The 133,100-nt window shown below is 35.1% G+C and overlaps 5 protein-coding genes across 5 annotated transcripts; 4 read left to right on the top strand and 1 right to left on the bottom strand.

Moving 5' to 3' along the window:
* Positions 1-3,547: 3,547 nt before the first annotated feature.
* LOC124367902 (transmembrane protein 11 homolog, mitochondrial-like) lies at positions 3,548-20,067 on the bottom strand. The gene is made up of 3 exons (XM_046825099.1): positions 19,994-20,067; positions 12,027-12,247; positions 3,548-4,581 (listed from the first exon to the last, which is right to left on the bottom strand). The coding sequence occupies exons 1-3, from the start codon at positions 20,008-20,010 to the stop codon at positions 4,289-4,291; spliced, it is 531 nt and encodes a 176-aa protein (XP_046681055.1). The 5' UTR covers positions 20,011-20,067; the 3' UTR covers positions 3,548-4,288.
* Positions 20,068-20,699: 632 nt separating this feature from the next.
* LOC124368323 lies at positions 20,700-21,047 on the top strand. The gene has a single exon (XM_046825597.1). It carries the CDS (start codon positions 20,700-20,702, stop codon positions 21,045-21,047), a length of 348 nt encoding a protein of 115 aa, XP_046681553.1.
* A 5,529-nt stretch (positions 21,048-26,576) lies between these two features.
* On the top strand, positions 26,577-63,514 carry LOC124368322 (ADP-ribosylation factor-binding protein GGA1-like). Its single transcript, XM_046825596.1, has 12 exons — positions 26,577-26,743; positions 37,944-38,104; positions 41,124-41,357; positions 42,027-42,212; positions 43,348-43,567; positions 46,404-46,523; positions 47,659-47,796; positions 53,016-53,124; positions 54,088-54,395; positions 55,491-55,654; positions 58,275-58,385; positions 60,891-63,514. Exons 1-12 carry the CDS (start codon positions 26,707-26,709, stop codon positions 60,987-60,989), a joined length of 1,887 nt encoding a protein of 628 aa, XP_046681552.1. The 5' UTR covers positions 26,577-26,706; the 3' UTR covers positions 60,990-63,514.
* Positions 63,515-87,911: 24,397 nt separating this feature from the next.
* Positions 87,912-102,774, top strand: LOC124368321 (PXMP2/4 family protein 3-like). Its single transcript, XM_046825595.1, is given in 7 exon segments — positions 87,912-87,970; positions 88,554-88,622; positions 89,693-89,788; positions 93,419-93,584; positions 99,931-100,032; positions 100,034-100,051; positions 102,639-102,774. Coding segments are annotated over 7 exon segments (609 nt in total). The 3' UTR covers positions 102,738-102,774.
* A 6,178-nt stretch (positions 102,775-108,952) lies between these two features.
* On the top strand, positions 108,953-132,370 carry LOC124368320 (glutamic acid-rich protein-like). Its single transcript, XM_046825594.1, has 7 exons — positions 108,953-109,331; positions 112,884-113,068; positions 116,244-116,357; positions 125,415-125,522; positions 128,607-128,705; positions 131,018-131,125; positions 131,993-132,370. Exons 1-7 carry the CDS (start codon positions 108,953-108,955, stop codon positions 132,047-132,049), a joined length of 1,050 nt encoding a protein of 349 aa, XP_046681550.1. The 3' UTR covers positions 132,050-132,370.
* Positions 132,371-133,100: the final 730 nt, after the last annotated feature.

The following is a 133,100-nucleotide window of genomic DNA, read 5'->3' as shown; positions in this document are numbered from 1 at the left end:
ATATATATATATATATATATATATATATATACATTAAGCTTCTGCCTGTCCTAAAGTTCAGTATATCTGCAATTCTCTTGCTTCTCATTTAATAATTTGTCTATTGAAAGTAAGACTGGTGAATATTGGAATATGAATATGAGCATTGGGAAAACCATAGACTATTATTAATTGCCAGAAAAACCCCGTAGTTGTTGCAAGTAACGCATATTATAAGAAATCACATAAAATGCAAAGATGCAATTCAGAAACTTGCACAATTGTATACGTTTGATCATGAATCAGAAATTCATTATTACCATATCTTTGAGGAATATATAGCGTTAGTTTAGAATAATTTCATGTCTGGTGCGGTAGTCGTAATGATCGGCTGCTTTGGGTAAGTTTCTTCTCATAAACATATAATAACTTCCCGGATATAGAGGGATATCACTGTCATAATTCTGTAAAATATCCTCTACAGATGCCTATTGGTCCTAGGCAATTTAGGATCCTCATTACTTGCTTCTGAAGACGCAGAAGTCTTTGTAGATCTCCTTGAAATGTTCTTCCTCAAGTAGATATGCCATATCGTATGTGCGTTTCAAATAGGGCAAAGTATGTTGATTTTGTTGTTGCAGTGTTGCTGATGAACTTTTTGCGTTTTAAGATGTAAGGGCTTATATTCATTTTCTTACACAGGACGTCACTTAATATATTCCTAAGTTATCAGAGTAGGGTTTTTCTCAAAATTGTACAAGGTGTTTGATTAAGTGACAATCAATTGCTTTGTCCTATAAAGCTGGCAGTATCAACAATAAGAGTTGTGGTAATGCTAATACTGAAATGTCTCAGGTCAGTGCGCGGCACACATATGATCTGACAACTGTTACTCAACATTGACGTCATTTAATTTGAGCTTCAATAGCTTTATAGAGCGATTTAGCATACATTTTCTTAAAATGTAGTATATCTTGTTCACTGAAATATTATATAAATGTGTATGTTTTTTAAATCATAGTAGGTAGTCGGCGTAGATGTTTTAAATATAAGCTTACTTTTTTGCCATTGTGAAATTGTTCAGCTCTCCATACATACTTTTCTTGCAAGCTTTTCTGTATTGTTTTTTGGTTTAGTTGTTGTATTAAATATAGAAATAGACTTACAGTATCCAGATAAGTTTCTGTACAAGAGAGTAATTGTTTGTTGATGAATTACCCACTTAAATGCACTTAAACTGGGAAGCCACTTGACATTGACTGTAGTCAGTCAGACATCTTGGATATATTGTATTTGTGTAGTCAATCAAATCAAACTATTCTAAAATCACATTTCAATCTAAAATAGTAAACTTGAAAAATGCCAAGAATGGGAAGTTTTATGAATGAATTTTGATTATATTTATTTTTATTAAAAGGTATCCCTTCCGACTTAGTCGGTCAAGAGGTAGTTTTTAAGATCTGTGGTTATCAACTAGAAATGTCAAACTCCAGATGCATTATTAGTTTAATAAGTTTATTTGTACGACGGTGGTGGTACGATGCTGCTAAATATTAGCACGTTAATATACTTGTAACTCTCAAATATTTAGCTACCCAATCATCCCAAAACATTACAATATCTTTGTCAATATAATCATAGGGTTTTTAAAAACGAAGACGGTTTAGTTACAATATATTTTATTATTTTTTATAAATAATAATGAATTATTGGTTTGTTTTATTAGTACAATCAGAAATTATTATCATCACGATTTCCGGCTTATATCACACCAAAACATTGGTTTTCACAATCAAATCCTCCTCCTTAAGGAGAGATATCTTCATTCAATAGGTGTTAAATCAAGTAAATCTAAGATTTAAAATCATAGTGTTTGTAAACGTATTTTCTTATATACGTTATTGAGTACTGCAAACTGACAGATAATGTAAAAAATTCTCATTATTATGCTTTCATAGTTAATTCTACTCCTGATTGTTCACATTCATGCCAATTGGCTTTGGTTTTACGCTACGTTTCGCATTGCAGATACTAAGCCAAAGTAACATCTTTTCAAGTTCCTCCCAGGAATTGGACATACCTCATATGGTTTAGAAGAAGCTGTTTTAAGTTCTGTCTCAGAATTATAAATTAATTTTATTTCCCATATTGAAATACGTTTAGAAATAATACACTGAGGGCGTGATGAATAAAAATGACCACTTCATCCAGTAGTGTAGTCAGTTGTACAAAGTAAATTAACAATAACTATGAAAATAAAACAAGTAATATTGATCTAGTATTAGTTTAAAAACTCAATAATGGTCTAACTGTAACATCTGTGGCTTGACTGTTACTGTTACATAGGTGAAAATCATGTCTTTAATTGAATATTAACTATTCTTCATAAACGAAATAAATATCTTGTTTTTCTTACATCCTGCTGAAAAGAAAGCCAAAGGACTGTTTTTTTTAGTATTCTTAATTTGAAGTGGAAGTTAATTGAAATATTTGTATTTCCAATATTGAAAGGATTTACAAGATTACTTTATTTACTTTGGGTAGTTCTAAGAGTTTATTTTCAGAACTTCTTGTATTATAAAAATAATTAGGCATTGTTTTCTCCATTTACACTAGTAATAAAGATATACCCATGAAAATTGAGGTTCAGTCATTAACAAAAATTTGAAAATGGATAGCAGATGTCATTGGACCTTGTGGCACTCCTGTTCTAACAAGGAGTGGATCACTAAAGATGTCATTCGTTTTTACTTATTATCTCCTCTCTGTTATAAAGGTATGAAACCAGTTTAAATCCACACCTTGAATTCCAACAGTTTCCAATTTACTTTAGGATGATCTCATGATTAACCCACGAAAATTGCTTTTTTTTAATCAACAAAAAGTCCTGTTGTCTTTATTTTTGAATTCAAACCTCAACATATGTGACCTGTTACTGCCACAAGTGCACTCTCTGTTGACCTTCCTTTAATAAAACCAAATTTTTTACTACTTAATAAGTTGGATTTTTTCATCCAACCTTACCAAAATTATTTTTTGAAACAATTTTGAAAAGACTGAAAGGAGACTCATAGGCCTTAGATTATGCAATGTATATGAATTAGGTGTTCAAAGATACATAACCTATGAGTAATTAACAGACAGTAAGTACACCAACACGTGGGATAGAGTTATTCAAAATGAACAGGAAACAACAGAGAAGTTGAGGTTAGTGTACCAACATGTGGCATATCAGATAATAGTGGGGTTATATAACAGCCATTTTGGATTTTTAATGATAAAAATTAAGTGATGTTTATATAAGTGAAAAATTTAGTTAAATCTTTTTTGTAATAACTTGAAGCATCAAGCGCATAATTTCAAAATATATTTTAATGAGCATATTATTTATTTTCTTATTACATGATTATCATTGACACAATAACATGCTATAGTAACTACTTCCATACTTGTACTTTTTGCACATTTCTTACTCAATATCTGCAAAATCGTAAAATAATGCTGTGCATTCTAAAGAATTTTTATTGGGCGTAGGGAGGATTAACAAAGGTAAATCAATGAAACAATGAGTTTTTTACAAATAGTATATTATTAATAAAAGTAATATTACTCTAATATACATACTGCAATGTTTACAATTTATTGAATCTATCACAACTATCTTTACACTAAAATAATATTTACATCGACTTGCACTAAACTTAACAATGACCTTTTGTGCTTAACTATCATTCTTCATTATTTTTTACATATTGTGTTGAAATTAATTAAAAAGATTTCAGAATGCATTTGAGATGAATGAGTAATAAGTTAACACATAGTTAATATAAAAATATGAGGTTTCAGTTCTTGGCATTGGCAGGCTGACGGAATGGTTACATCGGTTCGGTACCTTGATGACTCAAAAATAAAAATTGTTTTGACCTCATGCAATGCGCAAATAACACTAATCCGTCAACAATCAATACAAAATTAATAATAAAGATGTATAAAGTATCTTTCATGGTGCGACATGAAGAGTTGCTTCAGATCAAACTTTGGTTGCTTTAAAAAAAAAGTAAACTAAGATTCCTCTAAAACAAGTGGTGATACGTAAACAAGTAATCTGTCTAAAACACTTCACAACCTTTGTAAAAACGGTAAAAACTGAATATAATCGTACGAAACTAGTGTGTGTATGTGTGTAAAACAAAAGCAAACCATTAATACTGACCTAACGATTTCCCCCGATTAGGAACTACTGAGAGACAGTTCTTCGCTTGTAAACGTTCCCAGGTACAGTACACCACCAGCACCGACACTGTCAGGATCACTTGACACAAGTGATGTAGCACCTCCATACGGCGAGTAGCGACGCAGCGAGTGTGACGGCCGAGTGGAGCAGTTTACGGCGAGTGTCGTCGCGACGCACCAGGACGACAGGCGAGCGTGCGGACAGCGACGCAGCGGCATGGGGCTGCACGGTGAGACTGTGAGAGTCAGTGGACACCTGGTACTGGCAACAAGGGTCAAACTGCCACGAGACCGTGTACAGTCCGGTACAGAACAGAGAGGTGACTGCAAGTGGCATGTACAGTACAGGCCGTTCCGTCCACACCAGGGCTGCAACAACCATCTCTATAAACTTACTGATTCATTAAAATAAAACGTCTCCTATATTTATTTCAAAATTTAACACGGGTATCATTTGGAAAATAGGACGAATTAGATTCAAAGCACTTACAAGGGATGTAAAAAAAGTTAGTTGTATATGTTAACTTGTCACATCTGTTATGGAAATTGAGCCAGCTTCAATTTAAGTCTTTACCTGTCGTAAAGCAATTTGATTGTAGTCTATGCTATGCATTATAGTAATATATAGGATCATGACACTGTAAATTATATGTCAAGAGACTTATAAAGAATTTTACTCTTGCTGGAGTTAAAACTCAACAAAGAATAACGAATAATAATGGAAATGAACAGGAAGACTGTGATGATCCTTTATTTTTTGCTGGAAGTAAATCTGAAGGCAACACTGATACCCCATGGAGCGTTTTTATTGCACAGTTGATGAGTGACTTAATGTCTTATATCAATCATCATACCCTACTATCATCATACCCTCAGTAACACACGTGTTCCTAGAACCGAAAGCAATGTTATATAAACATGGTACGTTATATCAACCCCTTGAGAGGAAGGATTTTTGCTGTGATATGACAACTCTCTGCAATTTTATTTTATAATCATATAAAATTATTGCTTATTTTTAAGTAGTAAGTATTATAATTAACAGTTAAATGTAATAGACATGTGTAATGAATGATATGACTCATTAAACCTTCAGAATAGTTATACAGCTCAGAACTGCATAACTCTTAATTACAAGCATATATACAGGGATCATTCGGAAAGTAAGTTACTTTAATAAATTTTAAAAAATCACCTGTAAAATTTACTCCTGTTTTATTACATACATTTGAAAGAACAATTCTTAAACTATTTTTCGTCAAAAGCAACAGGTTAGTTTACGCACATCATATCTAGGCGAAAGCTATTCATACCTATTGAATACGAGAACTCCAATCGATTGATCGGCTTATTTGTTCGAACAGTGGTATAAGAATTCTATGTTTCATCACTATTGACTATTTGGTTAAGAAATCCGTAACTTCTTCATGGTGCTGAATAAGAATCTACTACAAGAACTGGTCGCACTCTTTCTTTTTTTAATTTATCTTTCAAGAGTTTATTTACCCGTCTCACAATATTTACGATATCTAAGTTTCTTAGTTACACTTTTAAACACCAGAGGAGTTTACCATTCAAGAGTTTGTTACCCATCTCACAATATTTACGATATCTGTTTCTTAGTTACACTTTTAAACGCCAGAGGAGTTTACCATTCAAGAGTTTGTTACCCATCTCACAATATTTACGATATCTAAGTTTCTTAGTTACACTTTTAAACACCAGAGGAGTTTACCATTCAAGAGTTTGTTACCCACCTCACAATATTTACGATATCTGTTTCTTAGTTACACTTTTAAACACCAGAGGAGTTTACCATTCAAGAGTTTTGTTACCCATCTCACAATATTTACGATATCTAAGTTTCTTAGTTACACTTTTAAACACCAGGGTTCTTTTTTTATATCTGTGGGAAATACTTTGAAAGATCTGTGATAGTGAACCTGTGATTTTCCCTAACATAATGATTGATCTGTTCAATGAGGTCATCGGTAACCATAGGCTACTATGGTTTTCGTTGTGAACATTAGTTTATTCTTCACGAAAACCATTGGCAAGATTTTTAACTACAAGTATAGCTCATAATATCTTCTACTTTCACACAACACAGAGTGAATTTTAACTTGCCAGATGCATTTTCTTTACCAAATGAAATCTAATAATAATGTACTTTACAGTCGGCCATTTGCTGATTGTGGCAGCTGTTTTGAACAGTAGTTTAAAATGCTTAGAATGAAATAGCGAACCTAACTATGGCACTGCCGGATGTGTGCCATACATTGATACACAGAGCCAGTTGAGCTATGAGTCCTCAACTGTTCTGCGGTATTTCAAGGTGTGAATCCTTTGCAGCTGTCTCGAAATGGGTTCGTGCTGAACATGCGAGAAGGTGGAGGTTGCATCCGGGTATGAAAATGAGCAGAGTGGTACTACAGTCGCCTTCCTCCAGGGTGGCATCTGACCTTCTCTCACTAAGTAGATTGATGACTTCTCGGGTTATAGGTCTGATTACGGGACATGGTCACCTGAGGATGCAACTTCACAGAGTCGGCATCCTTCGGGAGGATCCGCTCTGGAGAATGTGTGACGAACAGGAGGAAACTGCTGAACACCTGCTCTTTGATTGTCCTGCAATAGCAAGGGAGCAGTATGCCATCTTTGGTAGTTTGGACAAGGGTGGTGAATTTCCCTAGGAGGACCTAATAGGTTGTTTTGGACCGTTTGTGGAACTGCTGAAATCATAGACTGGTAGGCCTCATGGTGTGCTTCCGGGGTGCGCAAAAGGCCCTTGAGGCTTAAGTGCATGGCAATAGGCCACCCCATAGAAGAAGAAGATCGTGCTGCTACCTCCACCTTGGCAACTTACTTTCCGAATGACCCTTGTATACATAACTGTATCTACTAGTTCCTGCAATAACAACTGAAACACTGGAAAATAGAAGACAACGATAATAGAAACTCTCAATAATCACAATAAAGAACATTCTGAGTTGTTCGTAAAATGTGAATACTCACCCACCGCCAGCATCAGTGTTACTGTCAAGTTCTTTTAATTCAAGTAATAAATACTTGGGTCTATAGCTTATCTACTTATAGTTCTAAGGCATTACGTTACCAGGTAGGAATTGAAACCATGTTAACCTGGACATGGCAGTCAAAGGGTTAATCCTGAAAACCTTTTAAGTCCAATATTTGTTAATAAGAAATCAATAAACTAGAGTTCCTTAAAATCCACCAAAAAATCGAAACCAACATGTTTTTAAATAAGCTTTTCTCCTAATTGAGCTAGAGAGATGGGAATGGTGTCATTTTACTCAGTTTAAAATATTTTTAATATTTATATTATAGAATATTTTTACATGCATCTTTAATATAATTGTATTTACAGGGATAAAAGCATGATACTTTTGTATTCCCTTAATACTTACTGATTGGCTGAAACGAAATAAATTTTTCAGCCTCAACATACGCATCTTGAATGGAGAAGGTAAAACTAAACTCAGATAAATTTTCAACTACCCATCCATAGAGTGGGAAATGAGTTAAAATTTCGTCTCCACATGGACATTGTACGTATGTCCTTTCATCAAGTCTCTTCATTGAACCCTACTCCGTCATATAGTCTTTTTTCATGGGCAGTAGCAGACAAATGTCACTCTCGTCTCTACACCAAAATCTTGCTTATGATAGCAACAGTTAATACTCGTATTTTTGATTTTCACATAGTGCAGCACATGCATCTGAGTAATCACAAATCCTTTTTGGCACTTGAAGAATCATCTATATTAAGAGTCTATTGATTACTATTTATGAGTGTCTTCTTACATTTTCAAAAAAAGTGCATGCATTATAAGATGAAAACTGCATTATGAAAAAAATTATTAAATAAAAACAATTATTTTGTAAATAGGTAAATTTCTATCTTGGAGACAACCCTCTTTCATGTAGTCAAATTATAATTATTAATAATAATCACCATCATAAAGAAATTTAGTAAAGTAAAGATACTTAGTATATATTTATAAAAAATCATAAACATCCTTTTTTAATTATTATTTAACTACGAACCCATTAGCCTCCCACTTTGTAATTTTGAGAATCACTTAATCACAATGTAAACTACTTATAGGAATCTTTTCAAAAATGCGCTTTTGGAGAAAGTCAAAATTTTTTATTCGATTTTACAAACACTCTTTTTATGACAAAGTATGTGTTGTACATCAAAATAAAGAAAATGTAAACCTGAGTAAAATGACAAAAATTCCATTTCTCTAGCTCAATTAGGAGAAAAGCTATGGTGATTTTAAAATCTGTTGGTTCCGGTTTTTTGGTGGATTTTGAGGTTGAACTTTACATACCGTAACTTTGTAACCGTTTGAAATATTTGGGGGAAAATTGGTAATTTTGCTAATCTATGTGAGGACTACCTTCATACCAAATTTAATCAAATTCTGAGGTGGTCAAGTAAATTGTTTTATTTTAGTCTGTTGATTTCATACGGAATGACCCGTTACTAACCGCTAAATAATCTAATACTAATTAAAACATAGAACTAACCTAGGTACTAATTAAGATCTTGAAAATGGTATGCACATCGACCTATGCTTACATTTAAGATTTTTCACCGACTCCTTACTGGCCATACCTCTGAGGTCATAAAGACTAATTGCATCAAAAAGTTAAATTTTATGCTCTATGTTGTAAAAAGTTTTATGTTTCTACGTTTACGAGTAAAGAAGATATTAGGTCATTTCAAGACTTCAGCATCCCTGTATATACAGTCAAACCTCAAGGGACTGGACAGAAAATTCGTTATATAGAGTATTTTGTTATATTAAGGTTAGGTTAGGTACAATTTCGCTACATCGAGGTTCACAGACCATTGGATCGGTTGTGTTTAAAAACGTTGTGAAATCATATGCTGTACTGTATTTAAATAGTGTGTCAAATGAAATAAGAATGCATTTTTAATTTGGAACAATGAAACTTTATTTTTTTGTTTCAATGGCATCATTATTGATGCTGTTTTCGCCCTGTTTGTTACAGAAAAAGTCAGTAATAGTAGTCTGCTTACGTGATGTGACGTTGATAATATCCAATGAGCAATCCAATTTAGTTATAAATTTCACCACACTTTTGATTTATTTTTTCCAGGATTACTAAAAATTCGTTATATGCTTTTATGGTTATATGGCGTTATATGGTTGTGAGTATGCTTTATTCGTTATGTAGAGGTGAAATTTGCATTGATTCTTATGAAGACTTCTATGGGATTTAAAAAAAATTCGTTATATCAAGGAATTTGTTATATTGAGGTTCGTTATACTGAGGTTTGACTGTATATACTTGGTCCATATTAACCCATTGTGGATCGTATTGTTTTGACATGTGGGCACCAGAGGGCACGAATTAATTTACCGGCGGCCACACGAACAGCAATGATGTGCCACATTGTATCGCTGGCTATAGTATACTAGAAAATTCAGCTGTGAAGGTATTCGTTCAGATGGAATATGGGCCTGCTGGGGTATCCGTGATATAGGAACGATAACACGCGAGCAAGGTTCCGAGGTGGCAGGGATGATGTCTGAATCATAGTCTAAATAAAGCGGCTCGGGCGAAGCGATTACAACATTCGGGCCATTGTCTAGACTAAACCCGCCAACATGTACGTCTGTGTCGTTTAGTTCTGTGTCACTAACCTCAAAAGTATTATAATAACAACTGAGGAAAACACCCAATCAGAAGCGCTAAAAAGCAGAGTAAACTCATATGAATGATTTTTCAACTTCAACATACAACTGCAATTTATAGGATATTTATAAAACTTTTGAAAACTCTAAACGTAGACTGTTGTTAAACACTCCTAGTTAACAAGTGAAGGCAATCGCCCGATCTATAAGACATTAATAGAACTATTTGGAGGGAAACTTAAAAGCAGACCACTTTTGCGACCTGAGCTCGTCATCGGCCTATAGTTCGGCCCGGCCGCTGCGTGACAAGCCCAGCTCGGCAGTGATCCGCAATGGGTTAAACCTTCTTTTTTTATCTCTTTAACTCATAGATTAGATGAATGGTTCTCCAAACCCTTTCTACAAAAACATATTAATAAATTAGGAAAATATACACTTATATCCCAAATGTAATGTGGCATTTAAGTTTTGGATTTATACATTAAGGAGTATTCAAAGTTATGCTCTGTAGCCGACAAGTGCAGCTTGATAGTCAACACGCGGTCAGAGAGATGGCAGCACTGGATGTATCAATAGTATCAAGCTATTTAGAGATTTACTGTCACTTGGAGCTGACACCAATTCCTATTAATATTGCGCTATTAATCTGTCTTTAGCACTCATTTGATTCATGAAATTAAAAAGTCAACACAACAATATTGTTTACTAAATAAAGTCTATGATAACAAGCTAGTAATTTCAGCAATTAAATGTAATAATAAGCTAAAAATTCCAATTAATAAAAGTTTAACTCAATTTATTTTTTTAGTAAACCAACTCATTTAATGTAAGAAAAGTGATATAACAATAAAATTGTGTAAACCAACTAAGGGTTTAAGTTAAATAGTCCTTCCGGCTCATTTGGAAGAAGTACAGTAGGTAGATTTTGTGACAACTGAAATATTAAATTATTCTTATGGGATTTTTATGTATTTCATATATAGAAATTTGTTCAAGATAAAGAAAAACTTTCATAACACAGAGTTTTGGAATTGTTATAGACAATGTTATTGCACAGTGAAACAAAATTATGCATGAGCTTAGCCAGGACATTAAGATCAAATCAGGACTTTTGGGGGCGACACATTGTTGAAAACAACCTGTATTATATAGCATATAAATATACACTTTTATAAGGTGGTAGATTTGGGTTTTGTGGGTCATTTTCGGTAAAGTTATGAAGACATTTTCAATAAATGCTACCACAAGTACAATTGCAATAGGCTAATACAAAACTTTAAGAACAAATTCAGCAAAGTTATACAAGACATATATGTATTGTATCTAAACATATTTGATAGCAAGTGTTCAGAGTGACAATGAGCTAGTAATTTCACCCGTTTATTGCACAAAATCAGCTGATAATTAATCAGGAGTTAAACAATATTAATAACTCAACTAGTGTACTTAAGTGAAGGATAGCACTAGTAGTAATAGTAGTAAGACCATTACTTACTCCATTATTGTTTATTATAGCGAAACAAACTTGGTTATTGTTCATCTACAAGTAACCAATATTTCATTATGCTTGAAATTGTATCAGAAAATCTCATAATCTTTAGTTTATTACTGTTTGAAATTTGAATCATTGCTATTTTGAAACCTGAGATGTTCTTTTTCATAAAATTTTCCAGTAGGCTAAAACTTCTGTTTGAACTGTTGTACCTTTAATCAATTTTATGATATAATGTTCACCCTAATAAACAAAGACATTTAACAAATCAAGTAGAATTATACCTTATATGACATTCCTTACTTATTTTCACTTCACAAATCAAGTCGTTTAGTAATATAGATTAATTTATGGACACTTTGGTATTTTGTACAGCTAACCTAGAGTACTAGTATTAGGTAATGATATTATTATTCGATTTAAGGAAAATTTAATGCTGAAACACACAGCATAGCTGTTTCAGTTGTTTATCGCAGGACGCAGATGCTTTGCAGATGTCAAGGCAAAGTAGATGACAATAATAATTTGAAATGTTATGGGAATTAGATACGATTCTGGGAAATCTGTTAACTCAAACTTTTCTGGCCAAATAAGTGGTTTCTAATTCAGTAAACACGATCCTGACTGACCTGTAACTATTGACCCTAGCCCTGAGATGACGGCCGTTTTGTGGAGACAGTTGCCGACAGCTATCCATCGCGCTGTCTCGTCTCCCAGTCGACTGGGCTCTATGATGATGGTTTGACAACTGGCCTCCAGGGCACGCTCCAGCTCCTCTCCAAACATCTCATGAGCGTTCTCCCCATCGTAGACCTCCTTGATAACTGCAGTGTCGGATGGACTGTAATCCCTGGACAGTCAAAATTACACTCCTATAGTAAACATTCCAGTATATGGCAATCCACAGAGATCTGTTTTAAATCCTTAACTTGATATTCTCATGCATTTGATAGAACTAATTGTCAGCTTTACCCAACAGTCCTTTACTGCTTTGCGTGTTACGTTGTTAAATTAAAACACAAACATTACAACATTTTAGCATTCTAGCAATTTAACCTACTAGAAAGAAAACTAGAGGGCAAATGTTTCTCAGTGGCGAAGTACGGGTTTTTTAGATTTGAGTAATTGATTTATATTTATCTATTACTAGCAGTAACAAGCAGCTTCACACATAATTTTCAAAATCGAATGCCATAGCTTTCTTGGTAATAGCATTTATGATGTAATATGATGGAGCCCTACTTTTTTATAAATAAAAGTAAACATATTAGATACATATTATTTCAGAATCCATGATTGAGAGATTCAAAATGCAAATATAGTTTTTACTGGTTCTAGTTTAGGTATTGTTATATTAATAAACATATACATATGTAGGCAAGTCTCAAAAATCTAATTTGGTAAAAAAGTGTCAATTCCATCGGTTTAGATTAATTTTCTATCTAAACAATTTCAAAAGCCATAGTTGAGTTTGACTTGTACCTTGACCAAAAAAATATATACCAACAATATGCTCTTTTAATTTACTTTCTGTCTAAGACTTTTTAAGTACCATATTCATAGTTTGGTGATATATGCGAATTGCATTTCACTTGTTTATTTAGGTTGTTGCAGTTTGAAGGTTAAATTCCTTATCTTTTTTGTTTATATCTTTTTAGATTTTATATAGCAGTATTTTGTTTCACAGTAACCCGTACGATAAATATAGTTATATTCTTGGTATGTTAAATGAAGTTTTCTCATTATATTTATTGTAGGAGAAACACTTGAATTTGGTTGTGTTGTTTAGAACTGGTATTATTAGGATATATAGTTATGGAATAATCTGAATAATTCTAAATTTAAATAAATTAGATAGAACAATTCAATGACTTCACTGTGTACTTCAAACAAATTGTATTATTTTTATGGCTATTGGTGGGGTTATCCCTCTCAACATCCCCTCTTCCTTCTTCTTCTATGGGGCGGCCTATTGCCATATAATTAAGCCTCTTGAGGCCTTTTGTGCATCCCGCAAGCAAACAATGGAGCCTACCAGTCTATGATTTCAGCAGTTCCATAAACCGCCGAAAACAACATATTATTTTTTATTTGACAGCCATTTTTAAAATGGTGATCTGACAAATTTAATGAAAAAAACCAGGTTTGTGGAAAAATTTATTGCAGCCATCTTTAGAGATATTAGAATAATTTAAAAACCAGTGTACATACAATAAGATAGGGTTTTATTTTATACAATACAACATTATTTTTTTGTGTAGATCAATAATTATATAAATAAAAAATAATCAATGTATAATCAATTATAAACAATGAAATAAAACAAAAATAGTAGAGCAGTATAGTAAACGACCACCATCACAATCAAACGAGGGAACCAAATTATCGATTAGAAATACCCAATCAATTGAAAACAAAATTCTTATTCTTATAGAATAGAATAGAATAGAATTTATTTTTGAAAATATTACAATAACACATTATATACATTGGTATACACAATGTAATACATCAATAAAGTAAGTAAACAACCAAATGCATACACAATGTACAAACCATAATGAGCAAACTTAAATAAAAATGTAACATTCTTGTAAATAAAATTAAAACAAAAACACTCGTAAATTAAAAGAAATATTTTCAAAAATAACTAGGGCCTCTAGAGGCAAGTGCCTGTGGAGAGGTTCCTTTTATTACAAAAATATTTTTTAGCTCAAAGAAAATTTCAATAAAACTTTGATTTTTTTTATAAGCTCCTAAAAAAATTTATTAAAAAGTGTGCTGCTGCAGTTACAAAGCAAAATGAAAATCCACTTAAATAAATTCAAAACTAAAATTTACTGTTACTTTCTTTAATTAACTAGGAATCTATGCAGAGAAAGAAAATCTAATTTATCAAAACCCAATAACCACTTCTTTAATGTTTTTGAAAATAACTTTATATTCTCACAACTAATAATTGAAGAAATTATACTAAACATTTTAGGTCCCAAAAAACAATAACTATTTGAAAAAAAATGCTAGGTTAGGCTTTGGAACTGGTATTGGTTCTTGCTTTCTTAATTTGTTTTTGTAATTATTTTTTTAATTCTGGTAAATTGCCACTTATGACATAAAAATAATTTTTAAAACTTTATAAACAAACATATATTTAAGGGGAAGAATATTTAAATCAACAAAAAGAGGAAAAGATTTCTCCATTCTTCGTTTTTCGTTTAATCAACCTTATGAATTTCTTTTGTTGAGTTAGAAGTGGCTTTAGATTTTGTTTCATAGGCTCCACCCCAACAAAATATTCCATAGTCAAGCCTACTATTGACCAAAGAGAAGTACAGCATTCTTAACACTTCTTCAGTGCAAATGTATTGTAAAAAAATAAAAAAATCTTAAAATATTGTTTAGTTTGCGTTTTAAAATTTCAATATGTGTCTTCCAGTTGATTTCTCTATCTAGCATGACTCCTAAAATATTTTAAATTTTCGCACTGGGATACTACAGCACAGTTCTGTTGGCACTGACTGTTACTACACAAACAATTGACACATCGATACAAAATTGAATTACTAAAAATTTGCTGATCTGTTTTTTAAACTAAAATTTGATGTACTTAGTTTTCTCTGGGCTTAATAACATGTTATTTTTTGAAAAACCACCACTGCAGTGCTTTAAGGTCTGAATTCATCTCTTGCTCTATATCATCCCAATTATTTTTTACATACGATAAAGCTGTATCGTCTGCAAAAGATGTAATATTTCCATTTAAATTTGAATCACAAAGATCATTTATGTAGATTATAAAAAGTACTGGGGCCTAAAACTGACCCTTGAGGTACGCCACATTGTATAAACCCGAAGTCACTAAAAGAATTATTAATTTTGACGCATTGTTTTCTTTTTGTTAAATAGCTAACAAACCAAGAATAAATATTCCCCCGAATACCACATCCGTATAACTTTTGTAAGAGAATTGTGTGATCTACAGTATCAAACGCTTTTTTAATATCTAAAAATAAACCACTAACTTTCTGCCCTGAATTTATTCCTGTATACACATTATCTATGAAGCTTTTTAATGCTGCTTCAGTATTTAAACCTTTCCTAAAACCAAATTGATTGTTGCTGAAAAAATTAGTTTTTTCTAGAAATTTAATTAGCTTTTTCTTCATTAACTTTTCAAACACTTTAGCAAAGGTAGAAAGTAAAGAGATTGGTCTGTAGTTATTACAGTCGGTAATTAGGCCACTCTTATGTAAAGGAATCACTACAGCTGTTTTTAAAATTTCTGGAAAAAATACCTTTTTCAAAACTTAAATTTACTAAATACAATAAAACGTTTACTAATTTTGGGTATATTAACTTAATTAAAAAAGAATTGATGTTATCTATTCCTGGTGAAGTACTGTTTTTTAAATCTTTTATTACTGCACTTTAAATCTTCAACAAAGACCATGCCCATAAACATAGAGTTGAAAGAGTATTTTGTTTCAAAACAATTTCTATAGCATAAAGAGTCGAAATTTGCAGGTTTGACTCTCTGTATATTTAATTGATTTACTATAGATAGAAAGAATGTATTAAACTCATTACAAATAAACTTTAGAATCATGTACTAAATTACCATTTATATTTAGAGTTTGTATGGGAGTTCTTTTTAGCCTTCTGTCCTGTCACCTCATTTAAAGCTTTCCATGTAGCTTTGGAATTACCACTGCATTTCCTTAAAAATATTTTCGTAATAATAATTTTTTATAATTCTTATTTCCATTTGTAATTTATTTCTGTATTTTTTGAATGTAATTTCAGCTTTTCATTATTTGGATGATTCTTTACTAATTGATACAGTTTGTTTTTATGTATGATTTTTTCTGCAAATGTAGTCGTTCATCCATGGTTTAATTTTTAGAATAAATTTATTTTAGTTAATCACAATGAATTATTGCTCCCTCATTTAATATATTAAATAACAATATTGTCTGAAATAATTGAAACAATGTAAAATCATTTGTATAGTATTTGAGTAATGACCACAACTAAAATGGTGATGCACATGTGTGGTTTTTAACAAGCTGCCAGATACGTTTATCTTCAAAATAGTAAAAAGTAAATAAATGTTGGATACCCAGCAGGGATCACTTCTCCAGTTGATCCTACCACTGGGCACAGCAAAAACCGATGTGTCACTTAAATCTGGGCAACCTTATTGATGTCCAGGAGCAGCACATCACTAAACGCAAATGTCAAGATTTTGGGGTTCAAGGGCAATTCGATAGGTCTAGTCTAATGCAGGAGATGACTGTTGAGTTGGTGGGGTTTGTACCCTAAGAACCTAGAAGTTCTTGCTAGCCTAAACAAGAGTATGCCACCCCCTGCCTACTTTGACTGGAGAGACTAGTTCAGAGGCTAGTCCTTCTTCCGGGGAGATATGGCTTTGAGATTTAGTGCTCTAATTCTTCCTCATGGATCTCGATAGGATCTCATCGGCTCCTACTCCCTAACCTAACCTTGCCCATCCTGAATATCCTGTTACTCCTGCTCGCGCACTTCGGGGAATGCGAAAAAAAAATAACAGTATTTTTTCCCTATACTTTTGCCACAGGAAATATTGTTTAGGAATGAGTTTGGCTACATCACTGCTTTCAGAATTTCTTTGCCATCAAGAGAATCTGCTTCAAACATTTATTTATTGAATGTTAAGATAACTAATTTCACTCGATGACATCAAACTTTTCCTTGTGAAATTTGCTATCTAGTGGTACAGATATCTTCACGGAAGTGTTTATTTTGTGAACAAAATTTATAATTTCAAGAGGATTATGGCCGGCATTACTCATTGGGTATTCTAAACTTATAATTGATGAATTCTAAGCTCGTATGTATAAATTATAGGGTGAACAATAATTTTATTTGTGATTCATTTATTGGACAGTACTTTAGTGGACAATAATTCATATTTTGGACGATAAATCAGCCTACAGGCATTCACAGGTCTGTAGGCTAAATTTATGATATAATAATCATTATACTCAGCCCTAGGCATAATTTACAAATATTGTTTATTTCCTTATTCTTTATTTAATGAACACTATGAGTGACCTAGTAAATAAGGCGGGTGAACTTAGGCAATGAGTTTTTATAATAATAAATTTACTTTATTTGAAGCATTTTCTGATAATATGTTGCGTGTTTTATACACCTTTATTTCTTGAACAAACACTTCTTAGGATTTTCAAAACAACATTTTTACTACATAAACTTGTAAAAAACAAAAAATATTTTTCTGAAATGTTATGCTCTACAACATAGACAATGTCTCAACATTTAATAAGCATAAAGAAAATGTCCAAAAAAAGTTAGAAGGTGAATATGTTGTAAAAACACATTTCACTAATTACCAAAAAAATTTAATGTGGAATTTTGTTGTGTTTATATAAAAATCATTTTAAGGAAATTTGCATATTTTGAGTAATAAAAGATTATTTATATTTTCTATAAGGCTTTATCTTACTTTAGGATATTTCTTTACTCTTTTTTATTTAAACAAAAAAAAAACTAAATTGAAATTAAAAATTAATCCAACTGCATATTAATGTTCCTGTTATCATACTGAAAAAGAAAATATGTAATAGGTATACTTTACTTCAATAATAAACATTATACACAGGCTAGGTTTGAATGAAGGTATGCACAACTAACACAATAGTGCCTGCCATTATAGAAATTTCAACTGTCAGAGCCAGGGTTAAAAAATTGAACTATAGTATGATTTAAAATACCTATGAAGTAATAAGGTTCAACATTTTGGTTTCTATAGTTTAGATAATTATAAATACAGATGATTGTGGTGGTGTACACGTGTTATAATGCAGTCACAAAGATCATATTAATATGTTTATTTTTTTAGGGTAGGGTACGATAAGCGGACCCGGTTTTGTATTTCGAAATTGGCAAACGATATTAATTAATCATAACCATCGATATAATCAACCGATAATGATTAATTATTTTGAACCATTAACTTAAATAATCTATATCAACAGCTATAAACACTTTCAAATAATACTCGTAATGTAATATTTTAATTATATTTACAAGTAACATTTTATTATTAAAAATTACAGTCAATTTTAGAAAACTAAACGACATTGCTTTGAAAGATTATAAGACATGTTTTTTGTGACTTCAAAATGTTGGATTCGTACCGAAAAACCCATTATGTGAAATTTGTGGGAAATAAAACAAACTGTAACTGTGAGAGGAGTAAATATGGTCGTCTTCAGTTTTCCTAATTTTGGTTATAATAATTAGTTTGATCACTGTAAATATTAAATTCATATTTTAATTTAAAACATATGATTGTTATTGAGGACTATAGATACTTTTAATCGATTGATAGTGTAGGATTTGAGATGCAAATATTAGGTATCGATGATTACATTCTTCGATATAAAAAACCGGGTCCGCTTATCGTACCCTACCCATTTTTTAAACTTGTGAATTGGAACACAAATACTAAAAGAAGGGTAGGCTTTAATAAGCAGCCTGTACTCAGTATTCGGTTGTTTTTATCGAATGTAAAGATTCTTTCTATCAAATTAATAATTCGATACTACAATCTATTTAACTTAAATAATTTAGCCATATGACTTCAACATATTGATAAATTATAATAATGCCTAGCGTAAACAATAAATAACAAGTAATATATATTTTTGGAGATTTCAAAAATGGTGTATAAGACAAGACAAGTTCTTGGCGAGCAGTCACAAAAGTTGAGGATTGGAATACCCGCAGACTGTCTAGCAGAATATCTTTGTAATTGTTTTTACTACAGAGAAGTGCACCTGTCGGGTAAGAATCCTTTCCTCCATTTCATAAAAGCGATTACTCACAGCTATTGGGGCAAGTTTTAAGTATTGTAAAGTATATCTAATATGTGGTCCAGGTTAAAATTGGTTTTGTTATTTTCAATACTATTGTTGTTATGTTTTATTATAATGTGTTCATGTTGTTAATGTACAATAATTAACAATGTGTAATAATAATGCTTTGAATGATTTATATAACATATTATAAATGTGTCACTGCACCACCCTTCAATAATCATTTGGCACTCAAAGCGATGATAGGAAGACTATGCTAGGGGGAGGATTTGAGATTTATTACATATGTACTGTAATACATGACTTTTTTTGGTCTCCTTTATACCATAAGCTGTTTGATATTTTTGCTTGGATTTGAGTTGAAATAAATTTTTGATGAATTATGCTAGATATTAGGCCTACACAATTTAATATATCCAAAAATAAGTGAAAATAATAAAATAAGTGAAAAATAAGTATTTAGACTTTGAAAAGATTATCTAGAAAATACATATTATATAAACTGCATTAATTAGTGAACTAATAAATTTACAATGTCATGCAAAGATTTGAAGCTAGTCAGGGGTGATTGTAAACATACATTTGTATCACAGAAATATGCAAATAACAAGTAAATATCAGGGGTGACATTCTAGGCAATTGAAGCTAGATGCATTTAGTTAAGTATAAATATAATATAAAGAATAAATATACTAATTTTGTCACTGTAAACTTACTTTTCACCTACTGACATTATAGATAGGTTATGGTCCACCACAGTCAATTGCAGTTACAAAAAGAACGGTAGAGGTAGAGGAACGAAATCCAAGAAGAACTCTATGGAATTAAATGAACTCCAACAAAGAGAAGTAATTATTAATGTGTATCCATAAAGCAACATAGGACTTTTTTTAATTGATGGTAAACTACGAATGTTTTAAAAATGTATTTAAGGATTAAATTAGTATGTAATTTCCTTTAAATAGTGCCGGGTAGAGTACGATAAGTGGACTCGTTTTTTTTATACCAATATTGAGAAACGATATTATTTAATGGTAAATTGGAATATAACCAACTGATACTGATTTTTGAATAATAATGTCTCTTCAACTTTTTTGTGAATGATCTTGAGGTGGTGAGTGTGAACGCCCTGCAATTTGCTCACGACCTGAATATATTTACAGCGATAGCATCGCCTGGTGACTTTCTGAAGATTCAAGAAAGTTTATCTTCTATTGAAGAATGGTGTACTCGAAACAATATGCCTGTAAATCCAAGCAAATGCTCTGCCGTTACCTTCCATAGAATCAAATCTCCGGCTTTTCATCCGTATTGCATGGCTAACACTCTTTTTCCAAGATCTAACAGCATAAAGGACTTCGATTTGACAAGGATCTGGAGTTTTTCCTTTACATAGATCATGTCTGCAACCAAGCAAACCGAATGCTTGGATTCATCTCTAGATTTTCTAGAGGCATACACAGTCCGGCTGCTCTTCGCTCTCTGTACTGCTCCCTTGTAAGACCCATCGCAGAATACGCAAGTCCAGTGTGGTCCCCGTACACTATCAGCTCCCAGATGAGATTAGAGGCTTTACAGCGCCGATTCATTCGGCTGGTTGGGGTCCGACTTGGATATGGCTACCTGGATGTTCCCGTTGACGACATCGCTAGAGTTCTCCACCTACCATCTCTCGCCCGGCGACGTGAAGTGGCTGATGTTGTGCTTCTTTGGAAGATTGTTAATGGCCAGGTGCAGTGCCCCCAGATCTCCTTGCCGAGATTGACTTGAGTTCCATCCGCTAACACTAGATCTCGAGAACTTCTTGATCGCAGGCATCACTCCATCAACTTCGATTACAATAGTCCTTTGGCAAGATTTGCTCGATTGAGTAATCAAATTTTATGTGAATGCGATATTTTCTGGGACAGTATCCGTTGTATCCGTCACCATGCTTTGACTGTGTTTTCCTTTTAGTGCATCAATTTATAGTAGGCCTATTAAGTTAATTCTACCTAATTTGCACAGTATTTTATTTAAATATTTCATATCAGTTCCTTGGTTATAATGCATGGTTATGTTTCTGTTATGTTTTATGTTATGTTACGGTTTAGATGTTTATTTTTGTTAATCACTTATATTTTTATATGCAAGTTAAAATTTGTTGTCCTAGTTGGGTTGCATTGTTGTTACCATAAATCTTTTATATCTATATACTGTAGTAACTTAATAGCAACTGCAAGTCTTCTTCAAACTTGCAAATTTGTATCATTTATAAGTTAACGTATTTATTAACTAATATTGATATAAGTATTGTCGTTTTGCTAACTTTTATTATGCATGTACGTATTGTAATAATGGCTGCTGCCGTTGGAAATAAATAAATAAATAACTTGCATCAATATTAAACACTTTTTTTACATAATAAACGTATTGTTTATATATAATAATAGACAGTCGAAAGCTCGTGGAGGACTGTAAAAAGAAGTTTAATAAATGGCACATCAGCCGACCTGCTTGCAGATAATCTTAATGAGTATTTTTACAGAAAAGAAGTACGGTTTCCTAGAGAAGACGTTTCAACAACTTTTCGAAAGCTATTGCTATCCAGAAGAAAACATACAAATAATTAAGCACATTTCGTGTTTTCCGTTATAAATGTTTGTTATCTTGTTATCATTTCATTATTATTTATGAGTTTATCATATTTCCAGTTCTAATTATTTCATTGATCGTTGTATCTCATTTATGAGATTGTCACTACGTGTATTATATTAATAATTCTAATGTCAAATGTAATTGTTATTATGACTAAAGATATGTTGATATGATTCATAGACGCGTATTCAGTATATGAGTATTAAGGTATTGATAATTATACTAATTGATATAAAAACCGGGTCGCTTGTCGGACTCTATCCGTGGTGTCTTTTCTGTGACTCTTGTAGAAAATTAATTCCACAATTTGATCGTTGTAACAGAATTTTAATATGTGAATTCGGCGCCCGGTGCCCTGAGGTAGACTAGATTGATTACTCTCAGAATTAAAAAAAACCTACTTTGTAATGCATTTTCATTTAATTATAGTCATGACAAGACCAGTGTAATAACAACACCCTAAAGAGACTATTATAAAACAATATTCTAATAAAATAGAACAGCATTAAATTGTATCACTAAATTTGTTTTGATGGGACAAGAAAGAATATTCAAATTTAAAATATTTTTTATTTACAGTTTCATCAAGGAATTGCAATGGCGTCATATAATAATAAACTTAAAGCTAGGTACAATAGTTTGTCTGAACCTAATAGATAGCTATTACATCAAATGATGTAAAACTAGTAGTATACATGAGTATTCTCATTGTAAAATTGGTAAAAGTGTTGTTTAGAATAAAAAAATGTAAAATTGTTGTTATGTAAAAAGTATTAAATAAAAATATTATAAAACTCTTAAAGTTATTGATGTAGTTCAAGTTCGAGGAATTTCTTCAAGGAGTAAGCTGGCAGCTGGTGGATTAGCCACTTATGTAGTTTTTTCAGTTATATTCCCTTTAGTGACTTCAGTAATTGTGGTAGGCCATTGTGGAGTTTCCGGTCGATGTAAGATGGTTTTCTAGTGTACTGGGTAGTGTGGTGTGCTGGCAGAATGAAGTCGCTTCCTCGACTGGTGTTGTAGGTGTGGGTACTTGTAACTTTAGATCTGTCTCGTTCACCATCAGGATTACTGCTTGAATGTAGAGGTTTACGACAGTCAAAATCCAAAGCGATCTGAAAGCTTCCCTGGAACTGTATTTTAAGATACTGTTCTCATAAGATAGAACAGTAGTAGAACACAGAAGAAACTATAATAGCGACTGAATGATTTGCAATTTAGCAGCCTCATGCAGTAGTGTTCTGAGTCGGTACAATTCCCTCAATCTACGTAGAGTCCTCTGACAAGCATACCTGTACGTCACGCGATCAGAAAATGTCATTGTTTAGTAACACACTAAGGGATTTCACTAAACTAACATAATGAAGAGTACAACACAATAAAGCAACATAATTTTGGAGATGGTCTCGAGAATCGATTTGGAAGTCGTGAATAGAGGGACAAGGCCGACCTTCCCAAGCACTCTCGGTGAGTCAATACTAGATATTACGCTGGTATCGGCCGATTTGTTCCCTTTAGTAGCGGAATGGCGAGTGATGGACGTCTGTCTACACTGCTAGTGACCACTAGTTCATCGCTTTCAATCTTATCGATACTTGGCTGCCGCTGCGAGCGAATACCCGAAACACTCTTGGCTGGAATCTGGCTAAGCTGGACAGGGGAAAACTCGTCGAGCAACTAGATCGTAGTATCGAGGCTGGTGATCCGGGGTTTCGTGAGTCCACGGTAACAGCTGAGGTTGAGGCTTATATCGACTCTTCCATGAAACTGATAGAACACGCTTGCGATTCGTCAATGCCTCGGAAACGACCCTACCGTGGCCGTCGCCAAGCCTTCTGGTAGAGGGACGAAATCGGCGAGCTCAGGAGAACTGCACGGATGTGCAGACGTAGAGCGCAGCGAGCTCGAAACCGGCCTGAAGCTATAACTAGGTCGGCAGAGCATAAGGCTGCTAAGAAAACTCTGAGAGCAGCAATCCGTCTGAGCAAGGCGCGATGCTGGCGTGAGCTCTGCCAGGAGGTGGACTCGGACCCCTGGGGAAGAGGATACAGACTTGTGAGGGCTCGGAGGAATGGGGGCTAACAGCACGGAAATGCCCGCTGGAATGATTTCGGCGATCGTGGAAGCTCTCTTTCCAAGTCACCAAGTTAGGCGGGAGGAGAGATTAGGGAGGCCGGTTCCAGACGTTCCCATTTTTACGGAGCAGGAGCTTGTAGTGGCGGTGTCTACCATGCGCAACAAGAAGGCTCCAGGACCTGATGGCATTCCAGCTGAGGTTTTGAAGGTTGTGGTGGCGAGTTATCCGCTCTTGTTGCTGAATATGTTTAATGCATGTTTGGTAGCGGGTGTGTTCCCATCGCGCTGGAAGGTTGCGCTGATTAGCAAAGGCAAAGGTGACCCGAACTCCCCGTCGGCATACAGGCCACTTTGTACGCTTGACACCGCGTGGAAGCTCTATGAAAGGTTGCTGAAACCCAGATTGCAGTCGTCCATCGAAGCCGCCGGAGATCTCTCTCCCCGGCAGCACGACTTTCGAAAGCAACACTCAACTCTGAACGCCATTACAGAGGTGATCAGTGCCGTCCAGCAAGCCGAAACAGCTTATCACCAGGCTCGGCCGATTGTGCTGTTGGTCACCCTTGACGTAAAGAACGCGTTTAACTCTGCTCGGTGGGAGGACATGCTAGAGGCGTTGCAGCGGGACTTCAGCGTGCCCGACTATCTCCTGGTCGTTGTGCAGGACTACCTGAAGAACCATCGGCTGTTGTATGAAACCAAATACGGAAGGAGAACGAAAGAGGTCACTGCCGGTGCGGCTCAAGGGTCTATTCTCGGCCCAGACCTATGGAATGTTTCATACGATGGTTTGCTTCGCCTCGAGATGCCCCACGACGTCTTCCTCGTGGGCTATGCTGATGACGTAGCTGTAGTCATCACGGCGAGGACTCCAGACTTGGCACAGTTACGCCTTAATCAGGTAATGATTCGGGTCAATGCCTGGATGACGAGCCACGGACTTGAGCTGGCGGTCGCCAAGACCGAAATCGTTATACTCACTCGACGGAGAATCACCACTCTGATCTCTATGAATGTGGGGGGTGTCGAAGTTCGGACAAGGACTGCGGCGAAGTACCTGGGTGTGTTACTTGACTGCCGTCTTCGGTATTGGGAGCACATTCAGGCGGTGTGTGACAAAGCCTCTAAGGTGGTTATGTATCTCGGCAGGCTGATGGCTAACGTAGGAAGCCCTATGTCAAGTAAGAGACGCCTCCTCATGTCTACTGTAAACTCAAACCCTTCTGTATGGCGCAGAGGTTTGGGCGGGTGTCATGAGGATAAGGCGATACAGTCAAAGGCTGATATCGGTACAGAGAAGAGCGGCACTTAGGGTCGCCCGCGCCTATCGCACCGTTTCCGGTTCGGCCATGGTGGTCGTGGCTGGGGTGATTCCTATTGATCTGCTGGCCATCGAGAGACAGACCGTCTTCTGGGAGGCTGCCGAGCGGGGTAGAGAGGATGCCTTGGCTGCTGCCAGGGTGGAGACTCTGCAGGTTTGGCAGCGGAGGTGGACGGAAGGATCGGACGGTCGCTAGACCTTCCGTCTCATTCGAGAGCTTCAACCCTAGATAGATCGTGGCCACGGGGAGATAGATTTCTAGCTGTGACAGTTCCTGACGGGGCACGGTTACTTTAGGAAGTACCTCTACAGGATGGGAAAAGTCAGGTCGCCTCGGTGTGCTTACTGCCCAGAGGAAGATGATGTTGCTCATCACACCTTCTTCGCTTGCGGGCGCTTCACCGAGGCCAGGCGAACGCTCGCCACCACAGTTGGCGATGTTTCGGCAGACACCATTGTGGAGCTGATGCTGCAGAGTGAGGACGCCTGGAATGCAGTCACCACTCATGTACATGCGATCATTCATCAGAAACGTGAAGACGGATGCCTGGCTGACCCCTAGCTTCCGAAACAAGTAGTTTTGTCCCGGATGGGACCTAAGACACACGGACCAGGCAAGATGTCATCCGAAAGGGTTCCGGCCTGGGTCCCTCCGTGGCCCGTAGGGGATTTAGTGCGTAGTCCGTAAGGGAGTCCCACACTCCGTGCGCCAATGCATTCCCCCTACGTTAAAAAAAAAACAAAAAAACAATAAAGCACTGTTGTTCCGTGTCTATAACAGAACCTAAAAATTACTTTAGTTTAGTCTAGACAGCATCATTTGTAATAACTTCTCTTTCTCATTTCGACATCTACCAAAACTGAATACTCACGGGTGTCTCCAAAAATGTTATTCAGTTGGTGAGTTTTTTGGAGGCACGTGTGAGTTTATATAAATAATTGTAGAAAATAGATGTTATTATTCAGTCTTAATTTAGGTTTTAATTCTTTTCTGAGTATCTGACCCTTTTTGCAGACTGATGTTCAGTACTTGTTATGTGTTCATTAAACATTATCTTTGTAATTATGTACTGTCTCTATTATGACTGTCTATTTTACTTTTATTGATCAATTGCAATTTTTATTGTTTATTCTTAAAAACTAGCGTGGTCGACGATTAGCTTACCTTATGAGCAAGTATTTATCAATTTCATGAACAGATTATAATCTTATATAATGTTAGTATCGACACCAACGCCAGTGGTGAACTAGCGGCTGAATGTAGTTCATTGCACTGCTGCATTCATTCGGTCAGTCTTTTAATCTTCGTTGTCGTCTCTAGCTGTCAAAGTCATTTTTGTTAGTTGTTTTTGTGAAATGTTTATGGATTTGGAATATATTTTTTATTTTTAAAATATGGATATTGTAACTACTAGTCTGGAAGCGTTAATTCGTAAGTTCTAACAGACAATCTTTACACGTATGTCTAGTTTTAGGTTATTGTAGGCTATTTAGTTCCAAATGTCAGCTGGTGAGAGATACTGGTAATGTACATAGTATTGCCTGTATTACAGCCGCATTATAAAAATACCCGTTTTAATTGAAATGAGGCATTTTTAATACTATTACTTTAATCGTAAAAATTAAAACCTAAGACATTAATATTTTGTTAGAGTATAAAATTTAAATTCATTACTAAGCTAGGCCATTTTTGTATAGGACAATATGGATAATTCTGTCATGTATAAGGAGAAACTAATAATAAATAATTTTATGTATCAAATATTTAGTGAGATTTCATTCTAGTTAGGGCTTTGATATAAAAGTCATAATGCCACTGTTGTACACACAAGCCACTTAGCCAAGTAGCTAAGTGTATTGTAGCTTATTTGCCCAGTCGATCACTTTTGTGGTCTGAAAAGCAGTGTGCTTTAATTGATGTGTATTGCAACCATGAAAATACAGAATTTATGTGATTCGATGGTCCAAGTCATGTCAAATTAACTGATTAGTACTCTTTAACCTTCATAGTTTGTGTTATAAGGCTTTCATTAGGGGAGATTTTAATAAGCGGCCTACACTTGTTATTCGATTGTTATTATCAAATTACTCGATATTTTATCCAAATTCGATGTTATGTATTAAATATTATGAAACAAGAATTCTAATACATCAACAACAGGAATAATACATTCCAATTTTTGGCAATTATGAGGTTAAGGGTCGACGTGGCAAATCACGAATTTAACATTATCAACGTATTCTGCTCATCCTCCAGAATAAAAGTATATATGTTTTTAGGGGGTACAAATGACAAATAACATGGTTTAGGGGGTATATTCATAAATAGTTAAGTTTTTAATGTTCTGTTTGTGTGCTGTGTCTGGATATCTGTTTATTTGTACACGGCAATACACCTTTTTACATTTAATTACAATTTCGAAAACAATAACTAGGTCTATAATATTTACCAGAATAATAACACCATAACAATATACATAATACTAACAACATAATATTTTTATATAAACCAAGATTTAGAGGACAACTACCCAATCATAATTATAGTAGCTATAATCTGTTTTTAAAGGCAGCAAGAGAGGAACCAAAAAAATCAACTTTAGGACATACGGCATTACCAGTTCTCATTAGTCTAGGTATAGTACTGTGGTAGTGGTAGTTTGTAGGATGGTGATGCTTGCAGAAAAGCTGACAGTGTCTGGATCCACGAGGAACATGAAGATTAACCTGTCGAAGATTCTCTGGACAGTTGATGAGACCATTCAATAATTTGTGCAAGAAAACCATGTCCATTAATATTCTTCGGGATGCAAGGATGGGTACAGTTATAAGACTGCGTTGAATTTCTTGCACATCAACATAACATCCCTGTACCGGAAGCCAAGTTTGATGCCGACCATCCTGAGGAACCGCCTCTGCACTGAATCCAGAATAGAGGCTTGTCTCACTTGGTAGGGGGACCAGACCACTGTAGAAAACTCCAAGATAGGCCGAACAAGTGCAACATAGAGAGCTTTAAATGATGTGATGGAGAAGTTCTGCCGACAGGTGCGACTGATGAGCCCAAGTATTCTTGCAGATTTGTTTGCAATGTTAGTCATGTGCTCACTGAAGTCCAGGGTAGAAGTAAAAAAAAATACCAAGGTCACGAGCACTAACCACCCTTCGAAGAATAACACCATAGGCCTATAGCATGTAATCAAACTGGCAAAGATGTCTTGCTCTTGTGTAGGAAATGACCATTCATTTGTCTACATTTAAATCCATGGCGTTAGCTTGACACTAGTCCTGGATCCTCTTCAGGTCCCTTTGCAACTCGATTTGCTGATTAGCAGAAGAGATTTCTCTAAATATCTTGACATCGTCCGCGAAGACCAAATATGAGCTCTCCTAAAATCTACCGATGTCATTCATAAATAAGCAGAACAGGATGGGTCCCAAGTGTCTACCTTGAGGTACACCAGAAGAAGCATGAACAGGCCTTGAAAGTACACAAGCAAACTTCACATACAACATACGTCCAACCAGGTTTACTTAAATATTCGGATATCTGTGGCCGGGACTGATAGCGTATCTGTTATCTGAGTGTTAAGGGGCAGAAGTCAGTGCTTCACAAGATATCATGTACTGTAGTTTAGATCAAGTGAGTGCGTGACAATTATGGATCAACCATCCACTAGTTCGATGAATCGTAGTGAATTGTGAGTGTCGGAGTGTTTTGTCGGGCATGTTAATAGTTTACGTTTTGACCGAAATGAGATTATTTCTTTTTTAATAGAATAAGTTATGGAATTTTTAATAATGAGTGTATTTGTTCGTTGTGCGGTTGCGTATTGTTTTTAAACCAGGAAACTTTGATGTTTCATTGCGAGAGAAAAATTCATAAAAGTACTAAAAAAAAGTTTAAAATGTTGCAATTTAAAAAAATTGTGTTAGGCAGGTTCCTTTTTTGAAAGAACGCGCTTAGACATAGAGACATTGAAAGATATTGGCGAGAAGTCTGGGTGAATATCCTTTGTTATGGTGTCCAGGATGACCATTGTCAGGTACCCGGTAGAATTCCTTTTCAAGGCCAAATATCCCCACCCACGTACCAGGCTCCACACTTTTTTGTTGCTGCCGCTCAGCTCTATCCGCCAACACACTAATGGTAAGTGTTCTCTATTAATGTCCATTTATATATTTATATTGGGGTTTTTCATGATTTATTAAGTTTTTTACACTTTACATAATTGCCTTTGCATTAGGCTATATTTCAATTACTATTTGTGATCAGCTCATGTAGAATTTGATATTTTACTGATAGGTACTATCTCGATGGATGTTTTTTTTTGTTGACATCAGCGCGGGGCAGCAACGGTGCTGCCACAGCCTGCACTGATAGCCGGAGGCACTCGTCTAAACCCGACAACTAAATAATTTGTGGCTCGAAATTAAAAAAAACATTGTTCATTTGGGTCAAAATTCTGCTCATTTCAGTATTATTTTTCATTTACGTTTTCAAAGATGGCACTGCATCCGATGACGTCATCACAAGGTTGAATCACGGTCACAAAAGGTCACGTGACGCCTGACGCGGATGTACAACATGGAAGTATTGCTCTGCGCATGAACAGTTGTCCCATTTTGTATGTTCTACAACTTAGTTATTTCTCATTTCCACCCGTCAAACCTTAAAACCTTATATTGTTTTGTTCTGTAGGACAATAATTTAATAACGTAAAACTCGTATTTTGCCGCTCCGGCCGTTACTTTCGCAATCACCCAATTTTTATTAACATAATTTTACAATAACATTACAAAATAACAAATACAACTATGGCCTAGACCTATACATAAGAAATATATGTTACAATATTTATAGATTGTGTGGATAGCAGTGAGTAACCACTTTTGTGAAGGCCAATTAACATAAATTTATCACATCATTTCCTCATATTCATTGTCATTTTAAAATTCTCAATAAATTAGTTCTTGCTTATTTATTGTTTACATGTCAAATGAATGTAACTAATAAATAGGAATCATATGTTTTGTTAAATAAATTGTAATATAGAATTATTCATTCAAATAAAAACAATCAAACCATTCGATAATAACAATTAAATAACAAGTGTAGGACGCTTAGTCTTCATTACTAACCCTTCATTAGTATTGAGAATTAAAATTCATTATGTATCTTCAAATATATCTAAAGGTGATTTATATTATCAGAATACAGCAGCTGCAGTGTAATAAGCAACCACCAACACAATCGGCTGATGATTATCGAATGATATGGAATCATCGATATTCATGACCATCCAAAGGACTGAAAGCAAAATGTTGGACCAAATAATATATTAGATATTTCAAAGAACAGTATGGTTTGGGTAGTTTTCAATTTTAGAAATTAATGTATAAATATTAATATACTAATTCACAAATAAAAATATAATTACAACAAGACAATAGCATATACTTACTTTATTTATTTTTAAGGATAAACGTGACTGCTTGTGAAACAAAGAAGTCACGTACGTCATGGTCTTGCCGTTACTAGTCAATAACGAAACACGTGATTTTAATTTTGAATTTATATTCAAACACGTTTTTACTTTGAATACATTTTGAAGAAAATATCATGTTAAATTAAGTTTAGGCTGTGTAAAAAATTTTAATTTAGAGAAGCTATATTTTTATATTTTGTTTTTTAAATTGTATAAAATAACTCAATTTTACTTAAAGTACTCTTGAGCTGCGTAGTACTATTACTTTGCAGGGTAGATATGTTTGATATCATTTATAAAATGCTCGAGTGGATCACCACCAATAATCATAATTGCTCGTCGATACATATATTCTGTTAGATGATCAGCAATGCACTCTTGAGATCAGTTTTTAAAGATTTTGCTTATAAAAACATTTTGAACCAATATTTGCATATTCATCGCCATTGTTCTTGTCTGTCACCAACCTTCTCCTACACAAAGGAAATAACAACAGCTGGTAATGACGTCAATCTTCTAAATAAATAAAGCTGGTATTGATTAATTATGAATATCTAAAGGTCAAATGGTTGAATTGGTTGAACAGTTAGATGTAATGCTCGTGTAATTAGCTAATTAAGCTGTGATGATGAAGTAGTCTTCCCAACGTCGCAGAAAGTGAAAATGTACTAATCACAAGTGAAATCTCATCTTATTCTAGAGCTATATAACTCCAAAAAGAAATGTTAATAATGATGAAATTAGCCAATTTAGCCGCAATGATGAAGTAGTTTTCTCCTTTGTTGCAGAAAGTGAAAATGTACTTATCTCAAGTGAAAACTCGAAAAAGAAAAATCAATGCAATGGCAGGAGAGACCTACTTACACTGTTCTAAATGGGCTTCATACCAATAGAAAATGTGATGAATTCTATGCTTCTGCCGAAAGTTGCAATGAAATTGGAGAAAGCTTAATAACATAAATGCAGCTCAAACCAAGTTTGAAGTAAATAAAATTTTATTCATTGCTGAGATAGGTCATTTCGGTACCGCCTTCAGATCTTATACTGCTGCAACCTGCTCTTCTGCCTACTCATAGCCTTCGAACCTAGCTTCAGATGAACAAGTGCAGTTCTTTAGCCAATCCCGCTCTTATGCGAGGAACAACTTCGGCTACACATTTACCTTTCTGTGGATTTTCATGAACAAAATGCAATTGTAGTGGCAATGAAGATATTGAACAATCAAAATCTGTATTGGAAAATGATGATAATACACAATTTGATTCGTTAATATTATGTCTTTAGTCAACTCGGTCAGTTCTTGTATCAACTGACGTACTTAATTACTTTTACCAAGCAGCACTCTTATTGTAAAAATGATTTAAATCTCGTTATTTCACAATTCCCAGTTTGAAAGAAGTAAACACCATTGAGACAGTTGCATGTTTTTAATTCCTACTGTTAGCTTGAAAACTGTCTTTGAGTTAATTGTTTTGACGCAAAGTTAAATTGCTTTTAGTTGCTAATTAAAATTGAACCATTTTTCAGTACTCAATCGAGTTGACATTTCGCATATACACTCAAATCCCCTTGACTTTTTTTTTTTTAGAATGATTACTTAATTAATTAATTAATTAATTTAATATATAGGTTTTATGGATAACAATGATGGCAATGAGAAAATCCCGGGATAAATAAATTTGTAAGTAAACTACGAACAGTAACACTACATATTAACATGTGACATATTAGCATATACAGCTCCACTACCCCAACATCATATTTTGGTGACTTGGTATGTAGACGTTTAATATACACTGTTATGAAACCCAACATAATCAACAATATATGTGAATGTATCATGTAGCAAGATATTTAGGTACAAATTTCATATCTTGACTTTACATTTAGCTCGAAACTTCATTACTACATAAACTAGAGTGAGTTTAATAGTGGTGCATTACCAACTAATTTGGCTAAGTGTCATTGAAGCCTATGCCTCAGTACGCTGACACAATTTCTCTTTTGTCTGCCGGGGGATGTAAACCTTTTTTGTCCAATAAGACATCTTAAGAATGAAATGATCTGTAGAATTGAAATTTTGCATACAAGCTCAGCGCATCCTGATACGTGGTGTGACTTACTCCAATCTTGTTAAACTATAGTGACAAAAAGGCTGGATAAAAGTTCATTCTATCCAAAACTTGGAATTAAAAATGTTGGAATTATCCAAGTTTGACTGTATGTCTTCAAAGTTGGTAGGCTATAATTTATATACAACTTATTGTTTAGGAATTTAAAAAAGAAAATTTTGAATATGCAAGGTTAAAAACATGTTCTATTTTACCCTTTATATGTTGTGATAATAATAATATGTTAAAATTAACAATAGTTGTCACAAAATTAAAAACAATTAAGTAGAAATATTTACTTTTCTATATTAGTTGAATACAAAGTAGGAATTGGTTTGAAAAAAATATTACTTGTTGCATTTTCATTTTATATGAGGTGTTTAGAATAACACTTAAGTACTTAAAAGACTTAGGCTTAAGTAATATAAAAACAAAACGCATAAAGAAATGTTGTACTCTCACAGATGTTTTATTTAATTTTGCATAAGTACTCGTAACTAGAAGTCCTGCCTGAAGCGTTTCAAATGTCCAGGATTTAGTTTAATATTATTTATTGGTTGAATTGTTGGTTTTTCAATATGGTGTCAAAATGCCATCGTATCTAAGGTTTTTTATTCACAAATACAAGTATTCTTTATTTTAAAATACATCAAGTATTGAAAAGGTATCTGATAGGATTTAACTTGTTAAAAACATAAAACACAAACTTAAAGTGTAAACACGTTCACGTTATAACTTTTAAACAAGAGATATCACAACCAAATTTGGCATACCATTACTGGTAATAGTAAGCTACCTTTCTGCGAAGATGGTTTTTGGATTTCACCTTTGGGGGACAACCCATCGGGGTAATAAGAAAATCTTTAATAACAGCCTTTGTTGAGTTATACGTCTTGTTTAAAGAGAGAGAGAATTTTCTTTATTCCAAAACATACATTGAGCTACATTAAATGTAAACATCAACTGTACATGAATAGCGTCAATATCTATAAAAATCTGAAACTAAAACTAATACTAAAACTTATATTAAAACTAACACTAATATTTACAATTATTTTTTAAGCAGTTTTCTGCTAATTGTTTGATAATAATTCTCCAATTGAGTATAGAGCTTTATTTGTGAAATATTTCTTTAGTTCATTATCAAACTTTTTGCCATTGTAATCTTTTATTTCCTTGGGTAAACAGTTAAAACATTTTCCCCATATATTCTGTTTTCATTTCATGGAATGTCAAGTTAAGTTAAGGTTAAGTTAAACTGAGAACAATGCTGCGTACAGGACTTCAATAGATTGATCCAGTTGGAAGAAATTGATTGGAGTTTAAAGTTTAAAAAATGTTTAATACATTGCGCGTAAGAAATAAGTAATACCGTACATGTTGTAAGTTGAACGGAATACTTAATTGAGTGAGCTAATTTCAAAGTACTTACTTACTCTTACTTACTCCTGTGGCCACTCGAAACCCAGATGGTTTTTGACCTCGCCAACAATGTCTCTCCAACTTCCTCTATCTTGAGCCACTTCCAGTGTAGCGCCAATCGTTCTTAAATCCTTCTCCACCTGATCTCTCCATCGCATCCTAGGTCTGCCCAATGGCCTCACTCCCTCTGGTTCCCCTCGCCACACCTTCTTTATCATTTTATCTTCTCCCCTACGGGCAACATGGCCCATCCATCTCATTCTTTTACTCCTGATCAGTGCAATCACATCGGGATCTTGGTATATTTCTCTTAATTCTCTGTTCTTCCTGATCCGCCATATGTCTCCTTCTTGAACTGGTCCAAAAATTCTTCTTAGTATTTTGTTTTCAAAGGTTATTAACTTTTTTTGGGATTTCTTTGTGAGTGCCCATACTTCTGACCCGTACATCAAAACTGGCAAGATCATGGTTTTGTAAATTCTTAATTTAACTTTCCTCATTAATAGTTTGCTTTTGAGAAGTTCAAAACTTCTCAAAACTAATTTCAAAGTAGGTGTTCAAAATGTTCCCCAACAGACGTGATCGAACTCAGAGCTATGATAGAACAGGAAGTTCAAGCTATTTCATGAGAATACATTAAAAACGCAGTAGACAGCTTTTAAAACCGGTTAACAAGTTGCCAGATGGCCGGAAGGGAAAATTTTGAACACCTAGTTTGAATTTATTTCCCATACTGAAACACATGTAGAAATAATAAATTGGATGTGTGAGAAATAAAACTGACCACTTCATCTATTAGCGTGGCCAGTTGTAACAATAACTGTGAATGTAACAAGACATATCGAGTCTATCATTAGTTATAAAACTCCGTAATGCTCTAACTGTAACATCGTTTTACTGTTACTGTAACATAGGTGAAAAGCATGTTTTTAATTGAATATTAAATATTATAAATAACTAAATAAACATCATGTTTTTATATCAATACTAGCGGGCCCGGCGCGCTTTGCTGCGCATTTCAATAATTTGTTGCAAAAGTTGCCCGCGGCTTCGCACGCAATTTCCCGTTGAAAACAGTACACTATATTCACTTATTCTTTTTCTATCACATTCTAAACATTGCTGAGATAATTGATAGTCGTTCCATCGTGAGCCTCTTGGGCGTATTATGAAGGTATGTACCATATTCCTGCCTCTATCTAGCTGTTACCCACGGCTTCGCACGCAAATCTTAAGAACCGAAGTCCTTATATTACTTAGTAAGTTTTTTTTTTTACTATAATAAATTTTAGATTAAATTAGTTATATCTCCGATGCCACGATTGAGCTTGCTTTGTTGTCTCGATCGAGAGAATATGTACACACGGAGTTTTGAGAACCATACTTCTGTCAAAAAAAACAACTAAGGTTGATTTTATAACATTCTTTATATTTGTAGCCAACGTAAGATAGTAATTATGATATCTGCATTACTCTTCTGATCAAGCATGAGCATGGTTTATATTAAATAAATATTGCAGTTAAAGGTGAATTTTTACGTCAAATTTGAATTGTATTATCTGGATATTAAAGTCTATGTTTAACAGTGATTGCAAAAACAGTTTAAACAAAATTTGTCGTTTCTCTTAAGCTTACTCTATGCTTTAAAACTATAAGTGTAATATATGTTTACAAAGAACAGCTGATTAAAAATTTGAAAAGACGTTAACATATGTTTGCTGCAATGCATTTCTTATGGGTATTTCTGTAACCAGTGGGGCGGAATCCTGAATCGGGAAAGGGATGGGCATAGCTTATAAACCTTCTCCGTGGAAAAATACATATACGTACAAATTTTCATCATGATCGGTCCAATAGTTCACGATTCCATAAAGGACAAACATACAAACATTCATTTTTATATATATAGATTTAAAACATACTTAAACATATGTTTAAATAAAACATATAAACATATAAAACATAAAATATGTTAAATATGTAACATATTAAATATGTTTATTTTAAACATTTATTATGTTTTTCATCATGTTTGTTATATGAATATTTCTAGAAATATTCATATAACTATTTATTATAAGAACAAATACCTGTATATATTTATATACTAAAATTGTTGAGATATCCCACATCTTGCTGGAAAAAGAAAGTCAAGCGACTTTTTCTACAAAAATGTTTAACATTCGTAGTAATCTTAATTATTTATTATTATTATTAGTTATAAATATTTTTTTAAATGAGGTATTGTGTTTTCTCTATTTCCACTTCTAATAAAGAAGAATTTTAAGACCTTAAGAACAAAAAAATGATGGATTGGTAAAATATTTAACTGCTGGTACAATGGAAAAATGGTTTTTTTATTTTTAAAGTTACCTGCAAAAATAATGTTGAGTGTGTCTTAACTTAGCTTATGATAATTTATAGGTTCCTCCCCAGCATAGCAAGGTGTACTGCAATCTTGAATTAACTAGTGCAAAATAAAGTGTTATTATTAGTAATATATTACAAAAGTAAAAAAAAAATAGAATTTTCTAAGTTGTGATCTTAATTTTCCATGTAGGTTTAATACAACTAAAGGTACACATAATATAAATTCCATTGGTGGATCAGAAAAGTAAATTTTAGCTTTGGAATTAACAACTTCACAAATCAGTTCTGAAAATATTGCTTCTATTGGCTTAAAAAATATTCTTGGATTTCAAAATACCAGAACATTACTACATTTTAGCATCCTCAACAAGAAAAAATCAGGGTTAGTACTTTCTGGTTTGGTTACAGATATGTGAAATTTATTGTTTCACTGAAATAAATAAATCATTATTGTTAAATACATTATCAACCACAGATACGTTGTCAACCAAGATAACATTGAACCACCAAACCACTAATGTGGTAAATTAAAATTAAGATTTTGTTGTGTGGTACCATGTTCTGGAAAATGATCTTCACCTAGGTAATAACATAATTTTTATGTTGAATTTAATTGTTGGTGTATACATATCAAATGCCCACCTTAATTAAAATCCATTGATAATCTTTTTGCTGATTTTGATAAGGTGTTTTCAATTGCATTCTCGCCATTTTTATCTTTGAACAAATATTTTAGTTAATATATTGTTGACCGGTGAGCTTGTCACTGTGTAGAACTTTTGTTTCATCGCCCATTTTCATGTCAGTATAAAATTTAATAAAATTTGTTATTGAACATAAACATTTTCTCGTACAAACTAGTTGTAGTAGTTTGTTGGTACTTTGGTCATAGTTTTGTTTTGGTAGTGAAAACGTTTATTCTGGTGTTCATTTTTTTCAACATTTATATTACTCTACTAAAACAGAATCGTCTTAGCTTCAAGTGAGTGGGGTTATCAAGTTTTATCTAAGATATTATTGTATAATATATTATAAACTAAACTTACATGGAATAATACAATACAATGCAAATATAATTTAATCGTTTTTTTCTTCTTCTCTTTGTACAATTTATACAAGCAGAGAATAATATTTCATCTTTCAGTAAAATTAACATAAACACCGCACAGTAATGTGTGTCCACCACAGTTAGTTTGTATAAATTCATCTATTATACCAGTTTGCTGTAAACTGTTTGCAGAGCGAGCCACATGCAGCCAGAACCAGTCGCCGGACACTGCGGCCATTGATGCGTTCTGCGGCCTGGTGAGCAAGGAGCCGGACTGCGCTCAAACAGCTACTCGGTTCATCACTGCCAAGGTCCACTCTCTCCAAGAATGGGAAGCCCTCCAGGCGTTACATGTGAGTAGGCACTTGTCAACCCATAAGTATACTAATTCTAAATAGCACTAGTTCTGTTAGGATCATCTGTTCATTCCTTTCAATTTCTTTTATTGTCAAACAGTATATTTTTAGAAACATACAGAAAGTCCTGTAGTTAACTTCACTTTGCTTGCTCTATAAGACTCCTTAACTAATTTTTGCCTTAGAAATTAGTTAGTTCAGGATAATGGACCATTTAAAATCAGATAAAAATACATACCAGCAATGAAAATGGTATTTAAAATGGAGACTTTGTACAGCTATTATGAAAATGTGGTGCAGAGATTTGTTTTCTGGCGAGATTCTTGAGGAAGGATTTTTTTTAGCATTAATCTCTGTCATGTCTCCTTGAGAGAAGGCCAGCTCTGTACCAGCCTCTCCAGTCAAAGCATGCTGGAGGTGGTTCTTATGTCAAGGCTAGAAAATTACTTTAACACTTAGGGAGCCCCACCAATTCCTACTTAAAATTATTGTGTATGTTTTTTATCTTCAACCTTAGACGATTTGACCATGTAACACCCTTCTTCAGTCAGTTACATTTGCTAAAATTGAATATACTCCGTCAGTTCCACATTTTTCAGCATGTTACATTCTATTTTGAATAACAATTATGTATTCCCCTTCTTATTTGTCTTAACGCTTTTCTTTCTGAAACAAAAAATTGGAATACTCGACGTGGAGCCTATTTGTTGTCTATTCCTGTTCATAGTTCTTCTATTTACTGTAAATCATTCACAGTGTCTGCTTGTCGACTCTGGAATAATTTCCTGGATCATATCAGAGGTATTCGTAGTCGGGTGCAGTTTCGGAGGGTCTGTTTCGGACCTCATCGGGATGACGATATCGTGGCATAGGATATGGGACGATGGCTTTGTATGAAATGGGTGAATGTATGCTAATTTCCTTGTAATTTTTATTTTATTTATAATTTCATGAAGAATCTTTTCATTTTATTATTTTATATAAATATAGATTATAATTTTTGAATGTAAAACAGTAATGTAGACTATACTGTAACTCTTGTTTTACACTAATAGTATTATTTATAAATTTATAGTTAGGTGTAAGAGAGGACTTAATAGTCCTAACCTCACCAATTGAATATGTTTTTCTTTGTGTTCAACAAAGACATTTTTCATTTCGCATTTTAACCATGATCCCTCATGTTAAAGTATGCATAATTTACAAAACAAACTAATATACCTAATACAAGCTGATGCTTAGCAAGAAGTAATGGAATTACAAGAATAAACTATGAATGAAACATAATACATTATCCAAGCTTGTTTACAATAAATAAGATTGTAATGAATGTTGAAATTGTGAACAAGCAATAGATTATATGATGAAATATTCGTCATCTGATAAATTGAAAGGACGAAAAGATTTGTATGGAAGCCACCAGATTCCTTAACTTCACAAAAGTTTAGTTACACAAAAGTGTACTCAAACAATAGTAGAATAAAATATTTACAGTATAGTAATGATATTTTTATATCATACTTGATATTATAAATGTGAAAGTCTTGGTATGTGGATGTCTTTCCCTCCATCAAACGAAGCAGACAGGGGTGTCCTTTTAGGAAATTATTCTAATGATACATAATTTCTAGGTTTTTGGTTCAAGTTACATGGAAAACTTTCTAACACAATTAAAATCTAGAAATATTTGGGTCCTGGTGTGGAGATCGATCTTTAGTTACAAAATGTTTAGCAAGACATTTTTGGTGGAAAATGGCTCTTCACGGGAAATTTAGAATTTTTATTGTTTTAGCAATTAATTGTTTGGTATGGTTTGAACCGGAACGGGCAGGTGATAGACATGAAGCTGGCCGCATTGTACTAAGAATTAAAAATATTTTAAACTAAAAGCTTATTTTAAATGTACAATAATAAAACTTTTAACACCTTTTTTATAGATTTTATTTGTACATTTCGAATTCCACGAATTCCAAATGTACATTGTACAAATAAAATCTATAAAAAAAGTGTTGAAAGGTTTATTATTGTATATTTATATCAAACATTTTTTGGGGCTACATTTCTAATATGGATCAAGCACACCAAGTTTATTTTAATTTTAATTTTAAAAGGGAGATTGTGTCTCTCATGCAAAAATTAATAATACAATTTTGTTAATACTTAAAAACTGAAATAGTATTTATGTTAAATACGACTATTTTCATTTCGGAATTATTATAAGGCTTCCTTAATGTTAAATCACAGTTTCTTGAAAGGACTAGTTTTTTTTTTTTTTTGTGAGGGAAAAAGACGGTTTGTCCCTGCACTTAGTCCTAAAAGGACCTTTGTGCCTCCCTTACTTAAATTTGTGTCCTCGAAGTTCGAGGCTTTTGCAGAAGCCAATCAGATTTGAGGGCTCCTGTTCTCTGATGTCCTTGGGGCTGAGGAGATATGCTCCCAGGAATTTTTTCTGAGCTTCTAAGAAGGACTAGTTACTATATCACAACACCGAACTTTACATAGAAATTCAAACTGACTCGTGGGTATTCATGTGGCACTGTTTCGCTATCTAACATACTACACTGAGCTTTACACCTTCATTTCAACACCAGACATGTACCGACTTTAGGACAGCGGGGACAGTAGCAGGATGCGTCCTCCGCAGTCAGTGTGTTAAACGATCAGACTATTTTAACATACATAACTTTAACTTTGGTCGTACTAGCAACATACGACCAAAGGTTGTAACTTATGTGAGGTTAAGTGGTAGAGAGGACTTTATAGTCCTAACTTCGCCTCTAATAAAGTCATTTTTCATTTAATTTCATTTCATATTTGTGGTAACCTAACCTAACTTATCCACCACAGCATACCATATAATACCAAAGTATCTAATAATATTGTGTTCATTTGTAAAACATCTCTTTTATTGTCATATTGGCATAACACGTGAAAAAAGCTTAGAGATTTTTCGTACTGAAATGCTTGAGAGATCTGGAAATGTTTTCTTACGAGAAGTCTCTGGTCCTGCCACCAGGTGTTGGACGCTTGTATGAAGCGATGTGGCAGTAGTTTCCACGCAGAGGTCGGCAAGTTTCGTTTTCTCAACGAATTGATCAAGCTTGTGTCGCCCAAGTATAATGGCGCCCACACGCCTGAACCTGTCAAGCGACGGGTGCTGGAGCTCATGCAGTCCTGGACCATCTACTACCCACGGGAGTTTAAGATCAAGGAGGCGTACGAGATGCTTAAGAAGCAAGGAGTCGTGAAGGTAAGTTTTATGTATCTGTTTGAAGCAGGATAACTTACAATGATCAAGATTTGTTCAAGTTCTTTTGTAGTAACTGGTCGGTGAAATTCAATCCAGTAAGATCCAAAACATGAAAACGTGAACAAATTCTATACTTACTACTTCCCATAAAGAATACTATGTAATTGGCTATAAAATGAACGAAAGTAATGTAAAACATATAAAATCAATCTTATTAGGTACTTTAATAAAATATACTTCAATAATATGAATAAATTATATATGTATAATATATAAGTACTTTAAAATAATATGTTATTATAAATATGTTTATTTTATATGAAATTATATTCTTTATTAACTTATAAGAATTAAATACTAAAGCGTTTTGAAGTGTGAATTTGTATTGTAATAATAAGACCTCAAAGCTACATACTATGTGTGTAGTGATAAATTATTTAATTGCAGTTGTACATGAAGCATTTTTGTATAAGGATTATGTTGATATGCAGATGATGATGATGGAGGCCCACAAGAGCTTGGACCAGAACATCGTACCTCCACCACCACGACATCAGGACATCTTCCAGGACACAGAGAACTCACAAGTCCATAACTACGAAATGCTAGTGTAACAAGAGATACATCATTAATTACTGTTGTATATGAAGTGTTGTTTTATACATACAGGAGGAGATGATGGTGATGGAGGCCCACAAGAGCTTGGACCAGAACATCGTACCTCCACCACCACGACATCAGGACTCTATCTTCCAGGACACAGAGAAGTCTCGGTTGCTGCAGAAACTGCTCCAGAGCAAGAACCCAGATGACCTGCAAGCCGCCAACAGACTCATCAAGACCATGGTGAAGGAGGTAGGCTTCGATTCAACGAGGATCTTACATACAGATTCTACTACAATTAATTTATATTCAATTTTACAAAATAATTTAATAAGGTATTCATGAGCACATTGTACAACCAATAATCTTTTTAATAAGTAAACTTATTTTAAAATTTATCTGTATTCAATTAAGATTTATAACTATGAGAAAAAATAGGTTATAACACAAACACATTATAATTAAGCAATATATAGATTTTTAACATTAAAAAAACTATTATTAACCCTCTAAATGCTAATCATCTCGATCAGAAGGGTTGGAGTGCCATTCTCAGTGATACTGTCTCGATCTGGACAGTTAAAACATCTGTTTACTAATTCCATTGTCATTTTGTTAATTCTTTGCGATCAAGATATATTTTATATAGTAATAACTCAGAAATAAATTCTCTATCTTATATAGTATTACCTGGAAATAAATTCTCTAATGAAATATCACATAATTGATAAATTTTATCAATTGTATATTGATAACTGTAAACTCTAAATCGGCTGTATTTACGTCAGTATCTGTCGTCAGTCCTTCTTTTATATAATGGCATTTATTATTTTTACTCCTTGAAATACAAGTCAACTGTTATGTATGTCTGTAATAACAAATAAATAAGGAATATTGGTACATAATTAAAATTTTTATTTAGTGGTATATAATGTATAGAAGTGCTAGTACAAATTTTTTTTAAAAGATGGCCAATACACAGATTTTAAATAAAGGTAAATTATTTTATATATTATAATCTTTTCCTTAATTTCCTGAACATATTATGTATAGTAGAAAGGCCCTAGTTTAGAAATAAATAGTAAAGAAAAGAATCTGAAAGTATACATATGGTAGCAATAATGGCTTAGCACTGGGAAATATTTAATCAGGAATTGGAGGGTTAATCCCCGAATAATGGATGACTATTGTACTCCCGAGGTCTAAAGTACGAGAAAGCTCTCTTTACAGGACGGTTTGTACCATTTCATCCTGTCGTGTATTGTCTGTCTCTAACAGTCGGTCATGTTAATAGCTTGCATTTCAAGTAGTGATAGCCCTAAGTGTTTATAGTTCAAACCAAGTGTTGCTTTGTTCCTTCAAAAGTACAGGAGAATTTGTTTTGCAGGATGAAAGGAGAGTGGAGATGAAGAGCAGACAGCTGAGCGAGCTAGAGGCGGCTCACAACAACGCTCGGCTGCTGAGCGAGATGCTGGAGTCGTACAGTCAGGAGACGAGCTCTGCTCAGGACCTGGAGCTCATTAAGGAGCTGCAAGCGAGCTGCTTACGGTTCCGACCCAATGTGCAAAAACTGCTGTCCGAGGTTCATAGTGATGAGAGGCTCTTCAGTGAGTTACATTGTATTGGCTGAGCATTAGCAAAGCTTAAAACACTCTTGGGGATAGAAAAGTTTCATTTCTGTCTGTTCACACAATATATTCAAAACTAAGTTATGAAATTAATAGACTTGAAATTTTGCATAAAGCTTTATATATATATACATATTAGTAGCACTGAGTTTGACGATGGTGCATGTCACTCCATTGGATTTGGCTGAGCATTAGCAAATAATTTACATTGGTGTTACAGTTAATCATGATGTCAGTGAAAAAACAACGGAATAATAAATTTGTGAACAAGCTGAGTACAATCATATGAGATTTTAATGAAACATATGACAATTAACAACATGCAGTTCATACAGTTAATAAAAAACATAATAGTGTGAAAGTCAACATTAAAAGTTAGTAGTAAGATTTGATGTCAACGCACTCTTGCGTTGTAGTATTTTCACTACCTCATTGGAACTTTATTATTATTTTAAACACTACTATGAAACCTATCTCAATGAACAAAAATGTGAATTTATCATGTGGAAAGATGTCTTTGTAAATTTATCTTGGTACTTAAATTTTGCATTAAACTTAATTTTTACTAGACAAGACGGAGTTATATGGTGGTGAATGTTTAACCATTGAATTTGTCTGCCCAGTGGGAATGTAAAAAAATTCGGTGTCTTTATCGAACTAGCGGGTCTGCCGCAGTCAACGTTAAAAATCTTTATATCCGTAGGGGAAGAAGTAATAGTTTTATAATAAAACTAAATAAAATTATGTACCAATTTTCGGAAAAATAAAAACAAATATAAATCATTCACCAATGGCATAACATGAGTTCCAATCGCTGAGCCTATGCAGTTTGTTTCACAAAATATTATTAACACTGACTTACAAAATGTATGTATTTACAAATTTTTATTAACACTGTTTTATATATTTACAATAACGATAGGCTTATAAAAAAAAAATTGGATAGCCCTAATTGCAAATACGTTTGGGCAAACACACTGAATCGCAGCTCTCACACAGAGAACAGACAGTTCTTGATCATTTTCTATTACTCCTGTCACATTTGGTCCTTTTATTTGAACAAACACAATTTTTTATCTTGTTTCCAGGTAATTTGATCAACGAAGAAAAACATCCTGTCCTAGGCCTGCCCATTTTACTGGTGTACTTTTCTGTATTCAGGGCAGTTATCAGTAATCAGTAAAAGACTTTTAAAAATGATTTATTTTGATTATTAAATTACCAATAAACTACAAAATACTATAAACAATTAAATATATATTCCTTGAGCCGTATATACTTTACTGTATTTTAAAACATGGGATTCGTAGACATTAAATTGTCCGTCTGTACGGTTCGCATAGTATTCAGTGAAGGAAACAGGATTTTTCCGGACATTTGCTATCGTTCAGTGAAACAAGAAATCAGTAACATTACGTTTCGAGATCTGCAATCTGATCTCTTCTTCAGGTAAAGAACTAACCTAATACATAATTACAAACTAGGTTAAAATAAACAAATCTTACCAAAGCGTTGTGGCACGCCTAAGTCAGGAATCACAACCTACATGTTGTGTGTCAACTTCACTAACTCTATAAACATGCACTTAATAAAAAACTATACAAAACATTAATTCTTGTTTCACTGAACGATAGCAAATGTCCGGAAAAATCCTGTTTCCTTCACAATCCTTCCATCGTCAAAAATAACCTTCAAACAAAGAAAAGAGTATTCAGTGGACATTATATTGTCAGCCCGGGTGAAAAGGGTTAAGAAAAAGATATTAGAAAGCTCATTTCCATGAAATATATTTTTTTCAATTTATATAAATATAAATTCCCTAAGTCATACATAATTTAGTACAAACATGTCGCTCCCTGAACTATAACTCTTGTATACAACCTACATGTTGTGTGTCAACTTCACTAACTCTATAAACATGCACTTAATAAAAAACTATACAAAACATTAATTCTTGTTTCACTGAACGATAGCAAATGTCCGGAAAAATCCTGTTTCCTTCACAATCCTTCCATCGTCAAAAATAACTGTAAAAGTTTCACATTTGTATCTTCAGCCATTTCCATTTGGTCCTGACGTGGCGTAAATTGCCTACTTTAAATGACTAATTTTACGAGGAGTTTATAAAAAAAGTTTTAATTTTTGGTATTTAGGGCTGTTATTTTAAAAGTATGAATTTAATGTAACAAAACATTTTCCAAACCCAAAATCGATTACACACCATACTGACACAAACCTGAAGTGAAGAGAAGTAAATTGTTCCTGTTTCAAAAAGTTACCATAATCTAACTTGCAGACACTGATTGCATGCCTTTTTTTAGTATTTTTGGAAGGCATTTTCCTGTCTCCCCGATCCATGTACTGCAGTTTGGTCTCGCAGTTCACATACAAACCAAATATTCAAATACAATTTGACCAAATAACGAGTCACTAAGTTCGTCGTACTTACTTACTTACTTACTGCCGTGGCTCTTGGTACCCAAGGTGGTACTTCGCGCCTCGCCAACACACTGCCTCCAGATCTCTCTATCCATTGCATCTTCTTCCCTTCTTCCCAGTTTTCTTATGTCTCTTCTGATCTGGTCTCGCCATCTCAACTTGGGCCTTCCTGGTGGTCTTCTGCCCTCCGGAAAACAAACTTCATGAAAATTGAATGAACTTCAGTAATTAATATACCTTGAAATTGGATATTTAATTAATAATAGCTCGTTAGTTAAGATAACTCTCAGGCAATTCTAAGAGTGAATTTCAAGTTTGTATTTTAGGTTTTTGATCTGTAAGCTGTAAACATAATGACAATTTTGTGTGACTCCAGATGAGGTGTTGGCAGCAAACGATGAGCTAGGGGAGGTTCTGGAGAAGTATGGAGTAGTGATAGTGCAAGGTCTGCCGGCCTCCGCGGTGGGGGGCAACCTGCTGGACCTGAGCTCCCCCCGCCACTGAGAGTCTGCCCCCGCCACCCACCACTCCGGCCCCCGCCTCCGTGTCTCTGCTGTGTGAGCAGCTCACTGACATCAGTATGTACCATTTTATTATTTTATATGAATTGTGCAGTTGGAATAGTGTTTTGTCTCACATAATGATGGTGGAATTGTAATACAATATCATTTCATCAATAGTTTTAAGCCTACAACCCACGGACATGTGTGTCTCAACCGCTAAGTTCTAATTGGTGTATTCGCAAAGGCGTTTTCTGAAGAAAAAGAAACATTTGCAACACATTACACCTGTATTATATATAACTATTTTCAGTAAATTACAAGGAATAATATGTAAAAGTAAAACTTACCAATACCTGTTATGTATATCCTTTAGTCAAAAGTTTGCAAAAATCCAAAATTTTAAAAATATTTTTATATTCCACCACATAAAGGTGGAGTTAATGAAGAAAACACCAGTTACCAATTATAAAATGCTCATAATACTCCAAAATATAATGTGGATTTAGAATGTATACATTCTTTACTAAAAAACCTATAGCAAAAAAACTAGATAAAAATGTTACAATTAATACTATAAATATAAATCAGAAGTTCAGGCAGTGAAAATACTAATGATATCAACACAAATTTCTGTGGAAATAAAATGATATTTCTACATATAGATGTAAAACTACAGTTTTTATTTAACACAACAATATATAGCACAATATGTAAAACTTACTTTATGCAATTGTAACAATGCCATAAGAAATGCAGAACATAATGCTACTTGATCAAGCGCAGTGTAAATAAATCTTGATCGAGGTGTATAGTGGCTCTAGGGTTAAAATTTGTTATTTCAGTACATATTTTTAACACTAAACTTTATTTAATGAGTAAAAACAGAAAAGCCTATTAATGGTGTATAATTGTTGTATTATATCATATCAGCCAAATTTAATTTTCAATACTCAGAACCTACTGATGACAAAAATGTCTTCCTTTGTCCTATAGTCTTTCTCTGTTAAAATGTTTTGTATTGCTAGAAATGACAGCAGTGTCGCAGATTTATATTACATTATCTCACTCGTGTCCTCAGGTATAGATGCTTCTGTTGTGCCAAACCTGGACAGTGCGCTGCCTATACAGCTGTCTTCGTCGATTCTGCCACCCCAACCTCCCCAACCCTCCCGTCACAACAGCCACTTGGGGACTTGGCCTCCCTCGGGGACATCTTCAGCTCCCTCGCCCAACCGGCAGCAGTGCCTATGTCTCCGGTCAGGACAGGTAAGTTCGGTGTTTTTATAGAACTGTTTTTATTTTTGTAATTATCCAAATGAAATGACCTGCTTCATTGGGAAGGGAGGGTTTAGGATGTGCGAGGGATTTCACCACTTCCAATTATTCTCAAACTAATGAAAAATCACTTTTAAAAGTTTAAAACTGTTTTATGTTATATTTTTGTAACAATATTTAATATGATAAGAAGAACAACTTATGAAACAATGATTTACTGTTTGATTACTTTCAAGATTTATTTAGTTTGTAATCCTTGTCAGAATCGTAATTGCTTTAAAACTATTCCCTCAATGACTGATGAATAAAGCACAAAGGTCACAGCATGATTAACCCATAATGAAGCTATGGTAGGAAGGGTTGATTCAATTGAATTTTGAGTTTAGCTCTAGTTCACTTTCCTTTTATTGCAGCGTCTGGTATCTGACACTGTCTCAGACTTGACTCCTCGAGTCTGGTGATCATGTTCGTCTGAAGAGATCCAAAGAAAGTCGACGACGAAGAAGCTCAAAACGAAACATTTTACATTGTTTTGACATCAGAGACATCTATAAATAGGTGGAGCACTAGAAAACTGGAGCTAAACTCAAAATTCAAATGACTAACCCATTGAATACCAATTAAAAGTAAAATATTTATACCTTCAGTACCGTATGAATCTTTTATTTTTCAATGAAAATCATTGTGTAGGTGCTTAGGGTCAATTAAAAATATTAAACTATCGTATAACATTAACCAAAGCTCCAAGATTCTTCATTTATCATGTAACATGTTAAAATAGTATTTTATTATCATATATTATTTATATTTTTTGAATATACAGGTCAGTTAGTAGTTAGTTTTTGTGCGGAAAGATTGAAAACATTATTCCAGATGCAAAGATATTTTGCACTCAAACACTATCTCTGATTTTTTCCATGAGCATTCGTTTAAAGCATTTGGAAGAAGACTCTCTTTAGTTGTAAGAAGTATTTTACTTATAAAATGGCCGCAGTTTCTTTCCCTGTAGTTCTATATTTGACTTTTATAGCAACACAACAGTTGTCAAAATTTGCTCTGCAATATTCTTCCTGAATTCTGATAAGTGTTGTTTTTTGTTTCTAACTAGTTTGGGAACTACACTAGCATTGAATAAAACAACATCAGAGAGTTAAAAAAAAATACTTTTTATAACCCTTTACACTGTGCTGCATTACAGGGAAGGATGACAGTTTTTTATTCTGTTTGTCTACACTCCCGATTAAGTTATTGTATATTACAACAACATTGAGTTACAATGCACTCTATGAGTTGTCCTTGCTTCATTCTCTTTCAAGAGTCAAGAAGCTTTATTGTCATTAAATACAAAATTGTATAATAGACATAGTCATAAACATAGTAAGCATGTACTATAATACTAATATAAGCTAGATTACACTAAAATGCTTTCATTTAAATTATTAACAAATTTGTGGTCTGAAGAAAAATATTAATCTATATCTAGTGGTAAAAATTAAAATTTTATCAAATAAATACATAATTTATTAAATAAAAATGCACAAAATAGGAAGATAAAACAACTTAGTACTATCAGTGTGACTAGAAAGCTTCAATGTTAACACTTAAAATTAAAAACAATTAAAATGATCAATTAAATAATTCTAATAAATAACAAAACAAAGTTACAGACAGATAATAAAAGAAATTTAAAAACAACAAAGTTTACAGTTAAAATATTAAAGTACTTGTATCACAGGCAAAGAATTCATTAACAGTGTTTAAGGGAGTCATCTTAAGCCAATTCTTAAGAACAATTTTAAATTTATTGATAGTTGTTGTCCCATAGCACTATCAGGTAACTTATTGAAAAGCTGAACCTCCATAAAGCAGTGACTTTTTTTAAATTTCTCAAGTCTTACAGGAATTAAATTCAACATATGTTTTGGCCCTTGTGTTGTAGTTATGAATGTCATGACGCATCTCATACTCATTCAGATTTTCTTTAACTTTAACTAAACAATAATATATATATATATACATAGATGGTACAGTCATTATTAAAAACTCTAACTTAAAAATTGGTCTAACAAGATTCTCTACCCTTCACATTCTTGATCAACCGCAAAAGCTTGCTTCTGCCACAGGAAAACTCTTTGGGCTCCACCACTGTTGCCCCACAGAGTTATTCCATATGACAGAAGTGGAGTGGAAAAAGGCAAAAATATGATGTTAATAAATATTCTATTATCTAAAAAATTATCTAAATAGATATATTCTATTTACACATAAACTTAACCTACGCAATAAATAAGTAACCCTAGATAACTTTGTACATAAACTACTTGTGTGAGTATCCCAACTAAGCCTGTCATCCAAATGAACCCCCAACAGCTTAACTGAGTTATTGATATTTGTTACAGCAGAGCTTAAACTAAAATAAATATTTTCAGTTTTATTAGTGTTTATATTTAGATAATTTGCCCTAAACCATTCAAAAGCAACCCTCATGAGCATTACTCTGTACAATGTCTAAGTTAGTTAAATCTTTTCCAAAATTGAGTAAGGTTGTATCAACTGCGTTAAAAAACAGACATGCAGGGTACATTAAACGCAAAATCATTTTATGGCTATAACAAATAAAAAAGGCCCTAGGACAGAGCCTTGAGGGACACCTATTTTAACAGTTTTAAACTCAGATACATGAGAGTCTTGAGCTACCATTTGCCTTCTATTATTTAGATAGGACGTCATTAATTGTAACTCTCTACCTTTGTATACCATAACATTGGAATTTTCTTAAAAGCAAATCATGAGATATACTGTCAAATGCTTTAGACAGGTCAATTAAAGTGGCAGATAATGTTTCCTTATTTTCGAAGCTTCTCAAGATTTTGTCAACAACCAATTCAACCGCATTTATAGTATTTTTACCAGGCAAAAAAACCAAACTGCTCTTTACAAAGAAGTTTGCTCTCTAAAAAGTAGTTATATAATTGCTCTTTCATACAATATTCAAGAATCTTACTAAATATAGGTATTAGCGAAATCGGGCGATAACTAGAGGGGCATGATTTATCTCCATTTTTGTAAACCGGTATAACTTTGACCACTTTAAGAATATCAGGAAAAATACTCTTCTCAAGTATCAAATTAAAAAGAAAAAGTTAAGGGCTCAAGTACAATATATATTATTTCTTTAACTATTTTGTTGGAGAAACCATAAACATCTTCACTTTGTGATGAGCTCAATCTAGAGACCACATTCAAGCACATCACTTGAATATATCTGTCTCCAGTGGAAAATATTATTTCTAATATTTAAATTAGAAGTGTAATGTACTCAAAAATTTTTATAGTAGAGTTATTACAATTACTCACATTAGTTACTCCTTGAGTGATTGTAGAATTAATAAAATAGTCTTATTGAATTAATAAAATAAAACTTTGTGAAACTACTTCATAATCTGGCCTTTTATGATAGGTTGAAAGCAGTGACACATCTTTTCTATCTTTCCATTTCAAGTAGAGAATCTTACTAGATCAAAAGGTTAATTCACCTCTTTTAGCTGAGAAGATTTCAATCCATCAAGGACATTATTTCTGTTCGCTTTTAATATACCGATGACATGAATTGTTCTATGTGTAAGATGAAGAAAAAATTTGGGAGAGCTATACCAATTACCATGAACAAAACTCTACCTTCGTCAAGTAAACTTTTACACAAAATTTAAACACTACCTATACATTTACTGAAAACATATCTGTCTAAATTGTCTCTATACCAGTATAAATCTTGAATATGTGACAATACCCAGTTGCTGAATCACAAACCTTATCACTCTTGATTCCAAATCTGGCTGAACTTCGTCATCGGTAATTAAGCTAATACTAACTGATGACGGGTAATACAAGGTGTGGCTAGAAAATAACCGGATTAGAATTTATGATGCCATAGAACCAGACGCAATAAGGCTGAATATTGTACGGCCGATCGCGTGAATCCCCTTCCCATCCCTAATCGTGTTTCATCTGGTTCCCGTTCTTATACCTCCCTTATCAGTTATAAGAAGTTAATCTCTTGTCTCTACCTCAGTAAAGTGTTAAGTATAAACAAATAGCAGGTAAATGTCAAAGTTCTTTTCAAATTTGGAAAGTCTGTAAGTGAAACATTTGTAATGTTACAATAAGTGTACAGTGATGATTGTTTATTATGAACAAGTGGTTTAAACGATTTAAAGTTAGCCACACAAACACAAGTGGCGACACGCTTTGGCAAACCATCGTCATCAAAAACTGATGCCAACATTAAAAAGATTGGTAACCTTGTTCAACAAGATTGTCGGTTAATTATCAGTGCAATGTCTGAGCTAACAGGAATCGACAAGCAAAGTGTTAGGCAGATTCTCCATGAAAGTTTCAACATGATAAAAGTGTGTCCAAAAACAGTTTCAAGAGTCTCACACCTGAACAGAAGGAAAGCCTTGTGATTTGTGATGACATCCTACAAAACATCGAAAGTGATCCTACCTTCGTAGAAAACGTGATTACCTACCATGTATCTTGGTTTTTTTTTACTTACAATAGTGAAATAAAATGTCAATTGATGCATTCAAAATCCCTGCTTCTCCACGTTAAAAATGCACGAATGACAAAATAAAAATTCAAGGTCACGATAATTGTGTTTTTTATATCAATGGGATCGTGCACGTTGATTAGGGACCAAAGGGGCAGACAGTGAATTAGAATTACTAGATTAGGGTCCTGACTACCCTGAGTGAGCGTGTACAGAGAAAATGGAACGATTTGGAGAAAAAGTCGTGGATCATCCACCAGGACGATGCTCCAGCTCACAAAGCTTTGTCAGTGAAGACATTTTGTATGATCAACATTTTTGATCATCTATCCTACTCACCTGATTTGGCCCCCTGTGACTCTTTTTGTTAACTAAAGTCAAGTCAGCTTTGAAATGGCAAGATTTGAGACAGTAGTAAAAGAAAAAAACAACGGAAGTCGTGAACAACATTACGGAAAATTATCTACAGCATTGTTATGCACAGTAGGAAATTCGCATGGCGAATTAAGCCATTCGTGTAGCGATTAAGGAAGGAGATAACATCAAATTGTAGATGTCTCTAAATCAAATTTGTTTTCAGTCTCAGTCCGGTTATTTTCTGGCCACACCTCGTATACGTCATTGGTAGCCAATCTATTGATAAAACTATTCTGTACAGCAGTAAGTGAGAAGCCTGTTGCCAAGACTGGGCTGGAAGAGTTGGACGCCATCAGTGAAAGCCTGCTGAAACAGAGTTTACCACAGACTGTGTCTCAGCCTGTAATCAAGTGAGTATTGGCTTGTCCTTGGAGTAGAATTGTTAGAGTTGATAAATCATGCAGTTCGGCAGTGTCAATGATTAAGTTTTTGTGCAAGGTTAATTAATATAATATAATAATTAAGAATGGTTGTGTTATTCTTAACAAAGTCATACAAATGCAAAAAAAAATTTAACAGTCTCTAACTTTTCCCACTCCGTAGACAAATATATTACAATGGTAGACTTTTACCAAACGCCAAATACAGTTATATCCGATATTATAGATTGTGTCTCTTGGAGAGGTTTTTAGTTCACAAAAGACCTTTGAAATGCTTGGTGTTCATTCTGTGCTTATCGCGGTTGACAAGGAAGTATTTATAAATGACCTTCACTCTGCGGCAGGGAGAGGGGAGCACCCTTTGTGTAACTCCGACCGCCTGCTCATCAGCTCTGTGTCTCCTACAGAGCCATAACCAAATATATCCGTGGCGTGTATTTCTTTCTCGGTTGACATGAGTGCGCATCTACTACGTATCTCGTTATTATTCATTGTGTGGTAGTGTTATGATTTGTTTTAAATATTTAATAACAAAAATTAGCTTTGAACTTAAAAAAAACCAATTTTCTTTTACTTGTCTTGGCGTTATAGGAAAGTTAATGGATTTACTAGTGGCGTGCGAAGGGTTAAAATAATAGTAAACAATTTAACGTTGCAGTTATAAATTTCTTTAAAATATAACTAAATGAGTATTCATTTTTGATAGATATTAATTGTACTGTTCCATTAAAAAGGTTATAACTGCACTGTAAAAATGGTGAAGTGCTGAAAAATTGTCCTATTTTATTTAATAAAATCTGTGTTAATTTCACTGAAACGTTTATGAGCACTAGCTTTGAAAATTTTCAAAACACACACAAAGAACACACTTTAAGGATTCAGTAAGTCAAATTATTCACATGAATAGTATTGGCTGTATTAAATTTTTTTCAGGGCTCAGACAAAAATTCCGATGAACCAACTGCCATTATCACATCAGGCATCACCTGTACATTCCTCACCTGCCTTGGTACATTCCATCTCACCTCCTTCGAATCCTGTATCCGCCCCTCCACCTGATTCTCTGGACCTGCTGATAGACTCGACTGAGGACCTGAAGGCCCCACCTCAACCCCAGGTCAATGGGGACACACCTGTAGTAGAGGTCACAGCTGAACCCCAACCCCTAGTCAAGAGTGAGGTTTCTATCAGACCCCTTGGACTCGGAGACATCACTGTTCCCCTGGAGACCATCAAGCCAGGTGAGTAGAATTTACTTAGTCAAGAGAGAGATTTCTATCAGACCCCTTGGACTCTGAGACATCACTGAACCCCTGGAGATCATTAAGTCAGGTGGATAGAATTTCCCATTTGATCAGCTGTCAGCCACGAAAAACAGCAGACACAGTGAATTGTGAATGTAAATGTAGAAAATACTAACAACAAGCAAAGTGTTATTTACAAAAGTACAATAATTTTTCAATTAAGTTATCTATTTACAGTTTAAACGTCTATTGCCAATCAGCTGATAATAAATGACTGCATTGGATCTTTGCAGATTGTAGGATATCAGCAAATTCTCAAATCCCAATGTCTGTGAAGGATTCAGTGAATTCAGAATTCAGCAACTTTTAATGATTGTGCATATGGCATTGACGGATTTCATTGGAAAAATTACCGTTGGATTGCTATAAAAGTTACAAAATAGTTAGTACCTTGTTAAATTTTTATAACAGGGTGTAAAACAGCTGATGCCTATCAAAAGACAGAATGTTTGCTGTTCCCGGCTTGTGCAAACCTACTTTTAAAGTGATCATGCTCTTTTATGCATTGACGCATATCATTAAAACAAGTACCATTGGAATTTTAATAAATTGTTGAAATAGCTGGTACCTAGTAAATTTGTATAACTACACTGCTTTTCTTTTTGTTATTTGACTTTAAAAATTTGCAAAAGATGCCATTTTTTTTAATATTAAAGAAAATAACACAATTATTTTCTTTAGTTCTCTTCTTATCTATTCAAACCTTTGTGTGAAAGTTTGGTTTTTAGCTTAAGTAGTTTGAAACATAATAATTTTTCTGTAAAAAATATAAAATGAATACAAAAAAAGCGGCTAACAAAACATATCTAGACCTATGTTTATATGAAATTTTGTTTGAAATGATGACTACTATCACCCATAGAAGTTTGTGAAACCCTTTTGTGAACATCCTGTATATACATATATAATTTTAATCAAAATTTAAAAAGTATTCAGTTGATAAACCATCTTTTCATAGCAAATTAAGAAAAAGTAATAAAGTAGTAGAAGATTTTTGTATGTATTTTTTCTGAAAGTTGATGATGTTCTCAGGAAGCCTACCCCCACTCCCAGTGCTACAGGAACGAGGTGTGGCCGTCACAATACACTTTGCACGAGACAGTCCACGCGATGACGTGTCAGTGTTTGTCGTCACCACCACCAGTCAGAGCCAATATCCAGTCTCTGACTACCTGTTTCAAGCCATTGTTCCCAAGGTAACCCCTCACCTTGTACTAATTGTTTTCTGAAGCTGAATACTTTATATTACACTATCCAATAACAGCTTTATATTACCAAGAATCCAATGGAAAGTTTAGACCCTAGTTTTATTGTCTCTTTCTCTCTCAACCATTATAATTTAGTAAGGCAACTTATAAAGTGAGGAACAAGATATGTTAAGGAACATTAGTTATGCTTTTCCTTGAATTGAGATAAAACTCAATTTCATTTCCATTGTCATTTACTTGAATCTGATTTTCGATCAGGATAGAAAATATTGATTATTTTGTCACAAGATCTTAATAATTATACTTAAAGAGTTTAAGTCAGAACCGGTTCTTCTGCAAGATCCAGTAGTGTGGATATCTGATACGACCATTTATAAAATTTGAAAGTTTGCTAAATTTAGGTTTTAATTTGTGACAAGGTACACTTACATTGCCAACACAAGACATCATGTGAGAACAATTTGCTTATGATTACTTTTTAAATTTTATTATCCTTCATTAAGAAATATTCTTGAAAAAAAAATCTTGTGAGTATTTCAACTAACTGTATCTTAGAATAATCATACTTTTAAATTATCTGCAAATTTAATGTTTCTATAAAGAAACATGTTACAAGTACTATACAATTTGCCATAAAATTTAGAATACACGGGAGATCATGTGTGAGTAAATTGCTGCATGTACTTTTTTAAGCATGTAAATAAAAAAATTTTGAGAGTGGTTGTAATCATAAACTTAAAAATTTCCGAATTGGGTGCAGTTGACAACAGTAGTTGAATTAATTTTAAATGAAAGTGAGCGAAAGACTAACAGATGTCATGACCTTGGGAAGAAGTATAAGAGAAGAGATAAGACGAGTTTCCAAGCTGCTGATATTGTTAATCATAAAATTACTACAGAATTTCAAAAATTCTAGACAACTGCTGCGGGTGAGACTGTTTGCGTGTTAAAGACTGATCTGATATTGTTCTGCATTAACATACCCCTGCTTCACGTATTGTACGAAGTGGGACGTATTGTAAGAAGTTTTTCAGCTAAAACTTCCAATGACATAAATGGCATATCAATGTGGCTTATAAAACAATGTTATCAGCACATATTAACAATTTATTAAGCCCATTGACAAAAATCATAATTTTTTCTTTTGAAACTGGCACATTCCCATCCGCACTCCAATTGGCAAAAGTCATACCTGTTTTCAAATAAGGCGGTCCAAAGATAGCAGATAACTATCGATCAATTTCAATTTTACCTGTTTTTAGCAAAATTTTTGAAAAACTGTTCTTGGACTTCTTAATTTTCTTGACAAACACAAAATTTTGTCTGATCAACAATTTGGTTTCAGACCAGGAAAATCAACTTTTGGAACAATCACACAACTTGTAGATTTTATTGTGGAAGGCTTTGAGACACATCAAAGAACACTCAGTGTCTTTCTTGATCTCTCAAAAGCGTTTGATACTGTTAATCGTGGTATATTGCTACACAAGCTAGAAGGTTGTGGTGTACAGGGGACAGCACACCAGTGGCTCCACTCATACTTGAGCAGCAGAAGTCAATGTGTTCAGGTCCAGAATGCAGTATCAAGTAGTATTAGAATATACCAAGGAGTCCCACAGGGATCAATCTTGGGTCCTGTCCTTTTCTTGATTTATGTGAATGTATGGGAAAAAATTGGGGCCTTATATGGGAAAAATCATTCAATACACAGATGACACGACTCTCTGTTTCCGGGCTGATTCTCTGACTTTGGAGATTCAAACCTTCATTGAACTTGATTGCTGCATTCAAAATTTTACGGTAAATAATCTCAAAACTAATCATGAAAAGACAATATCATCAACTTCTGTTTACGTGGGTTGAATACTTATGAAACCCCAACAGTAATGATGGATAACATTGTTCTGGAAGAAACTGATTCTGATAAATTTCTATGAATACACCTAGATAAAGGGTTAACCTGGAAAGTGTATGCGCTAAATTGGCAACTGGAATTTTTTGTACATCTGATGTCTTAATGATGGCTTACTATGGATTAATATTTCCATACCTGTCGTACAGAATTTCTCTGTGGGGCAGTTGTGCCACATCAAACTTAGAAAGAGTATTCAGACTGCAAAAAAAATCTGTTCAAATCATCGCAAAATTGAACAACAGACAGTCATGTTGAAGTGCCTTCAGGGAGCTCAACTTGCTAACTCTACCCAGCTTGTATATTTTAGAGACTTCATTTTACTGTTGATTTCAGTGTATATTGACACAGGGCAGTGATATACACAGATACGAGACAAGAGCTCGGGGGCGCTTTCGAGCCCGACAGCATAGAACAGCAGCATTTGAACGCCTCCCTTCTCAAGCAGGGATGGGATTGATATTCACGGCGGTGTTGCAATCCTGGGGGTTGATCCCATGAATTATGAATTTTGTGTTTTTGTATGTGTATGAATGTGTGCCTGCGTGCAACTGTATGGAAAGTCGAGTGAATGGATTTAGTTTTTAAGATAAATACTGTAAAAAATTGGTATTATTGACTATTGCAATGCAATGTAATATATATTGTCAACACAATAAAAATATATTCTATTCTAACATGTTGTGTTGGGTACAGGGTTGCAGGTTGAGGTTGCAACCACCATCTAGCACAGAACTACCGGCCCACAACCCTTTCCTGCCTCCAGCTGCCATCACCCAAGTCATGCTCATAGCCAGTCCTGACAAGGTGGGTGTGCTGATACTTGAGCAATTATAAAAATCATTGTATTGATCTCTTTTTGGTTGTTTAGTGGTGTATAAATTCTCATTCTCAAACCATTCTGAGCCCAGAGACCGGGCAGAATTTATGCCTGCATTATTTTAACAATCTCTCTCTTACATTTAAAAACTACTTAAAACATTGACATGTCCTGTAGGATTTTCTCAATTTTTTTCTCCAAAATTAGGACAAGTTTGAAAACCCTAAGTGAAATTCTGAAAGAGTGACACAAAATGTATGGTCTGGATTGAACAAAATTATAGCAAAGATAGGTTTTATAAATAAAAGTGATATCAACTCAAAATTCTAATTTATTACTGATTATGTTGATGAAATCCTCATCCTTAGTCGTGCCTAAGTCCTTTAGGCCGATATGTCTGTCCTCCTTTCTTCTCAAAACCATGGAGAAGATGGTTGCTAGGTTTCTTCGGGAGGAATCTCTTTTGGAGCGACCTCTACATCCAAATCAGCATGCTTACACTCAAGGAAGATCATGTGGCTCAGCTCTGCATCAACTGGTTTGCAGGATTGAGAAGACACTGGCAGTGAAAGAAGTAGCCATATGTGTCTTTCTGGACATCGAAGCAGCTTTTGACAATACAGGCACTCAGGCGATTGTCAATGCTGTCTTGAAACGTGGTATTGATGGTCAAATATGTGATTGGATAAGGGCCTTGCTCACAGACAGGGTGGTTGTTACTACTCTTATGGGAGCAAGTGTCAGTGCAAGGACTACGAGGGGCTTTCCCCAAAGTGGCGTCCTTTTCCTCTCCTGTGGAACCTAGTTGTGGACGGCTTGTGTCTTTGAACAGGGGTACGCAGATGATATTTTGATTCTTATGAGTAGCAAGTTCAATACAACAGTCACGGAACTGACCAATGATGCTCTGAACTGGTGTGATGGGATGAGTATTAATGTCAACCCCACGAAGGCTGCTGTGGTTGCCTTTACAAGGAGGCGTCAGTTGGAGGGTGTTGGTCCATTCCTACTGAGAGGCTCCTCCATTGTGTTTAAGTCCGAGGTTAAGTACCTGGGCGTGATTCTTGATAGGGTCCTATACTGGGGACCCCATATGGAAAGTGTTATCGCCAGAGGGAAATGGTTTTTAATGCAATGCAGACGTGTGATAGGTGGGTCTTGGGGACATGAGCCGAGGCTTTTGTATTGGCTCTATGTCTCCATGGTCAGACCTGCACTAATGTTTGGGGGCTGTTGTCTGGAAGCCAAAAACGGAGGCCAAGATGGCGGTAGCTGGCCTGGCTGGCATCCAAAGGATAGCTTGCCTTGCTATCATTTGGGCTTTTCCAAGTGCACTGGGTGCAGCGCTAGACTGTTGCCTCGACCTCGCCCCCCTGGATATTGTAATTTGGGCTATGGCCAGGAGAAGTGCCTACTGTCTTCAGCAGGCGGGACTTTGGTTGGCAGCAGTGGGCACTGCAGAATTAGCATCCTGATTCAGGGGAATGCTCTGCACATGATCCGTGATCAGATCCACCAAAACTTTTCTTTGACAAACCCTTTAGGATTGTTATACCTTCTAGGAAGGATTGGTCTGAGGGAAAGAAAGCTCTTCCAAAATTGAAGCTTGAATAGTTTACAGACAGCTTTAAAACAAAAAGTGGCACAGGTGCTGAAATTGTGGGGTGAGACCATGTAGGGAACTGGTGGTCCCTATAGGTCTTATCCCATAGTCTTTTTGGCATTATGGATTGTGCTCATGAGAATCTTTGTCTACGATATAGGAGTAAGACGATCAGCATTTTCAAATATGGTCAGCAGCACTGATGGCGCTGGACTCTTGTGTGTTCAACTCCAAACTTGTCTGAGATTGCTATCAAGTTGTTTCTTCCTTTGCCAGAATCAACAATGTGACTGTTTGTGGGGTCCTGGTCATGAGGGGATCCCTGAGAATGAAAGAGCTGATACCTGGCCAAACTGGGCTCAGTATCCAATATGATGGGATCTCAGCCGTTCTGTGGCATTTCTAGGTGTGAATCCTTTTGGGCTATCTTCGAAATGGGTTCGCAATGAACATGAGAAAAGGTGGTGGCTGCATCTGTGTCTGAGAATGGTTCTACAGTTGCCTTCCCCTAGGGTGGCATCTGACCTACTCTCACTGAGTAGATCGGTGTCTCTCGGGTTATGGGTCTGATTATGGGACATGGTCACCTGGGAAGCATCTTCACAGAGTCAGCATCCTTTGAGAGGATCTGCTCTGTAGAATGTGCGATGAGCAGGAGGAAACCACTGAACACCTGTTCTTTGATTGTCCTGCAATAGCAAGGGAGCGGACAATCTTTGGTAGTTTGGACAAGGGTGGTGAATTTTCCCAGGAGGACCTGATAGGTTGTTTTAGGCGGTTTGAAATCATAGACTGGTAGGCCTCATGGTGTGCTTCCGGAGTGTGCATAAGACATAAGTAATGTTATTTTTTTAATGGAAAATATTCACAGTGGTGTTGTTTTTTGCAGAAACCAATTATGCTGCGAGTCGTTATGAGTTTCACAATGGATGATGAAACCGTTACGGAAATGAAAGAAGTTGAGAAATTTCCTCTGCTGAACTCATGAAGCTGCAACTTTCCCATCCGTTGTACATAGTCATGTTAACTCCATTGAATAAAAATAAAATATCATTATGTAAAAAATGTACAATCTTAACTAATAAGTTGTAAATTAGTCTAGTTGATACGAACTGTTTTAATTTTTCCATTAAGTTAGATTGAAATTATCGTGATAACGGCTTATATACATGCAAGTCCTGATGTATATAATAAGTCTTGTAGAATCTGAATTGCTTGTACAGTATTATTTTGTCTTAATTACAGAAATTTAATTTAGCAACATCTTTGAAAGATTAGCTCTACAGTTTTAAATATATGTAATATTTACTATTGAATAGGTTGCCTTCTGTTATGTATCTTCAGTACTGTCTGAGGAATCATTTAATTTTGTTGATAATTTAGTAGTTTATTTTCTTCTTTTGTTATTCTGTTATGTTTTTATGATCTGGTTTTTTTGGAGTATAATAATACGTTGAACGTTTGGTGTTGTTAAGTTGGATTGGTTTGAAGGAATTCAACGCAACTTGCAGGAAATGTGTCAAAAGTTGTAATCTATAGATTCTGCTAATATTCCTTTGGATTTTGTATTATCAGTCAAAGTGAAGACTCAGAATGTAGTATTATATGTAAGATTTTTACTCTTTTTGTCTGTGCAACATTTCTGTACCATTCTCTACCACTATTTGTTGGAATAATTTTCAAACTCATAGTCTGTATCATTATTGTTATTTATTATCTCTTCATTTTATTGTTGATGACTGAAAATTGAATTTATAATGATCACTTATGTATTTTGATAGACTGCTAATCAATAATAAGCTTAGGTTAATTTTATGAAATTGTTTTTGATGATAGTGTAATAAAGGTGGAAATGAACTCTACTTCCGTGAAATGTATATAAAGATTTTATCTTGTATTGTTTTTAAAGTACTGTTTGATTATCATTGTATTTAACATATCAGTGAATTAAAAGCCATATTTTCTCATTTTAATTCTGTTTTGCTGCAAATAATGGAAGCTATTAATTATTTTTAATATACTGTAGAAAATAATGTTAATTTAATTTAGTTTTTTATTCATACGAATTTGATCAATTTTAAATTTAGCCTATAAGGTTTTTTAGGCATTAAAACATTATACACATTATCAAATTAATCAGATACAAAAGAGCAAATGTGTCTTACTAGCACATTGACATATTTTACTAATATATAAAACTACATGTGTGAAGTTATAAAGATACACTGACACGAAATACATGTAAATGTTAGTATTAATATTGATAAGTGATCTGTCAGTGATGTTACCATTTGTGTCACTGGCCTATGCAAGAATCTTATCAAACCATTAAACCGTGCATTTGTTCACTAACTTAGTTAAATGAAAAGAAGAAAAAAGAAAAGATGTTTTTTGTATTAACCTTGTAACTACTTGTCATTTTTTCTAAAACACTAGTTTTAGTGTGATTATGGTTTAAATGATTTTAACTCTTGGAAAGTACTATTGTAGTTATGATTTAATAATAAATGCCCTGCAAAATATAAAATAACAAAAATTAAGTGGTTTTTTTGTTTTCAATACTAAAGGCAAAAAAATGCAAAACGGGTTTTTTGGGCACTGATGCCGTCAACTTCCATCCAAGAAACCACCATTTAAAGTGGGCCCTTCCACCACCTTTACCAGTGACTCATATGAGTGTATACTAGACAGCAAAAATCCCTAACGTAAGATCCCGGAATCGAACTCATGATTCCAAGGCCAATTCCCTCATCAGAGAATAGCGCTTTAGACCACAAAGTCGTCTTGACTTGATGTGTTTGGATGTGCAGATAACTCAATTACGATTTTACTCCAGCAGCATTCACTCACTTATCACTTTGGCAGCGCTGTAATGCGTCATGATCGTGACTCATGGTTCTTAGAGAGTTAATATAAGGTCGAAATCTTTTAAAGAGCTGGTCCTTATCTCATTTCTTATAATGTCATGTACAGTTCTCAAGAGTTTTATGTATTGAACCCCCACAACAACATCACTGTTTTTTTTTTCTCTCCTTTTCTTTGTTAGAAGACAACAACTGTATCTTCTCCTTAGTTGTCACTTTTCATAATGTCAGTTTTCACTTTGAAAAAATAGTGTTATAAATTTACTGGCTAGATAAGTACTGTTTATAGACATAACATGTATTAAGGCATTTACCTACTTACTTTTGACAGCTTAAATCAATTGTTTTTTCCATTTACAGATTTTCAATTAAACTAACTAAAGAATATTTATTGTAATTTTTATCACACAGACTTTATTTACTGTATACTCTTTAGAATGCCTAAAATGTTAAGTGTTTTTTTTTAAAGACTAAATTGCAGGTGTGTAAAACGTTTTTCGTTGCCCGTTTTTGTCTGTTTAAAATTAAGAAATGCCAAGCGTTTAGTCTCGGTTGTAGAGTTCATTGTTTTGTTATGTACCTTAGTGTTAACACTCATTCACCCACTGCTTGTATACTGAGTACTTAATTATATTGATTCTAAACGTTATAGAGTGTCTTTATCCACCACTTCCAGAGTGATTAGTACAAGTTTTTTTAATGTTTCAGGGTCTTCACCCGACTGCGAATAAGTCGTGAATTTCGTTCACCGTGAAAATCCCTTGAACAAACCGTGAATTTGATGTACAAATCGTGGAAATCTCTACAACTTGCGATTAAAAAAAATCAACATGCGTCATTTCCGTGATTGTCGTAAGGCCTGGTTCACGCGTGAACGAAAATCGCGCAAGCCTAATCGCGACGATCTTCCTAAGCGCAATTTGTTAGTGTATCAGACGGTGGCGTAACTAACGCCAATGCAACCAATGCGGTGCATTGGGGCGCAGGCCCTAGAAGGGCGCAAAAATGTTTTTTTTTTAATTGAAGCTAAATTTGTGGGTAACAAAACATTTGACCACCGAGTTGTATTCGTTATTCTAACAGTACAATAGTATGAACTATTAATACACTATTTAAAAATATTCTCATGATGAGTATATTTGAAATGAAATATGATAACTAGTCCACTCAAGTCTAGGTTATCTGCGATGTTACTATGCCGGACTGATACGTTCAGTTTGAATGTTGGGACACTACTGAGCTGCGCGCTGTCCCCACAACTCAGTTTTACTCCGTAACTGCTGCGCATCTCAAGGTCATGCGGCATGTAGTAGGCCGCCGCCCCTCCCCTCTCGTGTGCCGGGTGCCTGGGCGAGTCCAAGTCTCGGCGGGGGAGGGGTGGCCGCTGCGCACTCACAGACTAGTCACCCTGTCCTGTCAGTCGGTCCTTGTTAGTACGATTGTGCGGTTCAGTAGTGTGAGTTTTATTACAAAACAATTTTGTCTGTGTATTTGTTATACAATTTAAATCAGTGGACCGTTTTTACCGTATAAATTTGTGCGTTTTTAATGGATTTCGTTATGATTGTTTGTGATTGAACGAAATGGACGGAAACAAAAGACCTAGTGGTGCCGAGTTCCGAAAAAGGAAAAAACAAGAAGAAGAAAAAGTGAAGAAACTACCAAAGATTGACACGTTTTTTAAAAAACGGGATTTTGCTGATACCTCTCAAAGTCAATCAGGTGACGATGGTGTTGGTGAGAATGAATGTGGGCTTGGGGGTAAAATATCCACGTCAGAAGATATCGTCGAATTGAATGTTCTTGCCGATAACCAAACTTCAGAAGTCCACCAAAATGTGAGTAAGTCTGCTGATTTAAATATTACATATACTGCTCCTTCTACATCAGCAACTGGCGGAAGTATTTCAGTACAAGAAAATACTGATGTCTTTGGTATACCGTAATCTGCAATGATGGTGGAGTAGAGAGTACAGACATAGCTCTTTTCTCAGAAGATATTAACAATGATGAATTGAAATCTCGGATTTTGAACTCCGAACCGTGTAGACCTCAAGGGCCATTCCCTAAAGACATTAAAACAAATAGATCCTTTTCGAAAGATTATTATTTTTCCGAAACGAAAACTGGTCAAAAAATTGAGCGCTTTTGGCTTTGTTACTCTCCGTCTTTAAATGGCGTGTATTGTGAACCATGTTGGCTGTTTGCTAACAGACTTGATAAAAACTTTAACAATGCATGGTCTACTGGGAAAATTAATGATTGGAGAAATCTGTCAACAAAAATTAAAGACCACGAATTGAGTAAGTGCCATATTAATGCATGTATCGCATATGGAATAAGAAAAAATAATAGAGATATCAAAACTCTTTTCTATGACAAAGAAGATAAACTGGTTGAAGTAATAAAGAGAATTTTGGATGTTATCATAACAATGTCAACCTGTAATCTAGCTCTTAGAGGTCATCGATCTGAGAGCATAAAAAATGTTAAGAGTGAGTCAGGAAATTTTCTGAATATTATTGATCTCCTTTCTAGATACGACCCTATTTTAAAGAATCACCTGGAAAACGAAGATAGTAGGGTAAAATACTTAAGCCCTTCAATTCAAAACGAGCTTATTCATTTGACATCTCATCAGATTTTGAGTGAAATATTGACTGATGTTCAACAGTCTCCATTTTTTTCTCTCATTTTAGATACTACACAAGACATTTCGAAAATTGATCAGTTATCAATAATCTTAAGATATGTTTTATACAAACCAGACCTAAATCAGCTTGAGATAATGGAATCCTTTTTAGGCTTTGTGCAAGTACTAGACCAGTCAGCCGAAGGACTAGAGGATCTTGTAGTTAAATTTATAGAAGAAAAGAAAATATCTTTTGATAAGTGCCGAGGTCAAGGATATGATGGCGCTTCTGTCATGAATGGAATTTACACAGGACTGCAGACCAGAATAAAATCAAAGTCTCCTAACGCTGAGTATGTCCATTGTGCTAGTCACAATTTAAATTTAGTTTTAAACGACAGTGTGAAATCGATTTCAGAGATTTCATCATTCTATGATACAATAAACAGTATTTATGTATTTTTCGGCCAAAGCCTACCAAGATGGCAATGTTTAAAAGAGTTGACCGACTCCTGTGTTATCAAGTTAACCTTGAAAAAACTCTGTCCTACTAGGTGGTCGTCAAGGTACGACGCTTTACTATCAATCAATGTAAATTTTGTCGCTGTGCTGAAGTGTCTATCGAAAATAATTTTGACTTCAAGCAAGAACAATGAAGTCGCAGAAGCAACTGGTCTTATAAAGGAAATGTCTTCTTTTGAGTTTGTTTTGATGTTAGTGTTTCAAAGTCGAATTTTAGAAAGAATCCAGATCACGTCGAAAACCCTACAGAGGTCCGACGTTAATCTAGACGATGCAAAGAATCTCCTTCAGAAGTGTTTAAATACTGTGAGCCAACTGCGAGGAGAATTCGACGATGTCCTAGATCAAGCCAGGAGGTTAGCTGCTAAGTGGAATATTGATTCGTCAATGACCTCCAAACGTAAAAGAAAAGTAAAGACTTTTTTTGACGAACTTTCTAGTGACTATGAGTTTAGTGATCCTGTGCATTGCTTTAAAGTTAGGGTATTTGTGAGAGCTGTTGATATTTTAATTTCACAGTTAAACGAAAGGTTTAAATCTATGTTATGTATAACTGACAATCTTTTGTTACTGAAGAAATTCCAAAGTTCTGCATCAAGTATCAAAACAAATTAAACTCTCATCCTAACTACTTGGCTATTAATCTGCTGGACAGCAGTGACCATCAATTTCGGCTAAAAAGACATGATTTCTTAAACTTAGCTGATCGATTTTAAAGATAAACAATCTCTTAAATGTTTATGTTAATTAAGGTTAATGAACTTTGATTAACCATGTCCTTAAGATTTATTATCAAATTTACTTATTGTTTGTTGTATATAAACAGATTGTAAATAAATTAAAGTAAAAAAAAAAAAAAAAATTGGTGTTAACATTTACCAGGTGTTTTGCCAAATTTAACATTTAGTGTTTACGTTTATCAATTACCAGGTGATTGAATGATTGGTTTAAATTTTACTAAGTTTGAAACTAATATTTTTTTTTTTTTTTTTTTTTTTTTTTTTTTTTTTTTTTTTTTACTTTAATTTATTTACAATCTGTTTATATACAACAAACAATAAGTAAATTTGATAATAAATCTTAAGGACATGGTTAATCAAAGTTCATTAACCTTAATTAACATAAACATTTAAGAGATTGTTTATCTTTAAAATCGATCAGCTAAGTTTAAGAAATCATGTCTTTTAGCCGAAATTGATGGTCACTGTTGTCCAGCAGATTAATAGCCAAGTAGTTAGGATGAGAGTTTAATTTGTTTTGATACTTGATGCAGAACTTTGGAATTTCTTCAGTAACAAAAGGGATATTCGTGTCTCTGTGAATGACTTCATTACGAACATACCATGGGGCCTGTAATATCTTTCGGAGAACTTTAGATTGGAAACGCTGTATAATTTCAATATTTGATGTAGAAGCAACTCCCCACAGTTGAATTCCGTACGTCCAGATGGGCTTTAGAACAGTCTTGTACAACAACAGTTTGCTTTCTATTGATAAATGGGATTTGTTCCCAAAAAGCCAATTTAGTTTTGAAAATTTTGAATTTAATTGGAGCCTTTTGTTCCATATGTGTGGTTTCCAAGTCAGCTTCCTATCGAGATGTACACCCAGATACTTAGCTTCATTTCTTTGAGGAATTTGAATGTTGTTTAAAAACACTGGTGGACAGGTGTCATGTTTCAACGTAAATGTGACGTGAACAGATTTAGTTTCATTCACTTTAATTCTCCAAGTTTTAAGCCAAACTGTGATAGAATTTAAGTTAGTTTGTAGAATTTGTGATGCTACAACATGGTTGGAGTGGGATGCCAGTACGGCAGTGTCATCGGCGAATGTTGCTGTCAAAGAATTTTGATTAGTTGGAATGTCTGCAGTGAAAATTAAGTACAGCACTGGTCCTAGTACACTTCCCTGAGGTACACCAGAGTTTATTTCATTCAGATCTGAAAGACAATCATCAAACTTGATTTGAAAATACCTTCGTTCTAAATAAGATTTTATAATGTTGTAAACAGTGTGAGGTAGATGACTTTTTATTTTAAATAGAAGCCCTTCATGCCACACTTTGTCAAAGGCTTGACTCACATCGAGAAATGCTGCAGAACAAAATTTTCTTGATTCCAAATCTTGCCTTATTATATTAGCTACTCTATGGACTTGTTCGATAGTGGAGTGGTGCACTCTGAAACCAAACTGATGATTGGGAATTAAATTGCTTTCAGTTATAAAAACCTGAAGTCGTTTTAAAAATAACTTTTCGAATAATTTAGAAGGTATAGGTAGTAGACTGATTGGCCTGTAGGACATTACTTCGTTTTGAGGTTTTCCTGGCTTAGGAACAACAATAACTTGAGCCACCTTCCATTGTGATGGGAAGTATTCAAGCCTCAAAATAGCATTAAATACGAAGGTAAGAAAGAGTATGGCTTTCCTAGGAAGCTCTTGTAGTATCTTACCTGTTATTAACTCATAACCAGGGGCCTTTTTGGGATTAAGATTTTTAATCTCATCATATATTTCAGATGGTTTAAAGGAGCCAATAGGTAGTGAGAGTTGGTTAGGTGAATCAAGAAACTCCTTTACAACATGTCTATTATCAAAGTTGTTATCTACAGGGTATGGTTTGAAAACATTACTAAAATATGCAGCAAACAAATCAGTTTTCTCTCTGTTACTTTTCGCCCAAGAACCATCTGGTTTAGATATTGGAGGAATGGGCACTTGCGGTTTCTTTGTGCTTTTTGTTACTTTCCATAAAGAATAGTCTGTTGCTTCAGTTGGGGAGAGATTTGAAGTGAATTCTTGAAACCATATGTTTTTTAAGTTTTTAAGCAAAATCTTTAACTGTCTTGATGCTCTGTTAAATATTGTTTTATCTCTTACATTTCTAGAATTTTGCCATATTCTTCGTAAGCGACGTTTTTGAGCAATGTGCTGCTTAATATATATTGGGTAATTGATATTGCCACACGTTGTATTATTAAGTTCAGGCGTTGCACTCCAAGCAGATTTCTGAACAGTATAATTAAAAATTTCCACAGCGTTGTCTATTTCCTCTCTTGTTTTAAGTGATATATTAAGACTTAAACTGTCATTTAACGTTTCACGAAACTTCACCCAGTTTGTGCCTTTATTCGATAAGGACGCTGCCTTTTCTTTCAATACAAATGATGAACTTATTGATAGGATGACCGGAGAGTGATCGGACGACAAATCAAGAGATGAAACAGCCTCCATATAGTTAGGAGAAATACCTCCCGTAACAAAGAAATCAAGAAGATCTGGAATTTTGTTGGGATCTGAAGGCCAATAGGTTGGTTCCCCTGTAGATACGTAACTCAAGTGATTGTCATTCATGCAATTTAACAAATTTCTACCTCTAGGGTTAATCAACCTTGAACCCCACATGACATGTTTGGCATTAAAGTCACCACCTGCTACAAAACGAGGCCCTAAAGTTTCGAAAAATTCGTTGAATTGAAGTTTGGTAATATTGTGCCTCGGGGGACAGTAAACACCAGAAAATGTAAGTGGTCCCATCCAGTCCTCAACCACTATGCTTGTAGCTTGAATATGATCTTCTTGAAATCTAGGTAATTCATAATGTTTTATTTGTTTTCTGATTAGCACAGCGCTACCTCCATGCGCCGTATTGTCAGGGTGGTTTGTAGAATAAAAAGTAAAATTTGGGATTTTGAAAAAATTTAAGTTTGTAAAGTGGGTCTCAGAAATTAACATAATATCTATTTTGTGTATTGAAATAAAAAGTTGAATATCTTGGCCATGTCGGGCCAAGCCATTGGCATTCCAGATTCCAATCCTATAAAATCTATTCATTTTAGTTTTGATATGACAGTTGTCAATAGGTTAATCAATGTACCTATTTGCTGGGCTTGTTGAGACATCATCATTTCGAACTTAATTAAAAATCCATCAATTATTTGATTCAGATTGTGATTTGCTTCTACATTTGATTGACCTGATGCCACTCTAGCATAAGATAAGGTTGGTTATACTGGTTGAGACTGATTACCTGTTGAATTTTGAGTACGAACAGATATAGGTCTATCTACTTCTCGATCTTGCACTGGAGGAGGAGTGTCTTTTTTTAACGCTGGTCTTAGAGGTGGAAAAGCCTTTTTCTTAATATCTTTGTAAATAGAGCAACCTTTATAGTTGGCTGGGTGCTCACCACCACATAATACACATTTGGGAGGAACATTTACAGATTTATTACAGCTGCTAGTATCATGATCTGAGCCGCATTTTACACAGCGGTTTTGGTACCAGCAGTAAGCCTTTGTGTGCCCATATCTTTGACACTTTTTGCACTGCACCACATCATTACGTTTGTAAGGGGGCTCAAGTACAATTTTGGCATTTAGTAGGAATTCAATTTTAAAAATGTCTTTGTTGTTTGATGCTGGCTCTAAGTCTACAAAGAAAATTGACAGTGGATCTTTAGATTTGCTACTTCTAAGGTTCGACACATTCCTAACTTTGTGGTTATAAGCTTCTATAGCTGTTTTAATTTCCTGGGGTTCCGTAGAGAAGTGCATATTCTTAAGCACTACTCTATAAGCTCTGTCACCCTTTATTTGGTATGTATGGAAGTTTACTTTCATGTTAGTTAAATGTTTGACTAATGCGCGGCAGGCTTCAATAGTATCAGTGTTAATTTTTACTTTATCTCTAGCTATGCATTTAAATGAATATGACTCTTTTTTAATTACTTGTTCAATGTTTACCATCATTTTACTTATGTTGACAATGTTGGGGACAAATATAGGTGGAGGCCTCACCTTCGTCCTACATTTGTCGTCATTCATCGTTTCTTCTTCAGAGCCTAGGTTGGCGTTACTCAGCATTTCAAATCTGTTGTGCAATTCAATAGGTCTAGCAGTTTTTGCAACGTACTCTGTAGGTCTACAAGGTTTCTTAACATCTGAAACGTTGGCTGTTGACAAATGTCTTTTGTTTCTAGTTGTTTCGATTTGCCACTCGTTTTGATTATTGACATCGTCATTAGAAATAGTTTTTCCTGAAATGATGTTCATTGTTTGCTTATTAGAACAATAATTGTGATCATTAGTTATGGTATCAAAATCCAAACAGTTTGAGTTGTTTGAAGGGGCAAATTTTAAGTTGTCCATTACCTTCTCACTTGAAAAACTACTAATAGTAAACAAACACTGAAAACAATTAAAGTTAACGGGTAAGGTTAGTTGTAGGAAAAGTACTGGGAAAAAAAAAGATTACGAAAAAAATCTAAACATTTTTATGTAAATTATGAACAAAAATGTTTTAAGAACTGTTTTATATAGTTTCAAACCACTAATTGGGTAAAAAAAACTACATTTTAAATTAAAATAAAGGACACAACACTGAAACAGCCATTTTAAGGCAATGACAGATCGAAACTAATATGACCAAGAAATACAAACAGTAAAAAGTCATAACATCATAAGTTTTAATAATCCATTGATTATAAAACATTAAAAAATTAGAAATACCGTCATTTTTGACAGGATGATAACCTAAATAACCTAGTATATCATATATCTTTCTCTAATTGGATAGAGATTGTACAATGCCGTATGTAGCGAAGCAGTATCCAGGAAGACTTGCATTGGGGCACAATCAAACTAGTTACGCCACTGGTATCAGATTAAATAGAGCGGTCAGATTCCGTTATATGTCTCCAACGCTTAAACTATTTTCAATGAACTTAGAACGTTATAAAAACGATGTAGTTGAGTAACAGAACTAACATTCCATCAATCAACAAGCATTTCCAGGTATTGCGATCGGTATTGTTGTCGCTGTTATCTTATCTTTCTCGAGAATCCCGATTACGGCAGGCCGCGCGGCATCACATGATTATTTAAGTTTTTTTTTGCACGGTACATAATTGCCTTTCCATTACAATTCAATTTATATTTCTGATCAGCCCCTCTAGAATTTGATATTTTACTGATAGGTACTATCTCGAGGGATGTTTTTTCTTTCGTTGACAACAGCGCGGGGCAGCACCGCTGTCACCCCGCGCTGATGGCTGGAGGCACTCGCATTTTGGGTGGCGGAGTGTGATCAATAATAAAAACAAGTTTTGTGTGTGTTTTTTTTTTCAATAAATAATGAGTTTAGTTTTTGTTTGGTATTGTTTGTTTTTGATGAATGTTTGTGTTTGGAGAAATGTAGGGGTGTGGTCGATATAATACGTTAGTACCCTTTCTTCCTAGCTAGTAACCAATTGTAATTCATTATAATCATCCGTAAATGAAAAGTTTGCGTTGGGGGCATAATGTTAGTTCTGTTACTCGACTACACTGTTTCATAACGTTCTAAGTGCATTGAAAAAGTTTAAGCGTTGGGGGTATACAGAATGGTAAAAAAGTCCCGGAACGGTTTAATATATTTGTTACCAATATAGATAAAGTAATGAGACTTGGTATATCAATAATAGCTATAAATGTCTAGTTTTTTAAGGTATTAAAACTTTTTTATCCCTTATGGGGGACGGCCCACGAGGAGTCAGACAAAATTCTTAAATAGCAGCATAGGTCGAGTTTTATATAAAATTAAAGGCCTTAGTTAGTAGAATACATTGTCGCAAACCGGACCTCAAAAGGTTCACTCTAACTGAAATGGCGGCGTTTTAAAGTTATTCGTCATTTATCTGTGATGCGATGAATTAGTTCTTCTGTGTTGGCAACATTCATTGCAACAATGGGATTTCCGGGATAGTGTATTGGTCTTTAAAACTTATTAGTGTTTACATCCTTTCTATTCAGTGAAAGTTGTTTTTGACATTCCTGTTGAAAGTCCAACTGCAGGGTCATTAACTGTGTATCTTATCATTCTGAGGGTAGAATGCGTTTAGACAGGAAACTTAATTTTCCTCGTGAGCTGTTACAAAGTCGATCTTAAGTTAAGATTTGTAAAGTGTAGATTGGGTTTAATTTAATTGTTAACAGTGACTAGTTGTGAATCTTGTGATAGGGATGTCTCTGACTGAGACTGAGAGAATAAACCTGCTTATGATGAGGGGGTATGGTGACCGTGTACGATCATATGACGAAGTTGTGCATTTATTTAATGACACATTTCCGGACCGGTCACCAATATCAAAGTCTACCGTCTGTAGAACAGTCCAACGATTTCTAGATACCGGCAATGTTGAAGACCGTCCAAGAAGTGGTAGACCTTTATCTGCTACTGACGAAAATACATCCATAGAAGTATTACAAAGTTTCATCGAAGAGCCACACACATCAACAAGAACTGCAGCAACTAATCACGGAATAAGCCATGTTTCAGTGTTAAACGTTTTAAAACAAAACCACTATTATCCGTATAAGGTCAGATTGGTCCAGGAGCTTTCGGAAGACGGTTTTGACAGAAGAGTGGAATTTTGTGAGACAATGATGAATAGATATGTACAACATCGAAATTTCTTAGCAAAAGTTGTATTTTCAGACGAAGCTACCTTTACACTTCATGGCGATGTAAGTAGGCATAACTATCGTTATTGGAGCGACGACAATCCTCACTGGGTGAGGGAAAGCCATACCCAGAAACCTGAAAAAGTTAACGTGTGGGCTGGGACTGTTGGCAATCATATTGTTGGACCTTTCATAATCAATGGAAATTTGAATGGGGTGACATATGAATTGATGTTGAGAGAAACCATTATACCGGCTTTACGTGCTGTGTTGGGTCGAAGTTATAACACAGTATGGTTTCAACAGGATGGTGCACCACCTCATTATGCTTTACAAGTACGAGCTCTGCTTGACAGAGAGTTTCGCAATCGTTGGATAGGACGTAGGGGAGCAATAGAGTGGCCACCTAGATCACCTGATCTAAATCCTCTTGATTTCTTTTTATGGGGTTATTTAAAACAAAGGGTTTTTTTTAACTAAGCCTGCCAACACAGAAGAACTAATTCACCGCATAACAGAGGAAACTCATCAAATACCTCCTGAGATGATTCAAAAAGTTATTGAAGGCTTCTACCACAGATTGGGCTATTGCCAAGAGAAATTTGGACAACATTTTGAACACTTTCTATAACTGTAAGTACTAAATTTTCAATTCTAATTATTAAATTAATGTTATCTTAATTTAAGAGAATGACTTATTTGGATAAATGACGAATAACTTTAAAACGCCGCCATTTCAGTTAGAGTGAACCTTTTGAGGTCCGGTTTGCGGCAATGTGTTCTACTAACTAAGACCTTTAATTTGATATAAAACTTGACCTATGCTGCTATTTAAGAATGTTGTCTGACTCCTCGTGGGCCGTCCCTCATAAGGGATAAAAAAGTTTTAATACCTTAAAAAACTAGACATTTACAGCTATTATTGATATACCAAGTCTCATTACTTTATCTATATTGGTAAAAAATATAATAAACCGTTCCGGGACTTTTTTACCATTCTGTATAACGGAATCTGACCAATAGAGCGGTTTACGCGAGCTGGCCGACTACTACGTGTAGTAGGGGCCTAGTAGTGTTAGGGGGGAGCATTGAGCGGTTCACATTTGTTGCCAGTTATCGCAGCGATCGCCGAACCTCGTGGGCGTACCAATCTTTCTCGAAATATGGATTCGGTTGGAGAGGAGTCCATAGATATCCGTTAAAAAAATATTACTGAAATATAAACTTCTTGCTTTATTCTAGCTTAACTTATACATAAGTAAATTAATAAAAAAATCCAACTACTTTTTTTAACCAAGTAGAAACGAAACACGCCTGTATTCAAGCTAAGTTTTGCGAGAACCGGCAATAGACTAAGTGCCTAGTCCTATGTCACTGAACGCGCTCGTGACGCGTTTTAGCACTAGATACCAAAATTGGCCACTGTGTGAAAACACTATCTTTTACTATTTTTATTTGTAATGTTTAAAAAAAAAACTATCGACCGTGAAACTACTATTTTTGTACGGTAAAAGCCGTGAATATGATGATTAAGATTAAGTGGGAATCCTGTGTTTTTATTTGCATTGTAAGTAGGGATTGTTGTACCGGAATTCGGGATCCCGATATCCAAGGCAAGTTTTAGCGCTGACTATCTCGGGTTTCACCACACAAGTGTGATGGTAACGTGCGTGGACAATATGCAAGTGTTTATCCTTTTAACTGAAAATGTTTGCAGAACACCAGCTACCACAAGACAGCAAAAAATGAATTGACCTAGAGTCTAGATTCTGAAGTTAATTGGTAAAGCGTTAGCGAAGCCTATAACTTGAGGGACTGGAAAAAATTAGTTTTTTGCCTGTTCGCACAATACCTCATTAACGAACTGACCTATAGGCTATAGGCTTGAGGTTTTGTTAAACACAACTTGTTATTGCAAGGCTGTTGCTCTGGCCAGGTGAAAACATCGTTATAGGCCTTTTCTAAAGCCTGCTGAGGTGGACTTGGGTTTACCAAGAGACGTAAGGTGACCTGGGTTGTCTAGATATCAGGATTATATCACAATAGATCATCAGGGTCTCGGTGACAGGTATTTACTTACACAATTGACCCTATTGTATTGTATCAATCGTAAAGTCCACACAAGACATGAAACATCTTAGCACTACTGGAAGTGCTGTAATGAGGTCTAACAGCTTCCAAATGGACAAACCATAACTTTTGTATTACCATGTATTCATACAAAAATGCACAAATATAATTTACTATGTAGATATGCAGATTATACACTTTCTCGTGTAAGAGCCTGGCAGCATATTCAATGCCTGTTCTTAAGAATAGACTATAGTGTCAACACTACATTTTTTAATCGATTATTATTATAAATGCTGGTCAAAGTTAAAATATTGCATTTTAAAAACAATGGTTTTATTACACATTTTCAGTTTAACCTCTCACTTCATTGCTTTCTTCTTGGGGACATTTCTAGCAAAATTCTGTAAATCAGATAGATAGATGGTAGTTGTAATGTATGCGGGTCGACACTGTACTCTCTATGGGTCGGGAAGAATAATTAAACTACACATTTAGAGTAACATTGCTCTAGGACCGCTCGTAAAGGAACGGACGGGACGCGGAGGTTACATGACGGTGTCTGGTGGTGGACTCCGGGTGGACTGGTGGCTGGCCAGCTTGGACCGTTGGTTGTAGGGTAGTGGCGTGATGTGACGTCACAGGAGAGCAGCCTATGAGCATTTCTTTTATTCTTTTAGACCACATCGTATGTTACATCGCCTGACAATACATACTGCCAACATCACTGGTGCAGATATTAAATATCACTATGGATACCTACCAACTTAGTACTTCTCACACTAAATACACTACAATCCTCCCCCTTTAAATACATAAGTCCCCTACAATTTTAGAAATTTATCAATTACAATGAATAAGAAAATTGACATTATACTCTTTATTTTTGTAAGTATAGATTAATAGAGAACAAAAATACAAACTCAATATAATCATTTAACACAAATCACAAACACTTCAATCAAAACCAATAAATCAGAATATAGCAATTAATAACACATTGAATGAACACAATTAACAAATCGATAATAATAATGCCTTAAACAATATTAATTATATACAAGTCACAATTGGGTTGTATTTACAAGTCCATTTTTGACTAAAGGTTTACGATCCCTTAGTGGGTATCGTCTAACAGGTGTCATTTTGTTTTGGGTGAAACGCTGGAACTGTTATTGTTTACATTTGTACGTGGGCTGGGGCTTTGCCCCTGAGCGTTTTCTGTTATTGTTATGGTTTTGGCGGAGAGGGGGCAAGGTCGTTGCTAAAAGTACTGGCGACCTTGCGCTCGCTCTGTCCCGCGACTGTATATCGATCGTTTCCCTGCGTGCGCTCTGTTGCCACGCTTGCGTCTGGGAGTCTAGGCATTGTTGTCAACTCAGACATTTCCGGACTACACTGTAAACCTACCAACTGGTCGATATGTCGTTTCCACCTCATGCCCGTATTCAGTTCAACTAAATACGTGACTGGTCCCTATTCGTGAAACTACCACACCTGGTATCCACTTATTTCTACCTCTGTAATCTCTGGCTATGATTGGTTGTCCAATAGCTAACTGTCTAGTTTTACTACCCCTATAGTTACAATCGTTGTTTTTCTTGATTATCTGACATTATTGCTTTAAACATTTGGGCGAATTAAATCTAACCTAGACTTTAGCGATCTGCCCAACATTAATTGAGCTGGCGATAGATTGGTAGTAGAATGCACTGTATTTCTATAAGTGAACAGGAAGTTACTCAAAGCTAATTCTAAATCCTTGGAATTATGAAGAGCTGTTTTCAATTTATTTTTAATAGTTCTGACTGACCGTTCTGCCAAACCATTGGTTTCTGGGTGGTATGGTGGTGAAAACGTGTGTTTGATACCATTTGACATCAAAAATTCTTTAAACTCTTGACTGGTAAAAGGTGGTCCGTTGTCGGACACTATGTGGTCTACAATACCATACCTACTAAATAATTCCCTTAATTTCACAATCGTGTGAACAGCTGCCGTTGAAGCAACGGGCAACACCTCTGGCCACTTAGAGTACGCATCTTTTACCAACCAAAAATAACTTGGACTGAAAAGGTCCAAAAAAATCAATATGAATTCGAGACCAAAACTCGTTCCGGAACATTCCAATGATGCAGGAAAGCCTTGGGCGGTTTTGCTCGTTCCTCCAAACAGGCTGCACAGCTGTTAGCTAGTTGTTCTATGTCCCGGTCGATATTAGGCCACCATACATATGCACGGGCTAATGCCTTCATGCGAACAATACCTATGTGTGAAGTATGCAATTCGTTTCAGAATGTTTATTCTGAACCTTTTAGGTATTATACCACCCTGTACCCCCACATTAGGATTCCTTGCTCCAAGGTTAATTCCGACTGTCTAATTTCAAATGGCTTTAGATCTGGTTCAGTTACAATAGGCCAACCTAATTCTACCATAGGATATTACCTTTTTGATTTCACTATCTACCATTGATTCTCTTTTTATGTCTACATAGCTTAATGGCCCATTTTGAGGTTCAGGTGCCTTGACAATTGCTTCAACCTTACTAGGTGCGGTATGCAACCCTTGTTTTACTGATAACAAAACCTAAATATTCTAAACTGTCACAGAAAAATTTACATTTGTTCTTGCTCACTGTGAACCCATTGTCTTCAAGTCTTTGACACACTAGTCTAAGTCTATGCATGTGTTCCTCATTGTTTTTACCTGTTACTAGAATGTCATCTAAAAATACAGTTACCCCCGGGATAACCTTGTAATGTTCGTTCTATTAATTCTCTGGAATATTCCCCGGTGCTGAACTGATACCAAAACATAGGCGATTGTAAGCATACAATCCTTTGTGTGTGCTAATTGTACAATACGTTTGACTATCTACATCTAGTTTAAGCTGCTGATAAGCTGAAGATAAATCTATTTTAGAGAATTTTTCTCCGTTTTGTAGGCTGGCAAATATTTCTTCAATTTTCGGTAACGGGTGTCGGTCTAACCTCCAAGAAAGGATTTACAGTTATTTTATAATCCCCCACAAATTCTTATTTTCCCATTAGCCTTAATAATTGGTACATATGGGAGTCCCCCCATTCACTGGTATCTACTGGTGAAATAACGTTCTCTTGTTCTAGTCTAGTCAGCTCGGCTTCTACTTTTTCTTTAAGTGTAAAAGGTAACGTCCTAGGTTTAAAGTATTTTTGGTACTACATTTTCTTTTAACTTTAATTTAACTGGTGCACCCTTGAAACATCCCAACTTATCCGTAAATACATTTGGAAACTCATTGTACAGTAATTCTACTTGTTTGTTGTTGTTGACAACAGACGGATTGACAGATGTTTGTTTGTTTACCTCTACAAGTGTGTTGTGGCTTCCACTGACAGGCGTGCATGCGTCTGCCGCGCTGCCGCCTGCAGTTGGCACAACCCCCACCATGCTCGTGCGATCAGCTTGACTGTACATTGTTTACATTACTAGGCACTCTAACTGTTTAAATCTAATGCTTGCATCCAATCACGCCCTAACAAGGGATTAGCCCCATTAGCTACGATGTATAAAGCTAATTGTTTCTCTTTACCTTTATGTTGTTACATTGACCATAACCTTACCTAAAGGCCTGATCTTTTCATGTGTATATGAACTTATAATACTAAGCCTAGTTTGGATACATGTTTATATTTCCTAACTTAGTCTTACAATCTTTTTCTGACATAACTGAAACACAAGCTCCACTATCGACTTCAAATACAATTTCCTTACTTTCCACTAATAACTGTACCGTTATTGGCTCAATTTTATTAATCTTAGTTTCTATTTCTTTAAACCGTAAATAGATTGGAAATGTCATACACATCGTCATTGTCCTTTATGTTTCCAGTGATTATCTGAACCGGGACTCTGCTGATTCTTTACTTTCCTCTACATAGTGCTGCCTACCTTTATAAACATATTGCTTTTTATTGCTGTAAAAACTGTTTTCCCTTTAGCTGAAGGCTCCTTAGACCTATTTGTAAAAACATTTGGTTTGTTCTCATTAGGTTTGTTAACATAATTTTTCGATCTACAAACTCTTTCAAGGTGTCCCTTCTTTTTACAATGATTACACGTGTACTCACGAAACCGACATTGCGATGCTGTGTGTGATCCTCGCTTGCCGCAACAATAGCAGGTGATGTCTCCCAGCGCCTTCCCGCCGTCCGATGACCGTCTCGCTGCGATGCTCGCCGCCTGTGTCCTTCTCGGTATCGACCCGCTGCTCTGCATCCGGTGAATACGTCCTCCTGCAGTTGTCATCTGGGCCGCCCCCTTCTCAGCAAATTCCATTGCAGTAGCTAGTTGCACGGCTTTTTCATAAGTGAGGTTCTCCTCCCCGAGAAGTCTTTTCTGTATCTGTTGGTCTCGCAGACCCCGCGACTAATCTGTCCCTTAAGTAGTCTGGCAATTTATCACCAAATTCACAATACTTAGATAACTGTTTTAAATGCACAATATAATCGCTAACCGTTTCATGATCCAATTGATTCCGCCTACTAAATTTAAATCTTTCCGTGATAAAAGAAGGCTTGGGATGCAGATGATTCGCTATAGTGTCCACAATTATCCTTGTACGACTTGTCCAGACGGTTTGTCTGGTGTAATTAAGTCTTTCAGTAACGTATAGGTCCTTACACCCATAACTGTCAACAAAGTGCTTAGTTTTTCTTTGAATTATCGATATCATTACAATCAATAAAAAACTCAAATCTCTCTATATAAGACTGCCACGATTCTTCCGCACTATCAAAATAACCCATAGACCCGATAGTTGCCATTTTGTTTTCTTGTACACTCCGTAATAACTGTTTAAAATGTCCCCGGTAAAAATAATCGTCTAACGGCATTAATTGCAACGATTAAAATCAGCTTGTGCGCTGCTTACACCCAAGAATAGTTTATATCGATCGGCGTACCTTACTACTCCCCGACCGTTGGAATGTCCGGAATGTCCCTTGCACATTCGCGGTTATTTGCACGTGTTTCATTACGATAGTTGCCCTTCCGCACTATATCACTGTAATTCACTGTTTCAATGTCCCGAATGTCCCTGCACATTCGTTGTTATTTGCACGTGTTCATTACGCTTGTTGCCCTTCCGCACTAAATCACTGTAATTCACTGTTGCAGTTGTTTTCCTCGTCGCCACTGTAAGCGACGTTCCACTGTTTGCAGTTGTTTTCCTCGTCGCCACTGTAAGCGACGTTCCACTGTTGCAGTTTGTTTTCCTCGTCGCCACTGTAATGTATGCGGGTCGACACTGTACTCTCTATGGGTCGGGAAGAATAATTAAACTACACATTTAGAGTAACATTGCTCTAGGACCGCTCGTAAAGGAACGGACGGGACGCGGAGGTTACATGACGGTGTCTGGTGGTGGACTCCGGGTGGACTGGTGGCTGGCCAGCTTGGACCGTTGGTTGTAGGGTAGTGGCGTGATGTGACGTCACAGGAGAGCAGCCCTATGAGCATTCTTTATTCTTTTAGACCACATCGTATGTTTACATCGCCTGACAATACATACTGCCAACAATCACTGGTGCAGACATTAAATATCACTATGGATACCTACCAACTTAGTACTTCTCACACTAAATACACTACAGTAGTGAAAAAAAGCATTTAGTAAGCATTCTCAAGACACTGGAACAAGTTTCAGCCTTCCAAGTAAATTTATAACGCTTGCTAGACAAACGAAGCACAGAACATTGTTGTGTTTGCTAGTTGAGATTAGAATTCAAGTATCCTAATACTTTCAATGAAGCTTCTTCAGATATTTTTCTTTTGTTACTTAAAGATAATCGTACTTTGGTCTTATCGACAAGAACATTCTATTTAACTTCCTAATATCATTAATCCATGCTTAATGTAAAAATGTTATTTTCATCAGTGTAGAGTGTGTCATATAAGAGTTAGGTAACATAACACTGAAGTTTGACAACAAACTTAATGGTCAGTTGAATGAAATGGCCAAATAGTATATGGTACACATTCAGAAGGGTTGTGAGTGTCATAAATGTTGTATCAACAGTGAAAATGTACCTATTTTTGGGTTCTAATGTCTATTCTCAATTTCAGTCTTGAGGTGATGAGATAAAAACTAAAAAATGGTATATTGTTGATTACATATAGTAGAGTACCTGTACCTATTTAACAACGGAATAAATGGAAAACTGTTTGACGTGTTAAAACTACATATTAGCATGCCTTGATATCTTAAGTAGGTTGACTATGGAGGTAAATATAGTGTTGAGTTTGAGGGCGTTACAGTACTGGAATTAGACATTTCGATTTTATACATGAATACGTTACTTTTTTTTGCCATTGGAGTGTGACGTTTGTGTATATTATGTTAGAGCAGTTACTAACCTGAAAATTTGATGACATCGCATTTTAAAAATATTAAGAGTTTATTCTATTAGTTTGGAAATATCTGCAAATTTTCGTTCTCTCAGAATTGTATGGATTAAAATTCGAACTTAGTAATTAGATTAGTTTATATATTGGTTGCTATTACACCTCTTTTCTGGAGCCTAGGTTTCGTATAATATAGTTGTAATAGCGTTTACTTTACTGTCAATAATTATTGATTAAATTTTAATGAAATATGCTTTGTTTTATTTATAGTGTATGTTATGTTGCTTATATGTTTCCTAGCCAGATGTCTTTACCCCAAACAGGGTTTATTTTATTTTTACATACCGGCCAACAGTTAGTATATAAAAATGACAGTAGAGCAATACAAAATTGTGTTTAAAAATAAACAATAAATATGTAGTGATGAAACCACCAATCAGAGTGGGAAAACACAATTTTCAATTTTAACTTATATATAAGGGCCTACCTAAATACATTAGCAGTGTAAAAATGTCATAGATCCATAAAAGATCTAATCCTCCAAGATGAATCCTAACCTGGTTCTTGAACTACTCCTGACCTAGTTCATGAACTACCATAACCTAGTTAGTGAACCAGTTCAATTAACAAAACTAAATTGATGTTATTGTTTGAAAACAAAAAGAACAAAAGAATCAATAAGAGCCTACTTAACAGGCATTTTAAAACTAAAAATACAGGTTTTCATGAACAAAGGGTAATTTCACAGGTCCAATTCTGGAAAAAACAAATCTATAAATAACCTTACCTATAAAAAAGGTAGGTGAAGATTTCGATAAAACTTTCTATACACATTCAATACATGGTCTACTGTATTATATTACTACTCTCATTCTTAGGCCGCACCTCCGAAAATAGACAGGGCCTAAGAATGAAGGTTGTATTGTAGTATAGTAGAGCATGTAATGAATGTGTATAGAAAGTTTTATCAAAATCGGCTTGTACGTTATTGCAGTATAGTAGACCATGTATTGAATGTGTATAGAACGTTTGATCAAAATCAGATTGTACGTTTTTGAGGTATGTGACCATCTATAGGGTTTCTCAGAACTTGTCTTGTTAAATGAGTAGTCCTGAAAATGGCCGCTATAAATGGTGATTATTATCATAAAAGTAGTGTTAGTTCATTTAAAATCTTTATTTGTAGTATTTATCTTCAAGTTATTAAATTAACATATATTTTTGTATGGTTTAAGTTGATGAACTAGATTAGGATTCAGTTAGGAACTAGGTCCAGATACTCATTCTTTTTATGGATGGAATCTAAGGCCAGTTTTTACGTCAACAATACATTTGTCCTGAATAAAACCACATATATTTCAAAGGTTGAAGGTAAGAAATAATGGTACTTTGGGATTATACCGACCACACCAGTATGAAGAACACAAAAATATAAATTTATAGAAACAAACATGATAGAACGAAAAAACAACTCTTTAATTACAAAATTACAAGCATTTCCAGGTATTGTGATCAGTATTGTTGTCGCTGTTATCTTATCTTTCTCGAGAATCCCGATTACGGCAGGCCGCGCGGCATCACTTGATTATTTAAGTTTTTTGCACGGTACATAATTGCCTTTCCATTAAAATTCAATCTATATTTCTGATCAGCCCCTCTAGAATTTGATATTTTACTGATAGGTACTATCTCGAGGGATGTTTTTCTTTCGTTGACAACAGCGCGGGACAGCGCCGCTGTCAAAGCCCGCGCTGATGGCCGGAGGCACTCGCATTTTGGGTGGCGGAGTGTGATCAAGAATAAAAACAAGTTTTGAGTGTTTTTTTTCAATAAAGAGTTTAGTTTTTTGTTTGGTAATGTTTGTTTTTTTTTGGAATTTTTATGTTTGGAGAAATGTAGGGGTAAAACACGGAAGTACAACAAAGCGACGCACCAGCTGAACGGGTGGCGAGACTGCAATCACATTATCTACTATAGACCGCTCGACTTTGACCCTCTGTCTGAGGATGGGGAGGGGTTTGCAATAAGACAATTCCTGTTTTATATTGACAAAATATTGTTCTACGCTAATCTAGTAATCAGTAGAAGCAAAATGTCAAATTACGATTCATGTCAGGGTGTGGTCGGTATAATCGCAAAGTACCGAAATAATAATATTGTAGAACATTAACCCTTTTACCACCAAGAGCTGATATAAATGGCTGTTCAGTTTATTCTGAGCACTGCTATGGACTGATTCAATCGCCTATCAAATTTGATTCAAAGTCCACCACAGGCCTATGTGCTCGGGTCAGGTATTCAGACTGAAAAACGCCATGGGACAATTCAACACAGTTACGTTTTACCGAAAAATGTAAAATTTGCACCACAATATAGGTAATGAAACGTTCTAAATAGTTTCTTTGTGTATAAATAATAACAAAATTATATACCTAAAAGTGATAGCACAATATAAGATATCAAGTAGGCCATTACACGCTGCCAGCTGTATGTGTAAGTCATCAACTGATTAATATTGTTTGTAAATATGTTCAAGTATAATTTAACTATTTTTTACTTTTTTATTTCTTCAGTGTTTTTGACTGTATAACTTGAAACTAAATTTTCTGTGAAATTTGGAGTATTGAGATAGCAATAATAGTAACAGATTACTTATGTTGTCCAAAGAATAATATTTGTCCAAAAATACACATTTCTTTTTTTAATTTTAGGCCTATTTCTATATTTAAACTTTGTTTTTTTATTACAAGATAATTATATTAAAAAAATATAGGCTATAGTGAACTGACAAAAAAATTACATTACATTTTTTTAAATACATTTTTAAAGAAAATAAAAAATATGTAGAGTAATGAAATGAAACTGGAAGTATAAGCTTTTAAAGCTGTAAGTATTAAAATGATGGAAACTAAACAAAAATTAAAACTCTAGCATAAGCGGATTTATAATTGTTTCAAAAGGTGTCAACAAATTAGTGAATTTTTTCCCCGTGGCGTTTTTCATTTGTAGTGTGACTTGGTTCGGCGATGTCAGCAACATTTGTTGTCGTACTTCTGTACTGTGCTGTACATAATTTTGTTTTAGTCATAAGTTTTTTAATTTCCTATTGGTTGTTACTGATCTTAGCCGTTACATCAGATAATTCTCTAATTAGCCTATTTATAAACGTAATATTTTGATTTAAGAAGCTCAGGAATATTTAATGTTGTAAGATGAAGAGTGTGAAGTATGCTATTCAATGTTAGTTAAGTGGTAACACTCCAAATTTTCGTCCATATTTCTGAACAGATGTAACAGATTTTTATGCTGGTGTCATAATGTAGAGCTTTCAAAACTTGAGTATGAATCATCCAATTCAAATGATCTAGTAATTAGACAACTGGTTGCTTGACCATTTCGTATTTTTTTGTCTCGGGATTTATACATGATTAGAAAACAAAATAGAAAATTTTTATTATTTATCTCTTTTCCTGAACCATTGGCAGTCATTTTTGTTAAATAAATAAATAAAATGCCTTTATTCATGAGTATATTTCAGCATACAACACTGTTTTTCAAATCAACTCAGGTTAACACTTAATACCAACTAAATCACTGCTCAGTGATCACAAACTATTTGGTATTGATTAAAAACTCCTTCACCTTATCTGTAAAAGACGAAAAAGATACAGTAATATGTCCTGGTAGGTCATTGCAAATGCTGGGACCAAAATAATAAAAGAAAAGCCTCTTATTCCAACTTCCAGCCTCACTCTCCGGGTGATCTTGGCGGGTGCTTTGTTGAGAGACCTCCTCCCTCCCCCCGATACAAGAGTTTCTTGCTGAGATACTGTGGTTTAAATTTGAGAACCTTATGGACCATGCAACACATCAGCAGCCTGCACACTTCCTCCACGGGAAATAACTAGATAGCATCTCGGAAAGGAAAGACATGATCAACCCATCTCAGGTTGAAATTGAACCTGATGACTGAGTTCTGCAGCGTTCTTGTATTCTGTAAACGTCCTCTCTCAAAATGCTGTTGCCATAAGCAGGTAGACAGTAGTACAAGACTGACCGGGCTATATCTGCATAAGCCGCAGTTTCGTAGTCTCTGGCAGTACTAGTCTGAATCTGCACAAACCCTTCAATCTGCCGATCGCACGCTGGGTGACTTAAGGAATCTTATCGGAAAAAGTGAGGTCACGATCCATCACAACGCCAAGAGTCTTGACTCTATCGCACACAGCCAAACTCTCACTGTCGAGCAAAACCACATCCAACTCTCCTGGGTCTGTAACCCATTGTGCGGAGCAATATGCAGGACTGTGCATTTGCTTATATTGAGCCTTAGTCCATTTTGGATTGACCAAGTTGACCGTGGCATAGGTCAAAATTGATCTGACTGATGGCCATTTCTATAATATCCGGCTCGTAAGCGAGATGCAGCTGACAATCATCTGCATACAAATGGACGGTGCAACTTTGCACACACAGCGGGAAGTCTGATGTGTACAAGTTGAACAAAATTGGACCGAAGCAGCTACCCAATCATTTGTATGGAAATGTCATTGATCACCACAGCTCTACTTTTTTACTTCATTCATAGCAGGCAACTTCATCTTCACTCACAGCTTCTGATTTTAAATCTTCTATCATTTTCATTTTCTTATTGGACCAGTAGAACCCAATAGTATCTGGATCAATATTATTATTAGAACCCATTTCAACAAAGTATTTATTTACATCATCTATGTTAAACTTTTCTAACATGACTTCAACTTGTCTTTTACCTATTATGTCACACTTTTTCAAGCAATTCCAAAAATCTGTAGGGTTTTTAGATGATGCCAACTTTTCAGAAAAATAAGCCTTTTAATGCCTGTCTTATGATATTTAATTGGTTTCAGTCCACTTTGTATTTCTCTGTCATCACTCTTCCCAGATATACATTAATTGTTTCTCGATTTATTTTTCAGTTTTGTAATTTTTGCAATCTCTATCGTCCTTCAGGGGGCTTTTTTTAAGTTATCTTTTTACAAACAATAGGAGCCTATTCATCATATACGTTCTTTATCTTAGAAGTAATAAATCTCTCAATATCATTAACATCTACGTATTGGGCATAGTCCCAGTTTATTTCAGAAAGTTGTGTGATAGCTTGGGTTACCTCGAAATTGGAGAAATCTATAAGACATTAGCTTAGATTCTTTTTCCTTATCTTATTCACGTTTAATATCACAAAACACTAGCTTACTAAGGTCACTCATTTTACCTCCTCTGTAGTCTGTTATACTGTGGGCATCTATGACACTGGTCTCTTGACCTCAACCGACTTGTCCACTATAATATGGTCTATCAAAGTGGCTGAGGTTGCTGTCACTCTTGTGGTTCATTTAAAATTTTTATAGCATTCGATTCCTTCAAGAGTCGGCGTAAATATTTCGAATTGTTCTAAACTTAACAAATAAATCAATGTTCATGTCCTCTAAATATTCCACTGAGTTTACTTCAATCGCTAGGTCAACAAATAAGGCATGAAACAGACCACCTAGGTGGGCGTACCTAATATAGGGTGGCCTTTATGCCACACACAAACCAAGACTAACCCCCCTTAACCTCAAGACAACACAAAAAATATTCTATACCAGGGTATTACATCTTCAGAAGGAAATTGCTGCTTGTATAAGATACCTTCCCTTAGGAATAGAGCAACACTTCCTCCAGATTCACCTTCTGTCACATCTGCGACAGATTTGGCGATCACAACGCAGTAAGTTGTGCCCTGGTATCATGTAACTGTCAGAGGGTGTGCCAGGTTGAAGCCAGGTCTCCTTCACCCCGAAGACATTGAAACCGAAATCGCCCACCAGTGAACACATCTTTTCAAAGAGATCTCATATTCAGATGAGCAATCCGGACAATAGGCCCATCAGCCCCTCCCAGCTAGTTTTCTGATGGGCAAGGAGTGACAGCAAAAACCGATGTGTCACTTAAAACCGGGCAACCTTATGGATGTCCAGGAGTGGCACATAGCTAACCCCAAATGTCGTGATCCTGTGGTGCAAGGGTAATTTGATAGGTCTAGTCTACTGCGGGAGATGATTGTTGGTGATTGGTGGGGTTCGTTTCCTATCAGAGGTTCTTGCTAGCCTCAACAAGGATGTGCCACCCCCTGCCTGCTTTGACTGGAGAGGCTGGTTCAGAGCTGGTCTCTCCTTCTTCCATGGGGACATGAATTTGAGATTAGTGCCCTAATTCTTCCTCATGGATCTCAATAGGAGGCGGCCCCTACCCCCTAACCTTATTCATCTTGAATACCCTGTCACTCCTCCGGACGCAGCGCTAAGGTTCTTATAGGATTAAGCACAATTTATAAGCTTCTTGTCCTAAGAGAGAGAAAAAAAATGTAGTTATGGTTCTCAATTTTTGTGTAAGCATAAGTGTGTAAACTACATAAGGGCTTATTATAAGCTAATCTTTTGTATGTGTATGCTAATGAAAAGTATTCAAATTTTAGAATTGACTTGATTACTGAATAAAAAAATCTAGAAAAGTAAATTTAGTTTTTTTTATTATACAGCACTTTGTACTTTTCAGAATACCTACTGTTGACCTTCAAGATGAGTTTTTCAAAGCCTTCAAAACTAATTTTTCACCCTGGTTGGAGCCTATTATGATGGGTTATACAACAGTCCTATTAAAACCAAATCTCTGACAAGGTAAGCTTTTCTATTTTAGTGTTTTCTTAACCCTTTTAATCACGGCTAAGTGATGTCCCAAGCCAGTTGTAGATATAAAGTAAATATTTTCAATAAAAGGGCCTATTGTCAATAAAAGGCTTCAATTGAACGAATTAATGAACAGTGGTGAATCTTTTCATGCTAGTATTGGGTAGCTAGATGAATGAAGTCTAGTAAATCATTTTGGGTTTCAGTCCCCATTTCAATCCAAAGAATTTTATAGACCCTAAGGGCCTTTGTCGTTTTAGATATTGTGTTCTCAATGTGTGAGTTCCAAGTCAGCCTCTCATCCAGGACTACACCCAAATACTTGACTGTGACAGAGTGTTTTACTTAAGTGAACACATTCAAGACATAAAGTCAGGATGGCCCTAGTCACTTGATTTATGTTTATGTTCTACGAGGAATTTATTATTGAATCATAGCCATAATAATATAGCCTTAAGAGTAAAAAAAAAAAACATTTAAACCACAATAACACCCAAATTGTAATTTGTTGAAAAAGTCCGTAATCACGTAAGAAAAAAAGTTTTGTAAATTAGGACTTTCCAGTTCCAGGGTTAATCAGAATTAATCTTGCTGAATTAATTTTTATTTTGTAATTTAAGAATGTATGTAAAAAGTTAGCAGTGTAGCGTAGTAGTATATTATAACATTCTTATTCAGTAGTTTTCTTCTGTTGTATATATTTTAATATAAATGTGAGCATAAATATATTTATAAGTTTAGATTGCAAATATAACTAAGTAAATAGTAAAAATCATTGTAAAGTGAGGCTATTCAAGTATCACAGAGAATATTTGTGTTTTTGATTAATAGGAACTGGACTCACATAATTATTTTACTTAGTTTGTTTGTAACATATCTGTCAGTATAATTCTTGTCTTGCCGAAAATACGTTTTTATGGTCACTTATATTCAAAGTTGTTTATTTATTTTAGATTTAAGTTACTAAATGTAACAAAATTGATACCGATGTGAGTTAAATTTGTTGTAATTTTTAATTATTTCAATAATTAATCGTGGGTAATAGTCTATTTTTATTCCAGTTGTGCTGTCGCCACGCTGGCTAACCTGACGTCACAGTATCTCACCGGAGTAAGGAAAATCGACCAGGACAGTCTTGTGGCATTTGGGCTGTTTGGGTAAGTTAATTGTTATTTCTGCACTGGCACCTTGAATTACGGACCTCCCTAGTCATACAGACCGTGCGCAGGCTTCAGTTGATCGTCCGCACTGTCAAAAACGGAAGCCAAGACGGTGGTAGCACGTCTGGCGGGTATCCAAAGGATGGCCTACCTCGCTATCACTGGGGCTTTTCCTAGTGTGCCAGGCGCGGCTCTGGACTGTTGTCTTAATCTCGCCCCCCTGGACATTGTCATTCGAGCTATGGCCAGGAGGAGTGCCTACTGTCTTCAGCAGATGGGACTCTGGTCGGGCTGCAGCGGTGGGCACTGCAGAATTAGCACTCTGATACAGGAGGATGTTTTGCACATGATCTCTGATCAGATGCCACAAAAGTTTTCCTTTGACAAACCCTTTAGGATTATTTTACCCTCAAGGGATGATTGGTCAGAGGGGAAGAAACCACTTCCACCAGCGGAGCTCGAATGGTACACAGACGGCTCCAAAACAAAAAGCGGCACAGGCGCTGGAATTCTGGGAGTGAGACCATGTAGGGAACTGGTGGTTCCTATGGGTCCATATCCGACAGTCTTTCAAGCAGCCATCGCAGCCATTATGGAATGTGCTCATGAAAATCTTCGTCTGCGATATAGGGGCAAGACGATTAAACATTTTCACGGATAGTCAGGCAGCGCTGATGGCGCTGGATTCTTGCGCAATCAAATGCAAACTGGTTTGGGATTGATATCAGACCGTTTCCTCCCTTGCCAGAATCAACAATGTAACTGTTTGTTGGGTTCCTGGTCATGAGGGGATTCTTGGGAACGAAAGAGCTGATGCCCTGGCCAACCAGGGCTCAGCAACAATTATGACGGGCCCTCAACCGTTCTGCGGTGTTCCAAGGTGTGAATCCTCTAGGGTTGTCTCGAAATGGATTCGCACGGAGCATGGGAGAAGGTGGAAGTTGCATCCGGGTTTGAGAGTGAGTAGAATGGTATTACAGTCACCTTCCTCCAAGGTGGCTTCGGACCTTCTCTCATTAAACAGATCAATGTCTTCTAAGGTCATTGGTCTCATTACGGGGCGTGGTCACCTGAGGAAGCATCTACACAGAGTTGGCATCCTTTAGGAGGATCCGCTCTGTGGAAGGTGTAATGAGCAGGAGGAGACTGCTGAGCACCTGCTCTTTGATTGCCCTGCAATAGCAAGAGAGCGGTATGCCGTCTTTGGTAGCTTGGACAGGGGTGGTGAATTTTCCCAGGAGGACTTGATAGGTTGTTTTCGGCGGTTTGTTGAACTGCTGAAGTTGTAGACTGGTAGGCCTCATGTTGTTTCCGGGGTGCGCAAAAAGCCCTTGAGGCTTAAGTGCATGGCAGTAGGTCGCCCCAAGGAAAAAAAAAAAAACTTAAAATGAAGAATTAGACATTTTTAAAAGCATTAAAAAGAATGTGCTAGAGCTTTTAACATAAAAATTATAATTGAAAATATAAGAAAATCATGATTTAACTATGAGAACTGGCTTTGTTACGTTTAGTAATACATTAATAAAACACAATTTAGTGTTAGTTTATCTATAATAATACAATGGCATCACATCATTGTGCTTGGCCCAGGAGAGATCAAGTCAGCATGGTTCTATGTAACAATTGTATAGTAGTGTATGTACTAATGAAATGAAATGAAAAATGTCTATTAGAGGTGACGTTAGGACTATGAAGTCCTCTCTACCACTTAACCTCAATGTTGTGCCTAGTTTAAACAGTAGGTTTGGATATCGCAGGATAAACAAATTTGTAAAACTGAGTACAATCATATGCCATTTCGGGATGTGACATACTAACTGCAGGGGCAAAGTATTGGGTCTGTTTGCAAAAGATAGCGAATGACAATGATAACAGACTTGTCTAAAAGGAATTTAACATATTGTTATTACTATTTTTAAAATGTATAGAAATTTTCGTATATTTGTACTCTATTTCCGTTAATATTTATTTAATTTATTGTAATGTTTCTGTTATGTTCTCACTGTTGTTGTTCTTGTTGAGTTATTGTTATTGTTTTGCATAGATCTATTTATTGTTATTTATATTGTTGACGATATGTCAGTCTTTTTTTGATTGCGGTAGTTATCTTTACTAGCCACTATTTTAATTGTTATTTTAAGCCCATCCAGTGCCATAGACTTTAAATCGGGACAATAAATAAAGCAATAATGAAATAATGTTAATACATACAAACTTATTTGGATTGTATAACCATTTACAATGTGTATTGGACTCTGCTGACAAGTTGTATAACTTAGCAGAACCAGTAATGTATAAACTATGTATAAATAAATAAATAATAAAATAAAAAATAATAAATAAATATATGTAGCCTTCTTCTTCTAAGGGATGGCCTATTGCCATGCGCTTAAGCCTCAAGGGCCTTTTCCGCACCCGGAAGCACACCATGAGGCCTACCAGTCTATGATTTCAGCAGTTCCACAAACTGCCGAAAACAATCTATCAGGTCCTCCTAGGGAAATTCACCACCCTTGTCCAAACTACCAAAGATGGCATACCACTAACTAACCACAAGATATCTCGGGTAAGATTTTATCAGTGACGTAAAACTTTCTTTTCTTTACGATTATCTGTTCCAACTGCAGGAAACTGCAATATTGAAGTATATGTAAATGTATACTTAACCTCGGTGAAGCATGTTATGTGACACTTGGTCTGATGAACTCCTTCCTACCTTATAATCTGTATGACTTGTTGTAGACTCCTGTTCGGTGAACTCCTTCCTACCTCGTAATCTGTATGACTTGTTGTAGACTCCTGTTCGGTGAACTCCTTCCTACCTCGTAATCTGTATGACTTGTTGTAGACTCCTGTTCGGTGAACTCCTTCCTACCTCGTAATTTGTATGACTTGTTGTAGACTCCTGTTCGGTGAACTCCTTCCTACCTCGTAATCTGTATGACTTGTTGTAGACTCCTGTTCGGTGAAACTCCTTCCTACCTCGTAATCTGTATGACTTGTTGTAGGACTCCTGTTCGGTGAACTCCTTCCTACCTCGTAATCTGTATGACTTGTTGTAGACTCCTGTTCGGTGAACTCCTTCCTACCTCGTAATCTGTATGACTTGTTGTAGACTCCTGTTCGGTGAACTCCTTCCTACCTCGTAATTTGTATGACTTGTAGACTCCTGTTCGGCGAACTCCTTCCTACCTCGTAATTTGTATGACTTGTAGACTCCTGTTCGGTGAACTCCTTCCTACCTCGTAATCTGTATGACTTGTAGACTCCTGTTCGGTGAACTCCTTCCTACCTCGTAATTTGTATGACTTGTAGACTCCTGTTCGGTGAACTCCTTCCTACATCGTAATCTGTATGACTTGTTGTAGACTCCTGGTCGGTGAACTCCTTCCTACCTCGTAATCTGTATGACTTGTAGACTCCTGTTCGGTGAACTCCTTCCTACCTCGTAATTTGTATGACTTGTAGACTCCTGTTCAGTGAACTCCTTCCTACCTCGTAATCTGTATGACTTGTTGTAGACTCCTGGTCGGTGAACTCCTTCCTACCTCGTAATCTGTATGACTTGTTGTAGACTCCTGTTCGGTGAATTCCTTCCTACCTCGTAATCTGTATGACTTGTTGTAGACTCCTGTTCGGTGGTAGTATTCCACACTATTTCTACCTGCTGCTGGACCACGTGGTGCCACACTCCTCCTCTCGTCACTTACTGAAGCAGCTGCTCATAGAGAGGCTCATATTCACGCCACTCTACCAGATGTTCGCGCTCTACTACATGCTGGCCAGGCTGGAGGTGAGCAATTAGTTAGAGATTTACACAGCATAGAAAAAGTACCCTTTTTCAAACTTCTTAATAAAGAAAATAAAATCAAAAGCATGTAGTAAAGTTCATTAGAGTGCTTATAGTTTGTTCTGAAATACATTTTTCCTTTTATCCCAAAACGAGAAGAAGGTAATTAAAAATGTTGAAACAAAAATGAAAGATCTTATTAAACTAAATCCAGCGTGATTTACAAAAATGTTTTATTTTATCCACAAAAAAATAAAGTTTGATGTATTTGTTGTCTTGTCTGTTAGATTAATTGTAACAAGACAGATCTTTAAGGTATATACATATTATTAGTCTATTAATCAAAGTGTAGTTTTTATCAAGTATTTCTCAGCTCTTTTCCCCAATATGGGGATTTAGTCAGGGAGTGATGTGACATTTACAGCAGAATCTCTGCCGTGTAAGTAACTCGCTGTATAAATAGCGTTAAAATTAATAATTATTGTCGCTTATAAGATTATATCTTATTCCAATAAAAATAAGTGTGAACTATATTTTTGCATTAAGGTGTTATGATTACAGTTTTTACAAACACTAGTTCAAAATTGTAAAAACTCTAATTATGCAGTGGTGTGGGTAAAAATTATGTCTGGAGGATCTGCCAAGGAAATTAAAATCTACTGAATTTTGTTTTTCATCTGTTGACAGTTAGTATCTCACAGAAAGTTTCAGCCATTTTTGAAGTGCAGTTTTTAAGTAACAGTCGACTGAGTGAGTTGATGACCTGCTGAAATCCTATTTAGTCAGTCAGTCAATCTCCATGTACAAGACAAAATCGAGAAAAATTTAATTAATAGCACCTGTTTTCAAAGAGATTATAATAATGTCATTCAGTTCAATAATATGTTTGGGTGTTTATAATATTTTTGAATTGATTTCTTGAGATTAATTTTCGAAAAAAGATACAGACCTGTACATCCAAGATATTTGGGTACAGTGTCTACCTTTATGACACGGTTAAAAGCATAGATTGGTTGTATACATTTTATTTCGCTAAATTATTTTGTATTTTCTGGGGTTTAATTATTGAAATATAGCAAGTGTATTAACAGAATTCCTGTGTAATTGAAAATAGTAGCCAGTACTTAAGGGGAACCAGGTAGTGAAATATTTTAATTTAAAAAATTTTTTTATTATTATTTTATTATTGTTGCCAATCTTTTTCTGAACAATTTGATACCAAATATATGCAAATCTAAGCACTAATTCATATTAATTTTAATTTTTTTGTGCGCGAACGCACTGAGCTGATACACGTATCAGTAGGATTTCCCATTTGTTTCCCCTAAAGTTTCCCCTACACCCACTAACAATTTACCAATTGCTGTGATGGAGCACATAAAACCAATATATAAAGACTTAGCAGACCCAAATTTTATTAAAAAAAATGTGTTCACGGAAAGACACAAAACCAAAACGAGTCCTTCAATAATATGATTTGGACAAGGATTTCCAAAAAACAATTTTGTTGGACTTTCCACTTTGACAATTGGAGTGCAAGATGCAATATTGTGTTACAATGATGGAGCTCTTGGGAAGATAAAAGTTCTTGATAAGTTATGTGGCCAAGCAGGAACTAATTGTGTTGTAGGACTCAAGCGACAAGATGAACTCCGCATATTTGAAGCTGAAAAAGCCATGAAAGATATAGAAAAAAAAGCAAAAGAAGTCAGAAAAACAGTGAAACGTAGAATACTTGAGAATGAGGAAGACCCAGATGACCCAGCCTATGGCTATGGTGCACACTAATTATGTTCAAGTAGGTAGGCCTATACACATTTGTTAGTTTTAGGGCAGAGTAAAATTAAATGTTGGTTTTTCCGAAAGTTTGTTTTTTTTTGTCATTTGGTACCATTATTTTGCAAACTACTGAACCAAATTTGACCAAACTTGCACACATTCTTTGTATTATCACAATAAACAATAATAAGATGTATTATTACATGGAAATAAAAAAATAAAAAAATATAACACTTTTATGCAAAAAAAATGTTTAAAAAATGTTTTAAAATTAAAAAATCAATAAAAAAAAGTTGTAAAAATATATGTTTGAAAATCCTTATTATTGTTAACAGAGCAACAAACAAAATAGTGTGAAAGTTTCATTGCAATATCTCTTTTAGTTTTTGAGAAAAGTGTACCTAAAAAAAGGTAAATTTTACATGGGCGAGATTGCCACTACCTGGTCCCTTAAGTGTACCTAACATGTAAGTCAGTATTTTGCAAAAAAAGTCATTGACAATTAAGATATGCTGTGTTGATCAGAAACATAGTTTATTTATATTATTGAGCATTGAACACATATTTCCCACAAAGGTACTGGTGTGAACACATAGGTCAAAGCAAGAATATAGTGTTAAATGTGGAATTAGTTTTACAAGGTCAAACTTTATTATACGTTTCACATGTACAACTACCACACCTTGCCAACCACTTTTTAACTTAGAATCAACTATCTCACTGTTGAAGGTGAACTATAAACATTCTCATCACATAAATATATTCTCTTGTATGCCATATTCCCAGTGCATAGTTCCACTCTAAACCAGTACCATGTATATGACGAAAAACACAGCTGCTTTTATGGGATGATTTGTTAGCTGGTAGTCGAAGTGGTTGTCTATGTACTCAGCAACCGCCACGAAAGAGAATATTCTCAGAACAATGGTCACTACACCGAAAAACATTTTGGTGAAGTTGCACAAACTGAATTCTGAAAATAAATACGGTAATTATTTATAGCACAAATTACAGTGACTTAAAGTTGTTATCACAAATTGCTTTATAGAACAACATATTTATAAATGTAACAGTACAAAGTTTATTATTAGATAAACAGTTCTTTAGATATTATTATTGTTAATTTGCCTATATTCTTGTTGTCAAATTTGTTAATTAAACCATATGATTTATCAATCTAAAATAAACTTCTGTTTTAGTATAAAACCAGGTGATCTTAAAGTCCAGGTTTTATGTGTCCAAAAATATGTTCTATTCTCTACATTTCTCTATTGGAGTTCCCTTTAAAATAATCTTGTACAAAATAAAGTCTTTTTTCATGTTTTCATTAGTTAAGTAAAAACTGAATCATACAAATTAGTGCAGCCAATTTGGATAATTCAAACCTTTTTTGTTATTTGAAACTTTGGATAGTTTGAACCACAGGCAACCTATGTTTAGACATCTCACTGGAATAATAGGGCAAGTGCCTCGCTAAAAATTTTGATCTAATTTGGGTCGCTGGATATTGCAACAATGTCCACCAGCACTTATACTGATAAGCGTCAATATGTGTGAAGCAGTGTACAGGATTGCAGTGGTGATTTTGTCCTGTTTTTACTGCTGCTGTTGTATAAGGACAGTGTTAGCTACATCCATCCTTATAATAATCCTTAAGTGGTTCATGCTTGAACATTACCAAGCTCATTTAAAATAATATGCATTTGTCAACAGAAGTAAATGAGTAGAAAGATAATATTGTTAAGTGAAGGATTTAATTGAAAAATAAAACATTGAATAAATACTCTTATGTTATGAATAGATATTATACTTGATGTGTAAAAATAATATATAACGGAAAGAACAAAATTGGTTATTTTTACAATTTATATGGTTGCTATATCAAGAAATATATTTGATTTGCAGTCAAGTACTTAGCGTTAATTAAGGTTAATTAAAACCTCCTTTCTTTTTACATACCTGTTTATACACAATTAAACGTAATTGATATGATTGCTTAGCGTTAATAGGTTCTTAATACTTTCGGTCTTGGTTAGTCTAATAGTGGAAACAAGCAATGATATTTAGAAAGGTTTTAACCCCTCATTGTAAAAGATCAGTAGTTGTTTACAGATTTCTGTTGCATTCAAATAGAATAACAAAAGACAGTCTTATAATCCAATGTATCCTCTTAATACTATAAATAAAAAATTATTTTTAGTGATTTATTTATTTAAAAAAATACAAATAATATGATTTGAAACGATCTTATCAGCTCTCACAATGGCAAGTTGTTATTTTCATATCTGTAGATAGTAATCTTGTAGATCCTTCATTGTATTATTAGTCGTTGTGAATGAAAGTGTTGTCATATCATTTGTCAGATATTACACAACGGAAATAATTGTAAATTATTGAGATTTTCTAAGAATTAATGTCACGATTAAAAAATATATTTCTTTGATAGTTTACCGTTATTATTGGTGTTTTCAATTTTTTGTATATATAATTATTACATAAGAAACTGGGGCTAACCGTTCAGAAAAAACACCAACTGATATTCTGTCTTGAGAACAATAAAGAAGTCACAAAAATAGTGTTTTATTTATAATCGTGTAGTATTGTGTTTGTCCCCATTCAAAGTAATCCTGGCATGATTATAGTCACTTTGCCAACGGTTTGTGGGATCTTTCGGAAGGCACTTCAAAAAATCCAGTTTTTTGATTCATCCACTGTGTCAGCTCCTCCTTTCGGATGCTGTCTCTATCTCGTCAATCCAGGTGAGATCATTTGCAGCGTCGTCCTTTCATGGGCCCCTTCAGTTTGGGGAACAAGAAAAAAAGTTCCACAGTGAGGCCACATATGGGTATACGGTGGCTTGTGGTATCATTTAGGTGATGTTGTTTTTGGCCAGAAAAGTCAAGTACAAGCAGCGATTGTCGTGAGCAGGGGCTGTTATGCGTGGTGCCAAAAGCCAATTTTTGTTTTCCCACAAATTACTCGGTTTCTGGCTTGGACCCGAAGTTAAATTGGAATTGCCACATTAGACAAAGTCTGCACAAAACTCTCCAGGGTTATCTTCTTGCTGAGAAAACTGAGAAACGTGGTACCAGAGCGGTGCCTGGTAACGGTGTACCACGCACTTTTTCACAGCCACCTAGCCTATGGTATTCTGCTCTGGGGCCATGCATCGGCATGCAGCAGAATACTTGTTCTCCAAAAGAAGGCGCTACGCATCATTACATCTTCAGACCAGCATTGTAGGCCTATTTTCAAACGCCTCAGGGTATTAACGGTTCAAGGCCAATATGTAATGAACTCGCTTATATAAGGAGAATGAATCTCTCTGTTTGGGAGAAGACAAGATGTCCCATGGCTACAACACCCGCCATGCAAAAGACCTAAACACCCTAAAATGTAGACTTTCAAAATCGTTGAACAGTTTTCCAATAGGCAGCGGTCAAACTATACAACAGCCTACCGGAAATGCATCAGAAATATGAACACTATTAAGTTCAAGGAAGCCATATGGTCCAGACTTACAAGTAGGCCTATCTATGCACTCAAGGAAACTTGAAGATGACCCACTGTTCTAGTCCTGCCACCATAAACCTTTGTAAATAGTGTATATAGTTTCAAATACTTGACAAAATTGTTCTGAACAAATTGGCAAACAGTTTTTTAAACAAAATTGACACAGTCTATCTGGTTTTATCAGTCAAAAGACGAAGACATCAAGTATCAAGTAAGTAAGTAAGTAAGGTTTATTTCTAAAAGTTACTTTTTTCTTGATTAACTCAAGCTGCTGCTCCCCATACAATGGTTTTTAGTTTATTAAACGGAATAAACCTTAAACTGTATTAAGTAGATTGGTAATTCTTAATCTATTTTGTAGCGTGAAATACTACTCAGTCTACGATTTCATGACGTACCTTAGCAACTCATTTCCAATATCCCTCAAAAGACACCTGAGTTGTTCATTGTAAAAAAGCTAATCAGTGTTGTTAAAACATCGTTGGTAGTTTTGAGATATAGTTAGCCAATATAACTTGCATTTTTGGTGTTTATTTAATTTCTCGTAGAAACTTCTTTTATATTTCTAAATAATTTGAAATTGAAACAAAATATGCCCTTACCTCTCATTGTAATTTGCTTTACATATAATTCCAAATAAATGTTACATCACTGGAAATGTTTTTCATATAGTCATTTACAATACAGCAAATACAAAACTAAGAGGTTGCATATGTTTTAATTCTAGGAATTGCCATGTTCATTCTTGGATAGGCAATCATATGTTCAAAAACATTTTCAACGATTAATAGTGCACTTTTTTAAAGCCATGTCATATTTATGTTTTATTAGCCACCTATTTTTATTGTAATTACCATAGCTAACAATTTTATTGATTTCAATATATTACAGTATTCTAGCTAATTATAGCTTATGGATGTTTTCCAGAGCAAGACTCACAACCAAGCCATGAGTCCGTTGATTGCGATCTACTGGCCACTACTTAAGGCTAATTGGTTATTTGTCACAATTCTGCAGGCTTTGAGCAAGTTCACTAATGTTGATGAATGTTTTCCAGAGCAAGACTCACAACCAAGCTATGAGTCAGCTAATTGTGATCTACTGGCCACTACTTAAAGCCAATTGGTTATTTGTCACAATCCTGCAGGCTCTTAACCTGAAAATTTGTGCCTCCTTTGGTGAGTAATATTACAACTTTACATTGAATTTTTGTTTATTTATCAAATAAATCACCCTTTTAGGATGAGTGGGCTATTTATAGTCCTCAAATTACATTGTTCAATAAGAGGAGTGGTTTATCCTTTCCAATCATCATACAATGTTGTAGTTTAGTATAAAATAAAGTAAGATATTGAAAACTGTTGAATCCCATAGTAAGTTTTTATTTATTGTACTCATAATAAATTAATGGTAAACAAAAAACTGAATATAATTATTTTAACCCATTGCGAATAATATTGTTTTGGTGCGCGGGCACGAATTAATTTACGGTGAGCGGCCGCACAAACAGCAATGGTGCGCCACATCGTATCCCTCGCTATTGTATATTAGAAAATTCAGCTGTGAAGGTATTCGTTCAGATGGAACATGGACCTGCCTTGCGTGTTCGCGAGCAAGGTTCCGGGGTGGCAGGGATGATGTCTGAATCATAGTCCAAATAAAGCAGCTCGGGCGAAGCGATTACAACATCCGGGCCATTGTCTAGACTAAACCTGCCAACATGTACGTCTGCGTCGTTTAGTTCTGTGTCACTAACCTCAAAAGTATTATAATAACAACTGAGGGAAATACTCAATCAGAAGCGCTAAAAAGCAGAGAGTAAACTCATATGAATGATTTTTCAACTCAACATAACAACTGCGATCTGTACGATATTTATAAAACTTTTGAAAACTCTAAATGTAGACCGTTTATTAAACACTCTTAGTTGACAAGTGAAGACGATCGCCCCCCGAACTATCAGACATTAATTGAACTATTTGGAGGGAAACTTAAAAGCAGACCGCTTTTGCGACCTGAGCTTGTTAGAACCCGGAGGGCCGCTGCATGACGAGCCCAGCTCGTCAGTGAATCCGCAATGGGTTAAACATTTTTCTTTGCAACTGAATGATTTTTAATATAGTGTTTATTTTTGTAGCCAATTTTATTGTGAGTTATAGGATACAGAATTATGTGCGTAAAAATTTTAATACTATATTAATAATGTATTTATAAAACGTATGCACTTTCCCTATGTTTAATTTCGTCTTCTTCAGTACACTCTTCAGAGAAAAGTAGATAATTCAAAGTGTGTCTGGTAATACAATGCAACCTCATTAAGTCAAACTAGCCGAGACCAACATAACAAAAATCAGGGTTAAACGGAAAATGTTGAAAAAATAAAGAACATGTACAAACAATACAATATTCTTTATTGCGTAAAAACACTTGAAATACACATTGCGATTATGTATAATACAGTATATACAGTTTAATTTTTCTGAATTAATTTAGTTAGTTTGAGTTGCGTCAGCTTTGAATGTCGTTTCTGTGCCACGTGAACAACGCATCCTTGTTTAACATGAGAAGCTCGTCGGTTTTGTATTTAAATTATTATAATTTGAAAGAAATGGAACTATGTTAAGTTATTAATGTAAATATGTTAGTTCAATATTTAATGATGGTAAGTGGTAAAGATGACTTTATAGTCCTAACTTCACCTAATGAAGTAATTTTTCATTTAATTTCAAGCAAACATTTTTTTATTTTGCTTCAAAATTGTAATTTAAAATTTCATTTTTTAAATTTAAATTTAAGTAGACATATTAAGACATTTAAAACACTATAATTCCTTATATTTATTATAGTTTAGCAGTTTTGACAGTTCAATATAAAACTTAAGTTTAACAAATATCAGGTACTAGTAGTTACTTGTGGCTTTGCATGCAATTTCATTTTGAAACACAGAGACACTGTGACCATATTTATTTTAAATGGCATTGCAAACAGTGAGAAATGTGTTAGTCACTGAAAGATGTTCCAATCTCTTGTCCCATTTTAGATTTAAGTTAAAAGATGGTGCCTTATAACAATTAGTGTTGGAGAGTGAAACTGTATTTTATATTCACTTCTGAAATGTCTTTCCAACATTTCGTGATATTTTATTGAATATTTCAACGATTTCAGTAACAATGCAACTATCTAAGGCCAGCGTAGAGAAGTCCTAAAGTCTAAAGAGGGAGACTAAAGTCAAAGTTCATAGCATTTCAGTTAGCACACTTATGATGTAATAATTAGTGGCAATTTACTGCAGTTAATTAAAATCCCTATATGTTGTAATTAAATATTGTGTTCAGTGTAATTTAACTTTCTTTTAACATCGACATTGAAAAGCATTTATTGGTATAATAAGTCAATAGAGAGTATTTAAAAGTCAAAGTCTAATTTACAATAATCACGTTGTTCTAAACCGTATTAGCCATCTAGTGGAGTGTTACACTCATAGTAACAGATGTATTGTATGTGATATTTATGTTACAACAGTTTTAGCCATTTGTTTGGTGTAACTTTCAAAATTAAAATCAGTCCCATTGAATAAACTTAACTTTCTTCTTGCAGTTTTCCACCCAATACTTGTATGAAGAAAACACTTTTATTTAAGAAATTTAGATTTACTATACAAAGTGTATTTTGAAGGAGTTAGTTATTTTCTGTTATTTAAAATTTAAACAATATATTTTAATATATTTAGCTGAAATTCAATTTTAATGATACAAAATTTTTCAGTTGAGGGTGCTAGCGAACAACCTAATAGGGTACGTCTGGACGGTGTTCCTCGCTCACATGAAGCGGAAAGTTGACTCTCGCAGAAGTAAACATGACTGATGGTCTCAGACTACAGGACTATAATCACTCAGCTGTGAGCGTTTCAACATTCCTCCACCACTGTCTGGGATAGTTATACAGTTTGTTTTTCTGTTTTACAGCTATTGTATGTACTAAGGGACATTACCGATACACCGTATTTCCTACAACATAATGGATCATATATACTACTTTTTGTATATATATAATATATATCCTCTGTGAATTTTATATCTTGATAAAGGAGCTCTTGTTTTTTTTAGACATAAGTAGATTTCAGACTCTTCAAACGAGAAAACGTTCGCTAAATTTGTTTCCTCTGCAAACATTTGATAGACCATACATTTTTTCACTCAAAATTTACCTTTTTACTTCAGTTTTACGAATGGACGTAATAGAAGAGTTGGATCAGACATATAAATAAAATGTGTATAATATAAATTTTTATCTCTACTAACGCAAGAAGTCAGCACTGCTGATTTTAAAAGGAATTACTAAGCCCTTTTAACATTTATACATAAAGAAAGTAATGTAACCCATTGTTTTCTAAATGAGCGTGTGTTTAAAAAACACTTGTGTAATAATAATCATGTAATTTTATTTTAGTGTTTTTCTGTAATGCAATTAAAAAACCCCTGTTGTTTCAGTGTGTATCTAAATATGTTCCACATAGGTGCTCGTTAGAATGTCATTGTATTGTGTTTATTGAATAGGAGCAGTACACTGTATCCTAGAAGCTGTTAACCCTTTGAGTGCCAAGTATTTATTGAGTGGGTGTACTGAAGAGTGCCAGGTATATTTCTATTGGGTGCACCTAAAAGTGCCAGCCCTTTTGAAGGCATTTTGCAAGTTTTCAGTAAAAACTTCACAGTTTGATTATTTAATAAGCTATCAACATAGTTTTTTTTTGTAATTTTTCTTTGGAAACTCTTGCCCAATTAACATAAAATAACAAAAGTTATAAAATTAAATTTAGGAATTTCAAAAATGGACTTACGTCAAAAAACTCCAGAATTTATTTAAATTTCATTTTTCAACCTAATTATCATTACCTAAACAATCATATCCTTTTCTTTATCCATATCACTGGAATGGGCATTCAGTTGTCTATAAATCTTGAAAAATGTACATCATTATCTTCAATAATGAGTGAGTTATACAACTTTTAAGAAACTAATGTCACATTGTTTCCGGTAACCATGTCAACAAAAAAATGTTTATATGTGAGTTCTAGATTGATTTTCGTTAGAGTCAATTGATCGGAAGTATACTACAACAATTTATTTTGAAAAGAACAGTTTCCTTTACAAACAATTGAACATAATATTGTTTTCAATTTTTTTCCTGAACGTCCGGTAAAATCGGACATTGGCACTTTTCAGACAACTTTTACGTCCGGTAAAATCAGACGTTGGCATTCAAAGGGTTAAGATTGATAATGTTAACTCACACTTGTGAAATGCGAAGAACTATATGGTTTCATGAAGGGTTAAGAAACTGACAGCAGTAACAATGGTTCCACAAGAAATTCACAGTTATTACTGCGTTTTAGTGAGTTACAAACTAGTTCACCTAGTTTACGTTCTCACTTCTTGACAGAAAACATTCAATTCTATATTTGTCATTTAAGAAAGTGTTTGTTTTATAGAAATTAATCAGATGACTCAAGTCAGCAAATCGTTTCAACACTCTAGAATGCGATGTTTCCTTCTTTATTACCGGACTGGCTCGTGTTATATTTTATTCAGATAAATTTTGTGTAGTATTATACTATTAGTCTAAATATTATTTTACTGCACAATAAGTGTAATAGTGTGCCTCATTGTTAGAAGTCCATTGATGTTTTTTTGTAATGCCAAACAATTGAGGGTATGTATTCTCAGTAGTTTTGTATAATTAGGTTATTTTTGTACTATATTTTAAAAACTATGCTTGTTGTGTGACAGTTTTAGTACACCAACTTAACAATTTCAGCAGGCGTTTGTAAGTTGAAGGAATGAAACATAAATTTTGAGATGGATCTAGATTATATAGACATTGTTTTGAGCTTGCTGCTCTTATAGAAGCACAATTTTATCCAGGAATAGGTATATTGGAAATGTACGTATAAGTTAACAATTGTAATGCTACAGCAGAATTGTAAACTTTATATGTTTGATAGACTATAATTTTTATCTTAAGTCTATCAAATATACAGTAAGATACAACTGTTCAATGTGATTTTAAAAATATTTCTGCTGTAAGGTGTTAAACCTGTGTTACATAAATTTGGTTACAGTTTAATATTATATTTACGTTATACAGGGTGTCCCGTAATTAATAATTAAAAACTTTACCAAGGTATAATACAGGTGAAAACAAACAAATTTCATCATGTAATGTATAGTCCTATCTTGCTTAGTTTTTGTCTGTCGGGCTGTGTGTGTGTCTTTTTAGAAAATAATTTGCGACTATGGTTTGAGATATCAAGTTGAAACTTTGATAGTTTTGTGATCTTTTTATTGTATACTTAAGATAAAAGTTTCAAAATAATATCATTTACAGAAACAAAATGGCAGCCATTTACAATCTTCAAAGCCTAATAACTTTAAGGCAAGTTATTTAATAAAACATGGCCCTTTTCAACACAAAAAACGTTTGGTATTATATTGAATGTTCTACTATAAGTAGTTATGAAATAATTAAGATTTTTGAAATATAGGTCTGGGTAAATACTAAATAACTAATGCTTAAAGTACAGAATTAGGAATGTATCCTTATCAAGGTGGATAAGGCCCTGTGCAACAGCTGATTTTATTTAACAGCTGTTTAAATAAAATCAGCTGTTTTACAATGCCTTACGCAAATGATAAGAATACATTCCTCATGCAGCCAGACAGACAAAAAAAACTAAGCAAGATATGACTATACACTATATGACAAAATTTGTTTGTTTTCACCTGTATTACACCTTGGTAAAGTTTTGGTCATTAATTACGGGACACTTCTGTATAAAATGTATTAAGTACATAAGTCTGAGTTCATTACTGTTTAAGTTACTAATACGGTTATGTAAGGTTACTTGTTACTTGAATGTTAAGTAGTTCCGTTCAAATTTTTATACAGACTTTTATTTGAGATCTTCTTTAGTTGTTTATCTTTTGCTTGTCTCTTGTGATCTGAAATGTTTTTAATGTAATGTTATGGACCCTGATTTGGAAACAAGGGCTTTGCAAATAAAATATAAAATATTTATTTTCAAATACATCAGATATTAACCCTAGAACTGGCGGTCATTTCATCCTGTAGTGTCGGGCTGTTTTGGAGCTTCGCGCAAGGGTTTTTTAAAAAAATTATTAAAAATATAAAATAAAAGCAATATAAATAAGAGTATATATTTTTGTGTTTCAGAATTAAACGTAGAATTGCACTATATTGTAAAATTAACCATCAAAAATTTTCTAATAAACACTTTTTTTAATCAAAATATAAAATTTACGAAAAATATTTCTTAAATTTGGGGGGGACCATACCTAGCAAATGAAGTTATAGTGAGAAAAATATTTATAAGTGAGATAGCCATTCTGTGTCAAATTTTATCTAGTTTCTGAAAAACATAAACATTATACACATTTATGAAAGCATCATAAAGCTTATAGAACAAAAAGCAGCGATGCGTATAAATTCTGAAAATCGGGTGTACACGTAAGACTTTGGTAAAACAAGTTTTGCTAATACATTTATCTATGAATACATGTTATTTTGCATATTTTATTACTTAGAATAAAATAGAATATAAAGTAGTAATGAAATAATTACCATAAATTATTTTTTTGAAAAGTAAAAAAAGTTAAATTTTGCCATTATTCAAAAATTTTGCCAAAAAATTTTCATTCAGCAAAATATAAAATAGTTTCTAAAGCTTGTACTATATCAAAATTTATAAATTTATGGTTTATAAGTAATAGGAAATATTATGTAGTTAGAAAACTATAAATATAACTAAAGATATTGGAAAAAATATAGAATAACCCAAACAGTTATTATATATAACCAAAGAAATTACAGGAAATATATATTTTATTGTGAAAACTATCTATTTACAAAAAATAAATAGTTACTTCAGAGTTAAAAGAGTGCTATAAATAACGTTTAGTAAGTGAAAACAATAACAAACTATGTGAAAATGAATTTTAGCCAAGTCATTGTGCCATAGCCTACACAAAGCCGGTAATTTCTCAAACATATTTCAGTAAATAGAAATTGATTTATTCTAAAATGTATATGTTTACCACTACTACGACATCAAACAACACACTACACATTAAATACGACACTAAAACACGTGTAAAACTATTAAAATTTACAAATATCCACAGCTCGGCACGAAAGTAATACAGAACGGCAGCGGCAATATGGCGGTCACAACAAACGGCGTCGCGTTTTCTTTTACGTTCTGGGGGGGGGGGGGGGTGGGGGGGGGGGGGGGTGGGGGGGGGGGGGGGTGGGGGGGGGGGGGGGTGGGGGGGGGGGGGGGTGGGGGGGGGGGGGGGTGGGGCTATCTGGCTGGTTTTAGTTGGGTTTTTCGACCAAATCATTCCCATAAAAAAGTTAACGTCTCTACAACTACATGTATAAGATTTTTATTTCGCATTTAGTTTCCTATTTCAGTAAAATTTCATACTGACGTTTGTAGTCTTTGATAATATTGTTAAATTTCTAAATTAAAACTAGTAGGCCCTGATAAAATTGTCTGATTCTAAATACATTTTCCTTTTTTACTTTCAGATTTTGAGTCTCCTTTGGGGATGATATAAATTCATTTGTAAATTTGAAATGAGAGAAAACCAAAATAAAGTAGTAGACATGTGTTAAAATACATTTTAATTGAGAAAAGGCTTCATGTAAATCTAAATCGTAAGATTATTACTGCTTAATATAAAAATGGGGTCACTCAATTTTAAATGCATTGAATTCTCTCATAGCACAAAATTTGTGCATCCCAGAGTGTACAATCTGCTTGCATTGGAGTGTAGAATCTGGTCATCTCAGAGTGGAGAATTTGTTTGTTTTAGATCGTACAATCTGGTTGCATTGGAGTGTAGAATCTCAAAGGTAGTGATGTACTCTTTATAAGTTTTTGTCTCGTATTTTGGTTGCAGGAGTCATCAATAGGGTTCTCCCAGTCAACCTTAGGTTATTAAATTTTCTAGGTGGAATAAAATGCATCTAGACATGGCCAGCTTGTGTATCCCTCATCTCGTTTGTTGAAGTTGGTGAATAAAAGGTGGTAATTTTATAAATAAAAAACATATCTAACAATTTTATATAAATGAATAAGAAAAAATTACAGTACCCATGTGGTAAATGTTCTAAAAATATAACCAAAGGCTGTCATTCTATACTTTGTACAGGAACATGTTCTAAATGGTTCCACAGAAAATGTACTTCTCTAACTATTGAGGAATATAAAAGTATAGCACAGTTACCAAGAAAATGGCTCTCTGAAAAATGTACATCTGTTGATTTCCATTTGGAACATGAAAAAGAAACTATAGGTATCAATCAAGATGTAACTCAAGAACTAATAAATCAAAATGAAATTATAAATTCACTTAATGATGACATTAACCAAGCAAGAAAAGAAATTATTAGTCTTAAGAATCATAATATACAACTAGAAACTTTAGTAATAATAAAAAAAGAAACAATTATACAGCTGGAAGAAGAAGTAAATAGACTACGTACTAAATTGAACCAAAAAGAAAATTTTAATATCTCTACAATAAAGAAAGTAAATTCGGATGTACATCATAGTCTGTCTCCTTTGAATTCCACACCTTTCCATAATAACACTGGACTGAAAAAAAGTTGATGGAGCTCTGAAAAAACAAAGCTAGAGAGTTTTTCAGTGGTTGTAAAAAGTAAAAAAAAATATACCTAACCCTATACCCAAGACGTATAATGGAAACCAAAATACCATTGAATTAAGGAACCAGTTTGAGGTTTTACAAGTTGATGAAGATGAGACTTCAAATGTTAGTGATCTCAGTACTGATGGAAGCCACAATGAGACACACATGAATAAGGTGCTCATTTGTGCTGATAGTTATGGACGAGATTTAGCCTGGCACCTTAATAAAATACATAAAGATCATGAAGCAGTAGGTTTTGTGAGGCCTGGGGGGCGTACAAGACAAATTATAAATTATAAAAATATAGAAAATGTAAATTTAAATAAAAATGATTACTTGGTGATGGTATGCGGCACAAATGATGTGGCAAAAAATGAAGCAAATGAAGCTTTGACTTTAATAACTGAAACCTTGGACAGAGCTACAAATACAAATATCATTTTAGTAGACCTCCCACACCGTTATGACCTGGCTAGTTGGTCCTGTGTCAACAAAGAAGTTGAAAAGACAAATAAGCGCCTCGAAGAGCTCAGTGGCAAGTACTCCAACGTCACACTAGTGAAATCTAGTAAAGCAGAGAGAGCTTTACACACCCGTCAAGGTCTCCACTTAAATTTTTGGGGAAAGAAGTGGTTAGCTGAAGTAGTAGCAAAAGCCATTACTGCCAAGAAGGATCCTAACCACAGGCTGTGCCTACGAGATGTGCAACCTCCTCCTCCAGGTACTTATGATGTGTCAGGGAACTTGTCTACCAATTGGAAAAAACTACAGTGCACAAGTAGAAGCTCACCAGAATCTAAGGACTCATGCCTCATTGTTTATCACTTAAATATTCAATGTATAAGAAATAAATTAGAAGAATTAAATCTATGGTCAAATAAATTAAATATACATGTATTAACAAACTATAAATGAACACTGGCTTTGTCCAGAAGAGTCTTTGTTTTATGTGCCAGCAGGTTTTTGTGTAGGTAGTATTTATTGCCGAAAGCCTCCCCTTAGAAGAGGGGGTTGTAGTATATATGTTAAAAGAGATATAATGTATAAAACTATTGAATTAGAACATTTATGTGTAGATTTCGTTTTTGAGTTTACAGGTATATTTTTAGTTAGTTTGAATGCTATCATTATAACAATTTATCGAACACCAAATTCTCTCATTAATGATTTCATAAGTTTTTTTGATGAGCTACTTGGTTATATAAATAGAAAATATTCTAAAGTGAAGTTGATCATATCAGGTGATTTTAATATCAATATAAAAAAAAGTAATGTCGAGGTAGATTCTTTTTTCAATTTACTGCGTTCCCACAACATGCATTGCTTAAATCTAGAAAACACCAGGGGTGAGGCATGCCTTGATAATATAGTTACTAATGTAAAAAAGGGTACTGTAACTTGTAATGTTATTGAACCTCATTTATCAGATCACGCAGCAGTTTGTGCAAATTTTCACACAATTGGTGCTCCAAACGCAGGTATAAAAAAAGGTATTTCAACTAAAACCATTAGAACGTTAACGCCATATGCTATTAAAAATTTTAGGAAAAATTTGACTCATGTAGACTGGTCACAGCTACAACGTTTTACTAATGTAGCATTTGATTATTTTAACTTTGTCTTGACAAGCACTTTTAATGTGTGCTGTCCTTTTAAAGATATTAAATTAAGCAATAGTGACAATACTAATAGGTTAAGTAGTAAATGGTATACAAAAGAATTGGAAAATATTAGGAAAATAGTTGTTGCATTGTATGATAAGCTTAAGAACAGTAAGGGTACAGTTCATGAACTACAATGTAAAAATGTGTACACAAGAGCAAAAAATCTGTATAGATCTGAAATTAAAAGACAGAAAAAATTATTCAATGAGAAATATATTACCAATTCAAAAAATAAATGTAAAGCTTCTTGGAAAATAATTAATACAGAAAAAAAGGTTGAAGAAAAAAATCATGAAACTTTTATTGATTCTAGGACTATTAATAACTTCTTTATACTTTCACCTTCTAATATAATTAATACTTCTGACCAGCAGAATGACAATAACCTTGCTCTTGAATATTTAGAAAATTACATAAGAAATAAGGGTGTATTAAAAAATTATTTTAAATATTGAAAGAAATGATGTTTTATATTGTACATCTAGGTTGAGTACCTCAAAAAGTGAGGATTATTATGAGTTTTTTCAATGAAATTATGAAAGATATCATTGACATAATATTAGAGCCAGTTACTTATTTATTTAACAAGATGCTAGATCAAGGAACATTTCCTCAAGCATTAAAAGTAACAAAAGTAGTGGCAATTTTTAAAAAAGGAGATAGGACTGACCCCTCTAGCTATCAACCAATCTCATTAGTTCCTATTCTTAGTAAAATATTTGAGTTTTGTATCAAAGAACAATTGTATAACTTTTTTGTTGTAAATAATTTTTTTTGTCCGGACCAATTTGGTTTTCTCCCATGTCTAAACACAGTAAAAGCGGTTGAAACTGTAACAGAACAGGTTATTCTGAATTTTGAAAACAAAATGATGACATCTACTACCTTAATTGACTTAAGTAAAGCTTTTGATTGTATTCCTCATGACCTGCTTGTAAAAAAGCTACATTTTTATGGCATAAAAAATAATGAATTAAGTTTATTTTCATCATATTTACAAAATAGAAGGCAGATGGTTTCACAAAATAAAGATGTATCTGGTTTCCAAAATGTTTTACAAGGAGTACCACAAGGCTCAGTACTTGGGCCTTTTCTGTTTATTGTAGCAATAAATGATTTTTCATTTAATATGCCTTGTAGGTCTGTTCTATATGCAGACGATACAACTATTTTAAATAGCAATAAACATCTGGAAACTTTAATTTTAGAACAGGAGCAGGCAATGACTGAAGCTATTAAGTGGTTTAAAGCCAACCTACTGGTGGTAAATAATAGTAAAACAGAAAATTTAATTTTTACTCTTGATGGAAACTGTGTCCTTGATAGTAAGTACACAGAACCTATTAGGCTATTAGGAATATACATGGATAATCGATTAAATTGGGATGCACATGTAAGTTTTCTTTGTAAAAAATTAGCTAGGGTTGCATACCTTATCAGGAAACTAAAGTATAGTGTCAGTAGTGAAATGTTAATCACAGCATATTATGCCTTTTTCCATTCCCAGCTCAGATATGGTGTAACACTTTGGGGGAATAGTACTAGAAGTGCTAAAACTGCTTTCATTTGGCAAAAGAAAGTAATTAGAATTACTGCAAATGTTGGCAATAGAGTTTCTTGTGTCCCAATTTTTAAAAAATTTAGAATTATGACCCTTCCATCCCTGTATATTTATTGTACTTTACTTAGTGTCAAAGAACAATTAGACAGTTTTATTAGTAGACAAGAAATACACTCCTACTGTACAAGAAAAAAATATATGCTTGAACAGATGAATGTTCGATTGGAGGAAACCAAAGGCACTTTTATCTATATGAAGATGAAACTTTTTAATAAACTTCCTGAAAAAGCATGTAATGTTTCCATAAGTAGATTTAAAAATGTTGTGAGTAATTGGCTTGTTGATAATACATTTTATTCTTTAAATGACTACTTAACCTGTGATATTAGTACTTTAATTTTTTAATAGTTATGTTTTTGTTAATAGTTATATCTATTGTTATTTATTTATTGTTGTTAAACCTATTTTATTGTAAATTTCTATTTGTTGCATTGTTATCTATTTATTGTTACTTTTTATTTGTTTTATTGTTATATATTTATTGTTTTTATTTACTATTTAATTTATTCTATATATAATGTTTTAGATATGTTTTATATTTAACGAGATGCTGCTAAAACCATTTTTACTTTTATTTTCTTTTTAATGACCAAATTGTGGCGTTATTCACATCTACCATGTACATATAAAATTTACTTTGACTTAGTGTCTAATCATTACACTTGCATTATAGAATTTTAAAGGTGTGATAGGAGTAGGCCTTTTAGATATAAGAAAAAGTGATGTTGTCCATTGCATTGTCAAGTGCTTAAAGACAATAAAGATTTCTTGACTCTTGACTCTTGAAAAATATTTTGGGTATTAGTAGCTTTCTACCAATTACCCCTCTCATGTTATTCCTCATCCTGACCTGGATTCTTGGCAATGTCAGAAACATTCTGGAGGTTGAAGCAGAAAACTGGGGAAACAAACTAGCAATTCAAACTAGTTGGCCCATGAAGTAGGTTGAAGTAATGGTGAAATGCATAATTCTATTTTTTTTCAACAGGTTATACGGCTCTCCATCTGGCAGTAAAATGGAAGAAAGCCAAGCTTGTTTATCATTTATGCAAGAATTCAGACAACACGCAACTCAAAGACTTCATCAACTGTAGAGACAATGATGGAAACACACCTCTACACCTAGCAGTCATCTCTCGTTCCAAGGATGTCATTGTGGAACTCTTGAAGTTTGTAAGTCATCGGCTAAGATGTTGACTCATTAAGAATTGAAGAAAATTATCTAAAATTTAATTCTTATTTAAAAAATATACTTAGTACTATTATTTTAGCCAACTTTTACAATTTAAAAATGTATCTGTTTATAATATTTTTAAATCGTTTAAAAATTAAAATAAAAACAAAAACTAATGCTACTCTGCATAATCACATATATTAAATTGCATAGAAAATATATTTTCAAACCCATTTATTCAGAGCAATGAATGAACAGAAGCAAGAATAGACAATCATTTTTGACCGAGTTGCTTTGGAGTACAATACTCCTGAAATAGTGGTCCAATAGTTGGAGGTAACTGGGGTAAGTTTGTGGGAAACTTAAGAATCAAGAATATTTTTATTGCCATCCCACACAACAATGCATTGACAAAGTCATAGAGTTTAAAATATGTCCCTAAAACATATAATATACAATATACAAATACAAACACATACACAAACCTTAACATAGCCTACATGGCACAGTTATATCCTTAATGCTGAGCATACATGCATGAACTACATGAAAATCCTATCACTTATATTGTAAAGATATATTTCTTCAATAGAATAGAATGCATTTTGCTTCAACCATTTAGACACAGCTATTTTAAAATTATTACATGAAATTTCCCTAACTTCTAATGGTAACTTGTTAAAGAGCTTTATGCCTATATACAGATAACTATTATGGGTTTTAGCTAGCCTAGCATGTTTTTAGTTGATTGAGTCTTGGTTTCTTGTATAATGAGTATGTATTGAGCTTCTTAAGTCAAATTGTTCTAAATTTCCTTTTACAGGGTGTGGTAGATAAGTAATGAGACTGGCCGCCGCGCGGCGCCCCAGTCGCTCGCAGTGCGGTCTCCACCTGCAGGTCACGTGGTGGGGGATCTGAGCTACAGTAGAACCGGTTCACAGTCGCGTCGTAGCCCTGGAGCAGTGAGGGTCGAGCTTCGCGTATTACGTTGCTTGTGTGCCCGTGACACTTGTGAAAACGCTGAAGATGGATCGCTCGATAGAACAGCGGTATGCAATCAAATTTTGCTTTCGCTTGGGCAAAACTTTTGCTATGATTACGGAGGCCTACAAAGAGCACGCCCTATCAAGAGCTCAAGTGTTCCGGTGGTTTAATAGATTTAAAAACGGGAGGGAATCCGTTGAAGACATGGAACGATCTGGACACCCTTCAACGAGTCGTGTGGATGAAACGGTGGCCAAAGTGAAAGAACCTCTGGACTCCGACCGTCGTTTAAGCCTCAAAATGATCGCCGATGAGGTTTCCGTGAATAAATTTACGGTTCACCAAATTGTTACGCAAGATTTGATGATGAGGAAAGTTTGCGCAAAATTGGTTCCCCGAGTGCTCCCCGCGGATAAAAGCCTCGTGACCTCCTATTTGACCCGAATTGGAGTTGAAGTTCTGCCATAGCCACCGTACAGCTCTGACATAAGTCCTCCTGATTTCTTCCTATTTCCGAAGGTAAAAAGATGCCTGAAGGGTCATCGTTTCGACGATATTCCGAACATCCAACGTGCTGTCACGAAGGCACTAACTGGGATAACTCCAACGGATTACAGTGTGGCCTATGAAGCTTGGAAAACGCGCTGGCAACGTTGTGTCGACGCCCAAGGCGGGTACTTTGAAGAATATTAACGTTTTGTACAAATCGGATCAATAAATTTGTTTTTCTAGACTGAGTGTCATTACTTATCTACCACACCCTGTACATATATCAAACTCTGCAATACAAAAATACAAGGGAGCGTAAGTATATCATATTCTATAAAATAAGGTTTACACGAGTCACTATTGCTAAGATTAAAAATTTTTCGCACAGCCTTCTTTTGGCACAGAAAAACCTCTCTAGCTCCGCTGGAGCTACCCCTGAGAAGGGTACCATATGTAAGGTGGGAATGAAAAAGGGCAAAATAATTGGACCTAACAAAATGAAAGAAATGGACCTAACAAATTTAAACACTGTGTACAATTTTGTTGAGGATTTAGGTGCAATAGTTACATTAAAAAAACAGGAAAAGAATGTTTCGACACGGTCAGTTCAAAATAACCTCTTTCAGACTGGCATGAATCAAGTTAATATGATCCTTTTGAGCTTTAGTGAAGTTCGCAATTGAACAGAAAATGTGTCTGGTTACATGTGTTGTCCAATTAACTACAAGAAACCCACGGCCATTAACATTTAACAACAAAGTATTAACTCATTAGAATGCTATGATGTAGTGTTAACTCATTAGAATGCTATGATGTAGTGTTAACTCATTAAAATGCTATGATGTAGTGTTAACTCATTAGTATGCTGTAGTGAATGTTACCTCATTATTACGTTATGATGTAGTTTTGACGTATTAGTATGCTATGATGTAGTGTTAACTCATTAGAATGCTATGATGTAGTGTTAACTCATTAGAATGCTATGATGTAGTGTTAATTCATTAGTATGCTGTAGTGAATGTTACCTCATTATTACGTTATGATGTAGTGTTGACGTATTAGTATGCTATGATGTAGTGTTAACTCATTAGTATTCTATGATGTAGTGTTAAATCATTAGTACGCTATGATGTAGTGTTAAATCATTAGTACGCTATGATGTAGTGTTAAATCATTAGTATTCTATGATGTAATGGTCATTAGTATGTTATGATTTAGTGTCAACTCATTAGTATGCTGTCGTGAATGTTACCTCATTAGCATATTATGATGAATGTTAAAGTTGTTGTTTTGACAATCATGAGGACAGCTGTAGTCGCAGTAGTATAAAATGGCATCTTTTCACAGCATTAAAAGCTTAACACTGTTCATCTTGGTCATTGTGAATGATGAAAATAAGACAGTTTCTTTAGAACATTTTTTTCCAAGATGTAAACTATACTTATATATTTTACAAAGAATTTTAGAGTATTTATGTACATGTATTTGTAGTAGTATACATATTTTTCCAAAACGCCACTAAAAATTAGCATGCAAATAGGTTAATGAATTATAAAGTTCTATAATGTACAATAAAGAGTAACACATGAAAAATGTATAATTGAATACTCTGTACTATTATGAGTAAACATAACAGGTTAGTTATTTAACCTGTCCTTTAAATTCTTAATATTTTAATAACAATTTATTTTCATTTTAAAGGAGGAGCTAAACATCAATGCCAAGAACTTTGTAAGTCAAACACCACTAGCGTTGGTGTGGGGAAAGAACGATACGGATGCTAAGCTTATTCAAGAAATACTACTCGCTTCCAAGGTAAACTGTTAATCAGATAAAGTTTTACTATTAGCTTGTGTTTTTCAGAGAACGGTGACCTTGCCAAATTAATACAGAAGGTTTGATATTGATTATATTTTGTAGTAAAGTAAAGATTTTTTATTTTACCAGGCGAAGTTAAGGCTAAGAAGCCCTCTCTGACACTTAACCTTGGGACCAATAGCTAAAAGGTGATTTCCAAACCACCATTAATGGCTGGGCAGGCGAGCTGCTTGCAAGGACAGAATCGCTCAGCGGTCACCCATCCAAGCAGCAGCCATGTTCGACGCTGCTTGCTCTGGTTATCTTGCATTAACAGTTGTACCCTCTATACTACGCCATTGGCTGTAATGAATGTGTACTGAAATCCATCTTCTCATGCCACCTGATGTCCACACTAATCGTATAAGATCCTTTGCAATCTGTGTTGATCATTTGACGTTGTGGCTTCTTTGAAAAAAAGAATTCACAGCGTCAAATGATCAATGGTTTTAGAGGAACTCTCTGGTAGAACTCAATGTGTCAATGTGATGAATTCTTTGTGCAAATCGTATTCTAGGTTTCTTCCTATAACCTCTAGCGTTCCTCTAGGCTCGATTTTAGACCCTCTTTTGTTTCAATGCAAATGACTTAATACCTATTTAAGGGATCACTTGAAGCAATATGTCGATGATACAAGTCTGTGCGAGTCACTCAATCAGTACAAGTGTGTGAGTAGTCCAAAAGTTACTCAATTACTTGAGACTGGGCTACATGCAGTGTTACTTAATTTTTGTGTGTGGCTTGAAATAACACAGAGTGCCTCTAAATCGATAAAACAAGTATGCTTTATTGGTAATGGACAATCAAAAATTTGATTTGATTTCACCATGACTGGCCAGGCAGGCAATCAGCCGCACACAGCACATTGTGCACAATCTATTCACTATTCAATTTATTCCCATCTGTCATTAGTTTTACTTTTTCCTTAGTTATAAAAGCACTACATAGAATATGTACTACAATATTTACATCATATACAGTATAAACATATAGCTGTGCAAAACAGTGGCAAAATAATAAATTACTCTATGACTGCCCAGGCAACCACCAGAGTTGCTAAGTCCAAACAGAGAGGTACCTTCAAAAGAACAAGATGAAAAGTTTCAGACATCGTCTGTTAGATTCTAGCACATAGCAGCTCTACATTTGAAAACTGTTGACTATCCGAGCAGTGAAATGCAGTTGTGACAAGTGACATGTTACTGTCTGGGCAGTCAGCCACAGTTTTGGCAAGTGACATGGTTTTTTATCAATGGAGAATTTCTAATGCACCGTCAGAGAAATTTGCTGATGTTTAGGATTTGCACCCACTAAAGCACTACCGTATTACTCCTTCTCAGGACTGCTTTCCGCATTACTTGAAGAGGGTGCCTACTTAAGCCAACAGAGGACTCCTACAGTACCAGGCCATCGGTTGGGCAGCACCGGGCTGTATTATGTTTCTTCTAATTTCTTGGTGTTCAGCACTGCCGCTACATAAGCAGAGACACTATTTGCAGTCTCTCTGTCAGAGACCATTTTCCAAACAATGGTGTCCAGAGAGAGGTGGCCTAAGGCAATCTCAAGTCACCTTCTTTCGTTTCACCACCGCCTGCAGAAGAACGCGTAGTTGTGCTCCATCCCCATAGGGACATTTCTAGTTTTCAAAGTTACACATCTTAGAAAAGGACGCTTGAAAGTTCTCATTGCCGGCGAGGAGCTGGATGAGGTAGAAATTTACCTCCCCATGTTGTCGCTCCACCCATTCTCTCATGTCTAATCAGTCTGGCCGTCCAACGTGCTCTGCTCTCTAGCAGCCATTTTTTCTACTAGTCCGCCATGGTGTGTTCTCGAGCATCGGTGCGAGTTACCACACCGTTCCTTTGTATACCCGCCTCCTTTGGAAAGCGAGAAGATCGATAGTCCCCCAACCACGAGGACGACCGCCATCCTTTGCCTGTGGCACACTTGACGCAGAGCGTCCGCCCATATCTCAAACACGTACAGGAGCACGGAGCCGCCGCTTATTCACCACAGATCCACCGATATTCTTCATCAGTCTCAACGAGGCTGCAAATAACCACCGCCTTGTTTGCAGACCTAGAATGCTCACGTTTATTGTGCCAGAACGTGAGCTCGATATCAAGCGTCACGCCGAGATACTTCACAGAGTTATTGGTCCTGATAATATCCTGGTCCATCCGGATCTGGACGACAGTGTCATTCCTCCGTCTGGTGAGAAGTACGATCTCGGTCTTCTCCGTTGCCAAAGTCAGGCCGTGCTCATCCATCCAGGCGACCACTACATCAATAGTCGATCGAGCAGCCATTGTGCCTCATCGAAGTTCCTCACAGTGATGACCACGGCAATATCGTCCGCGTATTCCACGAGTAAGCTCCTTTCAGGCATTTCCATTTGGAGGATTCCGTCATAGGTGATGCGCCCACAGGTTTGTTCACAGCCCTGCGCAGCTCTCGCCGTGAACTCCCTCCAACGTGGCCCGCCGGCAGTAATATAAGACAACTGCCTATTTCTAAGCTGTTAAGCATTCTCAGGAGGAAAGCAGGTACGTGAAAATCGTCTCGTAGAGTGGTTAGAGGATCAGGCCATCTGACTGAGTTCAACGCGTTTCGCACGTCCAGCGCGGTCAGTACGACCAGCCGGCGAGTGCGATGGTCCCTACGCTGTGTTACCCCGAAGGCGTCTAAAACCTGCACCACCGCTCCTATTGTAGAGAGGCTTTCCCGAAAACCGTGCTGACGGTCAAAAAGTCCACCACCCGCCTAGATCGCTTCGACGAGCCTCAGCTTCAGCAGCCGCTTGAGGAGCTTCTCTGCCGTAATGAGCATACAAAGAAGTCTGTATGTACAGCGCTGTAAATCTGTCGCCTGAGGAGCTCCATATCAGCAAGGTCCTTCTTAGGGCTAGTCCTCAGACCGGAGGGCAACTCAGGGTTCACAGAAGCTTTGTTCCTAGAAGCTTTATTGCACTTAGAGCAGCTGTTCTCACCACCTCCTGCCCCATAGGAGTGTATCCCAGGACCGCTTCAATTGCTAGTGTTGGGCAGGAGCTCATCACTCCCGTGATGCTTAACCCTCCATCAGGCGCTTAAAATTAGAAACACCATCAGGCGCTCACGGAGGTTTCCTCCAGGTTAGCGAATAATGGATATCATAGTCGTTTAAACTGTTTTTATTTGTTTACATATTCATACTGATTTAAGTACAATATAATATATTCATTTTTAGAAATTAAATAAAAATTACTCTCTTATGTAATGAATTTTCCAAATAAGAAATTCAAAATCTTAAAAAATTCTATTGTATAGTAACAACATGATTTATTTTAAGGAATAATACAATTAATTGTAAATATGTTTAATCTGCTGTAATAATATATGGAAATTAACTTAGTTTTTAACTTCTTACAAAAATAACATAATTCAATTCTTGAGATATTATACAGTTGTAATTTCAATTATTACTCTGAAATCAAAATTTAATCTTTTTCAACATTTTTTTACACACTACACAAAGTTTCAAAACATTTTTCTTCCGGTTCTTATAACGACAATGTTCACTCCATAAACAGTACTGAAATGTTCCCTAGCACACTGGTACTGTACTGACAAGTCTCTCGTCTTCATTCTCCATTTCACAAAATTCAAATAAAATATATTGTAAAACTTAAAAAGAAACCATCACAGGTCACACATTTAGGCGCACACGGATTATTACTCCATAAAAACTATACACAATAAGGCGCTCACGGAGATTTCGTCCAAGCACTACAAACACAACATCGGGCGCTCACGGAGGAATCGTCCAGTCTCGCACGGAAGTAGACCTCATACTGACAGATTTTGTCAAAGATAAGCGGGAGGCTATTTTTTCGCTTCCCCGAAAGATGCTCGTGAAGTACACTGTGGGAAACTACTGCCAACATCGCAAAAGTAATACTATTTTTAATAATAAAAAATACACGGAGGAAAACTCCGTTTAGCGCCCGATGTAGGGTTAAGCAAGCTAACCTTTGAAGACTCTGTAGCCTTTTAGCAGCTGTTGTTTGTTCTACTTTTGGCCACTACACTAAGGCAGCATATGTGACCATTGGTTTTATTATGGTTTCGTTTATCCAATATATCATTTTGGGTTTAAGTTCCCATTTAAATCCAAAAAGTCCCTTACAGGCCTCAAGGGCCATTGTCGCTTTGAATATCCTGTTTTCAATGTGGGAGTTCCAAGTGAGCTTTTCATCCAGGATTAAACCCAGGTATTCCTCTTCTTTTTGTTTGGTTGATGCTGATTCCCTCCAGAACAGGTTTTGTAAGCATGAACTTTCTCTTCCTGGTAAAGGTAATCATATTTGTTTTAGATGGGTTGATCCGTAGACCTTCCCCATGACACCAGTTGCTTATGAGGATTAGTTCTTTTTGTATTAGGCGTTCCAGCATGCCTTTGTTTTTTTCTTTGATCATAAGCACTAGGTCGTCCGCATAAGTCAAATTCATTTTTCTGGAAGGGTTCTATTTCTTCCAACTCTTCTACTAGGGACACTCAGTATCCCTTCCTGTTGGTAGATTTAGGAACTCTGTGAGTCAGGTTTTTTCCTTTATCTCCTCCATGTTGAACCTAATAGGGCAGTGGTCCTCCGATAGTGAGGCCTCCTTTGAGACGTGCCACCTTACAATGTTTGTTTTTGAGTCCTGTGGATAGGGTTATGTCTAGGACTTCTTTCCTAGTTCTAGTAATATAGGTTGGACTTGATCCTCTATTTTCTAAAACTAAACCATTGCTAAACATAAACTGTAGAAATTCCTCACCTCTTTGGTTTATATTTGTGCTTCCCCAGTAAGTATGGTGAGCATTGCAGTCCCAGCCGAGAATAAGGGCCGAACCTCTATCTCCGCAGCTCTGCAATAGTGTTTCTATCTCTTTTGGTGGGCAGCTTGTTGACGGGTTGGGGAAATAGGCTGAGGCTATAGTAACCTCTCTCACCCCTTGCAGAGATGCCACTTTCACTGTAGCCGCCACCAGATCTCTTGTTATAAAATCTGTAATAGGAAAGGCTGTTATTTGTTTTGAAATTAGAATACATGTTCTGGGGTTTTCAATTGATCGATCATATATGAGATTACCTACCTGAGTCGTTAATCCTCTGATGCAACCTCTATTGATCCAAGGTTCCTGGATTAGGGCGATATCCAGGCCTGTTGAGATAAACCTCTTTCCCAAGATGTTGGTTGCGCCCTTAGCATGGTGAAGGTTTATTTGTAGTAGGCGCATACTTACGCCTTTTTTCCACCTCCCCCTGGTGGTTCATCCCCGTCCCTCCTTTTGGATTGTTTGGAGACGCTGTCCCCTTTTCTTCCTTGGGCTGAGACAGATGGTCCTTTTAGAGAGGGTCCCCTCTTCAAGAAGAGGGAACAAGTTGGTTTTATGCTTTCGACCTCTACACTGGCTTGTGGAGTAGACCTTTCAGGTAAGGTATTTACAGATTGCTCTGACACCTTCGTGGTCTCCTCCACTTCCATCTCTTCAGCGGTGCTTTTTTACGTGGTGACTGCCTCAGATATCTCTGAAGTCTCCTCTACCTTTGTAGGTTTTTCTGTGTTTCCTTGGCGTTTCTTTTTCAGTCTGAGCTGAATTTTCCCAAACTTCACTTATGCTAAGGTCGGAACCCATCATCAATCCCTCTATGTTTTGTGAATTTTCACCCACTTTTTGAATGCTACAAGAGCTCTCTGTTTTTTTATCACTTTTTTGTGATTTTTTACTCATTTAGTTGCCACGGGTAGCGGAGATCTACTTGGGGAAGGCTAAGTTTAATCTGGAGGTCGCCAGGTATCCAGAGTTCGCATATTAACGACCAAGAACTCCCTTGATCACGCAGCCCTCGGCATATGCTGTTCCACCTTGGCTTGGATACAGAAGGAAATTTAGATTTAGGATAGTTATAGGTAGATTTTTGGGAAGTTTACCCAACAGGTGAGAGTAGTAAGAAAAGAAAAATGAATGTAGTGAGGATAGTTTGAAAGAAGCCCGCCAGATCAGCTCAGCCTGATCGGAATAATCAAAGAAGACAAGGTTTGGATCAGGCAGTTCCCAGGTGCACGCGCACGAAAAACTACAGCACTTTAGAAGAGAGAAGATGGCTGTGCGTGTGCTTTGTGGCCGCTCTGGCTTGGCACATGTGATGGGGTATGAAGACCCCGCCACTTCGGCACCCGGAATTAACTTTATTTACATTGGTATCTTTCCTAGGTAATACTTCCATTATATTTTTATTTTTTTACAACTGGTTTTTATAACTTTGTATCACAAGAAATATTTTAAATATTTATATTAAGGATCAGGGCCGTTGCGTGAGTGAGGCGAGGAGGAGGAAACACTCTGGATATTAGCATCCGCAGAGAGCAAACATCTCTAACGATTCGCTATGTTGATGAAGGAAATTATGAAATTAACATAGCTGAAGAAACCTCCGGCGAAGCTCTCACTGACTTATGCTGAATGTGGACTAAACATGAACGACTGTCGGGGCCAGGGGTACGATAATGGTGCCAGTATGGCAGAAAGTCCACAAAGGTGTTCAAGTTCAAGTACTAGCAGATTTCCCTCTGGATTTTTTTCATGCCTTGTGGCTGCCATGGTCTGAACCTGGTAATTGCTGATGGAGCAAACTCCTCGGTCAAATCTACATCTCTACTTGGAGCTCTCTAGCATATATATTCAGGCAATATTTTCAGGGTGTACAAAGCGTTGGTGTGCCATTAGTGAACATGTCGAGGATCTTACGCTAAAACAAGAATGTGCAACACGATGGGAAGCCCGCATATCTTTAGTGCAGTCTGTTCCGTATCAGTACGTCGAAGTTCAGGATGCTTTGATAGAACTTAGTGAGAAAACGGACGACCCGCAGACATTGAGTGAGGCTCATTCCTTAGTCAAACAGATGGAAGACTTTTCTTTCTTAGTTTGCTTTACTAGTACAGCATGATTTGTTGTTTTAAATCAATATATTGGCTTTCAAGGGAAAGCCAAAGGTGTCAGTAATGCTGTGAATAAGTTCAATGATTGCTTGGACTTCTTAAAAAAATTTAGAGAAAATGGATACACTAACGCAGTAATTTCCCCAAGGGAAATTGCAGAAGAGCTAGAAATACAACCAACCTTCCGTGAAAAAAGAATTCACAACAAGAAACGTGTCTTTTTTTACAAAAGTGCAAGTGATGAAGTGCAAACATCTGCAGAATATACATTGAAGAGGGAGGTATTTTATACATACAGTTTCAGTGACATCACTGAAAAGTAGGTGCACTGCAATTTTTAATCATAACTCGCAGTGAGGGTTTTTGTATAACTTGGCTAACCTTTCACCAAAAGATGACTTAAAAAAACTTGTTTGAAACTAGAAACTTTCTTTAAAAAAAAATACTGATAGCTTATGAGATATCAACGGCATTGAACTTTTTTGTGAATTGCAACAGGTGAACTCCATGTTGGAGCTCAATGAACCCAAAGTTGTGAACTCCATCTTGGAGCTCAATAAACTCAAAGTTGTGAACTCCATCTTGGAGCTCAATAAACCCAAAGTTGTGAACTCCATATTGGAGCTCAATGAACCCAAAGTTGTGAACTCCATCTTGGAGCTCAATGAACCCAAAGTTGTGAACTCCATCTTGGAGCTCAATGAACCCAAAGTTGTGAACTCCATCTTGGAGCTCAATGAACCCAAAGTTGTGAACTCCATTTTGGAGCTCAATAAACCCAAAGTTGTGAACTCCATCTTGGAGCTCAATGAACCCAAAGTTGTGAACTCCATCTTGGAGCTCAATAAACCCAAAGTTGTGAACTCCATCTTGGAGCTCAATAAACCCAAAGTTTGGCAAGTTCAACTAATCGACGTGTTGCAAGCAATCAAGAAAATAGGCAGCAAAGACTTTATCTCTGGATTACACGAAGAGTTTTTTAACTAAACCAGTGACAGTTGCGAGTGCTGAATAATAAATGCTGAAAAATAGTGCTGGAGCAGAGCTTCAGTAAGCTGAAACATAAAGATATATTTACGATCAACCATGTCACACGAAACTGGTTTAAGACTGCACTAAGTGGAAGGTGAACTGGAGCTTAACTTAATATTCTTGTAAAATTGTTATTTTTCTGCCAAGGTAATTAATTGATGGCTCCTGCTAATGGCATAATGGAGCTCAATAAACCCTCATAGCTCATAAAGTAATACAGGCTTTTCATTTACAACACGAAAATGTTCATACAGAATGTAAATTAAAAGCATACTAATACGGTTATACTAAACATATTTTAGTAATAAAACAACTATTACATATATTAATTTAAACAAACTCTCCAATAATATAAAGTTTTTATTTTTGTGAGGCCTTTCGTACTCAATGAGAACATCTTCGGACCCACACAACTGTATAAAAGTAATAATAACAATAGTAACATAAACAATTTTGTACTAAATAAAAACATATGTCATTAAAAATACAAAGAGATAATATTCTATGACAGCACAGTATGTTATATGTATATATAAAAATATATAAATTTGATATTTGTTAAATCAAATAAAGTAACGGTGAATTTTGAAAAGGCCCAGGTTCGTTGTTTACCAGATTATTTTGGTTCTTTTTTTATAAAAATTGTTTCATATGCATCAAGGAATTTTTTATTTTGTACTTCTTTTAATAATTTTCCATTTGAAAAAGAGTGTCCAGTTTGAAGTGCATGTTTTGCCATGGCTGATCTTTCTTCCTGTTGGTATTTTAAACATGCCCTATGTTCCTTAGCTCTTTAAATTTTCTTTTTGTTTGGCCAATGTATTTTAAATCACAATTGTTACAATTAATTTGATAAATTCCAGATTTTTCTTCTTCATTAATTTTATTCTTGGGATTTCCTAATATATTCTTTAATTTAATTTTGGAATTTGTAGATACAATATTAATGTATCTACTACATAAACAAACAGTTTTGTAAAATGTTTTATTAATTTAGCTTTTATTCTTTTAGGCTGATCCATTGCTCATTAAATTTGTAAATGAGTCAGAAGAAGGCTCTGAAGATGAAGAGGATGATTCACAAGAAGATTATCTCCCTTTAACATATTATGAAGATATGGTAATTTTTCTGAATTTAGAATCTATGTTTTATATTGTTAAACTGAATATATTGCATGTAGGAGTTATAGAATTTCATAAAAATAAATTACTTCAGAAAATGAGGCCCTGTTCTTTTAAAAAGATTAATAACGAAAATTAATACCAAACGTTCATGAATTTTTTGCTAACCAAAAGTTAAGTGTGAAAAATGTTATAGAAAAGTTGAGCATAATGGAAGAGGTTACAGTTTCTTCTTAGACATACTGCAAACGTTTTACGCTCCAAATCAGTCATAAGAAACATGCTAACAGTATTTTCTTATGCAAAACGCCATTCACAATTTACGAGGGTCTAGTTGTCTAAAAATTAGCGAACTATGCATACAGGTAGAACTGTTTAACCATATAAGGATTACACTTGTATAGAAAAATTCTGATTGTCTTGGGACAAATATTTTTCACAATAACAGAGTGTGACCAAAATCGTTACTTAAATACGTGTAAGCTTTTTTTATGAACAAATTAAGTTAATGAACAATGTGCAAGTAAGGTAGTAATTGAAGTAAGCTCCTGTGACTTGGCCTGTGCTGTGGCTGCATGGATTGTGCTGCAATTGCATGGATTGTGCTGTAGCTGCGTGGATTGTGCTGTGGCTGTATGGATTGTGCTGTAGCTGCATGGATTGTGCTGCAATTGCATGGATTGTGCTGCAATTGCATGGATTGTGCTGCAATTGCATGGATTGTGCTGTGGCTGCATGGATTGTGCTGTAGCTGCGTGGATTGTGCTGTAGCTGTGTGGACTGTGCTGTAGCTGCGTGGACTGTGCTGTAGCTGCATGGACTGTGCTGCAATTGCATGGACTGTGCTGTAGCTGCGTGGATTGTGCTGTAGCTGCGTGGATTGTGCTGTAGCTGCATGGATTGTGCTGTAGCTGCATGGATTGTGCTGCAATTGCATGGATTGTGCTGTAGCTGCGTGGATTGTGCTGTAGCTGCGTGGATTGTGCTGTAGCTGCGTGGATTGTGCTGTAGCTGCGTGGATTGTGCTGTAGCTGCGTGGACTGTGCTGTAGCTGCGTGGACTGTGCTGCAATTGCATGGATTGTGCTGTAGCTTGCGTGGATTGTGCTGCAATTGCATGGATTGTGCTGCAATTGCATGGATTGTGCTGTGGCTGCATGGATTGTGCTGTAGCTGCGTGGATTGTGCTGTAGCTGTGTGGACTGTGCTGTAGCTGCGTGGACTGTGCTGTAGCTGCATGGACTGTGCTGCAATTGCATGGACTGTGCTGTAGCTGCGTGGATTGTGCTGTAGCTGCATGGATTGTGCTGTAGCTGCATGGATTGTGCTGCAATTGCATGGATTGTGCTGTAGCTGCGTGGATTGTGCTGTAGCTGCGTGGATTGTGCTGTAGCTGCGTGGACTGTGCTGTAGCTGCGTGGACTGTGCTGCAATTGCGTGGACTGTGCTGCAATTGCATGGATTGTGCTGTAGCTGCGTGGATTGTGCTGTAGCTGCATGGATTGTGCTGCAATTGCATGGATTGTGCTGTAGCTGCGTGGATTGTGCTGTAGCTGCGTGGATTGTGCTGTACGAAAATATATATTGTAGGGTTGTTTTACACTTGAAGTAAAAAGTAGATTTCAATCTTGGAAATGGTGTTTTACTTTTTTGTTATATATAACGATGATAAATGTACGAAATCCTACTATCCTTTCATAATTGAAAGTATTACAAAACAACAAGACCAAATAATAATAAGGAAGTTGACTGTTCGTCTGCATGTGAAAGTCTTTTTAATATGACTAAATTTTAAAAAATGAAGTTAAATAAAACTAAAACATATTAACGGGAGGATACTATGTTCCTGTCAAAAAATAAAGTAATTTTCCTTTTCTGGAAAGTTAAGTATTTCATTGTTGGAACTACTCATCAACGCATACATTGTTGTAGATATGCGTGTTTTTTTAATACACGTAATTATTCTAAGTTTACGTAACCAACCAATTTGGATAAGGTGGACCACTATTAAAACCTTGCTTCCAGTTGGTATTGATATCTAAAGATTGATCAGTGGCATCACACACGCGAGTATATGAGCACAGCGAGGGTCGGCACTATTTATATAGTCTTAGATTGTAATCCGTTCCCAACAAGAAGCAAGCTAGTGGTATACTGGTATAGGCAGCTCAAAATCTAACTTCGTCATGTAAGAAAGTTTACAAAATAACACACAATAGTTTGTTAAAACAACAATATTTCAGTGCATGCCCTGAAACATCACTATGACAGTATGATTTCTGGCAGCAGTCACTAATAACGTCTTCACTGCTATAACACTTTGGATAACCTGGAACTTAGAATAACCACATTCCGCATAATAAAGTCCCTCTTCTACTTGAATGCGCTTGTTGCATATTATTTTGTGGATGTAAGTTATTAAATAAATGTTCATTAGTGTTAATAATAATGAATAACATATTTGGTTATTGCAAACACAATTTCTGAACAGGCTTTATTACACCACAATCATTGCATTCATAAGATATGTAGTGGTCTTATATCAGTATACGGCATGGTTATTACCCTACTCTCTGGTTTCAAAGTCGACATAATAATCAAATTATTTGTATGAAATGTTCAGTGTTAATTAAAACCTTTTTAGTAATAATTTTTAATTTAGTAAAGATATCTTAATTGTGATACACAGGATCCAGCACGAGATCACAGGGGGGATGAACTTTGCTATCAGAAGTGATAGAAGCATCCATTTCCCTCTATACCAATAAGATGTTATTGTAATGTTCGGATGTGCACAAGAGCACATTGGCATATGGCTTGCTTCATTTTTCATGTATTGAAATGGGTTTGGTAAAGCCTACAACCAAATATGTAGACATAAAGTGAAGAATGAACATCCACTGTTGTCACCATGGCGTATTTTTAGTGAGCAGCGCTGTTCTTTTATGCTATTTTCAAATAGAATCCGAAATCAAAATCATACTAATTTGGTAGTGGCAAAAATATTATAACGATGAAACCGCTATTAAGTAAACAAAAAAATCTTGTAAAAGATATCATTAATTTAGTTTTTATTGTTTTAGGCTTATCCATCACCCACTGTATCTGAAGATGAGTCAGAAGATTCTGAGGATGACGATGATGACTCACACGAAGATCATACCCCAGACTGTGAAAATGTGGTAATTATCTGAATACCAATCTGTGTTATTATATTGTTAAACTAAACGCATTGTATGTCGAAGTTATTAAATTTTGTACAAATTTCATGGTGATCATCCATCACATGAAAATTATCTCTGTACAGTATAGTTTGAAGATGTGGTGATTATGCCATTTAAAAAGGATAAGCCTGGGACGTACCAATTATTCAGTAGGAAATCATGTTTAAAGCCTCTGGTAACTGCTCATATATACATATTATAACGATTATATAACGATTTGAATATTTTCTTCTTGATCTGAACTTTGAGACAGTTTATCTAGTTTTTTTTAAGCAGGCTATAATAGAACTAGTCGGAACAAGGCAATTAAAAGCAACAAGATTTTAACGAAATTTAAAAAAGTACCTAATAAATATCAAAATCAACAATAGGGTTAAAATTCTAGAATAAATATAAAATTCAACAACAAATACGAAATTTAAAATAAGTATAATAATATAATAATCAATATATAAAATTTTACAAATACAGTTACATACACAAAACCTACAATATATTAGAAACATAAATGGTTTGTAGTGAGAAATTCCTCAACTGAATAAAAGGGAGACATTAACAACCAATGGTAAAATTTGTGTTTAAATGTTTTTGCACGGTATTTGAGAATGAGATGCTCCAATTTATTGTAAATCTTAAGCGAAAGGACTGAGTGACTATTAATTGACGCAATCTGTGAAAGTTAATTATTGTTTTATTTTTATTATGGGTGTTGTAGCTATGTACATCACTGGCAAGTGTTATTAACTGTGGGTTTTTCATTACATATAAAGTAAGATCAAGTGGAAGGAGTATAAAGAAGATAATAGGAGCAAGAAGATTAATATTTTCACGGATAGTCAGGCAGCACTGATGGCGCTGGATTCTTGTGTGATCAAATCCAAACTAGTTTGGGATTGCTATCAAGTCGTTTCCTCCCTTTCCAGAATCAACAATGTGACCGTTTGTTGGGTTTCTGGTCATGGGGGGATCCCTGGGAACGAAAGAGCTAATGCCCTGGCCAACCGGGGCTCAGCATCAATTATGACAGGCCCTCAACCGTTCTGCGGTGTTCCAAGGTGTGAATCCTCTAGGGCTGTCTCGAAATGGGTTCATGCTGAACACGAGAGAAGGTGGAGGTTGCATCCGGGCATGAGAATGAGCAGAATGGTACTACAGTTGCCTTCCTCCAGAGTGGCGTCGGACCTTCTCTCACTTAAATAGAACAATGTCTTCTCGGGTTATAGGTCTTATCACGGAACATGGTCACTTGAGGAAGCATATTCACAGAGTTGGCATCCTGCAGGAGGATCCGCTCTGTAGAATGTGTGATGAGCAGGATGAAACTGCCGAGCACCTGCTCTTTGATTGCCCTTCAATAGCAAGGGAGCGGTATGCCATCTTTGGTAGTTTGGACAAGGGTGTTTAATTTTTTCCAGGAGGACTTGATAGGTTGTTTTCGGCGGTTTGTGGAACTGCTGAAATCATAGACTGGTAGGGCCTCATGGTGTGCTTCCGGGGTGCGCAAAAAGCCCTTGAGGCTTAAGTGCATGGCAGTAGGCCGCTCCAAGGAAAACAAAATCAAGTGTATAAAGGTTTATTACAGTTTGAATTTCCATCTTCACAAACAGAGGTTTACAGCCTTGACAATTACTCTAATGGCTGTTTTTGCAACAGTAAAATACTGTTTATTTTACTATTTTCCCCATAGAACCAGGTCATATCTCACGATTAACCGAAGTCTGCGAAGTGAGCAGTGCAAACATACCTGAGGGAGACAGAAATTGAGACGTTGTAACAAATAAACAACTCTGGATAATTTTGTTGAAGTGTAATCAATGGTGTGCATTTCAGGATTACTAATTCCAGAGTTAACACTTCTGGATAGTCAACAGGTGTACTGATTTTTTGTTTATTTTAATTATACTCTGATAAGTTAAATATATAAATTTAGAAAATAGAGACAGATGGGGGAGAGGAATCTGACAATTAATAATGAAGCTATAAATTGTTGTTTCAAGGGTTAATATTGTCTGTCATAGTTGAAATATTTTCTAAAATATTTCAGTGGAGGAAAAATACAATTTGTTCTTTTCTGCTAATGTTAATTACAAATCCTGCTAATAGCATAATGGCTCATAACCATAAATCATGCAAGAAGCTTGTGATAATCATGAAATAGAATCTAAAAGCATACTAGTATGTTTGTATGAAAAGTATAACAATTTTGACAAAACAAGCATTACAACACCATAATAATGTTGTACAAGGTATTAACTTAGGAATTCTTTTAGGATTATCCATCTCTCATTGAATCTGAAGATGAGTCAGAAGAAGAGGACTCTGAACAAGATGATGACTCACATGAAGATTCTTCCCCTATGGCAGATTATGGAGAAGTGGTAACTTATCATTCCAGAACCTATGCTATAATATTGTTAAACTCACATTAAACTTTTCATTCGAGGATGTTTATTTTAACACATTTTAAGGATAATTTACAGAATAAATATTTCAAGAGAATGCAACCTAGTTTGGTATAGTTTAAAAATACTGATGTTTTCTAAAACCTATTTCAAACAATTGTATCTTAGACTTCAATAATCTTTCACATCTTTTTTGCCCTAAAAGTAAACATGTTGGGATTATTGAATGTATGATTCTTACTTGCCCTAGTCAGACTTTTAGTATGCCTGAAGGATCACATTGGACTATACATTTTAACTCCTTAAAAATACTTTATAACAAAAGAATGTATTTGTTTTTAATTTGATATACAGTGTGAGTTAAAAGTAGGCTATGGATACACTCTATATAATTTTTTATGGATAAAGCTGGATGGATGGAACTCATGACACCTTTCTAAGAAATAGAAGTTAACATTTTAGTCACTGTTACAACTTTGCCCATTTGCCCAAAATATGATTTTTTGGGGGGTGCTCAGAATTTTTAATTTAAAGATCCATTAAGTGACGCCTCATTTGAAAGGTCTTGATAAAAGAAGAACAACAAAGGAAACTAGAGCTTTCTATCTCAACCCAGTACAAAATGGCAGCTCATTTAAATTAATTTTAAGTTAAAAGCATGGATGATCCGGCTCAACGTGCATTGAACAAAGATAGGAAAATAAAACTCAGATCCTATTTCCCTGGTTGAGGATCTTAAACTACACTGCTGTAGAAACACTACCAAATTATTATGTAGTGGTAAAGCCCCCAACATTTAGATGAGTTTCTACTAAACAAGAACGTAACTCAATTGTGTTGCAGACCTCTTATACTGTTGTCCGCCGACGCCACCTGCAAGTAGACGTGAAGCGAGATTGACAGACTCTAACTAGAACTTAAGACTCCCTTACTGGAACATTTCTGGGTGGTTATTCGCTTCTTTTTAGGCAACTTATGTAAGTGTAAATATCTGTTAACTTATTCTATGTAAGGAGATTTGTGATTATTTGTTATTATTCAGTTCATAACAGATTAAGAAATGAAATATTGTAATTATTTATACTTATAGAAAGACTATTTTATCTTAAACTACCAAATGTGCTGTATACATAGATTGTAAAATTGCAGCAAAAGTTTACTTACTTACTCAAACATAAGAGTAAAAGTATACTATGAAATTTAGGAATACTTTTTGTTGATGGATCCCTTGAAAAAAAACCAAATTTGGCTGTGAAGGGGGGGGGGGTAATGTCAGCTTCAAGAAGTACATACAACCCTGATGATAACCAGTATGATATCAGCTAATGTTTAATGTTTCTAAATTTGTTATGAGTTCAGAAAGAAAATTGGTTTAGTAGTAATTAGTCTTTTAACTATGCATATTTTACATTCTTTGTTTTTCTACACAACTAAGTTTTGCAAGTTGGTTCTTTTAGAATTACCAGAGATAGAGTGATTTCACAAGAGCTACAGCTAACTGACTTGTGTGTTGCCTGCATACACATCCAGAACATCCATTTTGGAGGTGTCCATAACACAAAGTATGAGAGAAATTAGTATTTGTTTCAATTTTCCACTATGGAAAAGTCTAATTGTGACTATTGTGAAAGTGTTATGTTACCTATTTATTACATGTGAAATGGAAAATTGAAGCAATAAGCTACTTTTAGCCGTTAAATTTTGCACCATCGTGAAATGAAATGTCAATCCTAAAAGTAGTTTTAACCCAAAAATGGTAAGTCAAGTTCTACGAGACAATGCAAGGTACTTTGATTTGGAAAGCTCAAAAAACTTATGAATGATGAGTTCAGCTCCAGTTTACTTTCCTCTTAGATCTGTAATCTAACGCTGTCACAGACTGGACTGGAATCTGCAGTCAAAAAATGAAGAGATTCAAAAAATGCACTTGATGAGATAATGAGAAAGCCTC

Source organism: Homalodisca vitripennis, chromosome 8 (assembly GCF_021130785.1).
Source record: "Homalodisca vitripennis isolate AUS2020 chromosome 8, UT_GWSS_2.1, whole genome shotgun sequence".
NCBI classification, from domain to species: Eukaryota; Metazoa; Arthropoda; class Insecta; order Hemiptera; family Cicadellidae; genus Homalodisca; species Homalodisca vitripennis.
This window is presented reverse-complemented; position numbering and strand designations above follow the sequence as displayed.

Excerpts from the sequence above, each read along its gene's own strand:
- LOC124367902 (XM_046825099.1), bottom strand. Across the intron at positions 4,582-12,026 it reads GCTAGGGTCAATAGTTACAG|CCCTGGTGTGGACGGAACGG; the intron begins GTCAGTCAGGAT and ends TGGTTGTTGCAG.
- LOC124368323 (XM_046825597.1), top strand. The coding sequence starts at position 20,700 with ATGCTTGGATTCATCTCTAGATTTTCTAGAGGCATACACAGTCCGGCT.
- LOC124368322 (XM_046825596.1), top strand. The coding sequence starts at position 26,707 with ATGGATATTGTAACTACTAGTCTGGAAGCGTTAATTC. Across the intron at positions 26,744-37,943 it reads TAGTCTGGAAGCGTTAATTC|AGCGAGCCACATGCAGCCAG; the intron begins GTAAGTTCTAAC and ends AACTGTTTGCAG. Across the intron at positions 53,125-54,087 it reads GTGTCTCAGCCTGTAATCAA|GGCTCAGACAAAAATTCCGA; the intron begins GTGAGTATTGGC and ends AATTTTTTTCAG.
- LOC124368320 (XM_046825594.1), top strand. The coding sequence starts at position 108,953 with ATGGTATGCGGCACAAATGATGTGGCAAAAAATGAAGCAAATGAAGCT. Across the intron at positions 113,069-116,243 it reads TTGTGGAACTCTTGAAGTTT|GAGGAGCTAAACATCAATGC; the intron begins GTAAGTCATCGG and ends TTCATTTTAAAG. Across the intron at positions 128,706-131,017 it reads CCCCAGACTGTGAAAATGTG|GATTATCCATCTCTCATTGA; the intron begins GTAATTATCTGA and ends GAATTCTTTTAG.